Here is a 144,179-nt window from a genome sequence, read left to right as displayed (position 1 = left end):
GCTCGGACCCTGTCAATGTTCCATGAAGGCTGATCGATCGACAGACTCGAGAAGGAGCCACAATAATTCAATCGATTTGTGCGTACCAAGGCGTACTCAACCTGTGAGGAAACGCAAGGCGCTCGTCTCTCGCTGCCTACGGCCAGCAGTCTCGGTAAATGAGAATCTTGTCGCTTTTGCGTCGGCGACTTGCACAATGTTGCGCCCGTGACTTGCACTGTCATATCTCTCTGTGATATATCGCCCAACGCATGCACGCCATATGTTATCGCATGGCGCTCTGGCTAGAAGAGTGGAACGCCGCTGCTGTGGGGATCACTTTCATCTTGTTCGTTCTTGACGATGGACCATGTTGCAATAAAGCAGTAAGCCCTGCTGCCCCGGTGTCTGTCCCGACTTCCCCTCAACGTAACAGTGGCGACGAGGATGGGATTCAGAAAGCCTGGTTTCTGAATAACCATGAGCGTGGAAGAGGACGACAAGATTTCAGACAGGACTATGCAGAACAGTTCCGCCTTGGGGCACCTTCCGGAATTTTCCTCGGGGAAAAGTAACTTCGAAGTGTACGTGGAACGCTTTGAAGCTTTCGCAACTGCAAACAAGAATGACCTTGTTACCAAACAGCAAGTATTTCTCATGCTTATCGGGGAGGCGGCGTTCATCACGCTTCGGAATCTGCTCTTTCCGATAAAGCCTGTGGAAGCCACCCACGACGACATCGTCAAGATCCTCCTGAACCACTACGCTCCCAGGCGTCGGGCGGTGGTGGAACGATACAAATTCTACCGAAGGGATCAACGTCATGGTGAAAAAATCAGTGACTTTGTCGTGGAAATCAGGAAACTGGCAGCTACGTGCGATTTCGGCACGTTTCTAGAGGAGGTGCTTCGAGACCGTCCCATCATGGGACTACAGAATGACGGAATCCGCTGCAAGTTGCTGGCGACAAGCGATAACAATCTCACCCTTGGCCGGGCCTTCAACTCTGTTTTGGGAATGGAGGCCGTGCAAGGCCAAAGCAAGGAGGTTCGACGAACAGAAGAACCCTCAGCCAGCACCAATGTTCAAGAGGACGTCAACTGGCAGCGAAGGTCTACACAGCGACAAGGTAAAAAGAACTTTCCGGTTTCAAAGACAAATGTCGCTTGTACTAGGTGTAGTAACGCACACAATTCAAAGGTGTGTCTTTACTTAAAGAAAAAGTGTTTCAAATGCTCAAGACCTGGCCATATTGCGAAAATGTGTAGAACAAGTATCAAAGCAGTAACAGCAGTAGAGAAAGCCGTTAAGGAAACTGAATTGTTCGAAGTTAAAGCAAAACTGAAGGCAAACGCCTACTGTGGAAGCGTAATGATTGACGGCAAGCAGGTCGAAATGCAAGTAGATACGGGATCTGCTGTTTCCATAATGAGTAAAAGCGCATTTTGTAAAACGTTTGGGAACAAACGCTGTAAAGAAAGCAACGTAAGGCTAAAAGCTTACAATGGTCTCAGATAATCTCCGTGCAAACGGTCATGACGGAAGTGTCACTAAAACAGAAGTACAGTGACATGTTTGAAAGCGGATTCAGCGTAATCAAAGGCTTCAAAGGAAGCTTACTTCTTAAAGATAACGCCCGGCCTATCTTTTGCAAAGCAAGGCCGGTGCCTTATGCGCTCCGTGAAAGCGTAGAGAAAGAAACTAAAATCCTTCGAAGGAAAACGGTATAATCTACCGTGTCCAACACAGCGTTTGGGCAACACCCTTAGTCGTCGTCCCAAAGGAAGACAAGACAGTGAGACTCTGTAGGGATTATCGTGTTACAGTAAATCCACATTTGAAGGTAGATCACTACCTGCTTCCGTTGCCCGAAGACATTTTTGCGGAAGTAGCGGGAGGAGCAGTTTTCACTGCCCTCGACTTCTCAAGAGCTTACTTGCAACTAGAGCTGCAGCAGCACTCGCAAGAGCTTCTAACGGTGAATACCCACCTCGGGTTATACCGGTTCCGACGACTTCCCTACGGCGTGGCAAGTGCGCCTCCATTGTTTCAGTCATTGATGGATCACATCCTTAAAGAAATGCCAAGCACTGCTTGCTACCTCGATGATGTTCTAATTTCCGGTAGAACACACGAGGAATGCGCAGCAAACACCGAGCGTGTGTTGGAACGGCTGCGCAAGCACGGAATCCGTGTAAACCCGAGAAAGTGTAAATTGTTTCAGAAAAGTGTCCGGTATCTTGGACACGAGATAAGCAGAAATGGACTGCAGCCAACAAAAGAAAAGGTGGAAGCGATGTTGAAAGCGCCAGAGACACAAAACGAGAAAGAGTTGAGGGCTTTCTTAGGCTTACTGAACTTTTACGCAAATTTTTTGCCGTGCGTTGCCTCAACGCTAGAACCGATGCACAAACTGCTCAGAAAGGGAAACGCATGGAACTGTACGCAGGAGTGTAAAGAAAGTTTTGAGTGTTGCAAACAACTCCTGCGCAGCAAGGCTGTTCTTAAGCTCTATGACGCATCGAAAGCGCTCATATTGACGTCTGATGCGTCTTCTTACGGTGTGGGCGCAGTTATCTCTCATGTGATCAACGGAGAAGAAAGGCCGGTGGCTTATGCATCTAGAACGTTAAGGGCCGCTGAGCGGATCTACGCTCATATCGAAAGAGAGGCGTTGGCGATAGTGTATGGCATACAGAAATTTCACAAGTATCTGTGTGGCCGTCTGTTTACCATCGTAACAGACCACCAATCGCTCACGCACATTTTCGATCCAAAAAAGCATTCTAGCTCCATAGCCGCAGCAAGTATACACCGCTGGTCCAACTTACTTGCCAGTTACCAGTACACCTTCCAGTATCGGAAAGGTGGTTGCATTGGAAATGCAGACGGGCTGTCCAGGTTACCGTTACCTTGTCCGCGGACGCAGGAAGCTGTTCATTATTTCTCGCCCGTTCCTGACATGCCGCTAACAGCTGAAGATGTCGCAAAAGAAACTGAGAAAGACGATCAGCTAAAGCAAGTTCGCGAGATGAGTTGGCATGGTTGGCCCAAAGTTGTTGACAAAGAGCTGGAACCGTAATTTATCAGACGGTACGAACTATCATTTGACATAAATTGCCTCCTATGGAACAACCGCGTAGTTATTCCAAGTTCCTTGAGGAGAAGCGTCCTGGATCTTCTGCACGAAAAACATCCAGGAGTTAACAAGATGAAAATGCTTGCTCGGGGGATTGTATGGTGGCCCAACATTGACAAAGAGCTTGAGGAGTTTGTCAGAGAGTGTGTTATTTGTGACAGTGTCCGCGCTTCGGTACCGGCAGCACCGTTACAACCGTGGTTGTGGTGTTCCAATAATTGGGAACGCGTCCACTTGGACTTCGTCGAAAAAGATGGCAAGACTTTTCTGGTTATGGTTGACTCGCATTCCAAGTGGGTTGAAGTCAAACTCATGTCTAGCACAACCACTCAGAAGACGGTAGAGGTCGTACGGTCGGTGTTTGCGTCATATGGTCTACCGATCGAAGTTGTGACAGACAATTGTCCACAATTTGCTAGTCACGAGTTTCAAGAATTCCTTCGTAAGCACGGAGTTAAGCACATGCTAACGCCACCGTACCACCCGCAGTCAAAAGGGGCCGCTGAACGGGTAGTTCAGACTGTAAAGAAGGCTCTGTTAAAATCGTTGTTGGCAGACCAAAAGAATGGCTGCATAAGAAGCATGCAGCACAAGAATGACAATTTTCTTTTTTCATACAGAATGACGCCGCATTCTTTGACGGGCAAAACTCCCAGTGAACTTTTTCTCGGAAGAAAAATGCGAACGAGGTTATCTATTTTGAAACCAAACATGACGCGAGCAATGCAAACCAAAATGGAGAGCATCGCGAAGAGCTAGAATAAACGATGTGGTACTGTTCCCACCTTTTCTGTGGGGGATGCAGTAATGGTTAAATCCGTAAGGGGTGAGAATGTCAAATGGTTTAGGGCAAAAGTGATCAAGGGTTTGTCTAACGTTACATTTTTGGTAAGGGTACAGCAGCGCATCAGATTTGTGCATGCAGATCAATTGAGAGCCGCGAACTCTGCACATATCCCCGTGCCAGAACAGGTCGCTCAACCGTATTGGCCTGCTCTGCATGACAGCGCTGAGGATACACTTTTGGAAATGGCTGACGGCTCAGGCCGCGCAGAAACTGGTCTGGGTTGTCCCGTTCACCCGCACGTCTTTCCTAGGCGAAGCACTCGTGCCAGAAGACCACCATACAGGCTGGCGTGTCATTGAGTGTGAATATTGAATTGTATGAGTTGTGTTATTACATGTCTTCTTACAAAGTGTGCGTTAGTGTAATAGCGACTGTAAACTAAAAGGGGAAGGAATGTTGCGTCGGTGACTTGCACGATGTTGCGTCGGTGACTTGCACTGTCATGTCTCTGTGCGATATATCGCCCCACGCATGCGCGCCATATGTTATCGCTTGGCGCCCTGGCTATACTTCGTTTCAGCTTTGGTCCGAGCGCGGCCGATGTTGTGAGCCGAAGGGCCAATCGAAGAGCGCAAAAAACGCAGCGTCATGGCGTGCTCTCTGCGCTGGGTAAGACTAGCCGGCAGGGGAGCGCGCACAGAGAGACGGCGAATACCGGCTGGTCCTATCAACTGCAGAGAGCACGCAATAACGCTGTGCCTCTCTCGCCGTTCGATTCGCCCTTCGGCTCATAACAGGGGCCGCGCTCGGACCGAAGCTGAAACGAAGTATAGAAGAGCGGAACACCGCTGCTGTGGGGATCACTTTCATCTTGTTCGTTCTTGACGATGGACCGTGTTGCAATAAAGCAGTAAGCCCTGCTGCCCCGGCGTCTGTCCCGACTCCCCCTCAACGCAACAGTCGCGACCCCCCTTTTTTTAAACAGTGCATTCCGATGACATGAAGAGCTTGAAGCTTGAACTAGAAATTCCGGCTATAAAAGGAGTCTCATTTCTTTGTTGTGCCTTTTTCTTTTTCGGAGTGTTGTGTGATGGTGGACGCTCTCGACGCAGGAACACACTCGTCCATTCGATTTGCTGATTTCTTCGACGTACAACTCAAATAAACACTGACTGGATTCCCGTCTAGTCTTATATCATGTACACATTATTTTCCGTGTGTATTTTTTGTACAGAGGTGACCGATGTACAAATGTCAAAACAGATTCAGTTCGTACATGTCTCGATAGTTGCGCGTGTTACGCGATACCGGTCCAACGCCTGCTTTGCGGAACGTCACGTCAATATCGAGTCCTGAAAGTTACCGCTGAAGGCAGTGCCATGATCATGCCGCTCGTGCCTGATAATTTAACATTCAATTGGCTTTCATGGGCCACGGCAGCCTCAAAGCCACCCCAGCATATCGCGAAAATACCGGCGATCGAAATGCCAAGTTCAACGCCTGCTCGGCGTCTTCGAGATTGATTTTTGTTTGCTCTATCTGTTTTCGACGGGCTGGACAAAAAGAAAACTCGCACCGAGAACCATTCCGTCCCAGTGTCTACATGTTTGGTCTTTTGACAAGCCTTCAAAGTTACGGCCATGACGAACTTGGTCGTGGTCAGTACTACAACATGAGGCTGGGTCACTGGATGCTGTTCCGTAAGCTTCGTCTCCACGGCTGTCGTTCTGCTTGAGTTTAATTTTTGACGAGGAATACAATAAACGTATTAGGAGAAATGAAACCCGGTTCTCTCGTTAAAAAATACCGAACTAAATATAAATTGTGAACGATACATCTCAACCTACATGATACCAAAGAAGCGCGGGAGCGGTCACGTGTTCATTACCCATACGTCACAAAGAGGAGCCGCCAGGTGGCGCCACTCCATCGTCTCGGGGCTAATTGAGATCTGCGGAATAACCGCATACCTATGGCATCCAAACATGCTGCAATCACAGATTCTTAGGTGAGCTTTTATGGGCATACGTTCAAGGGCCGGTTAGCTTTAAGGTGTAAGTTTGGGCTAGTTGGTAAGTAGACATGATAAAACAAAACGAGTTAGCTTTAGTCTGTGGTTTTGCGGTGAACACTTTTTTGCTCAGCTTTACTTTGCCGTGTGTTTGAGGCGTTCCGGTTCTCGCCCTTATTTTTGTTCGCCGTCTTGGGCTTCACACACGCCTTGTTCTTTTAGTTCTAAAGGATCAGATGCACGGTCTGGGCTAGCCAGTTGTTTCCGCATTCAGGTGAGACACGAGGACAATATCGCCGTCTTGAGGAATATAGCTGAGAGCTTCTTGCACTTCGCCGGCCATCAACCCTAGTGCAAACTTGACGCGTCAATTTCGTAGGAGGCTGGATGGCGTCCGACGGACATATCTGAAGGAAAAAACAAAAATAAAAAGATAAAATCCTCACCCACATATTTTTTTTTTGCTTTTTTTTACAGTGGTAGCTGGTAGCTCTTTTTTTTCGATCAAAATCCCGTGCTGCTCGTACGCGGAAACCCACGTTATTGTGGCGAAAAAGCTATAGTGCCGCTGTTCGGTGAGTAAACGCTCTCTCTCCTCTCCCCCCCCCCCCTCCCCCCCCCCCCCCCCGCTCCTCCCGTCTCCCTGCCGCCAACGCCGCTTTAGGATTCTGGAAGACCCTCCAGCTTATGTCGCATAGGCATAGGCACTGGTCTTGCTCAGTAGGTGGAGAGCATCCTCGAAGAAGCTGGTAAGGCTCTCATTTTGGCCTTGGGTACTTGTTCGTAGGATGTCTTCGATCCTCTCGTATCGGCGTTGCCTGGTAAACGTCTTCTTCAGTTCTTACTTACACAACTCCGCAAAGTTACAGAAGTCTCGTGGTTCTCTACCCGGAGCTTCGGAGTTCCTTTCAGCGAGAAGGAGACGTTCTGCAAGCAGTGCCCAGCTGTCCACCCGTCATGACGGGCGACACGTTCATGGTGTGGCAGCCAATCCTCAAAGCCCTCGTGTACCTCCCCGTGGAAAGGCGCCGGAGTCAGGGTTGCCACGGGCAGGTACACGACGGCGGCGGCGGCCGGGGACTGCGACGTCTGGTTGTCCATTGTCGGGCTCGCTGACGCCTTGGTCTTGCGTGGCAAAGCCCAAACTCGGAGGGTAGGCCTTGGGTGCGGCTACTTGATTTGGTGTCGGTCTTCTCTTCGTTGTGTGTCGGTAAGCTTAGTATTGTACTTGCACTGCAAGCCCCATCTAGCGGAAAAAAAATGACATCGTACGACTTCGTGTCCCGTCACGTATGAACAAATTCACTTTCTCCTCTAGATTTAGCAGGGAAATTGAGCTCACGTGACCTCGTGATTCAATTCCCCGCTAAGGTCAGCCGGGGCGGTAACGCCGACGCCGACGGCGTCGGCGTCGGAAGCTTTTGGAAGCTAACTATGGCTTTCCACTCTCCTCCAAATTGGCTGCAGCAAAATGGCGCGAAAAAACGATTTTTGTTTTCAATAAACGGTCTCCCTGGGGTATTTGAAGGCATCACTACGTCATCCCACAACTACACATTAAAACGCAATACAAAAACGAACGCCATGAAGCACTGAACACCTGAATCACATTCCCATTGACTGCTTCAGAGCCTTATGTAACCTACATATTGATGGTTAGTAATCATTTGGCCGGCGACCACCTCAGCACTTATTAAGATTCCAAGTATTCTATCTTCTCCTCAGTAGTTTATCAAAGGGAAAACAGTGTTTCGAAGTTCGTGGGCAATATCTCTTAGAAAAAAACAAAACAAAAAAACATTAGTACAACTAATAATAACTCGACGCAGTCGCTAAAGCAACATCTCCAAAAACGGCTGCTAGAAGAAATATTATCGCTTCTCTTCATAGAACCACTCAGGACGAAGTGAGTGAAGGCAGTTTCTCCACTTTCAAATAGTTATTTTGATTTCTTTACTAGTTGACTATTTAATATGGTAACATTAAAGTCGTTATAGTTACTTACAAAGTGAGAACGGCAGGGCGTGTCTTCCAAACGCCTGGCTTCCAGCACTCGCCCCATGCCTTCCGTCGTGCTTTGACTGCGCGCGCGTGCTCGAGGTGCATGAACGCGGAAGCATTGTCAAGGGTAGTAGGCTTGCCTTGCAGGCGGGACAACTGAAAATGCTCCCTACCGCTCTCACCTTGTCGGAGACTATCGAGAAACTTAGTGACTTTACTTCTAGTAAAGGTGTATTTTGTTCAATAAAACTTGAACAGAAAGTCTGTAGCTTTTCTATTGACACTGGCTACAAAGAGTCAACTGAACATTTTCAACACGAAGTAAACAGAACGTCTGGAGGCACTCTGATGACAGTGTCAACAGAAAGTCAGTAGAAAGAAAAATCAACATAAAGTTAACAAAACGTCCACAACATTTGTTTCAACTCAGCCTGAAAAAAAATCATCAAAAAGTTTCAAAACAAAGGCAACACACTTTTTGTCGACCATGTCAACAGAAAGTCAGCAGAAGAAAACCAACATGAAGGTAATAGAAAGCCAACGGCTTTTCTTTTGACTCAGGCTGAACAAAATCATCAGAAAAGTTTCAACACATTGTCAACAAACTTTCTGTTGACCATGTCAACAGAAAGTCAAAAGAAAGTAATCATGGTCAACAAGAAGTCACTACGTTTTCAATAAAAAGTCAAAAATTGTTTTTGTAGGCGTGGCGAGCAACCCGGAGTACCTCAAGATCCGCTAAGAAAGATATTTGATCTGTGCAAGCAGGGATCTGATGCAAGCCGGGATATTCCTGCCACAGGAACTACCAAAGCGTTTCTTCAAACCCTTCCCTCACTTGGATGGAAGATTACTTTTCTTCATGGCAGAACCTCCCCATATTTTAAATAACTTTCGGGGCCAATTGATCAGCTCAAATGAGTTCTCACTCAGTGATGAGACCGTGGCAAAACAGCAGCTGCCAACCAGTGACGTGAAGCTTGATTATGTCGATGCCGTAATCGGGTACAACACCTCCCATGAACTTGAGGTTGCTTCCCGACCTTCGGAGGTTTACACAGGCATGGGACGCTTCACAAAAATTATGATGTGTGTAGCTGTGAAATTGTTTCGGGAGTCACTTTACACAATTCGCTACCTGAGAAATCGAGGAATGCTGTCAAGAGCAGCGGAATCGGCTGCTTGGTTCATGGAACATGTATCGGAGTGGTGCAAGCTCATATCGACCCGTCATCCAATGTTTGCACTGAGACACATGAGTGAGTCCAAGTACGAAATTGCTATCGAAACTCTGTTCCTTGCTGTTGAGAACATTCAGACGATAAAGATGGGAACGACCGCTCATGGAAGCCCTCATAGGTGGGTCTGCTCCTGGCAACTCACGTCATTTTGAAGCTGCAGGAGAGCCTCTTAGATGACCTAGGATACATATTTCTTCTCACGGGAAGACTCGCCAGGACTGCCTGAAGAAGTTGATCTCCGTCATCGGGCTCCAAACGCCAGTACCAAGCGCTTACGACATAAGGTGCGCCCTGAAGCTTGTGTGCGTGATCCAGTTTAGACACACACCAAGCTCGGAAAGCTTGAGCTAGACGACAGTGTCTACTTGGCGGAACTGTTCGCTCACGGCACCAAGCAGGCCGTTCACCATGCTGAACTCTTTCAAGACGTGGAGAACCTTTTCGTAGAGTCTCTCTCCAGTAAATTTGAGGATGTTTTGTGCTACGTAAAATGGTTATCGTGAATAGCCTGATGAAGGGCATCGATGATTGTCACATTTGCAAAAGCGCAGTGCTTGCTGGGAATGAAAGTCAGTTTGGCGCGCTAACATTGTGCATGGAGTTTGTGCAAGGTGCCAGCCACCTTCTCTACCTTACCAGCGGGGCGATAGAAGTGCTGCAGAAGTTCAATGAATATTTTAAGAGCATATCAGCCTCAAACAGCCTTCCAGTATTGAAGTTATCAGTAAAATCGATCGTCATATTCTTTCTTTCTAAGTGTGCTGGCAATCTCCCCAACTGTGTCCAGCGCAACAATAACGGAGGCATCACTCCGGGCTGAATCTTAAGATATATCTGCGCCACATGCACAAGCAGCACGTGCAGTGCAGGGATTACGAGCAAAACTTGTGCTGGCGTGGGATTAGCCTGAGGAAACTCGCCTATTTCAGCCATATCCAGAAACCGAAGCTAAGCCAATTTTCGCTGGGGTTCGTATATCAGGGCATGCATTGTTTCCAAAAGCTAACAAGCTAAGAGCAGTGGTCTTATGTGAGATAAACCGCTAACGGAGACTGTGGCTCAAAGTCAAATCTAATCGGATAAGCAAACAATCCCGATGATCTCTTTCCTTTTACATGAATTTAGATCGTTTAGAAAAACAATTTCTCAGAAGTTTATAGATTATGTAGTTAACAAAATTAGCATCCGTGCTATGCAACGCTTGCAATTTTGTGTCTCGAGTTATGGCCTTGGCGTCAGCTTCTAGTCTGCCGGCTCAGCATGTCGCCAAGAGCGATTGTCTTATTTTTTATTTTTTTATTTTCCCATTCTTTGTTAGAGGCTGCGTTTGACAACTGATTTGGCAGTATGATAAAACTTGGTCAGAATGCCTTAGAAGTCGCTATGTGGCATGGCTCTAGGTCTCAAGCTGCTGCACAAGCAGGTCAGTGTTTTTCATGTGTGATGGTTGTGCTGTGGAGGTCCGCTGCCATTGAACAATGGCAATAAATTGGCAGTGCTATGAAAATACTAATATTTTTTTTGTATTACGTGCTCCGGTAATTTGGATTGTTTAGGTATGTTGTCATTTTTCTTGTGGAATGCATGTGTTTGGTTGTGTGTGGCTGATTATTTTAAATTTGCGCGCGTGTTCTACTTCTGTGTTTTTTTATTCAGGCACCTATGAGTTCTGTTTTTTTACACCTGTGTTGTGCAGTCACAGAATAAGGTTTGCCCTACTGTATGTTTCAGAAAGTTGGTTTGTTTAGGTATGTTGCCATTTTTCTTCCGGATATGTGTTGTTGATGCTTTTTATTTGATGTGGATTCTGTTTCTTCGGTTTCCTATACAGGCATTTATGAGTCCTGTTCCTGTATGGCTTTGTTTTACACTCACAGATTTTCATTTTGTTTTAGAGCTGCATATTTCGGCACGTTGGTTCGGTTAGGCGTGTTTTCAGTTTCCATGTGGAATGTCTGTTTGGTGGTGTGCGATTAATTATTTTGGATTTTGTGTCCTTTATTTCTGGGTTTTCCTATACATGTATCTACGAGCTCTGTTTTTTTTTCTAGATATGAATCTTTCGTGTGAAATAGATCCCAGTGGTGTTTCAGACCTCAACGTTCTCCCTCCTTTTCATTTTTACTTTCTTTTCTCCGGTCTTCACCACCAAATCGTACCCATGTCAAACAATACTCTAAATTTTAAATATTGCCAATTTTTTTTCGAAATGTCAAGTAAACAATAGCGCTGCAATAAATCTCGTATGAGCGCACCCCACAATGTACTCCATATATACTTCAAATTTGCTTCGTAAGACATTTGCATGTATTACATTTTTCTTCAATATCACCCAGCTGCAGGCGCTTATGCTCTGTGTTGAGAATTACCTTCCATTAGAAAACATGGGAGTGTGTATGTTAAATGTAATGCATTTTCTTTATTTTAGTGCTGAGTACTACGAACTTACCTAATCTTATATGCTACTGACCCAAATATATGTCTATACTAAACGTGCGCCGATTGCCTTCTGTCTCTACATCAGTGCATTTTAAGGAAACAGCTGAACAAAAATATTGTAATCGTAAAAAATAATATATTCTTATTTCTGTCTGCGGCACGCCATAGAAAAAACAGACCAGAAAACTAAATTTATAGATATTTACTGGGGCCGTTTAAGGGAATATAAAAGCAAAACTTGAATTTGTCTGGATTTGTGCGCGCACTTCTTCGTGTGCGCTGGTGTCTTGTGGGAGGATAGGTGAGCAGAGAATTTTTGAAAAGATAAGTTGTGAGGTTTCCAATGTCGCTGCACCAACAAGTGAGCGACTTTTAAATTCTAAACAAGCCATGGAAAATGAAAATATTTGCTTGCCAAATTGCTTTCGGACCCTGTACGACGGCCGCCTGTTGAATGTTTTTTTCTTCCATCAAGTGACCTATTTCAGTTTCATAGCTTTTGGAAGCTCGGCACGTTCAAGCATACTGAGAATTCCAGCAATATTGACTTAGCTTTGGTTTGTTAGTTTAACTCCTCCCAATAAAAATTAAAAAAAAACTTCGACAGGTTTTTATGTTTTGTTTTTTATCGTGGAGTTCTTCTTTCAGAAGCAATGAATGCTGACTTATAATGTATGACGACCACAATATTGGCGAGTAAGAGGCGATAGAAAGCGAAACGTATATGCTAATAACTGCGCCTCGCTCCTTCATCGCATTCATTTTCTTCATTCAATGCAAGACCAAACACCGCTAGTTATTGCAGTAGATGATAAAGAACATAGTCGGTATCAAATGTACTTGCACGGGTTGACCATCTGTAAGAAGTGGACCAGAATGCGAGGGGCAGCCGACGAACTTTTCCGTGCACATTTGCGTTATGTGCGGACTAAAATCGTGATTTTCAATGGAAAATGAAACGCATAGTTAACTGAACGAGTGACGTTACGTGTGTTGAAGTGGTCATGCTCCATTTCACAGGTAAAAATGCACACGAACTGCGCAAGGAGCTCACAAGCGGCTGCACAAGCCCTGGTCAGCGTATACTCGATGGGCGAAACAGGCGGCAGTATGGCGGCTCCGCTAGCAGACGACTGAGTTGTCTACAGTCTGGGACTGCGCCAGCCAGCAGTATTGAGACACTCTAATGACGGGAGCCAGAATTGCACGTCTGTTTTCACGTGCCGCTGCACCGCTATTCGCCGTCATCGATAACGTGAGAAGCAAGAAAATCTGGTGCCCATGCAGGAAAGCCACCGATACGGCCGATTCGCAGGCGTTGCACGGACCCCGGCGTGTGTTCCCCTGCTTTTGCCTCCTTCTCCTCCTTTCCAGTTTTTCAGAAAAAGAGGAAAAGCGGTTAGTCAAGTGACAAGAAAAGAATCCCGGGCCGTGTGGGGAAGCCGGCGCTACGGGCATTACAGCGTGATTCGAGGCTCCCGTTGGGAGCCCACACAGGAACTCTGCGGCCATTACTGCCACTTAATGCTCTGGATGATTTTGAATTTTAGATGTCCAGCGCTTTACTGTCACTCACCTGCGAGCGGCAGCTGTCAGTAGGAGATTGAACGACCGCCATGTTTTCCCAGCTTTTTCAGAGGTGCGCCACCAATGCCGAATAGCTCACCAGCTTAGCGCAGGCATTGGGGCGCTTGCCGTTAGCAGTGTCGGCGAAAATACGCTGGCGAGTTTCTTGAGGCGAACCAAGCTCTCGTGCGGAAATCGTGAGGTGAGAATTGAATTATCAGCTTGCGTTTTCGGGGTTATTGGTAACGCGAACTGAAACGCGCGCTTGAAAGGACTTTTTGTGCGAAGTCCGCCATTCTGCGCCCACCACTCGGCTTGCCGGATTAGGTGGCGCCATCTCTCATTAAGATGAAAAATAGGGCCGTCTATTGATCTCTTTCCAACAGCTGTCACTCCATCATTGAACTTTCTTTTTAGGCGTACCGGGTGGGATGCTTTCTGTTTTTTATGCCTACCGGGTAAGATAATTGGTTGCCACAATTATCCGACGGTTTTCCTCTGCTGACGGTGGGAAAGGGTCAGTGAGGTCCATTTCAATCTGCTTACACGGGGCAGTCGGGGGCGCGATCGGCTGCAGGATGCCTGCCGGCTTCGTCGGCGGGCTCTTCCGTCACTGGCACTCGTGGCAGGATCGTGTGCAGTTGTGAACAGCCTTAGGGTGCTTGGGCAAATAGTACTTTTCTAGAATCTTCGCGAGAGTCCTGCTGTAGCCAAGGTGGACAGGCGTCGGGTCGTCGTGGCAGGCTTGGAAGATCTCTTCTCGAAAACTTGTAGGGATTACCAGGAGATACGTCAAGATGCTGTCCCGAGGTTATTTTTGGAAAGAATGCTTTAAAGGAAGGCGGACGTTGACAGGTGGGATGATGTGGACATTGTTAGAGGAAGAGGGAACGAAAGAGGAGATGACGTAAAGAATGGCACGAGGTTAGTGCAGAACAACGCACAGCCGGCAGCCAGGACTGGGCACTTGAGACACGCACCAAACCATACTGGGCTGCCAGGTTGTGGGCTACAAGGGTGTCGCCTTATCTGCATTACCAGAAAACGGCTTCCGTCGTTGGCGCACTACGCGATCTCAGTATTCAAGACCGAAGGGGATCCAAAACTGCACGCATCAAGATACACCTTCGGTTATTGCTTCTCTCGAAAGGGCACCCGAACCCTCAGACTGGCATCGACACCCAAGGGCTCGGAATCTTCGAACTAATTACGACTTTGTAAATATGCCAAGGTCTCATTTATTTCCTATTTTTGCATTTAGTTTTTTTTTTATATAATAAAATTGTTGATTTCCTAGGTATTGTCTTTGGCTTTTACTTACATGTTCCCTAGAGTTTCGAAGCTTTCACAATAAAGTGAAGAATGAATCAACCATCACAATGACTCCCCACTAATGACATTTTTTTTTGTCCTGTAAACAAAGACGAAGACAAAAGAAAATGAAAAAAATGTGCCAAAGTTTGAGAACTGAAAGTTATCTAATTCAAAATTTATCTTGTGTTTTCGTGGATTATTACTAAGAGAATAGGGCGCATTCGCGGTGGAGTTTGCTATTTATCTTCGTGTGTTCGCGTGAGCTGCTTACAAAGCCATTAGATAACGGCTATTTCTGAAATTTTTACATCTGGTCCTTAAACGCCAGCACTACTTTTGGGTGGAGACAGGATGTTCAACGATGCGTAATTTGGTTTTGCTGAGAAAAATGCAGATTTATTTTATCCCAAACTTTCGGTACATACAATGACCGCTGTCAATATGAGGGATTCGTAGCTCAGTGTAAGAGCAATCGAATACAGGTTTTTCTCGGAGCAGGAGGGAAAAAAGACGTCACCTCGACAAGCAACACCAAGACGCCTCTTAGTGCGTGTGTGCAGGGGACGGGTACGGGGCGTTGTAATCTTATGAAGGTGCATCACAGTACATCACAGAATTAAAAACACCGTCCATCCCATTGAGCCAGTTGAAGATTCTGAAGTCATAATGCCTTGTACATGACCAAACGCATATTATGAAATGTCTATAAAATCAATATGTTATTGAGTTTCCAAAATTGGCAAACACAAATGGGTTTCACATGTACACACACTGGGTCCGGTTTAATAATATTTCTCAAGGATTCTCGGCATAGTGCCTGGATGAGAAATTCAACGGGAGAAAAATCAAGGTAGCACCTGTCAACTTGTACGTCATTGATGTATGTGCTCTCAAGAAAAATTGAAATTTTCTTTCCGAAAAGTAAGTAGAGGCATGTTGCTGAAAAACAAAATGCACTCAACATTTCGCCAAGTTCAAACAAAAATTAATGCCTACTTTAATTATTTGGGGCGCAGCCCTTTCTTTCTGTTCAACAATAAAAATGCTGCTGCCTGGAGTCTCAAGTACAAACGAAGGTGCTTTAGTTCCGATCCTTTTATGCCTCCAAGACAGAGACGCGATGCCGAAGACTTGGGACCGACATATCTCGTGATTCGTGGAATGCTTTCTCAGAGGCCGGTGTCAAACGCAATACTACTTTGATAAAAGTCGAAGTGCTTATCAATATTTGTTTCTTCACATGGCAATTAGGAAGCGGTCATTCGTACGTTTTGGGGTGCTATTAAGCCCGAAGGTGCTGTCCTTGGTCGTGCATCAGGTGAATCCAGGAAACTCTCCCTTATGGAAAGACATTGCGGCTTCTGACGGTTTTCAGCAGTACATCGTCGCAGTAAGTGACCTGGCTCAACTAGACCTTGGTGTGCCGCCGGAGTTTGGCGTGGACGAGCGATTTGCCTTGGCCCAATTGCTGAGGAAGGCGCCGATATGTGTTCGAATTCTATGAGGAACATCAGGTATGTTTTACCAGCAACAGCGCAGCACCGTGAATGTGGACCACCCCACCCTTTTGCTCGTTAATGGGGAAATGAACAGCGTGGGATATTATATCCATCATTTTATCGAACCCGTACGTAATGCATTTCTACGTGATTTCTGACGACCCCAGGGAGTACGATGATACTTACACTAATTTAAGCAAAGCAAGGCGAAGGGACGCATCAATAATTAGTACTAGAGTTTCCATGGTTTTTATGGTGCACAAAAGGTTTATTTATACTTTTTTTTTAAATTTTACACTTCGATGTCTAAACTCTTAAAAATGTACCCATACTGTCAGATTTGTCAACTTTCTTAAAAATCATTTTATCCTCGGAATTGCCATCAAAATGTATTGTCAGCACTATTGTGATAAAGCGAAATGGGAAGCGTTGGACAGTATATTCAAGCAAAAGAACGCTTCGCTTCATGTCACATACATCACTACTTCAAATGATTATAACCAGCGTGCTTTTAAAAGTTATGTGGGCTTATCTTCTCTTCTTTTCTTTTCTCTTTTACACTATGCGGCTCATTTGTTTCCGTCATTCTCCATTACTTTCCTGTATGACAGCCTCGATGTGTTCTTTTACGCGAGAGATAGGGAGTGAGTGTTGAAAGAAACCCTTCTTTTTTGCCGCTGGATTCATTCGTTTGGCTGGCCATCTTGGTTTCGTTTTTCTTTTTATTTATTACTAGCTTCATAATCACCAGGCTTCTCAACATATCATGGCTTGATTGTTTGCAGTTTTTTTCGCTGCAAGAGGTGTGTCCCCCTTCTCGGGACAGCGAAAGGTACCTTTCGCTCCGATTCATTCTAGCAACGTGCGCAGGTTCTTCGACTGTACTTGCCACGGGATACAAAGGGGTCCTTGTTTCACTTTTTTGAAACGTCCCTCTTTCGGGTGAGTCAATCACACCAACAACACAAGGTAGTTGTTCCAGGTTGTGTGTTCTCAGTAAAGTTTTCACCCAGCAGGTTGAACGTGTTAAAAACCATCAGCTCCCAAAAATGTCTCAAACCATCTGGTGAAAATAAAATAAGAAATAACTGAAAGGATACGTTTCTAATTCTTGGATTTTGATTTGACTAATTCAATGACCAACTCATCGACAGAAACTATACAGTGTCTGATTTGTATGAGATGCTCACTTGACCTAAAATAAGGACAATATCTTCTTACGGAAATGCAATGAGTAACCTTTTCTTCCGAGCCTTTGAGGCGGGCCTATTCAAACGTTTTGTATTTCTCTCTAATCATAAACGGTTTGGCACATGTCAATTTAAGACACAAAAAAGTTTAAGACGCAAAAAAGTCAAGCGGATAATTACTTCTTCAGGAATAGTCTTGTTTTCTCCTTTCGGGGTGCTGTACGTTACAAGGTAAGTAACCTTTAAACAGTTCATTTTTCTCATAATTTCCAACTTCCTATCATTGAAAAGCGCACATTTTCCAGTAATAATACAGCAAATAAAAAATATACTTAAAAGACTGTTTGTTATTGACATGTTAATTATAATTGAATATTTTAACATGTTTTTAGAACGTTTTAACCTGGCAGACTCGGCGTCCCATCTCCTCGGTAAAAGGCTCATCGACACGTTTAGTACGTGGTGTCAGCGACGCTTTATCGACACGGCTGAGATGACCGCATCACCGGTCATATATGCCGGTGACGATAGCAATCTCTATTATGCGCCAAAACAAATCAAAATCAGTTGTGAGTGTTCTTTCGCAGCTTTTCATATTCGTTTAATAAATAGGTAAGCACAATACCGCACGTTTTGGCGGAATTTATATTTCCACTGCAACCGCAAAAGCCATTTGACTGAGAGTAATGTCCCATAAACAACAACACGTTCATTCCGATTCCGGCAAAAGTTTTGGCAACGAGGTGCCTGCATGAGGGAAACCCAAAAGTCTCCAAAAATGGGTCTTGTCATATGATGGGCTGCAGTTCGATAATAAGGTACAGGAAACTAGCCATATATAATGCATACCTTCCTCGAGGTATTAACAGCAGGATAATCGCATACACATGCGGGATCCAAACATACTGCAATCATAAATTCATACGCGTCATTTTCTCGGCCTCGGTTCATAGCACGGTGATCTTTACCTTGCATCCGACGTGTATGCGATGAGGTTTCATCTCATAAGCATTTCTTGCGAGTCTGTTTAAGACGTGTTGTGCGTAATTTTTTTATTTTTTTTTGTGTCGTTTCCGACTTTAAACATGAGTTGTTCTCTTAAACCTGTTAAAATGGAGGTTCAGGCGAGTTGGTTGTTCATGACTCACAAGGAAACAGCGCACCCTCAAAACAAGCACTCTAAGCTTTCATGCACACAAAAGAAAGAGAAACTTACACAGCGCTGTGTAAATGGCTCTTTCTTTTGTGTGCATGAAAGCTTAGAGCCTTGTTTTGAGGGTGCGCTGTTTCCTTGTGAGTCTTGTTCTCTTAATTGTGAAGGATAAGCTGTATGATCTATTCTAGACCGTTGTTTCTGCGTTTTTGGAGCGATACGAGGACAATATACAGCCGTCTTGAGGCATGTAGCTGAGAACTTCGCGTACACATCGTCGGCACTGTATCTCAGCTTAACCTTGACGCCGTTGATGTCATCAGAGGCGGGATAGCGTCTGACGGGCATATCTGCGAGGAGCTAAAAAGCAGAAGATAAAGGCCTTACTCGTATGTTTTTCTTACAGCGGTAGTATGGTAGTGCTCCTTTCGGGTCAAATGCCACTAAATATAGCGGAAAAAGTTCCCCGTTAAATGTAGCGGGTTTTTTTTTTCCCCCGCTAAATCTGGTGGGGAAATTTTTCCGCTGAATTTAGTAGAGAAATGTTTTGGTTAAGTTATTAAAAAAAATTATGCGCTAAATTCCTCACGACAGGTTCCCGCTAAATTTACCGGGAAATTTTTTCCACTAAATTAAGCGGGAAAACATTTTCGCTACATTTAGCGCGGAACTTTTTCCGCTATGTTTTGCGGAAAATTTTTGCTTGCTAAATATAGCAGAAAAATGTTTCTGCAAAATTTAGCAGAATTTTTTTTTCCGCTAAATGTAGCGGGTAAGTTCTTCCGCTAACTTTAGCGTAAAAATGTTTCCCCTAAATATCGCTGAAAAATTCACCGCTATATTTAGCGGGGAAATTCTTCCGTTAAAACTAGCAGGGAATCTTTTAGTTATATTTAGCGGTAAAAATACACCCCTCCTCCTTCCTCGTGGCGTCATTGGTGACGTCATTCGTGGATCTCTTGATGTCACATGTGACGTCATTATGGAAAACGTACGTCCCATAACGCAACGCGCGGTTACGCCGACGCTGACGGGAACGCCGCTCAGGCGGAAACGGGCGCCTCAGAGCCGAGCTCTAAAAGTCAATATACACTGTTTTTAGACGGGAAACATTTTGGGCCCCATCAAAATTAAAACAAGAATGCAAAACTATCAGTACTATCCACGCATCATTTTAGGTTAATAATTTTAGGAGTACGAATCTATAAATTTTAAAAGGACTGAAACAGGTGTTCGGGATAAACGAGTCTTGCGCATTCTAACCGGGACAGAACTGAACATAATGAATATACGACGAATGCACTTGGGCGGAGGAAGCGTGCTAACCATTCGAATTAATCGGAGTTTGACATCGGCGAGCTTTAAAACACGAATCCTCTGGAGATGTACTTTTTCTATTATTGCGGCATGTGTCCTAAATAGGAGCTGCCTTAACTACTATACTGACTGGCTGCGAGACAAAGATGCGGTACTGGCGTCTGGGTACATTTCACAGTTGTCTGCTTGATCAGGGTTAATTTTATCCTATTAAGTGACCCACTTGATCATATTTCTTGATCACCAAACTTATCAAAACCTAAACGTCACACGGAATATCAACGCATGATCTTTCAGGTGAACTGATTTTGCCGCATAGAAGTTATTAAAAAAAAACACAATTTTCACGGAATAGCTCGCTTCCACGTCTTTCACGCGCTTACAGCCGGCTTCTCAACTGCGGTGTCCGAGTGAGTAATTGTTTATTGTCAGAAAACTCGGGCTGTGTTCCCTGCCCTTAAAATTTCGCTATGTGTTCCCGCAGGCGCAATCCGCTGAGGAGAACCGCAGCACTCTGGTTTATAAGAATTCGGGTTCAGCTTAAAAGTCCAAAGCCGTGGGTTGTGCTCCCCGGCCAGCTTATTGCCTGCTTTCGAAAGTTACTGTTTAAACAGAGAGCACGTTTGATGCAATATTTTTTCTGTTCCAGTGAACTGCTCCAATCGCACTCCTGATGTTTCTGGCTTGCACACCCGGTAGTACGAAGAAATGGAAGACACATAGCTGGTTGGTCCACGCAGTATCTTTCACAGCGCTGTAAAGAATGATCTGGGGTCAGGTCCAAAAGCTTTTCTTGTGTTCGCGGGGTAGGCGTGTGTAGGCAGAAACATCGACAAGCAAGGGACGGTTTCGTGTGACAAAACAAAATGTAAGAAATGACTTTTTTTTCTGTCGGTTCGTGGACGGGTGAGGAGAGAATAAGTGCAGAGGGTGGGGGGGGGGGGGGGGGAGGGGTGGGGGGGGAGGGAAGCGAGGAGACATATGCACCACGGTCACTGTGTCGATAGCCCTACTGAACACGCTCCTCTCGGGGCGGTTTTATGGCCCATTAGTTTTCTGCTCTTTTAGAGCGCAGCTCTTAGGGGCCCGTTTCCGGCTTGAGCGGCGTCGCCGTCGCCGTCGCCGTCGCCGTCGCCGTCGGCGTCGCCGTCGGCGTAACCGCGCGGTGCATCATGGGAAATGTCCCATAATGCACCGCGCGAGCCCCCACCGGGGTCACGTGACCTCGTGGGGGGGTCACGTGACCCCCCGAGGTCACGTGACCCCCAAAGTCACGTGGCTCCCCTGAGGTCACGTGACCCCCTCCTCGAGGTCACGTGACCCCCGCCGATGTCGCGTGACCCCCGATGACGTCATCGTCACTGATGACGTCACCGGCATCCACATCGTCATCGTCATCATCACTGATGACGTCACCGGCATCCACATCGTCATCATCAGTGATGACGTCCCCGGCATCCACATCGTCATCGTCATCATCACTGATGACGTCACCGGCATCCGCATCGTCATCGTCATCATTACTGATGACGTCACCGGCATCCACATCGTCATCGTCATCATCACTGATGACGTCACCGGCATCCACATCGTCATCGTCATCATCACTGATGACGTCACCGGCATCCGCATCGTCATCGTCATCGTCACTGATGACGTCACCGGCATCCCATCGTCATCGTCATCATCACTGGTGACGTCACCGGCATCCACATCGTCATCGTCATCATCACTGATGACGTCACCGGCATCCGCATCGTCATCGTCATCGTCACTGATGACGTCACCGGCATCCCATCGTCATCGTCATCATCACTGGTGACGTCACCGGCATCCACATCGTCATCGTCATCATCACTGATGACGTCACCGGCATCCACATCGTCATCGTCATCATCACTGATGACGTCACCGGCATCCGCATCGTCATCGTCATCATCACTGATGACGTTACCGACATCCGCATTGTCATCGTCATCATCACTGATGACGTCATCAGTGACGTCACTGATGTCGTCACCGGCATCCGCATCGTCATCGTCATCATCACTGATGACGTCATCAGCGACGTCACTGATGACGTCACCGACATTCGCATCGTCATCGTCATCATCACTGGTGAAGTCATCAGTGGCGTCACTAATCACGTCATCGGTACCCGCATCGTCATCGTCACTGATGACGTCAGCAGTGACGTCAGTGATTACATCATCGGCATTGGGGGTCACGTGACCCCCAAGGTCACGTGACCCCCCCTGGTTAGTTTAACCCCCCCAGTGCCCTTCCCTCCTCCTCCTCAAGAGCTACGCTCTAATTCGGCGTTACAGGGAGTTGTAAGCTGCTTTCTTTTTTTACGCTCGAAGCAGTCAGTTCGTTTTCCCAGAGGTTTCCGTGAATTCCTTTCCCTCGCCAGCACTCTATTCAAGAACGAACCCACGTCTTCTGTTACCATGATAAAAGCGCGAAAGCCGTTACATAGCCCTTCTACCACTTATTTTTTTCCTTTGACGCAAAGAAAGAATTGTAACGAGTAATCTCAGTAATTTCTTACTGAAAAAGTAATTAGATTACATTATAAATTACAGTTTAAAATCGAACTGATTAATTACTGAATTGCAAGAAAAATACCTAAATACAAGTAATTCCGTTAGTTGTAACGGATTGCTTCCAAGTATGTTCACTCATAATTTACAACGGTCTATCATTGTAATGCGCACATACTAAGGCAGGCTTAAAGCCAATAATAAAATAAAGAGTCTGGAAGGCTGTTCTTTATTGGTACGTTAATTTTAATAAAATAATTTAGTACGCTTATAAAACCTTTCGGCCGGGCAGACTCGGCGTCCCATTTACTCGGTAAAAGGCTCACCGACATGCTTTGTACGTAATGTCCTGTAACGCTTTATCGACAGGGTGACATGATCCCATCAACGTCGACGTACGACGGTGACGACAGCAATGTCTATCATGCAGAAAACAAAACAAAATCACTCTGGAGAATTACTTCACAGCTTCTAGTAATCGTTTAATGAATAGGTAAGCACAATACCATAAGGTTTGGCGAAATTTAATTTCCCACGGTTAACACAAAAAACGATTTAACTAAAAGTGACATCCCAAAAACAATACCGCGTTCATTCCGATTCCAGAAAGAGTTGTGGCAACGAGGTGCCCCTTTGAGGGGAAAACTAAAAGTCGCCAAAAACCAGTCTTGCCAGCTGATGGGGCGCGTTTCGATAATAAGATCCATGAAACTAGCCATATATAATGCATGCCTTTATCGAGGTATTAACAGCAGAATAACCAGATAGACATAAGAGATCCAAACATGCTGCAATAATAAATTCATACCTGACATTTTCTCGGCATCCGATCAGAGCACGGTGAGCTTTATTTTGCATCCGACGTTTCTGCTGTGAGCCCGGGAGCTTCGAGTCAATGTTGAGCTGCTCTGGCGACGTACTGTCTTGCGGAGGTGGCGAGTATTCGCCAGTAATCGCGGCGATTTCGGCGGCGTTTGGGAGTTCCTCGACATAGCCCACGGCTGCGCCTTTCGTGAGGTGTCAAGTTTCATCTCGGAAGTTCATCACGAGGACCACAGTCCGCCCATCCTGAAGGTCAGCTACTCCTCGTGCGACGCCTATTCCTCTTCCTCGGAGCAAGTGAAGGCTTCCGTCGAAAGAACTTCGCCGCAGGAGGCTTCATCGATCCCGACGAGTACGAAAACATTCGACCGCGGTGATAAGTTTACGTGGCTTGCGAGGACTCGGATTGCGGATGACGTCGCTTTGGGTTCCTCCGGTGGTGGAGCGAGTCTCCGTAGCGTAAGCCGGTTTGTTCCGAGGTCGATGACGGCGCCGTACTCGCAGGGAAAGTCCATTCCGAAAATAGCGTCACCCGCACAGTCTTTCAGAAAGACGAACTTGACAGGGCACGTCTCATCATGCACAGGGCATGTCTCACCGGGGCGGGGCGTTGCGGCAAGTGGGCAGCGAAGCCAGGAAGTCTCTGTTAGTGGGAGGCTCGTGCTTGAAGGGCGCATTCGATTTTTGCTGCCTCAGTGATTAAGTCTTGGACGGTGGTAGGCGGGATCCGTACAACGCCTCCGAAGAACGTTTCTTTCACTCCCCGCATCAGGACCCGCAGCTTCTTCTATTCGGGAGCGTTTGCGTAGGCGAGGTTGATGAGGCGGAGAACGTCTTCGACGGAACTTGTGATGCTCTCGTTTGGCCCTTGGCTTCTTTCTTGAAGAAGTTCTTCGGCCCGCTGACGTCGCTGCTGGCTGGCAAAGGTGCGTCGAAGCTTGGCCTGGAAGCAGGGCCGTAACCAGGGGGGGGGGGAATAGGGGGTTCTGACCCCCCCCCCCCCCCCCCCCGAAATTTTTTTCAGGGTGCGGCCCTGGTCGGTGCACTGGCAGCCAGCCGATTTTAATCTCTACCTCTGCGCACGCGCAGTGGCGCCGGTCGGCTACCGGGTACCAAACCGGGACCGGTTCTCCGGTTTGCTGTAACTCGCCATTATATGCCACCGATGCACATGATTCATAGGCGAAAATAAGACAATAGACACTTTCAAAATGGCCGCCGTTGTCCCCGAAACCCCCCCCCCCCCCCCCGAAATTTTTTTCTGGGTACGGCCCTGCCTGGAAGTCTTCCCACGACGAAATCGACGCTTCGTGGTTCTCGAACCAGGTGCCTGCAGTGGCTTCCAGACCGAAGTAGGCATTTCGCAGGCTTTGCTCAGGACCCCATCCGTTGAACCGTGCGACACGTTCGTACTGGCTCAAGCAGTCGTCCACATCTTCATGAAGATGGCCACTGAAATTCGGTGGCGTACTTTGTGGGACCGGCACGTAAAACATGGACGTCGGTGGCGTTCCGTCTTGCTGCAACGTGGTGTTCATCGTCGGCTTCGGTAGCTTCGTTGTCCTGTCCGGCAGTGGTCCAAGTTCCCGGGGTAGGTCTAGGTTGCGGCGACTTGATCGGGTCTCGGTTCTCTCTTCGTTTGGTCCTCGGGGGCTTGGGTTCGGACTGACACTGCGGGACCTCGGAGGGGAGCGCTGCACGGACATGCGTTACCCGGCAGCTCCACCAGAATGTCACCGATGAAGAGTTAATCAAACAAAGAATAACTAAGGAAACGAAACGTTTAACGGGCGAACTTAGGCCCAAAACAAAAAGGAAAAAGATAACAACAGAGCGTCCCGTGCGTCGAAGGCGGCGAAACAGCAGGATCTAACGCTTAGGCGAAACTGCTTTGGCTCGCCACGCCAAGCCCCTTATGTACACGCGCGGGCTTCTGGAACGATCGGCATGGAAGGTTCGACGCATAAAACATTCGGACCTCGATTAAGCAACAGGATTATCCAATTTACCGGAACATTAAATGGCAAGGATAAACAAAAGAGGAGTCGCTCCCCGGAATCAAACCCCGGATTTTCGTGTGGGAGGCGGGGACAATAACCGTTAGGCCACGCACGCTCTCCCTAATTGCCGAGCTGCGCGCGCTGCAATATTCTGGACAGTTTTTTCCACGTTTTCGGTGAAACCGAGGAAAATATTGCTGCCTTGAGGCATGTAGCTGAGAACTTGTTGACGCCGTTGATGTCGTGAGAGGCAAAATAGCGTTTGACGGACATATCCGTAAGGAGCGAAAAAAACAAAATCCTTACCGTATATATTTCCTACAGCGGTAGCACGGTAGTGCTCCTGTCGGGTAAAATACGTCGCTGTTCGTGCACAAAAAGCGAGATGATTGAGGGAAAGGATTGATAACGAGGCTGCGCCGCGTCTTAGAGCTCACTCTCATTGTTTCTGGGCTCCCTCCTCCGCCGGCGCTTCGGCATTTGGGAGCCTCTCCGACTTACATCACGTGGCTTTTCCTCTGTTCCCTCCCCAGACATAGCCACTCCTCGCTGCCCTCCATACTCTTGGTGAATGACTACTGCCGTAAGTTTTGTTTCTGATAATTCTACCCCAGTTCCGGAATAACTAGTGACACAAAAGTTTGGCAAGTTGTTAGTTTCACAAAAATACGAGAATCTTAGAGCAAATCTTACCTTTGATTTTTCTCTCCACAAGTGAGTGCAGCAGGAACGTCGAAGTGAATAGAAATTAAACCATAGTAGCCTTTAGTATGACCGACATTTCCACATGACCAACATATCCGGCGCGTAACGTTACTTCACTAAATGTTGACATTTTTACATGACACTGTGCCCCGCGCTTTATGAAACAAATGACATTAACATCCCCATAAGGCCTGTGGGCATGTGCACAGGCCTTGTGTTGGCTAAAAACCGAGATGGGGGGGTGACAAACGGGTCAGAGTGCCTTGCCAATAGTGACATCGCTGAATATCACGTCCTGCGCCGCATCTTGGGTTCTCTATATGTAGAGTTCATTATACACGAACTTGAATACGGATATGTGTCAATGGGTAACAAAGAGAACCCACATAAAAGCCACAGCAATGATCGCACCTTCTTCAAGTAGGTTGCGTTCAGAAAAGCACTCAATGTTGGGGGACACTTTGTTGGCATTTCGAGAGGTCATCCAGCTTTTAGTTAGTTTCCTGTCCTGCTCTGTTCTCTGCTTACCAATATTCGCTTGCGGACAGTGTTCGCGAGAGCAATAAGTGACGGACTCACGACAAAAAGGAAAGAGACGAAAGAAAACCTCGACGTTTTGCTCAAACAGGGTCAAATATACAAAAAAGCAAAACAAAAATTATTTTCTGTGTGTGTCGAATTTTCATTTTCTTTTATTTGTTAGCTTCTTTACACTCAAGTCTGCATTGTTGTCATAGGTCGTTTCCCGGTCTGCGTTGCACCTCAGGGTGGCATCTTTACTTCTGTAAAACAACACATTTTGTTTGCGGATTTGTTTGGGGGGAAACTATGGAAGCAAAAGGCGCTTTTGGCAAGGCGAGAAGAAAACCTTCATTGTGCGAACTTTGGGCTGAAATATGAGTCAAAATCGGCAAAAAAGAGGTGTTTTCACGAGCTCAGTCAAAATCACCGTATCTAATCGGGGCTAGCAAGAGGATTTGATTGCTCAAAAGAATGTGCAGGTTTGCTCGTGCCACGTCCACGAATTCAGACCGAAAAATCCGAAAAATGGCGGAATTTCAAAAATGTATTTAAGATAATGAGTCCAAGATACTCGGAATTGTATTTAAAATAGAGTATCAAATACCCTCGAACAAAAGTATTTTCGAGATACCAAGATACTTCAAAAGTATTTGAAATACAGTATCTTGAGTTGATTATTTGAGATAGGCACAAGTCTGCTTAAAAGACGTCACTTTACCTCAAGCAATGACAGTGATTATAACTGTTTTTACATCGCCACTATTTCATTTGAAGTTTTCTCAGATGCATTTACAGTGGCTATTTCCTTCACGAACACGCTATGTTGTTTTGAAATTTCAATGTTTCGAAAATAAATGCATGTGATAATGGTAATAACTAAAAGAGGCACGTGATATTTTTTTTATTTTGAGTTGAAGCATTTTTGAGAGCTCTGCTGTCGTAGTTGCTAAGAAACCATAGTTTAGCCAAAAGTTCAGAAGTACACTAAATTGCATCATCTCACAGCGAGCGCGATAAGTAAAACCTATGTTGTCACTGGCAGGCTAAGAACTTCAGAGCATGGTCCCAATATCCACGCTCTGAAGCTGTCTATCCAGCTGTATTGTCTCACTCTGCACTAATAATAATAAAAGGTATGATCTACGATAGAACAGCAAAAAGAGAACTGTGTGCTAGGTTTTCTCTGCCCGTGTGGCCTGGCAACACCTCGTTTTAATTGCAGCAGCCCCCTTCCGTTAGGATTGAGCTTCACGTTGTTGGGCACTTAAAGTAGCATAAGCTGCGGTGGAGACATTTTAATCAACTAGATTGTGAGAAAAAAAGCACAAACCAAGACATCTTTTTTGTGTTTTTGTTACTTTTTTTCTAAAATACAAACCATATAAATAACGCAGAAAAGAGGGAAACATGTTTCGAAAAATGTCGCTCTTCTTGTAGCTTACATGCAGGCAACATTGACACGCTTTGTTTTGTTCAAGCGAGAAAGTTAGAAGACATGGAGAGGGCATGACGTCAGCCCCGTAGTTCCCGCAAGCCATAGCCTCTTGCCACTCGCTCCTGTCTCACACTTTCTTTGGGAACGCGACAGGACAGCACACGACAAAACAGCACACGACAGAAACGCACAAGACAAAACAGCACGCGACAAAACAGACGGTCAAAACAGAACGCGTCGAAATAGCACGCGAGAAAACAACACAGCGTCTTAACGGCACAGCGACAGAAGAGCATGTGCCAAAATAGCACGGTACAAAACAGCACAGCGATAAAAGAGCACGCATGTCAAAACTTCGAACGCGCTCTTCCGAATCTCTCTGTGCGAATAATTTCGAACATCCTTGAACCTTTCATTTATTGTCGCTAGGTTATAAAAGACTTTATTGCCTATTTCAATGGTTACCAAACTCCACAACCCAGAGACTTCCCAAAAATATAAAATATCGCGTCACGACTCCCACTTGCGCTTTTGACGAAGCTACAACAGTCAGTTTCAATGATGAGTACTAGTAGCAGTCCACATAATTAAATGTATGCTGAAGCTAGCTAAACTGAACTTCATAATAAAGAAATAAATAAAAAACTGATGGCAGCAACTACTGTTTATAGGCACGGAAGTTGGTAGTGAATCACAATTTCTAGCTCAACAGGAGCTGCCGATCGGCATCCAGCGTAAAGCATTCCCGTAAGGTGACAGGCAGAAAGCTTTAAACAATTAGACGAAATTGTTGAGATTTCTTTTCATAGCGAACCTGTTGTTGGTATGTTTGTCGGATTTTTTCATGTCATTCATAGTCAGCAGAAGAAATGTCAGTATTAACTGAAAAAGGTCAGTAATTTCGAGGGCGTTTGGAGCGAGGGGGGTGATGTGGCTCATTACTGATTGTATGACTATTTCCTTTCGCAGTTTTCAGCTTGTCTCCGAGATTGGTTCAACTTTCAGCAAAAGTTCCGGAGGCGCAGGGGTCTTCAGGACGAAATCTGGGTTTTTGAACGTGATAGGGATTTGTGTGCGAATTTCCGTTTAAAGAACACAGTTTAATCGTGAACTGAACAATGCATATTAAGGGCAACGGTAAATGCCGCACATTTGTTTAACATCCCTAGCTTCCGTCTTCTAGAGGAGGGCATAAACACGACTATTTTATTGTCGTTTCCGTGGTCGGGTGAATTTACCACCTCTCGCAGTCGTGAAAATGGGGATAAAACGCACTGCATAGAAATTTCTATATTTTGATATTTGCCTCTCCGACCGAAGTGGTAGTGAAGCTTATGTGCTCACACGAGCACACGACCATAGTGTCAAATCACGATAGGGCTCTAGTGTGTCTTGCAGAACAGGACGCGTCGGTTGCCACAGAGAGCAAAAAAGAAGAAAACCAGTACCTGGTTTACTCACTTTACATTTTAAAGAAACGCTTTCAAATATTGAATTTTCGTCAGTATACTGGTTTTCGTCAATAAAAACGAAAAGAACCAAGAAGTTTTTGAGTTTGAAAATATTCACCGCAATAAACCGAAAACTTCTGTGTGAAAAAAAAAAAGAGAATTATCGCGGTGCTGTTTTTACATCGTTTTCTTTTGTCGCTATGCCCGTTTGATGTGCTGTTTTGTTGCCAGCTGTTTTATCGCCGTGCTGCTTTGACGCCGTTCGGTTTTCACCTGTGCTGTTTTGACCGTGATGTTTTGTCGCGTGCTGTTTTTGTCATGTGCTGTTTTTTCATGGTGCCGCTTTCTCTCTCTCCCGCGCCGTACCGAAACCAACCTCCTCAACTGGAGACCCAATTCCCATGGTGCTCGAGGTTGTTAATAGTCGTACAGCCAATCCCGAAAGAGCGTGTCGCATGAAAACGCGGTGCATGACGTAACGACACAATAGAATTTGACGAGTGCGAGTAGGCGTGGCGTTCGGTTCTCGTCTTCGCTAGAAATTCGGTAATTATCGACGACCACCATTATGTTCCTACTGAACGGAACCAGGTATAAAGTTGATGTTATACGTTGTTGGACACTCACCCAAAGCACGATCCCTATAAATTTGCTCGTGTCGGTCGATGTTCGCGTTGGTGCACGTCGCAACTGAAGATGAACATTGAGCGCCGATTGCCTGTAGACCTCACGTATGTACGACTGAACTTAATGGATGTTCCTAGATCGGTGCTGAACAAGCGTGTGGCTGTATAAATATATCGCGAATGGCGGGAAATGCGGAACATCGGTTTCACTATCTGCGTATGTTGACGGTGTGGTCACGTACGCACGCACCGACCCAGCGGCTCCCGAGAGAACTTTTCTCCACTCGATCGAGCGGCCCCGGAGAGCGTCAGGTTACCTTACCCGGCTCAAGTGCTGCGTCGTCGACGGATGTTGCCGCACGCTTACATAAGTCCGCGCAACATCCATTGCACCACATTAGACAACATCTTGGCAATCACACCATAGCACTGCCAATACTGCTGTCTCATCTGGCTGACGTATTGCCTCGTGATTGCACCAGTTCACGCCATCGCGAGGTAACCCTCAGCACGAGGGTTTAAAAAGAAGTCGGACAGAGGAAAAGACGAGACGGAGTGAGCAGCGAGACGACATGGGACCAGCGGCCTGAACAGACGCCGACAACACTCTTTCATCATTATTATAAATTTGGCCAAGTAATAATCAGTTAACGAAATAAAATGTTAGTGTTCTCACCAACCGTTCCAGACCAAGTCTAGAACAACCCGAGATACTACAGTGGTGACCCGATTTTCCCCAGCGCAACCACCAACAACCCCAGCTCAGCCATGCCGGACGAGGAGCCCGTCTCCAGCACTGTTTCCGCAGTCGCCCTCAAGCTTCCCCCTTTCTGGCCTGCGGACCCGCAGCTGTGGTTCGTCCAAGTCGAGTCTCAATTCGCCACTCGACGGATCACGGCTGACATGACGAAGTTCCACCATGTCGTGTCCAGCCTCTCCCCAACCATCGCCACAGAGGTGAGGGATCTGCTACTCACACCGCCAGCCGTCGATGCCTACAGCACCCTAAAGGCACAGCTGATTCGCCGCACAAGCGCCTCAGAGGAGAAGCGTCTACAGCAACTCTTGACAGCAGAGGAACTTGGCGACCGCACTCCAACGCAGCTGTTGCGTCGGATGGAGCAGCTCCTCGGAGACAAGGCGACGACCATCGACGAGTCCCTCCTCCGCGAGCTCTTCCTGCAACGCCTGCCGAGCAACGTTCGGATGGTGCTGGCATCAGCGGGGGACATCGGCCTCGCTAAGATCGCCGAGCTTGCAGACAAGATAATGGAGGTCTCTACCCCATCCCCGAACATCTCAGCAGCCCACACCCGATCCAGTCCAGACGAGGTCCGTGAACTACGAGCCGAGGTCGCGCGTCTCGCTGATCTTGTGGCAAAATTGCAAGCTCCTCGTGGCCGTCGCGCATCACGCGGGCGTTCCCCCGCCGGACGCCGGTCTCGCTCTTCCTCCCGCACGGACTCAGGCGAGTGCTGGTATCATCAACGTTTTGGCGCCGAAGCTCTTAAATGCAAGCCCCCTTGCACCCAAGCGGAAAACGAGAAGGCCGAGCACTAAGGGTGGCAAGTGCTCCCGCCGATCTCCACAGCCGCCGATCCTTGTTTTTTGTGACGGACCGCATCTCTGGTGTTCGCTACCTCGTGGACACCGGGGCAGAGGTAAGTGTCGTCCCCGCAACCGTACAAGATCGTCGGCACCCCAGCACGTCGCAACTTCGTGCCGTGAACAACTCGGCCATTTCGACATACGGTGCGCGTTCCCTGACACTCGATCTCGGACTGCGGCGCACTTTTCGCTGGGTTTTTATCTGCGCGGCCATTCCGCACGCAATTCTCGGAGCAGACTTCTTAACGCGTTTTGGGCTGCTGGTGAACGTCAAGGGGCGACGTCTTCGAGACGAAGCGACACGACTCACCGTCCAAGGCATCGCCTCGTCTCTGCAGTCTATCAGCCCCACATTCGCATTTCCAGCTGAGGACTCCCCGTACACGCGGCTGCTCGGCGAGTTTCCACAGCTGACGTGCGTTGGACCGGACGAGTGCCCTATCCAACACACCGTGACACACCACATCGAGACGTCAGGAGCACCTGTCCACGCGCGTCCCCGCCGGCTACCCCCAGACAAACTACGGGTCGCCCGACAACAGTTCGAACACATGCTCGAGTTGGGCATTGTGCGCCAGTCGGAAAGCCCTTGGTCCTCGCCTCTCCACATGGTCCCCAAATCCACGCCAGGGGACTGGCGTCCGTGTGGCGACTACCGAGCCCTCAACCGCAACACAGCAGAAGATCGCTACCCAATCCCACACATTCACGACTTCACTGCATCGCTCGACGGCACTACCATCTTCTCCAAGATTGATCTGGTACGTGCTTACCATCAAATTCCGGTCGAGCCCTCGGATATTCCAAAAACCGCCGTCACCACACCCTTCGGTCTATTTGAATTTCTGCGCATGCCATTCGGACTCAAAAACGCTGCGCAGACCTTCCAACGTTTCATAGACCAGGTGCTGCGAGGGTTTCCCTTCTGCTATGCCTACATTGATGACATCCTCGTGGCCAGCAAAACTGCCGACGAACATCTCGGACATCTCCGAGCCCTGTTCACTCGCCTGGCCGAATTTGGACTTGTAATACAGATGGACAAGTGCGTTTTTGGCAAGCCCGACCTCGAATTTTTGGGCCATACTGTCAACGCTTCCGGCATCCGCCCACTCGATACCAAAGTGCAGGTGATCAGAGAGTTTCCTAAGCCATCAACCAAGAAGCAACTCCGGGAGTTTCTCGGCATGATAAACTTTTATCGACGTTTTCTCCCGGACTGCGCAGAAGCTCCACCCGCTGCACGGCATGCTCTCAGGCTCACGTAACCCCAAAGCCGAGCTCACTTGGGACGAGCGCTGCACATCAGCATTCCATCGTGCCAGAGAACTTCTGGTTACAACAACCATGCTTGTGCATCCCAAGGAAGCGGTCCCACTTTCGGTAGCCACCGACGCTTCGGACAACGCCGTCGGCGCTGTGCTTCAACAGGAAGTACACGGACAGTGGCAACCTCTTTCTTTCTTTTCCCGGAAACTAACTCCCACCGAGCAGCGTTATAGCACTTTCAGCCGCGAGTTACTGGCGATATACTTAGCCTTGCGGCATTTCAGGCATTATGTCGAAGGTCGGCAATTTTTTGTCTTGACCGACCACAAGCCCCTCGTGCACGCTTTTCGTTCACTGCGACCCGACGGTGGCAGCCATTCTCAGCGAGAGCTGCGGCAAATGTCATGTGTCTCGGAATTTACATCGGACATCCGTCACGTTCATGGCGCAGAGAACGTCGTGGCTGATGCTCTGTCACGAATAGGCACATGCACCAACGAAACTCTGGCTGTCGTCGATTTCGAAAAACTGGCAGCTGCACAACGCAACGACGCCCAACTTCGCGACCTCCGTGCCACACCCGGACGGCTGGTATTCAGTGAGCTCTCTCTTCCTATGTGTTCGACCGACCTTATATGCGACACATCAACGAGATCACCACGCCCCTACGTGCCACTACAGTTTCGCCGCCAGATCTTTGATGCCCTTCACGGACTTTCGCACCCCGGAATCAAGGCTACCCAACATCTTATAACATCTCGCTTCGTGTGGCCCGGCATCAACAAGGATGTTCGCCACTGGGCCCGCACTTGCATACAGTGTCAGCGCTGCAAAGTTCAGCGTCACACGGTCACACCCCTGGGAACCTTCAATCCACCCGACGCACGGTTCGACCACATCCACATAGACATTGTTGGACCGCTGCCGCCTTCCCAGGGAAATGCCTACCTTCTGACTTGCATCGACCGTTTTACTCGCTGGCCGGAAGTCGCCCCCTGCCCAACATAACTGCGGAAACGGTGGCACGCGCATTCCTTGCATACTGGATTTCGCGGTTCGGCACGCCTTCCACTATCACGACTGACCGGGGCCGACAGTTTGAATCCAGTCTCTTCTCCAGCCTCACTAAGCTGCTGGGATCTCGGCGCATTCGCACCACTGCTTACCACCCCGCCAGCAATGGCATGGTGGAGCGCTTTCATCGCCAGCTGAAAGCCGCCCTCAAGACCCATCAACGTCAAGATTGGATGGAAGTTTTGCCCCTCGTTCTCCTCGGCATTCGGACAGCCCTCAAATCTGACCTCGGTTGCAGCGTTGCAGAGTTGGTCTACGGTACGACCCTTCGCCTCCCCGGCGAATTCTTCACATCCACACAAGCCGACGCCTGTCTGGACTCCACCAACTACGTGACCCAACTGCGGGAGGCTATGACACACATCCGTGCCACCGCACCCCGTCAGAAACCCAGCCAAACCTCCTTCATCAGCCAGGACTTGGCAACGTGCACACATGTCTTTCTGCGAAATGACGCCGTGCGAAAGCCCCTGCAACCGCCCTACGACGGGCCACACAAGGTGTTAAGGCGAGGTTCAAAAAACATCACACTTGCAATTCGTGGTCGCACCGAGGTCGTCGCATTAGATCGCGTTAAAGCAGCTTATTTAGATGGCGCCCCAACAGACACTTCTGCAACGGCACCACCCCACCCGGAAGCGCCACCTAAACAAACAACGCTCGCGCCGACCTCGCCTCTTCCTTCTCCACCCGACCACAAACAGATCATCGCCCCGGACAAGCAGCGCCCGACGAAGATCCAGACACGCTCCGGTCGCCACGTGCATTGGCCACAGCGTCTGGGCATCGCAGCTCCTTCAACAGCTGCTGCACACCTCACTCGCGCGCCCGCGGCGAGTCGAAAGCCTAGGCTCGGATAACGGTGGTCTCTAAAACGTTCGCCTACTCTCGGGGGAGGGAGTACTGTGGTCACGTACGCACGCACCGACCCAGCGGCTCCCGAGAGAACTTTTCTCCACTCGATCGAGCGGCCCCGGAGAGCGTCGGGTTACCTTACCCGGCTCAAGTGCTGCGTCGTCGACGGATGTTGCCGCACGCTTACATAAGTCCGCGCAACATCCATTGCACCACATTAGACAACATCTTGGCAATCACACCATAGCACTGCCAATACTGCTGTCTCATCTGGCTGACGTATTGCCTCGTGATTGCACCAGTTCACGCCATCGCGAGGTAACCCTCAGCACGAGGGTTTAAAAAGAAGTCGGACAGAGGAAAAGACGAGACGGAGTGAGCAGCGAGACGACATGGGACCAGCGGCCTGAACAGACGCCGACAACACTCTTTCATCATTATTATAAATTTGGCCAAGTAATAATCAGTTAACGAAATAAAATGTTAGTGTTCTCACCAACCGTTCCAGACCAAGTCTAGAACAACCCGAAATACTACAACGGCTTAGCTCATTTTGAGACGGCTAGCCGGCCGACAGCTGCGCGTCAGCTTTCTTTCGGTTCTAATTTGGTTTTCCTCTTCTTCTTTTCATGTGTAGTTTAAAACTACACATGTGTCGTGCTGATTTGGTAGCGCGAGCATCCATGTTCGCGCGTGGTGTATTTTTGAAAGTAACTATTAAATCCGTCGCCGGCATCCGAATGTCCAAGATGTATTTTGCCTTCCCCAGCGGGTAGGGAGGAAGCATTCCGGAATAGAAGTCAAACGTCGGAAGTCTTACTGGAGGAGTACACTTTCCTCGACATGCTTTTGTCATATGCTTTGAAGAGCTCAGAATTCCAAAGTCCGTCCATTCAGATCCTCTTCGATGGGGTTGTCATTGGCGCGCCCAAGGAACGAAACTCATCGCTTCTCAGTTCCGTGAGTGTAGGAGTATCCCTAACTATTTTACGTTCTTGCAAAATTTTAAATGTAATGCACGCGGGCCTCACCGGTGAAACTAAATCTGCGAAGATTCCGTTTCACCGATAAGGCCCACGTGCCGCTCACACAGCAAGGCTTCATGTCGACAACGTGCGAATCCGCATACTGTTTAACCGGCCAATCGTCACGCACACAAAAAAATAAAACAACAACAATGTTTTGACATTTGATTTTTGCCAGGCCTTTCGATGTTCACAAAATCCTATTGAAATTTACATTCTTTTTGTTTACATTTTTTATGACTAGGCTTCAAACAAATGGCTTCATGCCCTCTCCATGACTTCTGATCTCTTTGCGTTCAACAGTAAAATACTGCCTGCTTTTTTAAATGGACTATACATACTGTCAAAAAATAAGACCCTGTGCTTGGGGTTAGCGGAATAAGTACTCGATTGGTTGCGTTAGGTTAATCTTTTAACTCTTTTACCTACAACACATTCTTGAGTGTGAGTTCAAGCGAACGAAATCGGTAGTCGGTAGGCATTTCATATAAGGTTAAAAGCCCATCTCAAAAAAAAAAAAAACGGGAAGACGAGAAGGATGATAGAAAAATATTGGCATATTCTATACTCAGAGTAAAGGTAGTGAAAACCTGTTCAGATAAAATAGATGAACAAAATTGCAGCAAACGAATATTTATTAGAATAAACTTTAAATGCTGTAGAGACTTTACAACTTCAATACACACACTACTCGCAGGGGTCAAAATCAAACGCGTGGCCCTTTTACGAAGCGATAACACATCGCACTTCAAGTGAGTTCAAAAACAAACTGCAACGTTGAGCTTGACAACAACACATCAAAATGTAAAGACTGGCTCTTCATGTGGTTTCACGAAAGTGCTTAATGTTTTCTTAAGCCGCAACGCAAATGGCCAAAAAGAAGACAACGCGCGTGATGCACCACATAACATAACGAGACGGCTGCCTGGAAAACAGTCTGATGTGTAGCCTAAACTTTGCTGAAGGAATGACGCCACCGTGGGACATATATGAAAAGAAATCATATCCCGAACCAGCATCGACTTCACAATTAGGCCATACGTCAAGACCACTAACAAGCAAGAGACAAGAAATTATTGCTATATCTCCCATGAAAATGGCAAGATGAATACTGTCACTAGGCACCCGACGAGGTATGAGCACTTAGAACGAAAATCAATCGACCCTAAGTCACGCACAACATCCATAATTGGTGGCATATCTGGTCGGATGACTAAACTGGTAATGATTTTCTCAAGACAACCGTAAACCATGCGGGGAACGCTCACTGAAGCATTTCGGTGCAATAACAGCTCAACTGTGACGTTTAACCAAGAATGCTCGCAGACGTAACCTTTTTCACGAATGAGGTGTAGGGTGCTGCCAGTCAGCGTCTGTTGCAGTTCGAAGCACAGATTTTTGGAACAATCTTGAACTACTACCCGCTTCTTTACAATCTTGGTAGTCATTGGCTCACTACCGTTGGCGAAACTTAAATCATATCTACCGCTTGCTCAACGGTACGGGGAAAGCTTTGGCAGTCTATGCAGAAATACTGGCGTTCTTGGCAACGACGAACAAAGTCAAATAGTGTGTGAAGGGCTAAACATGGAGTGAGAGATACCGTATCTGCCGCACATGAAATAAACGTAAGGAGAAATTATTGTCTAAATATGACGCATGGTTTCTAGAAACAAACAAAATGGTGCGTCTCTCCGTTGGTCCACCAGTCGACCGTTTGCATTCAGGTGTTCAGCAAAGCCTTGAACCGTGCAGCGTGTTCCTTGAGGCATTCTGGTGGCACGAAGACGTTTAGGAGGCTGTTCTCGAGTTCGAAGGACAAATAAAGTCGTTCGGTAGGTCTGGGAAAGTTTTGGGGGCGCTTGCTGTCCGTTGAGACTGTGAAAGGAAGTAACCGCGCCCCAGACACCGATGACAACATTTCCGGTGATCCGGGAGTGTTATGTGTAACGCAAGGTCACGATTATTGCTCCCCACTCTTAAGACAAGACACTCGCAGGACTATTTAACATAAACGCTTTAGTCAACATCAATAGTAAGAAAAGGGCCACTTGGCACATGATCTCTTTTGACAAATGCACCGCAAGAAAGGGACATAGTATGGGAGAGAAAGCGAAGCGCTACTTTGAACTAAATGTTTATTGGTAGTAGTATTAGTAACTCGTTGTGGCTTTACGTCGCCTAGGTTAGCCTAACCAATGACACTGGCACTGGCAGGCGACGACAAATGTTTATTTAAACAACACACACAATTTATACAACCAATCGGGCTTCTCAAGCAGGTCCTTGTCTGTTAAATGGATTGCATCTGTCGTCCCTCTACAGTCTAGCGTTAAATGACTCGTACTGCTCTCCAAAGATTTTGCTTCTTAGCTTTCCTAAAATATTTTTTTTCCAATACAGGGCACAAGGGCATCTATCGCAGTGAATAGCTTTATTGCCCGAGGGTTAATTTCTTACCGATAGCGCGTGCTCTCTTGCCCTTTCATTAACGCATCTGCCCGTTTGGCCCACATTCCCTTTTCCGCATGTAACTGGAATTTCGTACACGACCAAGGATGCGCATTCTACAAATTTTCTAAAGTGTTCCTTTCTGCAAACGTATTATTGTGTTTTACTTTTTTAGCAACGCCTGGACAGCTTTTTGGGGCCGAAAACAGAACCGGTAAATTAAAGTATGCCGTCACTTTTTTTAAGTTGTGTGAGATTTTGTGGATATGCGGTATAACAGCGGGTCTCACTCTCCTTTTGGGCTCCTGTGCTTCGTCTTTTTTTCTTTTTCATTTTGGAAACAAGTGTTTCAGCCACCTCTTCAAGCAAACGATCAGGGTAACCCGACGATTTTAGGCGTTCCACCTGGCTGCAAAAACTACTTTTCACGGTTGGCTGGCACGATCTGGTAAAATATGCCTTCAAAAGGCAGGAAGCGATGTCTCTTTTAACCAGCTTAGAGTGCGCTGAATCAATTAACAAGACCGTTCTTTTTTTTTTTTTTTTAGCGTGGCCTGTACTCCCAGCACACGAAGCCTCCTTGAATTCCAAGAGATCTTGCGGTGATTGATATATATATATATATATATATATATATATATATATATATATATATATATATATATATATATATATATATATATATATATATATATATATATATATATCTGAGATATATCAGTGCACTCTAAACAAAGTGTACGTCCGCGAGGGTAGTTGCTGGTGTAGGGAGTACAGGGGAAGCGAGAGAAAAACAACGATTTCGCTGCGTGTGAGATCTCTGCCTCTCTGCCGTTTTTCTCGACTTCAAGGCTTTCCATTTTTCTTCTCATTGCAGTTCCGGGTTTTAAACATCATGATTAACTATCACCAGCTCGCATGCACACTCACTGTCTCTTCATTCTTGTACGACGAAATTTCGGCATTACATCTGCTGTGACAGTCCTGGTGAGTGTCACACCGTAACTGGGGTTAAATGTGCTTTATGTGTCGTCTTCGTCCTACATATTTATTCGCCCTTCAAAAATGTAAATTTTCACTTCTGCTCCCCTTCAAATCTGCTTTTTTTTTTCTTTTTCTTAAAAAGTGTCCATATCCCCATGGTGTATCATGTACGATTAGAAAAAAAAATATCGCAATATTGATATCAAAACCGTGGGGTTAATAAGGGAATTTAGGTTTGTTGGAGACTTTTGGTCTTGTAAGAGTGTGATATAATACTTGTTTGAACGGAGAAACAAAAATACTGGAAGAATCAGGTTGTCGATTCATATGCCACAAAAGTCTTATGCGAACATGACAACCTCATTTATTACACGGAAGAAAAAAAACCTTAACATCTTCACGAAGTTTATCCTTGATGTCAATTTTGCTATGAATTTGGTGAAGAAAACCTGTAACTAAACACCTCTAGTTTATTATTTCTAGAATTTACGACGCATTTCACGAAATATTTGGCATAAAACTCATCAATATAAACCGGGTGTTCATCCGTATACTGAACAACGCTGGAAAAAAAATGTTCAGCCTTTCAACTCTGGTCCAAGCGAGGAGACGTTGGTTTGCGGTTCGGCTTTTAAATCACAGCTGACCACCACTTCACGAGCCGGTGGCTCGCGCCCACGGCGCCGAGACAGCCCGTCGTCTTTTTTTATTGCCAGGGGAGGAGCGTAGATTGTCCCGACCAAAGGGATCAGGCATTGAGAGAAATGGAGACCGGTGCTATGGTGTGAATGGGGAATGGTACAAGTTCATGCGGCTGACGTGAACAATGTCTGTTGTGGTTCGACGGCGATCGTAGAGGGGTTGCGGAAGTTCCACTCTGTAAGTCACGTCAGATATTTGGGTGATGATATTGTGAGGTCCGGCATTTCGATGAAGCAGCTTGGTTGCTTTGCATGGTTATCTAGTTGGCAGCCAAATCCAAACTAATTCGCCGACGGGACCGCAATGGCAACAACGCTAAGCCCGTCTATCTTCTTTGTTCAGGTCACGCTGTGTGTTCTGACTCACCACGTGCCGACCCCACCCAAGAATGAAGTCAGCATCTTGAACCCGCCGGCAGTGAGCATCAACTGCGCACACCCCGGAGCGCACCATGAAACGTCACCAACACATCACGGTTTGAAGACGGCGCCGCCAGTGGAGGCATATAAAGAGGATCGCGCCATGGAATTCCTCAGAGGGCACGGCGGACCGCAATGGCAACAACGCTAAGCCCGTCTATCTTCTTTGTTCAGGTCACGCTGTGTGTTCTGACTCACCACGTGCCGACCCCACCCAAGAATGAAGTCAGCATCTTGAACCCGCCGGCAGTGAGCATCAACTGCGCACACCCCGGAGCGCACCATGAAACGTCACCAACACATCACGGTTTGAAGACGGCGCCGCCAGTGGAGGCATATAAAGAGGATCGCGCCATGGAATTCCTCAGAGGGCACGGCGGGACCGCAATGGCAACAACGCTAAGCCCGTCTATCTTCTTTGTTCAGGTCACGCTGTGTGTTCTGACTCACCACGTGCCGACCCCACCCAAGAATGAAGTCAGCATCTTGAACCCGCCGGCAGTGAGCATCAACTGCGCACACCCCGGAGCGCACCATGAAACGTCACCGACACATCAAGGTTTGAAGACGGCGCCGCCAGTGGAGGCATATAAAGAGGATCGCGCCATGGAATTCCTCAGAGGGCACGGCGGGACCGCAATGGCAACAACGCTAAGCCCGTCTATCTTCTTTGTTCAGGTTTGTGACAAACATGCTTCTTGCTTTCGAAGCAATTATAGATGTATTGTTGTCCTGCCGTGCCCGGCCACAATTGAGTGTCTTATTGTGGATGCATGGAGTGTCATTTTGATCTTTCTATCTGGAGATGTCGAGCAAAACCCTGGGCCTCAAGGGATAGAGGAACTGAAGGTGATGATGAACGCCATGCTTACTTCGCAGAACGACCTTAAAACGCGAATTGTTAACCTGGCGGCTTCCCAGGAAAAGCTAGAATCAACAGTGAACGCTAGGATGAACGAAGTTATGACAGCTTTACAGGAGCACAAGGGAGAGATTCGTGTACTGCAGGGGGAAGTCACATCCTTTAGAAATGACCTCCAGCTCCAACAAAAGCGCCTCGACGACTTAGAAAATAGGAGTAGACGCCGCAACCTTGTCATTTTCGGGTTTCCTGAGCCCGACCGTGAAAACACCGAAGCATTAAGAAGCCAAATAATCCAGGACTTAATAGGACAGAAGCTTGGAGTAACTGTTAGCTCGGTGGAAAGAGTCCACAGGATAGGAAAAAAACAAACAGACAAACCGCGGCCTGTGATAATAAACTTCTTTGACTATAACGAAAAACTGAAAGTACTAAAAAATTGTAATAAATTAAAAGGAACTACAATCTCAATCAACCACGACTTTTGTAAGGGTACACTTGCCAAAAGAAGCAAACTTTGGTCCAAATCTGGGGACTTCAAAGCCAGAGGACGTAAGGTAGTGCTGGACTATGATAAACTACGGGTTGATGACGACCTATATGAATGGGACGAGCAGAATGACTGCCTGAAGTGCATCCGCTCTCAGGAGCGACGGAATGACGTCGACTGACTTGAATCGAAACAGTTACGTTTTGTACTACTAAATGCCAGAAGTATCGTCAATAAAGTCCACCAGCTCGAAGAAATTATACTGACATATAATGCGCAGATAATTGCAATCACGGAAACATGGTTATCAGCAGATATACTTGATGCCGAAGTTACTCCCCCCACTCACAAAATAATCAGACGTGATCGTGGCTCTCGAGGAGGGGGAGTTGCCTTGATAGTAAAAAAGGAAATCTCATGCGTCATCTTAAGCGAAACAACCGACAATGAAAGTGTATGGTGTCAAATCGACTATTATGGGTTTTCGACTCTCGTAGGTGTTGTCTATAGGCCCCCATCTTCTCCCGAGTCATTTCTAGAGAACATTCAACTTCATATGGAACAAATATACAAACCCATTCAAAAAATCATACTGGCGGGTGATTTTAATCTACCGTCAATTAACTGGTCGACTTTCCAGCCTGGCTCATCTGAAGAAAAAAGCTGCCACTTGCTACTCGAATTAATGCTCAATTTTAATCTAAGTCAGCTTGTTACTGAAGGTACTCGTATCTCCCAAAATAGCAATAACACACTGGACCTAATTTTTGTTGGAAACTTTCCAGAGGACACTGAGGTTAACGTTTACGATGGAATTTCTGACCACAAGCTTGTTTTCCTTACGACTAATTTTTGCCCAGTAAAAAAGAGTCACGATGGTAAACTTGTCTTTAACTTCGCGGCTGCAGATGACGAAGCTATTATTGATACTCTTGATTTGAACTTCAGCGACTTTGAGACGGAGGGTGACATTACAACATTATGGAATGCCTTTAAACATATTACTGGAAAGTGCCTTCATAAATACGTACCAAAAATAGTAAAAAAGAAACATCAGAACCCCTGGATAACAAGAGAGATAATACATCTTAAAAGGACATTATCTAGGAAACGGAGAGGAAATCATAAAAATGCTGATGTCATATCTTCCCTCACAGAGACGTTGAAACAAAAAATAAAGACGGCGCTTGATCATTTTTTTGGAACAAAGTTAGTAAACTTTATACAAGAAGCGCCTCAAAAGTTTTGGGGGTACCTGTCGGGCAACAAGAAATCTATTGAACAGCTTCATGTGGATGGAAATGCTGTTACTGACTCCTACCAAATTGCGAACGAGTTTAACAGCACCTTTCATGGTGTTTTTAGTTCAAGATGCACTTCTGAAGAAACTATTGACTCAGTACCTCTTTTCCCAATAATGCGAGATATAGACTTGAACATCCACGGTATACGTCATCTACTTTTAAACCTAGATGTAAAAAAATCATGTGGTCCTGATGGCATCCCAAATGCTTTTTTGAAACGTTACGCAGAGATGATTTCACAATATTTATATGTCATTTTCAAAACCTCTTTGGATCAGGGATGTCTTCCACCTGACTGGCTTTGTGGAAAAGTTGTACCCGTACATAAGGATGGGAGCAAACTGCTTGCTGAAAATTACAGACCGATATCATTAATTAGCACCTGCTGTAAATTGCTAGAACATGTCATCGCCAGTCACATAAGTTTTTTTCTAGAAAGCCATAACATATTAGCCAACTTTCAGCACGGGTTCAGAAAAAGATTGTCTACTACTACTCAACTGCTCTCAGTAGTACACGATTTCGGCCATGCGATTAATAACAGAGAACAAATTGATGCAATATTTTTAGACCTATCCAAGGCCTTTGACAGGGTACCGCATCACCTACTACTAATAAAATTGCAACAGGTTGGCATTGCTCCTCGCCTTGTGACATGGATCGCTGCTTACTTAAAAAATAGGGTACAATTTGTTGAAATCAACGGATGTCAATCAGTACATCTTGACGTGCTATCTGGCGTTCCACAGGGGTCGGTCTTAGGACCTCTCTTATTTTTAGTTTATGTCAACGACATAGCCGACAACATTGATACAAGTGTGACCGTGAAAATGTTTGCTGACGACTGCGTTGTTTATAGAACTGTCAGAAACACGTGCGATCAAGTATCGCTTAACGAAAACTTTTGCAAAATTGCCGAATGGTGTGAGAGGTGGCGAATGGTTATTAATTACTCTAAAACGTGCGCTCTCACAGTAACGCACAAGAAATACCCTCTTAGCTTTGCATACCACGTTAAAGACAAATGCATAAAAACTGTAAACGAGGTAAAGTATCTGGGCCTACATCTTAATTCAAAATTAAATTGGGAAACCCATATAGATAGTACAACCGCAAAGGCTTACAAAAAGTTGTGTTACTTAAGACGGAAGCTGGGACCATGTGACTCGTCGGTAAAACTTTCGGCATATAAAAGTTTGATTCGGCCAGTGCTAGAATACGCGTCCATTGTGTGGGACCCGTACTTAATAAAAGATATTGGAAAAGTCGAGAGAATCCAGCGCCTCAGTGCACGATTTATTTCTTCCGATTTTAGGCGCCTATCATCAGTGTCGGACATGATACGTAATTGCGGACTCGAATCGCTCGAGTCTAGCCGGAAGATTGCTAGGCTGGTTTTTTTTATAAAGTCTACAATAATGAGTCCGGCCTGGACAAAACCTTATACCTTTTGCCACCTCCCCAGCGCTCTGCAAGATTGAATCACGCAAAAAATGTGAGACCATATGCTCCTAAAAATAACACATTTAAATACTCCTTTTTTGTACGTACGATTAACGACTGGAATTCACTGCCCTCCGATTGTGTGCATGCCCCAAATATTGACTGTTTTGACTGTTGTGTTCGAAACCTTATGTAACCGATTGTGTGCATGACCCAAATGTTGACTGTTCTGACTGCTCTGTTTGAAACCGTATGTAACCCTTTCCTGCTTGGATGGTGAAAAACCATCTGCAGTATTTTCTAAATAAAAAAAAAAAAAACGTCACAGGCCGATGGGTGGCGTTGTACAGGAGGAGTTGTCTTTGCTTCGAGGTGCGGTTACGCTCACGTGTAAGTCGTCGTGCTTCTTCCGCTCGACATATCATTTCTGCAACGCTGGGGGAGAGTTGAGTGACATTATCGCGGAAAAGAAATAGTGTATCAAGCTGGGGTACCGGGAAACGGTTAAAAAAATTAAAGCCGTTTACAATTCCCTGTAACGCCGGTTAGAGCGCAGCTCTTGAGGAGGAAGATGGAAGCGTACTGAGGGATAGGTGACTCCTTGAGGTCACGTGACCTCAAGGGGGTCACGTGACTTCAGGGGGTCACGTGACTTTTGGGGGTCACGTGACCTCGGGGGGGGGGGGGAGTCACGTGACCTCGCGGTTACGCCGACGGCGACGCCGGCGCCGCTCAAGCCGGAAACTGGCCCCTAAGAGCTGCGATCTAAAAGAAGAAATATAGGAAAATAGCCGTGTGTGTCGTGAACTGCAGTGTTGTAAGCGTATGTTACAAATGGCAGTACTGCGTACCAGCGGCGTTGGTTGGCCTGGACATATGTGGACAGCATATCTGCCAGTGTGGGATTGAATCATTCGACCATGCCATTTGTTTGAGGGTGGTACGCAGTCGCAGGCGTGTGAACAGTGCCGCAAACATGTAAAAGATCTTAAAAAATGTGAGAAAGGAACGCGCGACAACTATCGCTGATCACCTTGCGAGGTGGGCCATACCGGGAACTGACCTGAGAAAGAAGAAATGTGGTAATTCTTGTGGTTGTACCTTGAGACAAAGGGCAAGTTTCAGCGTACCGCATGAAATGGTCGATTGCACCAATCCCCTAGCGGTTGCCTGAGAGTGATATAGGAAACGGACCGAGCAAGTCAATGCCAATTCGCTCAAATATATAGTAAGGTAGTGGTAGGGATCTAATTAGACCGGCTGGCGGCCGGGTGGGCTTTTTCCGCCGCTAACATTTTTCCGCCGCTAACGTTTTTGAGGACATCACTATACATGCCTTGCCAGTAAACGTTGGTGCGGGCACGCAGGTACGTTTTGGAAAAGCCCATGTGACCGGCAGTACGGTCGTCATGCAATGTCAACAGAATATCCGCATGAAGGTATCTGGGGGCGACAAACAAGAGAAAAGGACCGTGTGAATGATAGTTTCGGTGATATACCGGGTGATTCAAGGAGACGGCAGGCTCTTTAAATCGACCGGAAAATTCGGTTTCTTAACCTATCGCGCTACGACTTTGTGCAGCGTTGCCCACAGAAGGTGCATTTCTTTTTTTTTCGTAAAATTTGCAAAGAGCGAACTTACCTGAGGAAAAAGTAAATAAAGAAAAAGGCTTAGCTCCTATGGAAACGCAGCGACGCCACCGGTCTTCAAAGAACACGGCGCTGTTTCGCACGGGAGACAAGAGATGGTGCAAGCGGTCGCGACGCCAACTGCCGCCAAAGAACGAGCACACGACGCCGAGAGCCGGCGTATTTAGCAGACAAGGAACTGCAGTTCCTTGTTGTTACCGCGCCTGTTTTTGTTTCTGCGACTGTCGCCGCCCGCGAAACGCGCTCCGCTTTTGAGTCGAAAAAATTCTCTGCTAAAGATGCTGACTCTCGGCGCCATATGCTCGTTCGTTGGCGGCGTTCGTTGCGCCATCTCTTGCGTCCCGTGCGAAACGGCCCCGTGTTTAGGAGCTAAGCCTTTTTCTTTCTTTACGTTTTCCTCAGGTAAGTTCGCTGTTTGAAAAGTTTACAAAAAAAAAAAAATGCACCATCTGTGGGCAACGCTTCACAAAGTCGTAGCGCGATAGTTTAGGAACCCCAATTTTCCGGTCGATTTAAGGAGCCTGTCGAATTCTTGAATCACCCGGTAGTATGTTATTCTGGAATACATAAAGGCGGGTTTCTCATTTGCCTCTCTGAGTTAGGTGAGGGTTTTGAAGAGTAGCCATTATCTTCTATAGTTTGGGGTCCAATTATGCTACTCGGTTCCAAAATCTTAAGGACACTGCGGTGGCGATGTGCTCCATGGTTTTCGGGGCAAGTATCAAGTGGTCTCCGAGACATGTAGTCGGGTGCTTCATGCTTCTCTCCAGATTCGTACCAGATAGAGACGTCGTCCTGTCGCATCTTGAGCATCAGTCGGCCTAGGCGTCCACTGATACCCTTTAAATTAGCCAACCAACACAAGGCATGGTGGTCGGTGATTACCTTAAATGGAGGTCCAGATAAGTACCGTCGAAATTTCGTTATAGCCAAGATAAAAGCTAGGCATTCTTTTTCTGAGATAGCATAGTTCATCTCGGCTTTTGACAGTTATCGGCTGGCATATGCGATGGCATGGTCATGGCCTCGACGCTTTTGAATTGGAACGGCGCCTAGTCCAAAACCGCTCGCGTTTAAGTGTCGTTCGGCATCGGCTCGCAGATCAAAATGGGCTTACATGGGTTGTGTTATTTAAGCTGCTTTTAAGGATAGAAATACCTTCTCTTGTGTTTCACACCATATAAATGAGATATCTATTTTAAGAAGGAGATTGAGGGCGCAAAGATGTGAGCAAAACCACGTATGAAGCGACGAAAGTACGAGAACAGACCTAGAAACAACTATAATGCTTTCGGGTTTCTCGGTCGGGGAAAATTAGATACGGCGGCGAGCTTCTTGGGGTGTGGCGTTGTTTCCTGTGTATCGACGGCATCACCGAGTATTTTGAGCGTCTTGGAGCCGAACTTGCATTTCTTGAAACTCAACTGTAGGGAAGCATTGCGGAAACAAAAGAGAACTCCGCCCAGTCGAGATAGATGCTCATGAAAGTTGGAGGAGCACACTACCACGTCGTCTAATAGCATAAATATGTCGTCCATCTTAGGCCACGTAATAAATTATCCATCATTCTTTTGGATGTTGGAGGGGAATTGCAAAGTCCAAAAGGCATTACGCGGAACTGGTAGAGGCCATCAGGTATCACAAAGGCTGTTGTTGCTCTACTCTATCCGGTTCGTCGACACTAATCTGCCAATAATCAGTGCGCATGTCGATTGATGAAAACTACCAGGAGCCATATAGTGCATCAAGGGCTTCATTTGTACGTGGCAAAAGATACACGTATTTGTGTGATCGTGTTTAAACTCCTGTAATCGACACAAAATCTTTAACTGCCGTCTTTCTCCTCCCCCCGACAACTGGTAAAGATCTGGGGCTGGAGGATTTTTTTATTATTCGCTGTTGTAACATTTCATTGACCTGGTTTTGAATAACTTGGCGTTCAGTTTGGGAGACACAATAGGAACGGCTTTGTGTTGGACGGTGTTCTTTTGTGTGGAGAGTATGCTATACAGTGGACATTCTACCGAAAGGTTTCGCATCTATATAAAATATATCGGTAAAATCGTGCAGAAGCTTCGATAAGTTGTCACGCTGTGTAGGCGGTAAAGGAGGATCAATCAGTGTCGAGACTGCGTCGGATTTCTGTTCGCATGTCTTGGTAGATGGTGACTCTTGTTGGGATGGTGTGAGGCTAACACTATTGATGTGTTGGATTGTTTGAATGTCTGCCGTGCCAACGCACGTACGTGCGGACAAAACCTGAGCAAGATGCGTTGTATTAGTAACCCAAACTGAAGTTCTGTGGCCGCGGGAGGCCGCAAGTGCTGTAACATAACGCAATATCTTTTGAAAAAGAAGTTCTCTGTTAGGTTCAATTAAGGAAGCAGAGTCACTGACGTCTGCATCTAGCTGTATGAGCGCTGTGGTCAATGGTGCGATTCGATAGTCGGAGGAGGATTGAAAAGCAACGGTTTGGCAAGGAGCGGAGTCGGACGAGATTTCAATGTCACTAGAATGTACTTCATTCCTACCACAAACAATAAGGGCGTGACGTGTAGCTAAAAAGTCGCATCCGAGGACAACGTCATGGCTGCAGTGAGATAAAACAAAAAAACAATGGCGATGAGAGTCAGTGCCGATGTACAGTGGCTTAGAGGGGGTAGTCTAACGAACGAAGCCGGAGAAGCGGCACAGCGTTGGAAGACGGCCGCGGGTGGCGCTGGCGCTTGCAGCACCGTCGTTCCGATAATGGCTCCGGCTCGGCCGCTTGGTCAGCTTGGCTCCGGCCAGCTCTGGCCGATTCGGAGCAGACGACTACACAGTCGTCTGCTAGTTTCACATTTTTGTTCACCTTCAGACACAAATCATGTTGTTGGAAGTTCACCGGAAACAAATGATTGTTTTTTAGGTATTTATATTAGTTATAAGCGTGTTAGGGTGCCTCTATCTGCCGGCCGATGGAGACACTCTAACGGTGCCACGGGTCGAAGCGACACCTACACCGTCTTCCAAGGAGCGGCCGTTCCCGATGCATGGTGGAGGCTATGCGGTAACCACACTACCTCCTTTAAGCCACTGTAGCCAATGGTTATGGCGGCTGAAACTACGCTGAGCGGATGAGTCAGAGATGTGTTAGCAGTGCGGATACGAACCCCTTCCCAGGGTGTGCCAACAAGATTTAACTTTTTTGTAACGTTTCACTGATAATAGAAAAAAATGCACCAGTTTCGGTAAATGTCGTGAATCTTCCCTTCTTGATTATAATGCCTAGCAAGTTTGAACATGAAAATGATGGCGGGGGATGCTGATTTGATGTTGAAGCAATCTGTGCTCCCTTGAACTGATACTTTTAGTATTCCCCGTGAATGAATGACTTTGGAAAAGTCTGGTCGGACCGAAGGGGGAATGATGAGCGATAGACAGGTGACGGGACCCTGCTTCAGCGACCACGGTTGGTGGGTGATGCTGAACGTCGTGGCGAGCTGTGTCTGGTGGGGTACCTCGTGTCCCAATCGCCGCGAACTCGGTTGTCGTAACGGTTTTCGTTGAGGTCGTATGAAGCTGGCGGTCTGGCGCGTAGACTGAACGAAATGTGTCCCACTGGCGAGAATTACAGCAGCGTGCCACATGTCCCTCGATGCCACAATAGAAAAAATAGGGCGGCGAGTGGGTTGTAGATACTGCTAGTGCCAACCCCGATCCCCGTTGTTAATACGCTGAGAAGGATATGTTGGCGGCTCGACAGGGTGATTGAAATAATTCTGATAGTAACGTGCGGGTGAGGCAACCCACACAATTTCTGTGAAGATTGGAGTCGATGCCGATACTTCTTCGCGAATGAGCTGCCGGAGGCTGTCTTTGGTCGTGGTTTGCTGCTCAGATGCGAGAGAAGCTAAGGCGACGGCAACAGGAGTGCGAGTTCCTCTTTGATGATCTCTCTGATCAGAGTCTTCAGCTCGCTACTCGGAGCTAATGCCGAGGGGACTTAGTTTTGCGGCCTGGAAACGGTGGCTTGACCAGCGATGCGTCGGTTCCTATGCGCTTCCGATCGTCGACACTCCTCTTTTAATTGAATCACCATAGCTGGGTTCTGCGATACCAGCATTGTAAACGCGTCTACGGCGATGCCTTTCATTATATGTGCTACTTTCTAGGATTCGGGCATTGCAAGATCCGCGCGTCTACAGAGGGCTAGGACGGCCTCGATGTAAGTGATTCGTCCCTCGCCCACCGTCTGTGAACGAGCAGCAAGCGCGCGTTTCGCGTTGTCTTTGCGGCTAACAGGGCAAAGACGTCGCAGAGCTTTGTCTTGAATGCGTCCCACGAGCTGATCTGGTCCTCGTGGTTGTCGCACCAGACCCTGATGGTGTCGTAGAGGTAGAACTCGACGTTAGCGAGTATAAACGTGACGTCTTAGGCATTATGAAGGCTTGCCCTTTCGTATGTACGAAGCCAGTCCTGGACGTCCTTTGCCCCGAAGCCGGCAAAGCTGGGGGGTCCCTGTGAGGATATAGGATGGATCCTGTGCGAAGTGGAGCGGTTTGCTGCTCACCTTGGGCCATTCCGGCCGGTGATAGTTGGCGGTTGCTACGAAGTAACGAGATAACAGCAGAGGTGCGAGGAAGGACCGACCCCCCCCCCCCCCCCCCCCCCAAGTATGTTACGTTGTTCTGGGACCATGTAAGGAGACGTTCGTTTGCGGTTCGGCTTTGAACTCGAAACGGACCGCCACCGGCACGAGGACTCGAGCCGGTGACTCGCCTTGCTCCTGCTGCACAAGCTGTCAATTTATCGCACTACAGCGCTTCTCACGCGCATAAATTCTTTCTAAAAGTTACTGATTTATTGGTTTTTGATCACTCTTAGAAAGTTTCTAATTGGAACCATGTGTCTATTTTTACTAATTTAAACGTTGTTAAATGTTTTCCTTAATTATCCGTCTGATCGTTACCATTAGACCCATGTACGCTGCTCCCGTGGATGCAAAAACTCACTTGCACAAACCGGTCCAGTGTAGCTTTCACGGCTTGTTTTAAACAAATTTGTTAAGCTTAAATAACACCCTGTATAGAATATTAATGTCTTATGACGTAGGATAACTGGGCCCATTTAGTTTGATACCGCTTTCTTTATATTTCATTTTCGTGTCAACAGGTTGGAGTTCCGGTTCTTTTCGTGGTGCTGGTCATTGTATTTGCTGGAGGGTAGAGGGGCCATTATGGCGGCCACGGCGGTCATTACAGAGGCGGCCACATGAGCGCAGACTACGGTCATGGAGGCCATAGATACGGAAGGGCCGTCGACTACGGAGGACGCCCCAGCGGCTATGGCGGCTACGGCCATAGGAACGGGTACGGCAAAGCAGGCTACGGCCATGGAAGGGAGCACAGTTACGGAAAATCGGTTGGCCTCGGAGGTCAGCACGAAGGCTACGGCGATCACGGCGGGTACGGTGACAGAAGCGGCCATGGAAAGGGCTAAAGCCATGGAGGATACGGATACGGTAGACGAGTGGGTTACGGCGATCATAGACGCTACGACGGCGGAACTGGTCACCATGGCTGAAGCAGAACTATCAAAAAGTAACTGAACATCCCGGCGCACACACGAGGACGTTATTTGAATGTCAAAAAACATCTTCAATGTATTGTGGAAATTTTAGCTTTTGAATAAAACAATTATTACTGAAATGGTTATTCTACGTTGTATTTTATTTTTAATCCTTTTGCTGAAGCTCCTCCAATTTTTCAGTAGCAGCTGGCAAGAAGCAATTCAATCTAGATCAGGTCGTGCGGAGGCATTGTTTACATAATGTATCGCGTTTATGGACTGAACCTCGGTTAAAACGATCTTTCAGCTGCGTAGGAGTTCACTGCACGGGCACACGGATGGTCACGATAAAGCAGATGACTCCAAGAGTCATATGAATCGTACAGAAGTTGGACATCAAAGCTTCTGCTTAAGACACTATTCCGTCTTTCGCTATTTCTCGTTGATCAGATAAAAAGATCCCAAACTTTTTTCTCCCCTAACTGACAGTGCGGTGAAAGCTATGGGATTGCTGAACCACTCATATTGTTTCGCCTCGTGCTGAAGCTGCCACTCATTACCAGGCGCAGAGTGGAGAATAAGGTGGTGAAAGGGAGGCGGTCTATCAGCCCGACGAGTGCGTAGCTCTTACGGCACTATCAGCTTCGGTGTGAACGAAGTATCGCGTCCAATCATATTTGTGCACACTTGAATCACGCCAAGAGGAAACGCCTTGAGACAAGTGGAAGATACATATGTCATCGCCCAGAGACTAGAGGTTGTTCTACACAGCTGGAGGAAGAACTTCAGACAACATAGTAAAACCGGAGATACCGAAACGAAGAGGAGGTACTTAGAAAGCGGTGTTTTGTAAGCCCTTTTTTGCTTACATGACTCCAATTTTATTATCTTGCCTAATTTTCAACAGATCACCTGCTCCATTCATCTTCTTTCAAGGCGTTAGTACGACTCTGCGGCGGCACTGTAGCTCACCATGTTCTACTAGTACGTTTTTGATACTGGCACACGCACTCGGCGCTAGCGGGATTATTTTTGAAAGAGTAATATCGGTGCCACGTAAATTGTTACTTCAGTGATTTTGCAAATATGACAACGGCGCAACTTCCTCCAAATACTTTTCACGCCGCCAGCTCCTGATGATCCAAGGAAACAAACTGTAAGTACGTACGTCTGGTTCAGAAATAGAAACGTTCTCATGCGCAAAAAGGGCAGATATCAGGTGCATGTGATTAGGTCTCTGGATGACTTGCAGAAACTTGCGTGATGTGCTTTTGCTGTTATTTTTACTGTTCACTTTAAGGACTGTTCTTCACAATCTATGATACGGCACATTTGTCGTCCAAAAATTAAAAGAAAATGATGCACTGAATTCGACGTCAGACATCGCTTACTTTCTTCCATCGGATCTACTGTCTTTCATGGGGAACGACAACGGCGGTTCCCTCAAATGGTTTCACTTAAATACGCGGTCGGCACGAAATAAAGCAAACGAACTTGACTTTTTTTCCCATCAATTCAGCTTTGGCTTTGATATCATTATGCATTCCGAGACATGGTTTTCTGACGCTAACGACGTTCTGAAATTACCTATGTATAATACTTTCTTTCTAATCCGCACCGCATGTCCAGGAGGGGGCGTGGCACTCTTGCTAATGGAGAGCATGTCATGCGATATGCTTACTGATTATTTCTGTGTTCACAAAAATGACGAGATGTCTGTATTGATGGGCCATGCTGTTATCGCAGTTTGTTATCATTCGCCGGCTAATAATATTCCGGCTTTTTTTTTTTTTGCTTACCCAGGATATTTTTTTGAGTTTGCAAATGAAAGTAAATACGATATAATCCCGTTGGGCGACTTCAATATAAACATGCTACTTGAAACCTCGGATAAAAAAACAACAGATGTATATGGTTATTAAAGCAAGCAGACGTATGACCACGATATCTTGGGTTACTAGGATCACTACTGAATATTCCACAATACTTGATTTATTTGTTACGAGCTTTGCAGCATCACAAACCAGATCTGGCGCAGTAATATCTGACCTAAGCGACCACTTTGGTATATTTTTGCGTGTCAAGACTAACATATATAAAATACAAAATAATCCGACGGTGGTAAAGTTTCAGCATATAACGCCAGATAGCCCGGATGACTTTAGACGAAAACTTTCTTCTATGAACTGAAGCGAAGTCCTTCTTGAAACGTGTCCAAATAAAGCGTACACTATGCTCTAAAATCGATTTAAAAATCTATATGTAAGCTGTTTTCCATATAAATGAAAAGTCCCTCCAGGAAACTCCGTAAACCATAGATTACGAAGAAATTACTTGAAAAAAAAAATTCTTATCAAAATTCGCTATATCAAAAATTTGTGAAAACAAAGGAGATAGAAAAGCTTTCAATTTTCAAATCTTATCGCAACCACTTAAACAGAGAACTTCGAAATGCTCGAGAAACATACTTTATTGATTTCCTTTCGACATGCGATAATAGAACTGATATTATATGGAAAAAGTTGAACTCTGTTCTAAATTGTACTGGCACCCCGAAACAAGTAGAAAGCATAAATGTTTATGGCGAGGAAATGACAGGAAAAGCATTAGCGAATGCATTCAATGATTATTTTACAAGTTTAGCTAAAGACAGCCTAGACTCAGATGCTTGCAAGTTTATATATTTTCGAAATTCTGCATTTATGTTCCTAAGTCCCGCTACTTATATAGAGGTGATATCGGTCTTCAGTGCATTAAAAAACTGTAAAAGTTGTGACGCCGACAGTTTACAGATAAAGCCTATAAAGTATGCAATCGATATTATTTCCCCCTGCCTGACTCATATATTCTTTTCCTTGCAAAATGGCGTGTTCCCCAAGCAAATGCAACTGGCAAAAGTAACGGTTTTATATTTGAAAGGTAATAAAGATGAACTAGGTAATTATAGACCGGTTTCAATTTTGCCAGTGTTTTCAGAGGGCATAGAGAAAAATTATACTGCTTCAAATGACTTCATTTGCATATAATCATAATTTTGTAAGTTCATCTCAATTTGGCTTCCGCAGACAGCGGGCCACTGAACATGCTCTTCTTGCACAGAAAGAATATATTCTAAAGAAGTTTGAAAATAAAAATAAAAAACTAACTCTCGTTTTAATATCTTTAATCGTATTTTGACTACCTTGATCATATTTTGCTATTTAAAAAAAAAGAAATATATGGATTCTGTGGTGAGTTGGTACTACTTATAAATTCATATTTGTCTGCCCGTCAGCAATACGTACACATTAATGGTCATTCATCAGCAATAGAATCCTTTCGGTCAGGCTTTTCCCAGGGAAGCATCTTGGGCCCTTTCTTAATCAACCTTTACGTAAATGCCAATGTAAATGTCACCCGATTAAAGAAGCTCATTATTTATGCTGACGACTCCAGTTTACGTTTTACTGGTCATACCGCCTCAGATAGATACAGCGAATGATACGCTAGAAAAATAGCGAGATACAGTAAATGTATCGCTTTAAAAATAAACGTAAATAAGACTAAGGCAGTTCCGTTTCGCCCAAAGAATAAACAAGTTGATATAAACAAGATAATTTGTTTAATCTCTTCTAGAAATGAGTTAGCGCCTTCTTTTAAAACATTGGGTATTCTTTATCAGAGACAATGTCATGGGACGATCACGTTACTTACATTATATCCAAATTGTCCAGCATTGTTGACATGATATATCAAAATAAACACATATTTCCACTTAAGGTAGAGTTGGGAATCTATAATTCATTATTTTATTTTTATATAAACTACGGTCATCTAATATGGGGCCCGACTACTTTTACAAACTGTAAAAAAATATTAATTTTGCAAAAAAAATATATTAAGAAGTATTTGCAAAGTACAAATGGAATATCCAATGGATTCACTCGTTTGTCAACTAGGTGTAAGTAAAATTTTTGATTTGTATAAAAATCGCCTTTGCCCAAAATATAGGATTGAAAAAAACATCCATGTACATCACCTTGAACATTTAGCGAATTTGACTCAAAAATACTCTCGTACCAAACGCGCATTCTGCAACCTTGGCAAGGGTTTTTTCTAGACCAAATTAGGGCCATAATACTACAGCATACACGCTACCGACCATCCTTAACCATCTTCATATGCACAACATAAAACTTGACACGCTATCGGTGGGTGCCATGCAGAGCATGATACTCTGCGGGCAAATCGGCCACCATTGAAGTGTGCCTTCGTGCGTATTTTCTTGCGTATTTTTTTTTTTGTAAATGCGAATATGCTTGTGTTTTTATATTGTACAATTAATTAGCGTAGACTATTTTTTCTAATTTTTCCTTGAATGTTATGGGGCAGTGCTCTTTTTTGTCTTGTCTTAAATAATGTTTGTCTGTGATTTTTTATTATAGTGCCTCGAACAATGTATGCAAGTAATTTTTCCTATAGTGTCTGCTTATATTTTTAAGTTTTATATACCTTTTTGGCGGTTGTTCAACGTCTTTTTTGTTTAGTTTTCTCAGTGTATTTCCTTTTTTCAATGCACGCTGCTTGTGACTGCTGAATTATGGGAGCTCAGGACTAGTCAAGTTGTATTAACAGCGTCTTTTTTCAAAGCCCCCACCAACACTGTACCTTTTGTTGGAAAATAAACCTATTGCTATCATTATCCCGTACAAAATGTAATACTTGAAACCTGAGAATATTTCATAAACAAAAGACATTTCACTGCTGGCAGGTACTTCGGTGTAGACCCTTCCCAGAATCCGATTAGAGATGTGTTTTTTCTTCGGGGCCCATAACAATGGGAAGAAGATTTTGTTCCCGAGTGCACCGCCCACCACGGAGCCCAGCAAAGGGGTGGGTAGTGTGCCATAACAAGAAAGGCGTGGCTGACGCAATTGCTCTACCAGTGCTGCCCGGACTCTATACCCAAGTGTGGTTGCAGAAGCAGGACGTGTTTTTACCCAAAGTTGGCCCTTGCCGGCCAAGGTTGCCAGGTTGGGCTATAAATAGTCAAATTGGGCCAGTTTTATTTGAAGTTGGCGGGAAAAAGTGGTAGTTGGCTATTTGGCTAGCATTGGGCTATTTCTTACCCGTGCTGAATACACCAAAATGTCTCAAAGCACTTGGGTTTATAGGCTCAAATATGGAATTTTTAGAGTAAGTTACGTAAACATTTGGCCCTTCAGTCTGTTAACCCTGATAAGTATATGACAGCAACAAAATTCGTCTGCTCTTTACGCACCTTGTGCAATTGTATCCCCCGAACCTTGTCCGAATGCAAGCGAGTGCTGTTATTCGCCCATCTCAACCAATGACGCGTAATTTCTTGCGGCTCCAACAGCACCTGTTCTGCGCACACCTTTAGTTGTCTGTTGATTGGCGTCACCTATACTTTGTCACATATACTTTGTGTTTAATTCTACATAGTTTTCCCGGGACGTCATTCTGTTCACCATGCCCCGATACTAAGCGTCCCATTAATAAAGTGGAAGGTATGTTGTCGTGCGCTTGTACGAGTGTTTCAGGAAGTTCGCTAACAGCGCAAGGGACGCCTTTTCTGGGGCATTTCGGCACCGTTGCAGAGCACACAAGATGTTTCCATTTCTGTAAGCAACGGGCCATATCGCTGCTTACGTTATCACTGTCCAACGCTACAGTAGAAAGCGTGTTCAGCCAGGTCACCCTCACAAAGACGGACTTGCGAAACAGGGTGTCGATGGAAACGCTGCTGCAAAGACTAGTGGAATGAATATTTATGTTCGATGTATAAAAATGTTTTATGTGTCTTTTGTCTTTAAACTAAATCTTTAAAATGGTTAGTTTTTTGTGCTGTCTTCGGGCTATTTTTCTGGATCGACATTTAGCTATGTTTGACCAATATCTCGTAAAATTTGGCAGGTTAGAATACACACACGTGGCGACCTTGCATGCCGCCTCAGAAGGTGAAAAAGGAAACAATAGAGTGTAGAAGAAAGGACAAAGCTGTGGAAGTAAGAGTTAAAGAAGGAAGAACAAAGTAGAATAAGCGATTGACTGAAGGTAATTCCACTGATAGATCCGGAGCGCTTTCCAAAATCTCCGAGGGAGACAAAAATTCCGCCCCGTGGGACCCGCTCCGAATCGACGAGCGGAAGATCGATTCGCGTTTTTGGAGCGACCCTCCCAGGGCCACCCACCGACCCGGTCGACCGTTCAAAATGGCCGCTGCTCGAACTTGACAAGCCGACCAACGCCGCAGCCGACTGATCTTTCTGAAGACCAGTGACAATTGTCGCTCCTAATAGCTCCAGAAACAACACGTCACACAGGCCGGGCAAAAATATCTGTGCCACGGAGCCCATGTCACAAATAATGAGGAAGACGTCCGCGTTCGCCACCGTTACATACCTTTCGGCCGCCTCAAAGTGGAGGGGGCATGCACAGCGATTGTCATCAGAGGAGTTCAGATTGCTGGTACAACTTTAATAAAAACAAAGAAGTAGCAAACCATCAATTACACTGCCGTTTTCCCATCTGTTCTTGCTTCATTGCACAAAAAAAGCGCCGGCGGCATTCAGTGTAGAAAGTTAAAGATTAAGTGGCGGCAAAATGAACAGGCCCAACCTTGCGCCTGCCTTCTTCGGATTTTCTGTTGTTCCTTTTTCCGTTCCTCCTCTCACGATCACAGATCTCAGCGCTTAAAATTTGCCACGCTCCAGTCCCGTCTCTGCACCCCTGATCTACGCGAGGTAGAAGCGTTTGAGCCGTCACAATCCCGCGTACACAACCGACGTATACGAACAGATCCAACTCAACGGCAGACCGGCGACTTCGTCGCCCATGCGCGCCGCCGAGTTCAAGGAAATGACGTAGCGCGCTTCTGTCAACTTTTGGAAGCATCTGTAAACTCCCGCGGACCAAGTTTGGCGGGGCGAAAGCCGCTCCACGGCGCGGGGGCTACCGCAGATCTGCGGGTGGGAGATGACCAACTCGAGGCCAGATCTGCGACCGGAATATGCGTGCTTCAAATAGAGCGCTTATGGATCGCTCGAGATCTGCTAGCGGAATTTACCATGAGTCATCCTTGTCGGGCCAAGCCAGGACACCCGTCTACGAGAGGAAGGGGCCGAAGTTGTGAATTGCCTCGCCCGGGGGGGCCCGGAAGGGTCCAAACATACGCCGGGCGCATGTTGTTTTCTACGCAGGCGATAGACCCTAGAGCAACGACGCTCACACCGGATTGGCTGCTCACCAACGCGGAAGAACTAAATATTAAATTGTTTATTTCCATCGAACGTTGATGGTGGTGATCGAGGAACAAACTTTATTTTAAATTCAGACGGCAGGTGTATAAGTCAAAAGCGCGTTAACCCCCCCCCCCCCTCCCCCGCCACGCCCCCCCCCCCCCCCCCCCTTCCTCTCCGCGGACTGCATTTACGCCAATTCGAGGCGATAGTATGCGGCTGCTAATTACAAAATTATTGACCCACTTAGACCCCCCCCAGGGATTTCCCCAGGAATTGAAATTAAGGGGTGCCTCAACTTTTAGGGGCGGGGGGGGCATTCAGAATAGAGGAGTCGTTGCGAATTAAGGGGGTGCCTTCAGAAAAACAAGGGGGGTGTACATTTTATCACTGCCCCCCCCCCCCTATCCCTTACACGCCGCTTCGTGGCATCCAGCCGGCGACCCAAGCCCCGGATCCCCCCCAGCACCTCCGGAAATAGACTCACCCATAACAATTACTTCAGAAGTTTCGTCGACAGCATTAGTTTTTTTAGAGCGCAGCTATTAGGTGCCCGTTTCCGGCTTGAGCGGCGTCGGCGTCGACGTAACCGCGCGATGCATTATGGGACACTTGACGTCAGTGATGACGTCATCAGTGACGTCATCGGCATTGCCATCGTTATTGTTACTGATGGCGTCATCAGTGACGTCATCGGCATCGCCATCCCCATCGTCACTGATGACGTCATTTTGCCGGCAGTGATTGTTTAACTTTCTACACTGCATGCCACCGGCGTTTTTTCGTGCAATAAAGCAAGAACAGATAGGACAACGGCCGTGCAATTGATGGTCTGTTACCTTTTTGTTTTTATTAAAGTCGTACCAGCAATCTGAACTCCTCTGATGACAATCGCTGTGCGTGCCCCGCCACTTCGAGGCGGCCGAAAGGTATGTAATGGTGGCGAACGCGAACGGTCTTCCTCATTATTTGTGACATGGGCTCCGTGGCACAGATATTTTCACCCGGCCTGTGTCACGTGTTGTTTCTGGAGCTATTAGCAGCGACAGTTGTCATTGGTCTTCGGAAAGATCACTCGGCTGAGGCGTTGGTCGGCTTGTCAAGTTCGAGCAGCGGCCATTTTCAATGGTCGACCGGGTCGGTGGGTGGTCGTGGGTGGGTCGCTCCAAAAACGCGAGTCGATCCTCCGCTCGTTGATTCAGAGCGGGTCCCACGGAGCGGAATTTTGGTCTCCCTCGGAGATTTTGGAAAGCGCTTCGGATCTACCAGTGGAATCCACCTTCAGTCAATCGCTCCTTTTAGTTTCTTCTTCCTCCTTGAACCCTTACTTCCACAGCTTTCTCCTTTCTTCTACACTCTATTTCTTCCTTACTCACCTTCTGATGCGCCATGCAAGGTTGCCAGGTGTTCGTGCTCTGACCCGCTAAATTTCTACGAGATATTGCCCAAACATAGACAAATGTCGATCCAGAAAAATAGCCCAAAATAGGCCAAAAACTCACCATTTGAACAATGACGTCACTGATGACACCATCGGCATCGTCACTGATGACGTACCGATGACGTCATCAGTGACGTCATCGGCATCCGAATCGTCATCGTCATTCCACTGATGACGTCACCAGTGACGTCACCGATGACATCATTTGCATCGTCATCGTCACTGATGACGTCAACGCCATACACATCGTCATTGTCATCGCCACTGATGACGTTACTGATGGCGTCACTAGTGATGACGTCAACAATGACGTCACTGGTGACGTCATTCTGACCGTCACGTGACCTCATACGGGTCACGTGACCCTCGTGAGGTCACGTGACCCCGGTGACTGCACATGACCTCCTTGAGTGCACGTGACCCTCGTGAGGCGACGGCGACGCCGCTCGGAGGGAGGAGTAGCAGACAGGATGAGCACATGAGGAGGAGGGCGGAGGAGTATACCTTCCTCTCAGTATCCTTCGCTCCTCCTCCTCAAGAGCTGCGCTCTAATTCGGCGTTACAGTTGTAAACGGCTTTCAATTTTTTTTAGTGTGAATCGTAAAAAAGAAATGTCGTAAATATCGCCAAATGCCTCGACAAAAATAATAAAAAGCCCACACAGTGGACTGAACCCGGGCCTGCTGCGTATGAGGCAGATATCTTACCACTAAGCTACGCTACCGCTTCGGAAATCCGTTGTGACCGTTGCCTATGCTGACGGCGGCAGCGTTCATCTCTACGATCCAGCCAGTCTGGCGTGCGCGCCGTTGCTAGGGGTGTATCGCCTGCGCGTTAACAATATGCACCCCGGGCTCAGCTCAGCCACCAGGATCCCCCTTTTCCGCGGACATGGGTTAAGCCCTGCACAGGCAATCGTGGGTGGGTGAACCCTTATGGCTCGGGGCTCATGGCGACGCCACTCACCACACACCTCCCAAAGCAGGTGCACCCTGCGTGTGGGTATGGGGGCCCACGTGGCTGGGGTCCGGGGTGACGCTACTCACCAAGCACCTGACACCCAAGGTGTAGGCGCCCTCTGCGGGGTAACTTTAGTACATATTTCAGCATTGAAGTTTATGATATCATAACGAAATTCAATTATTTCGTATAGTGTGAGAATGTTATTATGCCAACACTAGAGAAACCCTAAAATGTGTGTTATATTACAAAACCTTCTCAGGTTGAGCGTCATAAATGTTTATGTGAGAATTAAAGTATCGATTCAAAAATCTAAATCTATAACTAGGTGCACAAATTCACTCGAAAGTTTTAGAAGACCTTTCTGATACCTCCGATATTTCCGATAACTATACGATGCGCGCGCAAAGGAGACCTATAGGACGGACTAGAGGGTATCATTATCGGTTTCATCGGAATGATGTGCTAAAACTCTATACTGTCTTAAACTTTCAACTATTTTCCTGATGGTCTAGAGCGGCGACGTCAAGTTTAATCCGGGGCAGTACCTGCGGGAGAAGTTGGCTAACATGGTACTCCAAAACACAGAAGTAAATATATTAGAGCGCACCCCTTAGGCGCCCGTCTCCGGCTTGAGCGACGTCGGCGTCGGCGTAACCGTGAGGTTACGTGACCCCGCCCCAGGTCACGTGACCCCCGTGAGGGCACGTGTGCTCCGTGGGGCTCACGGGCCATAGTGACCACACGGGGGCCACGGGGGGGGGGGGGGGGGGGGTAAGGAGGAGGAGGAGGAGGTTTGGCAGTCAGGATGTCGAGGAGAGGAGGAGGGAGGAGGGGTATACCCTCCCCTCAGTACCCTAACATCCTTCTCCTCAAGAGCTGCACTCTAATTCGTCGTTACAAGGAGTTATAAACGGTTTTCATTTTAGAGCGCAGCTCTTAGGGGCCCGTTTACGGCTTGAGCGGCGTCGGCGTCGCCGTTGGCGTAACCGCGAGGTCACGTGACCCCCCCCCCCGAGGTCACGTGACCCACCCAGGTCACGTGACACCCCTAGGTCTCGTGACCCCTTTAGGTCACGTGACCCCCTGAGGTCATGTGACCCCCAGAAGTCACGTGACCCCCTGAAGTCACGTGACGTGTGGGTCACGTGACCTAAGGGGGTCACGTGACCCACCCAGGTCACGTGACCCCCAGAGGTCACGTGACCCCCTAAGTCAGGTGACCCCCCTATGATCACGTGACCCCCAGAAGTCACGTGACCCCCCGAGGTCACGTGACCCCCTAAGGTCACGTGACCCCCTAAGGTCATGTGATTCCCAGGTCATGTGACCCCCAAAGGTCACGTGAGCCCCTGAGGTCACGTGACCCCCTGAAGTCACGTGACCCTCTTGAGGTCACGTGACCACAAGGAGTCAACTATCCCTCAGTACGCTTCCATCATCCTCCTCAAGAGCTGCGCTCTAACCGGCGTTATTGGGAATTGTAAACGGCTTTTATTTTTTTTACTTGAAATGAGATGTTTGTATTGACAGAATTTCGTTACAAACAAATCATATGAAAAGGTAGAAATAATGCATAACCGTTTACAACTCCCTGTGATGCCGAATTAGAGCGCAGCTTTTGAGGAGGTGGAGGGAAGGGTACTGAGGGAAGGTATAGCCCTCCTCCCTCCTCCTCACGTCCTCATCCTGTCTGCTACTCCTCCCTCCGAGCGGCGTCGCCGTCGCCTCAAGGGGGTCACGTAACCTCACGGAGGTCACGTGACCCGTATGAGGTCACGTGACAATGACGATGGTGTCGTCAGTGAACACAGTGACGTCACTGTTGACGTCATCATCACTAGTGACGTCATCAGTTACGATGACAATGCCGATGCGAATGCCGATGACGTCATCAGTGACGTCACTGATTACGTCATCAGTGTCGATGACAATGGCAATACAGATGCCGATGACGTCGCTCTAATTCGGTGTTACAGGGAGTTATAAACGGTTTTCATTTTTTTTACTTAAAATACGATGTTTGTATTGACGGAGTTTCGTTACAAACAAATCGTATGAAAATGTAGAAATAGTGCATAACCGGAGTGTTACATTCTAAAAAAAACGTTTGTGCGTCTACTTTCACGTACAACACTCGAGATGCCAATCACCGCAACTTTCGGAGGCAGCTCAGCGAATGGCACTGCCGAAACATATGTTTAGACCAAAAAATGCAGTCTGAGTTGTGACATTAAGCAATGCAAAACGTAACGCTTGCATTGTTAATGTCACAACTCAGACATCGTTTTTTGGACTAAACATACGTTTCAATATTGTCATTCGCTGAGCTGCCTCTGTAAGTTGCGGTGATTAACTCTCCGAGTGTTCTGCGGGAAAGCAGACGCACGGGCCTTTTTTTAGATTGTAGATTTTTTCTGAACAACTATCGGCGTGGCAGGCTTCTAAGAAATAAAAATCATGCTAAATTAAACACAACTATGGAGAGAACGAACTTTTCCAGGTAAAACATTTCTACACCCTTTTTACGAGCAAGCTCTAGAGACAAAAACAAAAAGAAACAAGAAATGATGCAGCACTATTTACTTACAGAAAACCCACGAACCATTCAAAGGTAAAACTGCATCATTCCATCAATTATAATTGAAGGAATAAGTGTAATATTTATCAATGGCATTAGTGAAGGTTTACAGCCTTATCTTAAATTATTTTGTGACGAGTGTGTACTACACAAAATAGTTGAACAAGAGGCGGATGCTTGAGTACTTCAGGACGATTCAGAAGTATGCAAGATTGGTGTGACCGCTGGAAAATGAGCTTAAATGTGAAAACAGTGCAAATATATGTTTTTTTCAAGTGGTAGAGCTTCCTCAACTGCGTATGAACTAAAATATATTACACTTGAAGTGTGGACAGCTATCGGTACCTGGGCGATTTATATTTCGTCCAATTCAAACTGGAATGATCACAGTGATTACACTCTTGCCAAGGATAGTAAAATGCTGCACTACATCGTAGAACTTTTTGAAATACATCATGAAGCATGAAACAGAGGTTATATTCTTCTTTTATCAGGTTGATTCTAGAACATGCGTGCTTCAGCTGGGACCCGCCGCAGCGTTACCTAGTACAAAAGTTAGACACATTTCATAATCAGGGATTAATGCTTGTGACAGGAGATTACAGCCGTTGCACAAGGTGTACATAAATGAAAAATGTATGATGCTGGAACACTCTTAGATGTCGAAAAAGGTGTGTAAGGTTGAGCTTTTTTCACACAGTTTATCATGGACGGAAATGTATTGAACGAAGTTTGAATATTGGAGCCGCCTCATGAATCTGCAAGATTGGATCACTCGAACAAAAGTAGAAGTTTCGTCATCTGACTACCTGACTACCAGTTTTTCTTAATAATTTTTGGTTATGATATTAGGGAGTGGAATTCACTTTCAGAAGAGCTAATCTCGGCTTCTGATGACGTTCTTTCTTATAGAAGACTGGAGAGTTGTAAAATACTAGAGAGTTGTAGAGAGTTGCAAGGAGCAGAAGAACTTGCGCGTGGCGCGCAAGTTCTTCTGCTCCTTGCGCACCACGTGCGTTTGATTACCACCTAAATGCGCCCACGTGTGTCTCTTTGTCCCAAACCTCAACCAACGACGGCGCGCGCTTGGCTGCCTCGACATCGCGCGGGCTCTATGTCGCCTTTTGATTGGCTTTCCCGTCTTTGCGTTTCAATGTGCCAAAGACGAATTTTAGAACACTCGCTCGCCATGTTGCTATTGCGCCTAAGAACGCGTTGCTGAATCGTGACTCTAAAGAAAGCAATATTGCTTATAAAGTAGGCCTTTGTTTTACAACAACAATTAGTGAAATTTTGTAGAGACTTTCATAATCAGGATCCTTCTTGGAATACTCCAACGGAAAAAGGATTTCACAAAAAATGGCAGTGGTGAAACACTCGAATAAAATATTTATTAAAACTTTGTTTTGATAAAAGAAGGTCGAATTTATTATTTAATTAACCAATATGTTCTGTATTGTCTTTACAACTTGGGTCCGGGTGTTACCAGAAGCGACATTCCCCATGTTTGCACGTCTGCACAAAGAACAGCAACATAGATAAGAATGTCATCTAAAATATGCAACAGACCTCTAGCATTCATTACTTTAATTATGACAGTTTTAGTTATCATAATGTTTTTGTAATTGCATTTCTTTCTGATTGAACCTTCTTGCAAATCGCTCCCGAATCATGCCCGTTGATTAGAAAAACAATTGAAACCCTAAAAATCGTACGGCGTCATGAATTTATATCTGACACATAATAAAATTTTGTTTACTAAACTTACAGCATATATGAAAATTGAAATGGTTAAACGAGGAAGAATAACAACAATGAATGAAAGTTACAACACGCAATAAGCTCATTACAAGTTGTTACACTGAACGTTAATAAATTCCTGCGAAATAAAGTTTTCAACTGTGTCTCTATTAGGGTTAGCCGCTAAAGCTAGTACGTGAATTTAAGTTGCGATTGTTCAAAATACGCTTTGAGAAATCTCGCATTTTAGCGACGAAGTCCGACACTACGTTTTTGGACTGCATATCTTATAGTACTGCTCTCAAACTCGTAAGAAATTCCAACTCTGTGAAATTTTCTCACATATTATAAAAATGTTACACATTTGGACTCTTGATTATGCCAATCTAATTACCTCCTGATATACTTGTCGTTCACACAACCTTGGTCATAAATGTGGTTAGTGTAACACTATATAAAGTAGATGAAATGCAATGCCGTCAAGACAGAGAGTGCCATCATATCTGACGCATTATGAATGTCAATTCAACATATCTCATAATAAAATGATAGCTGCATGCAGCTTTTACATTTCAGTGAAATTTAAAGGGACAATGAAGGCAATTTCGGACATCGTTTTGTCGACTGAACTCGGTTCCAGGCACGTCTCAGGCCACGTTGCCCAAATTTCAGTCGAAACCGGCGCTTGTGTGCCGCGCAAATCAATGAAACAGTCGCGGTAATAATCGTACCGGGATCGACTGGGGCGACGACCCGAGAGTTGCGGGAGAAGCCAGGAGAAGCGGAGCTCGCGTGACCGTTGCGGGGCCAAGAAGCGCGACGTCACAAGAGACGCGTCAGCGATTGGTCGAGACGAGAGACGTGCCCTCGGTCACGTTTTGGTTCTCGATTTTTAGGAATACTGTTCTAATTTCCGCTTGAATAACCATGAAACGTAAAAATCAGACCGGAAATGATTTCTAAACCGTAAACAAAGCAGCATAATTGCGGGCCGCTCGTTACTGGCTGGGCGGTCTCCGCCGGGTGAGGGCGGAGGCCGCCAAACACGTACTCCCGTTCCGTTTGTGTGGGTCACTGAACGAAAGCTCGAACTCGCTCGCGAGAGCGGCATTGCCGTCCATGTTGACAGGTACGACGAAACCACCGCGCCACAGCGCTGCTATAACCCACCGCGGTAACCAGAGTCTCGATCTCCTAAATACTAACGATACCTACTTTTCACACTTGACTTCACTCTCTACGTCACCTCCGTTTTCGGAGGCCCAGAAACGAGAATGGAGATAGTTCAGTTTCGGTTTCTTTACTTCTTTCGTAGGCACAGAAATACGCGTGACAAAAGTCTACCGAAAATTGGGCAGCATGCTATGTTCCCAAGAAGCATAGAAACACAATTTAAAAAAATTAAATAAAGTCGCCTTTATTGTCCCTTTAACTATTAATACTGGATCACATATTTAAAAAACAAAATTGAAGGTGGACGGAAATTAGAACATAAGATTTGTTTTAAGCTTTTAAAATCGGGTATTTGTTCGATAAAATTGGCAAAATAGTTTGGTTTCAAATATTATCAATATATTCTTGATATTAACCTCATTTCTTATATCTTCAGGAAGCTCTACTATCCTCTCTTGTATAGGGCTTGGTTTTAACCGACATGTTTCTGCCTTCATGCATGTAAAAATTCTTCTGTCGTCATTTTAACTAACAAAAGCTATTGTTGGATCACAATACGATATTATCAGAATATAAGTTGAATAAGTAATAGCATCGTAAACGTATAAAAAGTCAGATTTGATCAGTAAGATTATGTTAAAGCCACAAAAGCCTACGCACCGCATTTTGTCCGTAGCAAGGCAATCCATCGGGTGCAGAAAGATCGAAATACAAATAGCGTCTATGAGCATCAATTATCGCCATGCATTTAACTTTGCATTTCAGAAGGTCCAATCGCTTTTGCGGCTGCAGGGTTTATAAAAGCAAATCAGGTAAAGATATTTCCTTAATTTTCAGAATATTAGACATTTATTCTGCCCGTCTATACTGATGATAATTGTGTGCGCTTTTATATAGTGTTCTTATAGGTAGATTCTTTCAAGCAACAAAACTTATAGGGCATATTCGCTTCTAGATATCTTGAGTTGAAAGCAAACGATTGATCGCCATAGGCGTAGATATACATATTCTCTGTAGTTTTTCGACGAAACTAATTCCTCACACTTCTGGACGCTTGTCGTGCGACCTCACAATAATTAACTGGGTGCGTTTAAAGGTTTCTTAACTAAGGTTATAAAATGCAATATAAATGTATTGTAACTTCCTGTAATAAGCTCTAAGTCTAAAAATTATGCCTGGGCTATTTGTTCGGTTTTCGTTATTTTACGCGATAAAAGCCTTTGCACGAGTAGTTTGAAAGTCTGCGCGCTGCAGTTACATAAAGCCCAAGACGCTTTTCTATTACAAAACGCAAATGAAGGATTGAATGGATCAAGTGATCAATTAACCAATTCATATTTTAGTCAAATTTACAGATGTGAATTAATTTTATTTATTTTCATGCTCCGATCAATGTCGGCCATATCAGTTCATCTTTTTACCCGCCTCTACGTTCTTTATCACCATTAGCGAGGGTACAACTGGCTTTTTATGTTTTTCGAGAATCTGCCTTATACATCTTTATCTCGCATCCCGATACCATTCTGCATGTACGCTAAATGACATCTTCCTTATTAGCAAGATTCCGTGTTTTCGTTATTTATATTTAGGGGATTCGAAGGGTGTTTTTCGGAGTTTCTTTCTTGTCGAAATTCGGAGATTATCAGTTTATTTTTGTTTGATTCCCGATTCTTCCGAAACTGAGAATTCAATTTCGAAGTGTTTCCTATTAAAATTGAATAAATGAATAAATAATTAAATATTATGCGGGTGTAAACGTATGCTTGTGAAAAAAGCGAACGGGCTTTTATCAATTAATATGGTTTTTTAGCTAGATTTGGCGTTGGTGACATTGCCATTGACAATACTAATTTGACTAACGACAAACGTTGCACACGAGTGGTGCTTCGATAAACGTTGATATTTTAAAATAATTGAACTCTTGGAGATGGGTGGGTAGGTGGGAAGCCCGTATTTATCCTATCCTATTCAATCAACCGCGAGATGTGTAGTGGTAAAGTTTGTAATAGAGAAGTTAGAACTGCCCGTCTTGAGTAAGGTCAGCTGAACAATTGAAACGTAGAAAAACCGAGAGAGGAAACAGCGGTGTGGATGTCTTTTCCTCTCTCTGTTTTTCTACATTGCAACCGTTCAGTTGACCCTATTTAATAAATACCAACTAGCTCAAGTCAAGCCTGCCCCTCTTCCTAATTTTATGGACTCTATATGGTTCATAGCTTTCACTGTTACACATAACCTCCCCTTCCTCAAAAGCACAATAAGTAGGGCCCATACTGGAATTAAAACCAGTGGCTTTCTTCGTGACCCGAAAGTACAATGACCTGTTGTCCTGAATGAACCTTGATGAGATAAGCGGTAAGTCGCCTTTCGACAATGGTGCGAGATTAAAAAGATAACTGTGGTGCCACTTTTCCAGGAATACTGCGACTGTGCGCTAGTGAAACGTAATCGTAAAATAGCATCTGGGGGTGAGGGGTGCATCGAGATTCGGAGTTTATCGGGTCAATCCGAATTGACCAAATTCCTGCCGGCGAGTGATATTTGGGGTTTCTCGGATTTATCCATAAACACAAAACCCTACTCATAAGTATGGCGACACGGGTATACCCATCGTTAAATACTTGGGTTTATTGTTTTCAGATGTATTAATGACCTGTATACAGATTCATTTTTATGTATGTTTTTGTGCACCAGAAATTAGACCGCGGGGTTATTTGTTGGCCCAGAAGAGAACTGAGGCTTCAAGTTAAAATCTCATTTCTATAGTGCGGCCACAGCCACGGAGAGCCCAGGAAAGAGGAATCTTTCTTGGGTTCTCGATGACTTTGTTCTGTCTCAACTCGCGATCACTTTGTTCTGTTTCGGCGAGTATAACGGAAATCACCGCTCTACGTCTTGTGCGTACGTGAGCGTGTAGAACGCTTCCGACCAGCTTGACGCTTTCAAGACTTCAATTGACTTTGAACTTTGAGCCGACACCAGCAATGCGCGTTTTTTCGCTGCGTCTGTTACCGAATTTTCTTCGGAGAAAGCGTCAAGACAAGTCAGATAAGCTCTCCATATATCTTTGCTTTCATTGTTGGGGCACCATATAAGCCATGATTTGTCTCGCAGAACCCTTGTCGCCGTATCTCATAGGGTGTATACTTTAAAAAAAGTCTGTGCGTCTACTTTCAGGCGCAACATTCGGAGAGCCAATCAGCGCAACTTACGGAGACAGCTCAGCGAATGACGATGCCGAAAACATGCGTTTAGACCAAAAAACGCAGTCTGAGTTGTGACATTAAGCAATGCAAAACGTCACGCTTGCATTGCTTAATATCACAACTCGGTTTGCGTTTTTCGGCCTAAATAGATGTGTCGGCATCGTGATTCGCTGAGCTGCCTTCGTAAGTTGCGCTGATTGGTTCTCCGAGTGTTGTGCGTGAAAGTAGACGCATACCCTTTTTTAGAGTGTGTCACAGGACTTGCGACAAAGGCTGGGTTCGGCCTCGCCGCACTGTTATGAATCCGGAATGAACGAACCACGGACTGCTACTAGTGGCGCCTCTAGCGCAGAGCGTTTATTCCACCGTAGCCGTTTCCTTTCAACGGCGCGGCTGATCTTGATAGGTCGGCCGCAGGGAAGAAACAAAAGAGCTCTGTCATTTGCTCGCCAGCAGCCAGAAATTGTGAAACACATACTAATCAGCTGAAAAAGTGTGTTTCTTTTTTTTTTTTTTTATAAACCACTTTACTGGTAGAGCATTTTGAGTTTTCGTTGAAACAGCCGAACTACGTTTTAGGAATGTGTAATGTAATCAAGAATTTTGTGTATATGCCAAAATGCGCATCTACCACGACTAGTACTATACTTACCTGAGGATAGAAAATATTAGGATAGGAAGGGACCTGCGCTTTGCAAAAGCTGTTTCCGTTGAAGTTGTCTCCTGGTAATTTTCCCCCTGACCTTGTGAAGTAGTCATATTCATACTTAATGGCCAAGCATTCCTTACTGAGAGTTCTGGAAAGTAAATGTAGGAAAGCAAGGTAAAAACTGTTAGCTTGCTTTTATCGAGTTTTCTCTTCGAAGGTATCACGGGTTTCCTCCTCGACAATATTTTATAATATGGAAGGTTCGAGAGTAGTTTATGATCATATTTCCATTAATTATTCCTTTTATTCTACTTTTTATAACAAAATTAATAAATACTCTCCCGATAAAAAATTGGGCCTTTCGAATAGTGAAGTTGTTTCTTTTTAATATTTCTTCTTGATGATATATAAAGCGTTCTCTTTGAAACTGCTCTCTAAACAAATTGAAAAATACATAAAAATGCAAAAAAAAAACAAAAAAAAAATGTTAATAATTCTCTATGATGCCGAATTAGAGCGCAGCTCTTGAGGAGGAAGAGGGGAAAGTTATGTGCCACCTAAAGTGACATCAGATATAACTTCACGTGTGACGTAAGGATTGTAAACTTCTCTCGCTGAGTTCACCGGAAAATTTTCCCGCTAAATTTAACCGCGAAATTTTTCCCTCTAAGTTTACGCTAGTGGCGTCAAGTCTGACGTCAGACGTGACGTCACGTCTGACGTCACCAGGGTAAATTTATTTCGCTAAATTCAGCGGGAACATTTTCTGCTAAATTTAGAAGAAGAATATCCCGCCAAATATAGCGGGAAAAATATGCCCTCGTGTTTTCACATGTGACGTCACGTATGACGTCATTATGGGAAAAATCCATAACGCATCGCATAGTTAGGACGGCGGCGACGGCGGCGACGCTCAAGCGGTAAACGGGCACCTAAGAACTGTGCTTTAAAATGCTTTGTTCAACATTATATATACTTGAAAATATAAAACTGCTTGCACCCTTAAAGGGGCGATGCAACGATTTTCGGACTTTGGACAATAAACTGCGAACATTAATCTGTGTCACCTATGGAACGAAGAACATTAAACCGAATTTTCTTGCGGGCGCTAGTTTCTATATTAAAAAAGTATAAAACAAATCGAACGTCAAAGTTTCTCTCAAGCCTCAACGTCGTCTTTCGAGTGACATACTCTAAGGGATCACGTGTTTTCCCCTTGGGTTCTCTCTTCAAAAACGCCAGCCGCTTCCGCCGCGATTATCGACTTTTAAAAGATTTGCATCGTCGAAGGTCGCAGCTAGCGTTTGACACAAAAGTCAGTTCGCCACGGGGGTGACGAAAAGTGTAGCAGGAGAGGGGATCGTATTTTTGATGACTTGCGCGTATCCCCCAGTGACGCTGTCACCGTAGTTCCCGTAACCTTTAACACGCAACTGCAAATCAGCAAATGATTCCTTTTTTTTTTCTTTGCGACTACGCAGCAGAATATCAACTTTTCGTGGAGAGGTGACGCGTTTTTGGTCACCTTGTGCTTGGATAAACAATATAACAAATACAAACTGCCAACTCTTTCAACATTAAAATCCTGGCAATACCGCTTCAAGATTACCAGAGTGCGACCAACGCCTTTAATAGATATATTTTTATTTGTAGATTACATTAATAAAACTGCGCATATATACTTCCCCTTATTAAGATTTCATGTATATTTTCTGAAAAAAAGTCAGAACTAATTCTACAATGAGAAACTAGCTAGGAAGCGTTAGTTAGTTTTTTATACTGTTTGACTGACTGTTTGGCGATGACCTTGGTTATTTGTTGAGCCAGCCGCTTACGCAGTATACGGAAAATAGAAAATCCAAGATATTTATTTACTTGAAGAACACTTTCATCTGCTGTTTGCAGCAAGGAGAGAAGTGAAAGGCCTTCGTATCCTTCTCGATGTAACTCATCACATAGCCCTCTTCCCAAGCGCATGCTGGATAGTTTGATCCTTGATGATTTGGAATATGGGCTATAGGTCCTTCACCGTCATGTACACAGGAAAACCTAAAGTAGATACATATTGATATATATCCGATTTTATACATATACAGCATTAATCTGGTAAAATGAAATTGAAAACATTCAAAAGTAAAACAACGTACAACGTAGAAGTTTCATACAACGTATGAAACTAGTCAACGGCGTTCATTTTTTTTATCCTCCTTCAGATGTTTTTTCTTTTTTTTTCAGGTTGTCACCACACTATAGAAACTTACCCCATTCTCTGGTCGTTTAATATTATGGTAATCTTTCTTTAAAGACCCATAAAAACATTGACATTTGAGTGCCTTTCTGTGCGGACGGGCATCCTTGCGACAGCACAGTTCGACGTGCACAGTCACGCAGCGCAACGCGGCGCAGGACAAAGAGGTAGAACCCTGCTGAACCTTCCAAAGCGCCTTCATCAACGGGTTGTTGCGGGAGGCCAATCAGGAGCCGAGAAAAAAAGAAAACGTGAGCATCACGTGCTCAATTGCGCCTGTCAGCGACACACATCTGGTCTTCAGATCGAAGACAGAATATTGATTTTGCTTGTTGGGGAGCGGGGAGGGAGGGGAAAACATTTAAGAGAACGTTTTTTTTTTTTTTTTTTTTTTTTTTTTTTTTAAGGCTGCGATTCTCCAAGCTGGGTGTAAGTCGCGTAAGCCAACAGACTTTTTCTAAGATCGTCTAACTCAACGCTGTCGCCACGTAGCCCCATATGTTGACGTGGATTTCGCGTACTGTGTGTGTTCAATATAAGGACGTTGATGGGAGGGTCCTGCTTTTTTTACAGCGGAGCTTTTAGGGACTAGTTTCCCCAGGATCGTTTGTGTCCTCAAATTACCTGATGACACAGAAGTCTGGACAGCTACCGCCGTCGCTCATAGACGGCGGCAACCACTCGAGCCTTTCGACTCGAGCTTTCCGACTTTCGGCCGGCCATTACTTCATTCCTGCCTTAGTACAGCTTCGCTAGTCTTCCTCTTTTACCAGAAAGGAAAGGCTGCACGTTCTTTTTTAATTATTTTTATGAGTTAGCAAATTATGCCGACACAACGGAATGAACCTTACTTAAGCAATAGGCATTACTTTTGCTTTGTTATATAAAATCACGTGTGAGAGAAAGGTGGAACCACGATTTTCCCAGTTCCGCATGGACGCAAATATGTATATTATGTATACATATTGTTTACCCTTATGTATACGTACATACATCCAAAATGTTTTATGTATGTTATGTATAAAACGAGCCCACCGCTATACACGATGTAGCTGAATTTTTTTATTTTAGCCTAGTATAAAACCCTTAATGTTCGCGAGCCCTCAATTTTCGCGAATTTCACGAATTGAATTATTCGCGAAATTTAAGGGCGCTCGAAAATTTCGGTCCTTAAGATTTTTAATGCAGGCGTCTGGAATTCGCGAAATTTAGTGGTCGCGATTATGTCATCTGTGACCGATTCGCGAAAAACAGGGGCCGCGAAGATAAAGGGTTTTACAGTATTCGGAGTGCAAGTTCGGCTGCTTCTTTTGCAGGGCTTTTGGTGACGTCAGGAGACCAGCTCTGATTTCATTTCATTTATTTACTCTCAAGTCCGAAGCATTACAAAGAGGAGTGGTGAAGCAAAAAAAAAAAAAAAAAATACAACATGAAACACAGCAGGGGGATTACAAAAAAAAATGGTTGCAAACGGCACTTTTGAAACGGTCGGTGTCAGTGATTGAAGCGATTGATAGGTGACGTCACTTCAAGTATTATGACGTCAGTTTCCCCGCTAAATTTAGCGAGGAAACTGTACTGGTTTGAGGTCACGTGACGGCAATTTTTTCGCTAAATTTATCGCGGTTACGCCAACGCCGCGAAACGCGCAAACGGGCGCCTAACGCCTCGTTCACAGTTGCGAACCGGCGGCCGGAGAATTCTGACGCCCGGCTACGACAGCAGGCAGAATTTCCGGTGGAGAGCAAGATCGCTCTGGGGACCGAATTTCAAAGCCGAAGAAAAGTTTCCGCTCGCCCCAAGCCAATCAGAACGCACGGGGAAAGTGGCGCTTGCTAACGTCAAGTCCCCGCTCACGAGCTGGCCACGATGGCGACGAGACGCGTGCGGGCAAGGAGGAGGTTTTGGAGCTCTCCTCAGCTCGTGTCTTTTCGGGAAACTGCGAGACGCTGGCAGAAGGCAGCAAATGTGAACGGCCCTATCTTTTTTCGGTGAGCGAATCCAGTCGGCGGTGAGTGCGTATTTCGCAAGTGTGAACGAGCCATTAGAGCTACGCTCTAAAATCGCAGAAAATGCCTAAATAATAAAAAAAATTGTGGAAGAGGGCAAGCTTTTATTTTATATACCTAAATCCTTTTACGCGTAATTTAACTATTTCATGTAGTCCGGTTAGCGTGCTTTATTCAGAAACATTTTTACGCTGTGGAAAGTTTTTTTTGTTTTGTTTTTTCCTGTAGCCTTCGAATTCGAATTGACGCGCACTTGGGGAAAATGTTGTTGCAGACGCCATTTTAATTCACAAAAACAATGAAATTTCTTCTAACAGTAAGGTCCGTATCATTGTGTGGACATGTGCTGATACTTCACATAAATTTTAATTGAAAACAAAAAAAAAAGGCATGACACCCTTGTGACCGTCATTGTCTAAACATGCCCAAATTGCTACGCTGCAAGCAACGGAAGCGCGTTTTGATTCGCTCATTAGTGCGACCGACTGCATTTAAACAAAACTGCGTGCATAGGCCTCGCGCAAACGCTCTGCGCAACGTTCTGTAGTTGCCTACTAGCAGGGATGGGCAAAGTAGATCCAAATATGTATCGAAGTACAAATACAAAGATACATTGTCAAAAATGTATCTAATTACAAATCTAATTACATTTCCAAAAAAGTATTTAATTACAAGATACAAATACAACCAAATGTATTTGGTCTCCTCCAAATACTTTTTCAAATACATTCCTCAAAATTTGCGTCAGCGACTTCAAGGCATCTGCAACGGGTTTCTGGGTATCTCATGTTAATTTTGCATCGCACACTCGGGAGTTAGTGTGCGAGGCTCTAGTAACGTAATAGAACTATAATCACACAAAAAAAGTAATCAGCTTGGACGTAATAGGTGAAAAAAGTACAGAGGTTCAAGCAGCTTTTTTTTTGTCGATTACATTTTGGTATAGACCAACAAAGAACTGAGACGACCAAGACGCGCAGCACTAGCTAGAGAATGTTTTATTGTTGCAACTCGCACCAGTTACGAAGATCTGGACGACCCGCGCATTTAAAATATTCCAGGCAAAAATATGGATGGAAATCAGGCTGGAAAGCATCACAAGTTGTCACAGGCACTTGTTTAGCCAGTCTGCCTGTGAACGTCGATTTCGTCACTATTCTTGACCTGGACTAGCACCGTAATCTCAAAGTCACTAAACGCTTCTGCTTGATTGAGAGACACTGCATTTGGTACAGAACGTAGTTTTCTTCCTGCTCTGGACAGTGCCTTTAAAATAAGGCCGGAGGAGAAAACGAAAAAAGCCCCATGGCCGAATAAAGGATGGAGACCATATCTTACAACCACATGCATAAAAACAAGATGTATTTTCGCCCACAAAATTGTATTTAATTACAATTGTATTTGAAATACCCACGTTTTAGTATTTAAATACACACGCCAAATACATTGCCCAATTTGTAATTAAATACAATTGCAAAATACACAAAGTATTTGAAATACGTATTTCAAATACTTTTATTTGAAATACTGCCCATCCCTGCCTACTAGTATATGTTCCTTAACTCGGGTAAACTATCACATTTTATGTTGATGTCTTACTGGTGGGTTCTCGTTTTGGGGCAGTCATTAAAACTTCAGTCACGCTGGAAGCATTCAAGTCATCTAAATAAACATATCTCTGGCTTGGATATTCCTCTACCTAGCGCCACCAAGGCGTGCCTGCTGCCACCAGGTATGTCCAAAAAGAATATAGAAGAATATAGAATACACAAATTTGCGTGAGCTTTTTTTTACTTGGCTGGGTTTGGAGAATTTGATTAGTAATTTTTTGGCCTATTCGACCTGCGTAGTTTGTTTTACTCACGCATGTCCCAACTCGTGAGTAGTTACACGAACACCTTGGTACGTTCCAGGCTTGTCCATTCCCATCGCTACATTGTTGAATGCGCACATCACCCCGTAATAGGATATTCCTAAGAAAAGAAACCCAGTAAATGTAAGTCGGAGTTACCGGAATGCATTAAATCTTCCTCAGCCAAATGACCGAAAACAAAGTGCTCGTTGAAACATTAACGTTTGCCATTTTCTTGAATCACCTGAAACTGGGTGGAGATCTAGAAGATGCAGAAGGGGAAGGGACAGGAACAGAAAGACAGAAGGTGTCGTCTCAATCTCAGCCTCAGATGGTTCAAGAAAATGGTAAATCTACACGAGCTCGCCTGCGCCATCACAGTCTTATCATTAATGTTTGAGCACGGCCCGCATAGATACAACCGCATTCGACTGCTTAATACAATATGGTTGCCACTATAACCGAGGTGCCCGCAACACGCCGTTGTTGAATGTAAAGAATCTTGGCGATGTCCGCCACACTCCACAGGCTGTTTTCACGCACTTGAGCTTACTACGGTCGACTCCGTAAAAACCGGTTTTGAGCCTCTGATGACTGCTTACGGCTCGGTGCGCTTTGGCTGCGTAAGCAGTCCGAAGAGGCACAACACCTGTTTTAAACCTCTCCACCCGCAAGCAGTTTCAGGTGTGGAATCCAATCTTCACGGAAATGTCTGATCCAAACGTAAAACATCAAAAGTAGTTAACCATACTTCGTTTCAGTTTACGTTCAGACGCAGTTGACTCTACGAGGTAAAGGGATCAATCGAGCAGCGTCAAAAGTGCAAGTCACTAGGCTTTTTCCATTTATGATTGGTTCACCAATGATGCCACCTACAGAAACATGATGAACACCATGACGGAGCGCTTTTGATGCTGTCTGATTTGTACCATCAGCTCGTAGCGTCGGCTGTGTCTTGACTTAAGGTGAAACCAATTAGAGAAGTTCACACGATCTTTAGGTGTTTTTATAATGGGGCGTTCCTCATTAAAGAATGCCCCCACAGATCTAATACTAGAGCAAGGTATCTCACCTTCAAAGGCTTGTTAATGCCAAATTACTTTTAATACAAAACTTGAAAGTATAAAACAGAGAGGACGAGGACGAGAACAGGACATCTTTCATTTAGCAACAACATAGAATGGCACAACGATAAAAACCGCCCCCAAAGGTCTCAACTTGATTACTGATGCGCTTTTCAAACTTTTCTTTTAGTGTATTCCCTTTCCTTCATAACTAGTATCTCCTTTCCCTCTTTGAGAACGCTGAGACCCTTGGGGGCGGTTTTTTATCGTTGTGCCATTCTATGTTGTTGCTAAATGAAAGATGTCCTGTTCTCGTCCTCGTCCTCTCTGTTTTATACTTTCAAGTTTTGTATCTATTAACCAACACGCTCGTTTTCAATTGTACTTTTAATAAACACTAAATTCGTCTTTTACGAACTTTTGAAGCAAACGATCAACGTGTCCTTTTACGTCAAGGTTATAAAAGAATTTAATATCCTCGTACCAAACGTACTGAGGGAGACATGCCGACAAGAGCTTTACGCTTTTCTTCTGTAATCCTGCGGAAGCTATTGGGGTACACAACACATTTTCGACTTCGAATCCCGTTCATTGGTGCCGCATATTTTTTCTCCCCTTTCTCGGACCGTATTCGTTCCTGTGTGCTTTAGGCTCTTACCTTCGGTCTAGTCATTCATATATTTCCCTGTACATCATGTTATATGTATTGAAAAAATAGGTGCTACAAATGTTAAGGGGGCCATAATTTAGGTAATAGGGAGTTTTAGGGAACCGTTTTTGCGCACCCGATACAGTATACGATGGGCCCTCCGGTAAGAACTGTGCATATGCGAGTCTTCTGCTCTAGCGCATGCGCATTGAGTACCGTAGGGCCCATCGTACCATATTGGATCTGTCAAAACGCTTCCCTAAAACTCTCAAATGTAGTACCCAAAAATATTGGGGGCGTGAAACGTTTAGATAGAGCCATTAAATGTTGACTATTGGGCTCGTATCGGGCAAATAATACGCTACGTAGGCGAGACTTGCAGCGTTAAAACTAAAACGAAAGTCAGAAAAAAAGCATTAGCACAAAATAAAAAAAAAACAAAACGTTAATGTCCATTAATAGACTGGATGTTTCACGCCAAAATTAATTCGTCAATCATGTACGGGATGTTATAATATACAAAAGTAAAATGTTAAACAATGCGAACTGTAGCCATGCAAAAATACCGTAAATATGAAAGTGATGACCCCGCCCAGTGTTGTACATGTTCCTCGAAAACAGTAACCCATTATAAATTGCAATTAATCATGCTTTGAAAGCATTCAAAGAGTATCACTCGCGCTCAAAGTAAATAGCCGTTACTTGAAAAAGGAACCGTTAGTTCTTCGATTGCTTCTGATTTTCAAATGGCCGATTTTCCTGCCGGTGTAAAAACGGGTCTTTCGTAACCTCCTTATTGGTTTAGAATCACCGAATTATGAATTGCCTATCTTTTTAATTCACCAATTTTGCTATATTATCGTCCTATCTGAGATTTGGGTCGAGTACTTTCTGGTAGGAGACTTATATAAACGAGGGACGCGATTATAATAACAATAAGAAGATGAAGAACATTTTATTTTTCTTTACTGCCCACGACCGGCTATGGAGCCTTTTGGGTTGTGCTCTATAGTTTATGTTTAAAGCAACACAATTGAAAATGTACACAAACACAATTTCAAATGCACAGAAACGTGGGAATCGACACAAATACGGGTTTGTGAAGCAGGTACAACTTCTACACAAACCACAAACTCCGAGTCAGACAACCCACATTTTTGCAAGGCTGGCTTAAATTTACCGAAACAAAGAAAAATATATAATACACAATTTCCCGTTATTAAAATCAAACTGCAGTCAAGAAAATTGTGATAATTCAAACAGTTTCTTGGGGTATAAAGTTAAGTAATGACGACTTGCTTTAGTGGACCCTTGAAAGTCATTACTAACACGTAACCTTTCTGAAATTTATAGTGTCATGGGCTATCCTATTGAGAGAATTAATGTATATAATAGCCCTCCTCGTAAACCCTTTCAAATCTGAATAATGTTCACAAAGGATCGTAACCGAACACCTTTTCGACCCTCGCAACTATTTCAAATAAATTTCGTCACATTTTTAATCCTTGCTACTTTGGTTAAAGCTACTGTGTTCTAAATAATATATCCAAATGCAAGTCCTGAGCGCACGACCTTGCACAACAGACGCACGAAAGATAAGGGTGAAGTAAAAAACGTGATATACGATTGATCATTTCCAACTTTCTTATCGCAGTATCAACAACCTTAGAAACATGCTAAAGAGTGATATTAATGTAAACGCCGAGATATTTCACATGAGACACAGCATTTATTGCAATGCCTTCTAGCACATGATTCAACAAGAAAACGTCACGTTTTCTTGATAAATATCTCAATTTAGATTTTCCTGAATTTAGCTGCATAGCAGTTGTCACACACTCCCCGTAATTTGCGCCACTATCATTTTGAAATAAAGTACAGTCAGGTAGCTCCTTACATCCAAAAAAAGTTTGATGTTGTCCGCGAAATTTTTTTGAAAATATAATACGCTAAATGCAGACCAACTATTTTATTTCAAACTATTACGATTGATACACAGAAACAAGCTCCACACTACATGAACATACAATCTCAGCACGTACAATATTCGAAACCGAATAAGGAAGGTGCCGGCAATAATAACAAACTATGGTCGACAAAGGCTATAGTTCCAGATAAATAAAACTCTAAACAGAAACAATATGTCCGTAGATTTCTCTCAACTTTTCAATAGCTTGAAATGTGCTTGTAGGAGAATGCTGGGGACCAGTGAAATTGCTTTTTCATGTTTTTTATTGCCGTAAACTTTAGGAGTGTTTTAAATATGTCTGATTTGTGCATCTATTCATTCCTTGTTTTTGATGTTTAAGTGTGAGAGAAAATCATTTTATTTTTCTGTTACTAATACCACTGTGTTATGGCTGATTTTAATGTGATGTATTCTATACTTGTATCTCTTGTATTTCACAACGGAAGCATACGTTTGTTCCTGGTCGCTTTCGATGATCTATGTCTTTTTTTCACTTTTATGGTGTATAAAACTCTAACTTTTATTTTATTTTCTTAGAATGCTGCACATGTATTTCGGTCTGTTTTCCTCTAACAGATCGGTTTGGTAAATGGCGCATTTTGTTCGCTGATGTATTTGCCACTGTGTTTTTGTACTGCACTGCTGAACTGTAGGGGGGGGGGGGGGGGGGGCAGGGTACCTGCCAGGCACCAAGCCTTTATCTCTGCCCCTGACACGGAACTTTCCGCGAGACAAAATAAAGAAGAAGGTTCTTGTCGCATAAAACTATATTGTTTACCAAAAAAAATATTAGTCCCAGTTTTGGTCCCTGGGATTCATCGGAAGTTCATATAAAACTTTTTTTATGAGTTTCCAACACGAACCGTCTTTCTGCGTAAAAACAATCAGTTATTCAATCATTTGCAGAGCTTAGGGAACAGGCCATAAAGAGAAAGCTTGAAAAGGAGTAAAGAATCATCTACACGGGGAAATTATTTTGACATGTCAAAAATATACCGCATCATTGTGGCCTCTGTTTAAAACTAGCGATACACAGAAATCTAGAAAAGAGTAGAAATTTGTTTCTAAAGACTTTTCCTTGAGAAACCCATGGTTAAAAGTTATATCGTTTTATTAAGATACCTAAAAATGCGCTTATGCATACCCGTTTCGAAAACTTTCGTGAAATCGCGCAATCACGAAACAGGACTGTAATTATCAACTAGTGACGGATCACCAGCTTCAAAAATTGGTACTAGAGAAGGTTTCCACTAACCAGAGAAAATACCCTTCACTAGAGATATATTAAATATACGTTTCAAAAAAGGGTCAAATCTACCACAACAGGACCTTATGACCCGAGGGGTGTATCTTTCACCAGATTTTTTTTGTAAAGCTTTATATCACGCGAGAATTATTACCAAACAGTACTGATGACTATTCGAAAATTTAATGCTATTATTAGAATGCTCGCGGTTTGAGGGCGAGAGCAGGTTACTGTATGTCAACTGTCGTTCCCACTAATTTCTACATGTTCTGTTCAACTGCAACTTGGCTCATGAACGACATTTCCAGCACCAGTTACTTTCCAACATCATACAGTGTTTATCGAAGGTACAGACATTACGGTGCAACCAGGAAGAAATGTGTCGGGGGGGGGGGGGGGGGGGGGGGTGTTGGACATCCGTACGGGATAACATTAAATCATGCAGGAGGTCAGATTTGGAAACGTATGGAGGGTGTGTATGGGTTGAATTATTATCACGGGATAGGTTCAATTACCTCGTCGGAAACTATATTTTCTTCCCCTCTCGGATTCGAGTGTGTTTGTAAAACAATTAAAAACGCTTGAACATCAAATTGGTTTTTCGAAATTTAAAGCACATATGAACGGAGGTTTAAATCTACCAAGAGTGGATGGATCCACCGGTTTAAGCAGTAGTGGAAAAAATCAAACGGTTGTAAAAGCGTCATGTCTAGTAGATTTCATTATTTTAACAGTCTAACTCAGCATAATCATTTTAGGAACACGGCCAAGAATATTCTTCAACTTTTTCTTTCAAACTGCCCTGTAAAAAGCGTCATTTCAATTAGCGATACCCTTGTGCAACCTGACGTTTTCTCAACCGCCCTTCATCGTATATTTTTCTTTACCACTGAGGTCTCGTGACAGACAAAATTTAACCAGATATGACTATCATATGGGTGATTATTTAGGTGTATATACGTTCCTTCATGACAATAACTGGTCATCGGTTCTATATGATAACAGTAAAGATTCTGCATCTCAGCCCTTGACGAAGATAGTAAAAAATGCAATCGATGCGTGTGTTTAAGAGCGATTGTCTAAGCCTTCTAAATACCCGTTATGGTTATCGAAAGAGTAAAAACACTACATGCGTAAAAAATAACACTATCCTAAATTGTTTAAAAGAACCGGAATTCAGTCACGGTACATAAAGGTCAGTGTTTACAGGCGCTTGTAAAGGAACTGTTCAAACATTAAAAATACATATATAAAAAATATCGACAGTAAATAGCCTCTACCGTGAACCTGATGAATTCTGGTGATTTGTCAGGACGCACACGAAAGACTCAGCAAGAAAAATCTATCTACGTAATGATACGGAATACACTACATATCCTGAAAATGTAGCTAATATATTCCCAAATTACTTTCGTGAATGTTATTCCAAGAAGGAATACAAAAGCAAGTTCTCAATCTGTGCTACAGGTTGTAACAACATTTTCACATTAATCGAGATCGGGATAAATAACATTTTAGAGGCCATTCCAAAATTAAAAATAAGAAGTCATCCCGAGGTGATCCTATGCCTAGCCATATTGTTAAAGGATGCACTGATACGTTTTCCCCTTTACTTTGCACATATTTAACCTATCACTGAGAAATTGTGTTTTCCTATGTCTTTGGAAAAGGTCAGTGGTAGTGCCAATACACAAAGCCGTGACGCGTCTGGAGTAAATAAGTACCACCCTTTGCTTTTGTTGAGTTACTTTTCAGAGGTTCTTGAGATAGTTTTACATGCCTGTCTTTCTTTTTACTTGACGCAAAAACTAAGCACTGTTAGCATAGACTTGCAAAAGGGCGTTCAGTAGGAACAAACCTTGGCACTGCCCACCTTGCGGCGTAGGAGAGAAAATGCCAATATCCTATTTCTGTACAAACTTATTCATGGCATCACTGACTGCTCATCATTTATCTCAAATGTGCGTTTGAAAATTCCCGTAAAAACTACATGACAAAATGCACCCCTCTACAATGCTCGCATAACTAATCTTCACGACCCCATGTCATGAATCGGGCACACCTACAATTGCTCTTCTACAGACACTATTGATATATTTAACAATAACACACCGGAGTTCATCAGAGCGCTGAAGGTTCTCACCTAAATTTTGCTTACCAATTATTGCATTTTATAAGGTTGCTCAGAACCAAACTTTATACTCTCGTTTTCCTTTTCTTTCGCTTTCGTGGTGGTATACCGTAGAGAGTTTATGTGACATATGTGATCTGTTTTAAGTGTTTTTATTGTTTACTGTTTGTTTGTTGTGTGTGTAGTGTTATGTTTTTCATGTTTCCTGAATGCACCCATACCAAGACCGCAAGGTTGTTCCTGGGGACTTAAAAAAAACATTGATTGATTGATTTATTGAATATTAATATTATTATTATTTCTATCAAAGAGTAACAGTGTATAGGACGTGCTACATATTAACAGCTCATATCACCGTCAAGAAAAGGCAGATCTGGTTTTCCTTTTCGAAGTCCTTCATGGCATGGCCGCCTGTTCAGAACTGCTCTCACAGATATCTTTACGAGCTCCTCGGACAGCGATCCGTTTGACAACGTCGTTTTACTCTCTTCGGACATTAAGCATCCTGGACCCCATATTTCGCATGTGTCGGGCATATAATGGCATTGCAAGTTATCTTGATATTTTTTTGTGTGACTGAATTTGTCAGGTCTCTCAGAGTCTTGTATGAGTCTCGCTGAACCTGTCGTGATTCTGATGTTATTATATATAATTTTAATAAGGTATATTCGTTTTTGTGGTAGTCTTCTACTCTACGTTCGGACACTGTGTTCCGTTCTTTCCTTGTTGTGTATATCTTATCTTTTTGTCAGTATGCGTTATATGTATCAGATCTTTTACTCATTGTTTTGAGTTTATTAGGTTTTTGTTATTTTTCCTATTTTTTTTTGTAGTCTGTAAGTTTCGGTGTGGCAGTACCAAGACCGCATGGTCGTTCCTAGACACCTAATAAAAATTATTCTTGATTTTTGATTATTATTATTATTATTATTATTATCATTATTATTATTATAAAATTAAGTATACTTTAAATCCACGTGAAAATCTTAGGTTTAAGCTTTCGAATAGCGTCGATAACTTTTGTGTTATTGAGATTAAAAGCAGATGAGAAGTCTATAAAGAAAATTAGGGCGCAAACGAGCTGGTGGTACTTGAGTACAGCGCTAAGAACCTCGAAGTCGGAAAAACAGAACGGACGGACAAACACAAAGTGCTCAGTAGAGACTTCTGTGTTTGTTTTTTGACGATGCGGACGACCTTCGGAGGATTGAATAAAAGCGTTGTATGACATAAACCTTTTTAGCTTGATTTCAGACGCTTTTCTGTCACCTTTCTTCTCTTTCTTCTAATATGTTTTCAATTTTGCTTTTTATTCACAGAGTGCAAACATGATTAATACAAGCAAGCTTGTTTGCATGTTGACCATTTTGTGCCATATGCCAGTTAATAAACTTAAAAATTCACCTACTTCCCGTAACTTGTGTGCGTTGTCGCGCATATTGTTTTTAGCACAGCGTCAGAACATCCGAGGTTCTTTAGTTTCAAAGTTCAATTATTGCAATAGTTCATCTTTACTAGAACACTATAAGCACTACATTTAGCGTACACCACGTAGGGTGCAGTTTTCATATGCTCTTTCGCAAGAAAATGGTTAATGTCATTACTTACTACCGAAGTCCATTTAGTGGTGGCCGAATCCGTGTTTTCGTCCAATAATACGCCAAACAAGTTTAGATGAGCTAGGCTATTATGCAATCAATGTAATCACCATCGCAATAATAACAGAACGAAAATAACTGATGGCTAGGAAGGGGCCTACATTGCAGGGAAAACTAAACTAAAGAAGAAGGATGATATAATATATCAACACGCACCAATGGTACAATAGCCTGAAAAATAGACTGCATAGGACCATTTCATAAACATACATTAAGGACATTGCGTGCTGTATTTTGACAGGAGTTAAACTGAGTAAAGCCCTAGAAACTTTAAAATGTAAAGAGCCTTGTCGCTTTCTTAGAAGTAACACTATTTATATGCAACACCGTCGTGATCGATCAGTCGGTACAAGCCAGGTAAAAGTCCCAATATAATTGCACCCTGTATTCAGAAAAATGCAAAATGATAGGGAGTGATTCAAAATGGTCAATAAACGCAACATCATCAAAAAGCGGAGGGAAGTACGTTTTCAATGAAATAGTGGAGCCTAGCACTTGCAGGGAGTTCTACCCAAACGCAATCAGCGTATGTTTCAATATCCGCTCTTCGAAGCGCCTGGCCCGCTAAGTCAGCAGCCACCGAAACCCCACCTCCAAACTCTTGCCCAGTGTTCGCATTATCGCGATTTCTCCTGTGGACAACCTAGTTTGAAGAAAAGTATTCAGAGCTAGGTACAGTGTCCCATGGCAACAATTTTGCGAGACACACTATATCTATATCATTAGAAATAATATTTTTCAATTCAACTGCTTTTGATCTTAGGCCACGAGCACTTTCATATAGAACCTTAGGATAGACCAGCATCATCGCTTGTGGTTGCTTCATCAAGTACGTATATGCGCGTCCGGTCGAGTTCGCCAGAAAATTGATGGAAAATAATCCCCTCAGGCAACACTTCAGGTGCGTTCAAAATATCGAAGGAAGTGTGGTTACATTCGACATGAAGAAAAGGGGAGGGGAAAAAGAAACCGTTAGAAGTAATTTTAGTACTTCCGAAAGTAATCATACTACAGTTGTGATTATTTGTTTCAATAAATTTAATCAAATAATTACAAAATGAGCCCAAAACTCATCGATTACAATTACTTTGAATATTGTCATCAGTACCGGACAAGTCAGACCGCCGCAGTACTTACTCCGACGTGATTCTAAACATACTGGGAGACAACGGATCATTCGCACAAATAATGAAGCAAAACAATGTGCGATACAGCAATAAGAGAATGTAGAAACCGTTGTAGAAGATTGACTCACTTCAAATATCTCACTATAATTACGAAGAAAGTTAATGCAATGCACTTACCACTAATACCTGGGTTTAGGGTGTTACCATTGATTGAAGCGAGGTCTCTTCTAAATTCAGATGTGAGATCAAATTATTAGAGTACTTGTTAAATATACCCCTGTCGTATAGATAATTAAAGTGAAACTTCAAAACGTCGTAAGAAGCTTTACTTGATACTCACCCTAAGAACATATAAAACATGTCCGGACCTCCAAACACAGGACGTTGGTTAAGAAACATATATAATTTTCTTATTGATTGTACAGCCAATACATATCCGAATGAATAAGAAAAAATAAGGGATTCCTCCTTGAAATCAAAAACATGTAAAGCTATAAAAAGCGCATTTGTGAATTGATTAATCGACTCACCTCAGAAGTTAATCGGTAAATGCCGACAACACGTAGAGTAACTATTGGATCATTCATCAAGCTAAACCGAAGTTTCACCTGAAATTTAAAAAAAAAATTATTACTGATTTCTTTTTTTTTGCAGGTCCGTTTTTTGAGATTTAAATAGCAATTTATTGAATGCTTGTCCTAAATGCGCATATTTTTCAAATTGCAGCAAAAATTAAGTTTTAATAAGCTTCGACTTCGTTTAATTTACTTTACCTATGAATCATCTAAAAACGTCATTTTGGAGCTTATCCATGGCAATGTCTCCATAAATATTTGGGGCTAGTATAGCATGCCACTAAAATTAATTAGCCTGATACAGGGGGAGTCGTTTTGCTGTAGTCATTAGGGACGAATCGGAGCTACTGAAAACTTTAAAACGTAAGCTGGCTTAACAAAGTGTAGAAAACGTGTGGAATTTATATTACAATTTGCGGGCGAAGAAAACGCTTGAACAAAGCACTGAGGTAGCACGCTGAGAAAAAAAAAAGCTTGACTTGGCATATGCTTAACAATCTTATGGCCAAAACTTGGGCACTACACAGCTTTGATTCAAGTCCTCAGTTAGCAACAGATCACGTTTTTGTGGCATTTCTATTTATTTTCTCTGACACTACCGCATAATTGCCGAACTGCCATACTTGAGCGAAAGATGTCACAAATGAACCGAAGAAACAGCAGTGAAGCCTAGGTTTCGCCCTTGTATGGCAAATCAGCATCAAGATACAAAGACCTTGGCCGAAGAAGGTTGAGATTGCATGGGTCTAGCTTGGACTCATGGAATTTTTGTTGCTCTATTACTAAACAAAAAAAATATTTGACCCAGAGGACTGTGCTACTTAGGCAGTACACATTCATCTATCCCTTTTTGATGCTGATGGCAAATTCCGAAGAAGTTATATTCAATTACGTTGTCCGTGAAAAAAAACAAAACACTCCGTATTGCAATTAACGCACTCGTGCTGGTTTAGATGTTCACGCATGAGCACTACCGACTGCTATATTTCTCCTTGCGTTCCAACCTCGAAGCGTTCCGCGAAACTGGGTTGCCAACCATATTTTTCCGAAGCAATCATAAGCAGTCATCACAAAGTCGGTACCATTCAAGCGCATAGGTCTTAATCCGCCTTTGAAATCTACCAGGTGTTATATCTGCAGGTGTCAGGATTAAAACTTTGTATAGTAGATGATGTGCTAGAGAAAACGCGTGCTGTATCCCACAACGTCTAGAGCAGCAGGAAATCTCAAACAAACAAGCAACTTTTCTGCTTAGGTTGGATTTGATCAATATACGTTTTTACTTAACGCTTATCAATTAACCCTTGTCAAACCGGTGTTATTTATAACATAGCGCTTTCCTGCGGTGGCTCCTACGTAGGCCAAACAGGCCGTTGCGTGAATGGTCGCGCGAGAGAGCATGCTGACTCTTTAAAACAGTCACATTAAGGGCATTTATCTGTGCATTGCAGCCTATGTGTCTGTACACAAGTGTTAAATGCCATTGCTATCATGGGGCGTCACAACAAAAACACTACAAAGGAAATCCATGAAGCGTATGTTATAAAAACAAAGGGTGCAGATAAGTGTATCAGTAAACCTTCCTCGACCCTGACAGGAAAAGAGCGTTTATTCTTAGATAAAAAGTGGGCACGTGGAGTGTTTTAAAGTGTATTTGAAGCAATGTTTTTCTAAATAAAAATACAGTTGCCAGTGCAACCTGTGTTGTCGTCGTCCTTACTCTGTCCCCTTTTGTGGCACTTTTCCATTCTTTACATTGCGTTTTTTGTTTTCTGTTTTGAAGACAGGAAAATTAAACTATAAAAAATATGAACATGGTATTTTCATTGTCTCATCATGGTTTCTAAATAATACAAAGTCTAAGTGTGCAGATAACTCAACAGTACTAATCAAGTAAAAATAAGTGTTAGAAATAATCTGAAAGACCATATTTTGATGGAGGAAAATTAATACTTCGGGTTTCCTAAACACCAGAGAGATATACGAACCTCTGCACCATATCGTCTTTCTTTTCCAGGCTTCCACTATGTGTTATGAACGTATTGCTTATTATTGGTACTTTAAATTCCGCCGCATAACTTTGTACCACATTTTATTGATCAACTGTTTAAGAACGCTGAAGAAACCATGCACTGTTTGAGATTACATCGTCTAAGTGTAGAACTACTGTTTTCTGTTTTATTGTTATCTCTTGTTTCCACCTCTCCCTATAAAGGCGATGGCTCTGAAGGTATTTAAACTAATATATAAATTATTCAATCTAGCTGGCCTCCATCCTTGCTCTAGTTTCGCTACTGAAGTTGGTTTGTGAAGCTATATTCTCTCAGATCTAATTGGTGTTGGTGCTTGCGAATGTAAGAACAAAAATATATGAAGTCATAACTCACCGCAGTCATCAGAGCCAATAAATATTCAAAGAGACCGGAGAATCCTATTCCATAGACAGAATCTAACAATACAATTATCTCGCAGGCCACAGCGAGTAGTGGTGGATCTTGTCGATTTTCTATACATAAAATAAAAAATGTGGTATATTTCAGCCAGTAAACTTCCTCAAATATAATTAAACAATAGTCTCACACGATTAGAGGAACCTGCTTACCTAATAGGGGTAGTTGAGACACATTTTCAAGGGCCATGTCTGAAAAATGTTCGTTACACACTCAGAAGTACCTACATTGATGTAGCTTCTAGAAATCAAAGTGAAGAGCTTCACTTGTTTCTCCATACATCAGAGTGAAGCAATGGTCTAGTTGGTTAGACACGATTTCATAAACACTAGTCAAAAAGACAAGAACTAGCAGAAAGAGGAGACTGGGAAAGCGTTGTCTAAATATAAATTAAAAAAAATACTATTAAAAAAGTTTAAAGTTTAAACGAATTTAATTGTACGTACAATAGAAGAAGAGCATGTTCCGAGGATGACTTAGGGAAAAAGAATGAAATAAAGGAACGTATATGAAGTGCATAAGGAACCAAGGCTTAAAAGAGACAATTCCTTTGTGACTGTGCTGCGGATGGTGCAGCGCATATGAAGCTTCTTTGAATAAACTGCCTTTAGCTTCAAGTATTTCTCTTCAGTGCTGATGGTGGAACCACTTGTGCAGAGAAAAAGGTAAAATTATTTTTCCTGCCATGTTTTACAAAATAGTCCGCCAGTGACGAGTGAGGAACAAAGCGTGTTCTTGTTTATCACATTTACGCACCTGCCTGCCTATCCTTGAAAAACGTTCTTGCTTAGAAAGAAAACTATATTCTACTTCGCAGGGGACGCTTACATATTTGTGGGTATGTTTTGCAGCACAGTCGAATAGTGTTTACGCTGTGAATTGATATTGGGGCAAAGAAGTTTTAGCTTGTCAGTTGCAAACAGAACCGCTTGCACATCAAACCTGGAACCTACCTTCTTGAAGGGATGCTGAACCGATATTTGAAATCTCATAATTATTACCCGAGCGGGCTTCACGGGATGGTACTGTACCTAAAAACGATATTCAATCAGACGGATGGGGCCCGAATTATTGTATTTCTTTGAATTAAGAGCGAACCCTCGGCCGGAAGTCGCCGGCGCGAGCGAGTCCTTTTGAGAGCAGGCGTAGCGGAACTGACGTGCGCATTCTCGGCGCCCCCAGCGCCCCTGGTGCCTCCGCGCATTCTCCTCGTTCGTTGGTGCTCGCCTTGATTCTTCGCTCGGCGGCTGTTCTCAAAGCGGCTGGTACTAGTACCACGCGGGCAGAGCCCGCGTGGTACTAACAATAACAAACGCCACCCGGCTTAGCGCCTGGCTTGGCTTGGCTCCGTCTGTCTTTTGAGGCGAATGAGAATGCGCACGTCACGAAGCGAGCTTTCCGCGACGCTCACCAGGGGTTGCGTAAAATTGTATTTTTAGTGCTTATTCAATTTTATACGCCTTCTCGTTCAAAACAACGTCATTTAGAAGTAAAGGACATGCTATGTATGCCATTGCGACCAAGAATTTCCACCCAAAAGTTCGGTTCAGCATCCCTTTAATGCGAAGTGAAATTCGCCGAATGTACGGCACAACGGTGAGGCCATGTTTCTTTTGAATGTTTCCTTCCTGTTTTTATTTGGTTTTGACAGACTTCCGTTAGTTTCTTGTACCCAGAGGCGTTAAAGTTTTAAATTTCGCATAAAAGCTTTTTCTAGAGGTCAATGCAGGAATATTTGAGTGCAGAGATAAAACATATGGCAAAATCTTGGATAACTTTTCCTTCTTTTTCAATCATATTATTTTAAACATATAAAAAGTAGTTACTTATTTTCTTTATTTTTTTTCTTGTTATCCTTATTATCATCCCTTAACTTGTCTAAGAAAGGTCAGCTCTAACTCAGCGCTCGTCCTGTCTTTTAGTAGTACTTGTTTTTAATGTGAAAGCAGTAACTGTCCCATGAGCGAGCCGACGTTATCAGTTCGAAGCGCGCCAAACGGCACCTTAAATTCCTTCCCCAAGTGAAGCCAGCCCCCAACTATGAAACCACGCGAAAAGCCTAGACAACGGCACTTAGTTTCCCCGATCCCAAAGAGCGGTGTAAAGTTGATGGATTTCGGCTTCGGTCCCATTGGCCGCTGCACGTCAGTTTCAACGACCGCTCACCCCATCGCGCTGCGGCGAGGAGAGAGTGTTGGGAGAGAGCGCGCTCTTTTGTCGACGCGAATACACTGGAGAAGAAATAAGGAAGTGGAAGAATGACGTGCATGCCTTTGCATTCACAACTCATAAGAAGTGCTTAAGTGTACCTTGATCTCTTTTGCGTATTGTATGAATATTATTTCATTCGTGATGCACATGGGTTTACGTAAGACGACAAGTGACGAAACGTGTACTGTTTGTCCCTGTAGATGAATGCCGAAATTTCCAAATCGCTTTTCTTCTAGCCTATGGGCTTCGCGCTCGATCTGACGTATTAAACTTGATTTGCTGCCCTCATGCCCTCCCAGTAAGTGTTAATTTGATTCCCTCTGTTTACATTCATACTTTAAGGGGTTAACGATGTTAACGACATAATTTTGGTATATGACCTACAATAACAGCCTTATCGTTGGGAAACGGCGTCATACTAAAAGGATCTTCCCATCGGTCGGGCATAGAACTGTTGAACTGAGACGCTTTTCGTGTTTTTTTTTTATTTTGCCTAAAGAGAAAACAGTTTATGCGATGTTGAACATATTGTGAAAAAAGAAAAAAATTACTGATAGAGGGAAGAAAGAACGATTATAATATTATGAAGTTTGTGTATTCTGCCGAGAGATCGTTCATCGCTTTGGATACATGCATGCTATAATTACCTGTTGAAGAAGTAATATATGAGAACTTTTATATATTCAATGGTACATATATGTGCAAATTTTGTGATTAAGATTATACATTTCTTCAAATTAGTGAAACCCGGTGTGCATGCACTGCACACACTCGCCTTAAAACTATGAAATTTAAGTATATTTTTACATGCGATGTCTCTGATTGCACGTGCAATTTTATTCACATTTATTTGTCTTTGGAAATTACCAATTTCAGTAATTTAGAAATGGTGTAAAAAATGTTAAAGTGTAGATACAGGGCGTTTTTTTTATTTTTTACAGATTCGTTTAAAAAACAAAGAAAGCTACATATACGCAGATTGTGCGAGTGAGTTTTACGCCCAGGGGGCCACTACGTGGGGGGCTAATCTTTGTGATAAGTCAACTAATTAATTAATATTCATAAAATAAATCTTTAATTAGTGAAAATAGAACATAAGGTCCCAACCAGAAACTTGATCATCGTTATTAAAAACCACTAAATCAGTCATTTTCAGAACGACATTCAGCGCGTGAGGAGCGTAGTATAGCACTTAAGTTACCACTCGTGGAGCAGGTACAAAGATAGCGGTTGCGGTAATGCGCCCGCGCAATGTTTCCGCCTCTTATCCTGCCCCAGCCTTGTACCTGCTCCACGACTGGTTACTTTAGCGCTCTAGTGTGTTTCTCACGCGCTCAAAGTCTTTCTAAAAAATACTGATTTAGGGGTCTCGGACGACGCTCAGCATATTTCTGTTTGGAATCATGAGACTAATATGATTAATTAAAAAGTTAATTACCAAATTTTAACTAATTATTGGACTTATTGCAAAGATTAGCCACCTACATAACGTTCCCCTGGCCATATAACTCACTCACACAAACCGCATAATTGTAGCTTCCATGACTTTTTCCGAGCTATTGCAAAGATTAGCCATCCACATAACGTCCCCCTGGCCGTTTAACTCACTTGCACAAACCGCATAAGTGTAGCTTCCATGACTTTTTTTAAACAAATCTGTAAAGAATAAAAAAACACCCTGCATATTAAGGACTATGACCATAATGTATGTCGCATCCTGACAAATATTTTGGACAATCAAAAATAATAGGTTGTTTCTGAAACATTAGAGAACCTAGCTGCATGAGAATGAGAACTGCTTCTGGTGAGGAAGGAGCGCCAATGTTAATTCCGTTGAATGTACAGTGATTTTGTTTCAGCTTATTTGCATTCTGATATTCATGATTCCTCATTTGCCCCAATATAGGTTCAACACAACCACATCTCAACTGAAATCCCAACTAATAGGACAAATCTTTCCTGTGCATTTTATAAATTTTTAAGTTTGCATTTCGCCACCTTTTCAAGATTAAAATTTATACTGGCGACGCTGGATGAAAGTGGCAAAAAAAACGTAGGTACTGGTTTTGTCTCGAAGCAGTAAAACTTGGTTCCAACAGAATACAAGCAGTTTGTTGGAGCGAAACAAATGCTGGGGACAGCAAATGCTTCAGCACTTGCTGGTTATCTGTAAGAGATTCGTGACGTACTCCTAAATGACCTGGAACTTTTATAACATGTGACATTGCAGCAGCTGAAGTAGCAAGAACCTTTGAATGTTCGCTTTATCGTGACCTTCATTCGCTGCTTTTAAATATATAGACTTAATTACGAGAAACTAAATAGCATAAAAAGAGTGAAGTTTTGGTACTGAGACGATGAAGTAAGATTCGGTAACTTTAAAAGAAGTCGCCGGAGTATTTTTTTTTAGATTCTAGATTTAGCATGGCTATATTTTTGTCTCTCGTGTTTTCTATGCAGTTAAAGGTGTTTATGTTTTCATGGAATTGGGTATAGGGCGAAGGAAAATATGCGCCATGAATATTCATAACGTCCTTAGAATTTGTGAGAAGTTGAATTGTGCAGGTTGTCTACATATATTTTAGCTAGGTTAAAAATGTAAGGTGCATACCGCTCTTAGAAGAAATGTTCAAAGCAGGCAGTTCAATCTGTGAAATTCTGTGGGGTATTCCTTTCCCGGATATTCGTTGCATAACAAGCAAGGGTTCAATTTTCAGTTCCTCATTCAGAATTCCTTTCTAGAAGAAGTAACGTTTATCAAAAATTCATATAGGTTACGGGTGAACATAACACCTTTTCATTGCGAAAGCATTAACTGTCTCATGGAGCGAACAGCCGTTATTAGCTTTTCAAGCCGCGCCAAATGATACCTAAATCTTCATGCCGCATGGAACAAAGATAGCAGCCACCCCATTGGCTGTCGCGCGGCGTAGTTCCAAGGAACGCCACCCTACAGGGAAGCCCTTTCCATGGTGCCGCAGCGGCCCGGCCACCGGTAAAAGGGAGCGGACGGCCGCAGAGCCAGCCGAGTTCGCCCGGACAGACTCCGGAGAGGTCGCACGGCCGAGCTCAGAGCGGCGCGCAGCTTGTAGAAACACGCTACGTATACGAAAGCTTTCGCATTCTGACACGTTAGGAGTATTTTTATAACTGAATAATCTAGGCGTGAATATTCACGCGCTCAACACAGAAAAAAATAAAAGCATCATAATTGGAACCTTTAGCCAAAAGGAAACAAGTCCTATCTTAGGGTTTGTATTATGATGCTTCGTAACCAGCTGGCCTGTATACTTTCGTTTTTGTAAACAAAATTCATATTTCTGCCTGTCGAAAATATAATAAAGTATAATAAATAAATGTAACGTCTATGCGCCTTGCATTATATCACAGGTAGAACCGTCTTTTTGGCTGAAATTCGGTTCATTTGTTTTAAAATGTATGCCTTAAAAAGTCCGAAAAATTCAGGTTTGAGCAAAACTTGACCTTCTTCGCCCCGAGTCCGGACATTTTTGGCCCTAATTTAACAAAGTGCCGAAGCTAGGTTTCACTCCAAGCAGCTTCGTTGTCATCTGGCATCGGGTCTAAATCGCCAGTTAAGTGCCACAGTAAGGCCTCACTTCTTGTTGTCTGGTTTTCATGTGGCACTCTTGTGCTTAAACTACCAATCAAGTGCCAAATTTAGGATTTACTTCTAGTAGTGTTACTGTAATCTGGTACGTTTCGCTCAAACCTGGCACTGCAGAAATTGTATTGCAAACTAAAAAAAATCTTTAGAAAGTCAAAGGGAAAATTACTCTGGCGTTGACTAACCCCTTGGAGCAAAACCGCATTAGGTTCAAGTTAGTGCCCCTATGGTCGACAAACTGAATTGTGGCAAGTTAGGTGTTTCTCTGACATGCTAAATGGGTTCTATTTTGTTTTGTAAAAAATATGACTTCAAAACTTTCTGAGATGGTTTTGTTCTTAAACTGAGCTTATTAAAAAAAGTTTGTCCTGAACATCATTATTTTTTAAGTGACTGCACAATACGAGTTACTTTGTATTGCTCACTTTTGTTTACGCTGTTACACTGAATAATCTATTGTTTTATCGCTTCACTCTGTGCATACCTGTTTTTATAAAAAGAACCGAGCACTTAAAGGACACATGCAAAGGAAAAAAACTTTTTTTAAACGGCTTAGATGGAAAAAAGACGCCATAAAACGATTTTACAACGAAGAAAAAAAATTTTTAGAGCTATATTTATAGCGCAAAACGAATTTGTAGTTGGCGCCCGCGGGCACCGCGGAAAAGTGGTCCGTATTTATCACGTGACTGGTCCTTATTTATTACGTGGTGCGTGCGTTCTTTCGGAAGCTTCCTATGGCTTCTAAAAGTAACTTATTCATCTTTGTTTTAAGTATAACAAAAAACTAAGATGAATAAGTAACTTTTAGAGCCCAAAGGAAACTCCTGAAAAAGCTCAAGCAGACGTGATAGACCTGTGCGCCGGTCAGACGACGGCGGCGGCGCCCCGAAGCAGACGAACTTCTGCGGCGGCGGCGACGGCGGCGTGGAGAAACGCGTTGAAGCGGCGTTCGCACGACGCTCAGCGTGCGGCGGCGACGCAGCGCGGCGGCGCGCGGGCCTACCACGTGACCAGCGGCGGCTCCCGCGAGCGCCAACTACAAATTCGTATAGCGCCGTAAATATAGCTCTAAAAATTTTTTTTCTTGGTTGTAAAATCGTTTTATGACATCCTTTTTCCATCTAAGCTGTCTAAAAAATGGTTTTTCCTTTGCATGTGTCCTTTAAAGCTTTTTTGTTAGCAGTAATCTGTAGTGAAATTAAATCCCAACATTATTGCCGCAAAAAAATTACAGTGGGTTACTTATCAAGTTAGCATAGAGGAGAATCTTAAATATTGTTTTTCTTGTTTATCCATAAAATATACACAATTTTAACATTTTCACTTGTGCACAATGCGATACAGGGAGAACAGGACATGAGCAGCTTTTTACGGCAATGAATGAAATTTCTTAACCATTCGAGGTAAGATATCAATCTAATGTGCACGATTTAACGTATAGATTACCAATGTGATACCCTCTTCGCTCTTCGTCATTATAACTGTAGACAACTTCTTCTTGTCTTCATACAAATTTTTCTCCAACTCGGTTCCGTTTTCCTGAAAGGAAAGTCTAATGTTCATCATTTGACTTCCGAATAGTCCCTTCGCCAACTGATTACACATATGTCATCGGCATATTGCTTGTTACTACGTAGATTGTTCCTGCGCAGAAACAATCTAGTAGTTTTTGGAAATCTTGAAAATCGAAACGAAAGTGAGCTGAACTTAGGAGGAGTTATTGTCTCAGAGATTTTACAAAACAAATTAAGCATCGGAGATGTTGGTGTGAGGGGATTCATAGGATTGGGAGACCGATTACGGGGAAATCAAGGCCTGTCCTATTGCAACTGCTTCACGTTAATGTAAAAGAAAGCATCCGGAGAAATTTACGGACACAGAAGGGAACTTGAATTTCATTATCCGAAGACTTCTCGGTTCATATCAGACAGGAAAAAAAAGATTTTTTTTGGAATAGTGACAAATAAAACCGTAATAAAGTTGTAGTAAATGGCCAGCCCGAAGCGGACAAATAAGAAGAGCAGGTCTCGAGACTGAAGGTTCTTAGGAAACGACCTCCGGATCACGTCCGGGTAACCAATATGTTGCGTTGAGGCTACATAGATATTTAATAAATTATTTTAAAATACTCCAGTTAGAACCACCAGCACCGACGAGATCGGTTCCTAAAAACCTTCAGTCTCGAAGTCTGCTCTTCTTCGTCCGCTTCGGGCTGGCCATTCACTACAAAGGCAACAGGGTTATACTAAAATTTGTTAAGTGGGAGTGGGACCCAGGGGAAAACGCCCACATTCTGAATAACACGAGCCAGCGGGACAACAAAATTAGGCAATCTAGCACTGAATGACAACGGTGTTTGGTAACTCGTTCATTAACTCTTACCAATATAAACACCAGAAGCATAATGAACAAAACTGCTGAACTGAAGCACATATTATTGTCCGATGATCCTGATACAGTTGTTATAACAGAAACATGGTTGCACGCAAACATCAAAAAGCCGAATTCATTCCACCAACGCATCAAATTTTCTGCATAGACCGGGACACAAACAGGGGGAGGGGTGGCAATAGGTCTTAAGAAGAATATGGATGCAACGTTAATTCACGATGTTTTGAACATTCAATCGGTATGGGTCAAGGAGCGTACCCATACTAGTCCAATTTTCGTCGGAGGGATCTACAGGCCACCAAATGCTTTTGAAGCCGTACTAGAAAACCTATACAAATTCGTGAATGTGCAAAGACAACGTTTTTCAAATATTGTAATCAGAGGTGATTTTAACCTTTCATAAATCAACTGGTAAAATTTCAGGTTTTTGAGTTTTAGTTGCAGGCACTCAAAACTTTGATTAATATGACGTTTGATAACGACTTGTGGTAAATTGTTACATGTCCCGTGACAATTTCAACCAAACAACAGTATGCTTGACCAAAATATTATGGTGGGCTATTTGTTTGTACATAGAAAATTACAAATAGCGCTAAGACAAGGACAGACGAAGAAAAATAGGGCTTGTCCTGTCCCTTTCATCGCCTGTCCTTGTCTTAGCGTTATTTGAAATTAAGTATGCTTGATCTTGTACTTATATATGATGAATTAGTACAGCGTTTACTTGCGAGGTTGGGGAAACGATATCTCATCCTCCTTTGGTTTGGTGTGAATCTGTCCGAGTACTTAAAAAAAAGTGCCGGACTACAATAGAGCGCTAGAGGAAAGCGTTTTAGATCATCTCGAACTGTCATTTGATTGTTTCTGTTAACAAAGGAACCCTTGGGTTACTCTGGAGGCTTCGCGTCTCAAACGCAAAATAAATATAATTAGCATTATAAATCGAAGAGCGGGCAAGCCTAGTATATCACAAGTTCGAAGACAATAATGGTCAATGATTCAAGAGCCAAAGCGATACTTCCATAATGGGATATGAGAGGAATGTTTGCTGTCCGATCCAAAAGCTTTTGGCGATATATGATCCATACAGAGCAGACATTTAATGTAATAACACACAACGGAACAAATTGATGACTCATTCAAAATTGCCACCTCATTCAACGAATACTTATCAGTGCATACTAAGCGTAAAAATAAAATTCTTTCAATCATATTCTTACAAGAAAGCATTTCATATGTTACTTGACACTAAAAAATAAGTAGAAACAGACATGATTCTAAATTTATTTTTGAGGCAATATGCGGAATTATGCTGAAATTTCTTCGTTGTTATCTTAAATAAGTCAATTAAACTAGAGCAAATCCATGATGATTGGAAAACTGCTAAAAAAAGTTCCAATCTTAAAGCAGGAGATCGACATTTTGTTAGTAACTACAGCTCGGTGTCAATTTTGAGCAGTACTGCAAAATGGATTAACCATTTTTTTGTATATGCATATGGCATGGTTTCTCGAAGGGAATAACTTTTTTAATAATAGTCAACACGGTTTAAGACGCAACCTATCTTCGGTTACACAACTGGTTCTCGCTGCTAATGACCTTGCACAGTCAACTGATTACGGTTATCAGACGGCCGTAATTTGTTTAGATTTTGCGAAGGCTTTTAAAAGCGTACCTCAAGGAAAACTAATCCTTAATTTAGATCATTAGTACACAATAAACACATTTTAAAATGGTTACAAACATATTTTTTTATAACAGAAAGCACTTTGTTCAAATAAAACATTACCGCTCCTCTACATCAAGTGTAGGATCCGGAGTTCCCCAAGGACCTGTTGTTGTGCCCCCAATTTGTTTTTTTGGAAACGATCTTGGTCTTGGACAGATCGTGTCAAGTTCGTTTATTCGCAGACAACTGTATAATTTATAAGCAAGTGAAATACACTGAAGACCAAGTTTCGCTAAACAAGTTTTTAAATGATTTCTGAATGGTGTGATGATTGCCAAATATCTCTTCAATGACGAATAACGTTTACATATGAAGATAACCATAAAAAAAAGCCCAGAGCATTTTAATTACACTCTTCGGGAAGCAATTTTGTCCACGGTATACGAATATAAATACCTAGGAATAAACATAACTTCAGATCCACGTTAGAACCGGTATATTAGCTTTTTACACGAAAAAATTTTAATAAATTATAGGCATTAAAAACAGGACTCAAAGACTGCTCGAGCAAAAAACAACTGACTGCGAATAAAACATTAGTTTAATAGTTCCTTAAACATGCCGACGCTGTGTGGGACATGCGCACTAAATCTAGAAATAGCAAAAGAAAAAGAATGCAGAAGGCGTTAAGGTTACTATTTTATGAATATGGCACGAACACCTCCATTTTGGAACTCTATGCCCATGGCGACAGCCCTCTTTAAGAAAGGTGAAAAAAAATTAATAGACAGGAGTTTATTTTTAATATAATAAATAGAAACAACAACTTAGACTGTCAAGATTAACTTCACTTTAAACGTCTAGTGTTACCACGAATGAACGCTGTAAATCAATCTCTTAAATAATGTGCAGGACTGACTGTTTGAAATAATCTTGTATTCCTCGTACTATCCATGATTGGAATTCATTACCCGAAGAAATTGGCTCTTCGAATGGTACGTGGCATCGTGCTTTGCCCCGATAAATGAATCGTATGAGTTTTGATGTTTTAGGCCTTTACCACCTTTAACAGAATAGTTTTTCGCTCGATATGGTGTTCATAATATATATATTATAAGGTGTTTTTACCTATTTTACAGATCTGTTTAAAAAAGCCGTGAACCCTACACTTATGCGGTTTCAGCAGGTTAGTTATTCTGCCAAGATGACATAGTATAAGGAGAGAGTCGCAACTATTAGTCGGCTAATTAAGTAATGTCTATTTATTTATTTATTTATTTATTTATTTATTTATTACTTTTGCGGTGCCCCTCAACAGCCCAAGGGCCTACAAGAGGGTGCACCGAAGTGCGTACAAGCAAGAACATAATACATAAGAATACAAAATACAAGAACATGCCTAGAAAAAAAAGTTTACATGTTTGTTATTTAACTTTTTTATTAGTGCAAATAGACATATAGTTCCAACTAGAAACTTGCTGAGCATCACCAAAAATCACTCTATGTACTCTTTTTAGAAGGATATAATACCGGGGCAGCATTTTACGGCGTTCTGTAAAAACGGTTCATTTGGACACGTTTCTAGAGTTCGGGAGTCAAAGAAAGAATAAAAACACTTAAGGACAAGGACAGACAGCACAGTTCTTTCAACTAGCAACACACATTTACTGGTGTCTCCTTCAATAGTGCTATCTCCTTCCTAACGTTTGAGACTAAAGAGGAAGATGCGGAAATTAATATATTTATATACACGTTTGCAAGAAAGGCTCCTGTGCGCTGCCATTTTAAGCGATGCTGGCGCCCCGTACCGTTTCCGCCATGCTGGGGTGCGCCAGGGGCACGTCAGTGGGGTGCGCGATGACAAGATGGTGCCGTTTGCTGCATCGCCGATGGCTAACGTTAGCGGCACACTTACTGTGTCGGAACGCGGGAGGAGGTATCCACACAGAATCGTAGCATCACATATTGTAGGACGGGGCATCTCTAAGGGTTGGAGCTGACTCTATAACGATCGCAGCCTCTGTTCCTGCATGTTGTGGAAGCCAGAGCTGCCTCGAGCGCAGCCATCGTTGATGCAAAGGCCATGCGACTTGTGGCGGATTCTGAAGAGCGCCTTAAGACTTTAGATCTTTTTGCAATTTTTCGATTTGTTACCGGTTTAGTCATTTTATTTAATTATCCGTGCTCTTTCGCGGTCGAAGACGACACGTGTACGTTTTATAGTTATTTTTTAAATTTCTTTCTGCGCTCAGTGGTGTGCGCTTCGGCGAGAGACGCTTGGCAACATTGTACGAAAACCAGCGAACGTCCTGGCTGGAGAGTAGGTCCGCCTCACCTTGGCGCGCGGTTCGAGGTTAAGCCGGGATCCCACTTGCAAAGGTGTATACACCCGGAAAAAAAAAACACAAATTCACACCCTATACACTGGAAGATAAAGAATTCAGGAAGAAAGAAAAAAGAAAAAGAAAAACACTATTGACAAATTGAGATAGAGCGCCCTTCGGCTAATCCAGCACTGGTTTCATGTAGTTGATCTCATTTCTGGACAAGGCGAGAGAAGGGGCAGCGATGTTGTGATCGTCATGGGCTATCTTGTATTCCTCAATGATCTCTCTCCCTAGCTTGTTCTTATGTCTCCCAATCGTGCAGGTGTCCTGGAACCGGGCTTCACAGTCCGTACAGAGGCGTTGATGAACCACTATTGGGTGGAAAGTGTCGTCCGAAGCACGAGAGACCTCGAGGACGTGCTCTCGTAGGCGCGTGTTGAGGCAACGACCTGTCTGTCCAATGTATCGGTCGCCACATGAGAGAGGGATGGAGTATACCACCCCCTCTTCACACGGAACGGTCTGATGAGCGTGTTTGATGGAACATCTTTTTAAGGATTCGTTATTGTTCACGTGCCTGCACAGTTGTTTCAGGCGCAACTTGCACGAGAAGACAACCGAAACGTTGAAGCGCGCTGCAATTGCCTTCAGTCTGTGCGCCGAGTTGTGCACATAGGGAATGCAGATAACGCGTGAAGGCTTACTACGTGGAGCACGGGGCCTTTGGGTGGTTAGAATTAACTGAAAAAGAATGGTGCTCAGTAGACCTTGCGGATAACCGAACAGGATAACCTTGCGGATAACACGCTCTTTCATTTTGTTTCTAGAGTTCGGTTTCTTATAGGAGCGCATCTACGCGCCCGCCGTCTTGCTCCGCAGTAGCTCCGACGCGCAACACACATCCGCCCTGCTTACCACAATTCTACGAGAAAGGCGAGGGGGTGGCTTCGCGCCGTGGCCACCTGGGAGCAGGACCGCGGGCGCAAAGATGAGCTCCGATAAGAAACCGAGATCTTGAAACGTGTCCTAATTGAGCATTTTTTTAGAAAACACCGTAAAATGCTGCCCCGGCGTTAAAACCGTCTAAAAATAGTTGATATAGTGGTTTTCAATGATGCTCAGCAAGTTTCTAATTGGAGCTATATGTCTACTTGCATAATTAAAAAAGTTTATTAACAAATTTTACTTAATTAGCCGAATAATAGTTCCGACTATCACCCTATTCTATGTGCTCTTGTCCGTATAACTCACCTCCACAAACCGCATAAGCGTAGCTTTCACGGCTTTTTTAAAACAAATATGAAAGAATAAGTAAAACATCCGGTATATAGGGCGTTTTTATTATATAGTTCTTAACAGAGTGTTTTTTTAAGAGGCTGAGGAAGCTACAAAGATACGGTTCATGCAGATGAGTTGCACGGCCAGGGGGGCACAATGTTCTACAAAGAATGCAGGTAAGAAGTAATTAATTAACAAAAAAACTAATTGACTTTTTAATTATTGGATTTAGGGCACACGTTTGTATTATTAAATTAGGATTCCTTAAATTCTAAAGCCAATTCAATTTTAAAAAATTCTGGGACAAGCGCGTGGTTTGAGATATTCCTCCCCAAAGTTTGGTGTGAAAACCAGCTTGAAGCCAGCCGATACCGAAACCAAACACGCGAAGAAGAAGGACAACCCACTTTACTCCGGAGAGGCACATGTCAATGGCAATATTGCCGCGCGCAGGGCCGATAAAGCAACGCTCGGTCACGGACTTCTAGAAGGTTCTCGTTTATTCTTGAACCGGAAATAAATTCTATCATCTATTCCTGCTTTTGTTGTTCTAGAAAGCGCGTGTTCTTTCTCACCCCGAGCGCGTGACGCTCTAGCCTTCTTTGCTGAATCTTCTAGATAGTGACGCACTCTAGATAAGAGGCCGCCCGCAACCTTGTCGTGTCAGTCTCGCTCCAGCGTTCGACTCCACTCTTACGCCGAATTTGACGCCTGCGACGCGCTGCTGTTATCTTCTGTTTCCTTTTTTTTTTTATGTTTCAGCACAAGTTTAGCACTATTACACGTTCAGTTTACTCAGTTATTCGCCGCCTCATCACTTGTCCTTTGTGACAATATTTGCGTCACTGTTTTATGGGACAGCATGCCGGAGATGATTACAGTCGGCGTTCCGCGGCTAGGCGGCAAAAGGGATAAGCCATTTAAGGGGCCATGACAAGTTAATTTGTTTTGCGCCGCGGTATCGATGGCGAATGATTTCTTGAATTACTTGACATTCCTTGTCGAATATTATGTCCCCCTGGGAGTGCACCATCGCTGCCGGGAACATCAATAAATAAATATTTTTTTCTCCATCGAAGTATTCCAATTTTGGGTCCCGAATGAAGAAAGAGTACGAAGTGGAATAACGTCAGTCAATATTTTTATTGGGACTTAAAGGCAGCTTGCAATTAGAAGGCAGTGGCTGTAGCCCCCAATACAGCCACCGGGAGGGCCACAAGACTTACACCAAGATGCACTATATATTTTGAATGTATATGACTGACATCGTACAGACAATTTATTTGTTCTAATTTTAAGTGGGCCTTCAATCTTGAATTTAAAGACTGCGAATGCTGAAATACCATATTACTCCGTGAACAGAAACTATGTATATGTTTAATCTACTCATAAACTGTAGTGCTCATTTCTAATTTACCATTATTTTCCTATAGAGCAGTTTACACACAATATGCTTCAAATAAATATATTTCAGAATTGCAACTTACCAATCTCGGTTCCATATTTTCCCCAAAGAAGCCTCTAATCAAAACGCTTTCTGATAATATTGACGCCTTTTGCAGTTCTAGGCGTAAATCCTTCTTAACCAAAACTATCTGCTTTCCCCCTTTTGTCCTTTCTTCAAGCAGTCTTGGGAATACAATAGCGTCCTCTAGAGATACACCTAAGTAGAAGCAAAAAATCATTATGTCTGTAAGCTGAAATGATTACGTCAACATTCAGCTTATATTTAGAAACTCAAAAAACACAATATCCTTAAAAGATGTCCTTAAAGTTATTTTTTATTTTTTTTATTTATCCATACTTTTAGCCCTTTGGGGCTGTTACAGGAGTGCAACACTACACAAAATAAAACGCTAGGTAATAGTTTTATTCATATTGCGTGTAAGACAACTTGTAATCAAGGAAATAATAAATTAAACATGCAATTTACGTTGAGTGTAATGTGGATTTATTTTGATATATGTAAACTGCTAACGTCTTTCGAGCAACACATTATAGTTTGTAACTTTATACCTGGTTAGGTTTAATACCTACTTGAATACACGATCGAATGCTAAGCGCTCTACAAAAAAAAAGTGGCAACAAAAACCGAAACACCAAGAGCGGAGCCCCTAATAGTTGGAACAATATAAGATAACAAGAACACGGCAACCTATCTGTAAAGCATGATGAAAGAACACAGCGCAAAAAGGTACAAAAGGAAGCCACACACCGGACAAGACAAAGCACTGACTCGCAATTATGTATTTTTACTTATATACAATAACAAAACAAAAATACAGTTTCACGTGTTCTCGCGAACATCTTCTGCCAATGATATCTACTTATTACGGCAGGCGCTGAACCTTCATCTTCAGTTTCTGGAATCATGAAAAAAAAAGAAGTAGGTGAACAAACTGGTGGAGACAATTGTGGTGTGTGTGTGTGTGTGTGTGTGTGTGTGTGTGTGTGTGTGTGTGTGTGTGTGTGTGTGTGTGTGTGTGTGTGTGTGTAGACACTGTAGAGGAAAGGGGGGGATTAAGTTTAAATTTTAGATTCCATAAGAAAGTGTGCTCCACTACCTCGACATCTCCATCAACAGGACACTCCCATGTCTGCTGGAGGTACAGTTCAAGATATAATAAAGATATTCTTGATATCAGTAAGATATTCTTATTATTGTAATGAGGGGTATTGCATTAACATATCTAAGCTTGGCAGTGAAGAAATACTGCTTCCACGCTGTAGGAAGCAGCTTCAAGTTGAAAATTGGCAGACTTAAAAAAGTGGGCTGTCATGTAAGACGTGGCAGGCACACTACTGAAGAGGAGAAAGCTTAACAAGTATTAAAACGTGGTGTGGAAAGAAAACGACCAGTGGAAATCGCGTATTTAAAGAGTTCCACACACACAAAAAAAAAGAAACCTGAACTAATATAGAAGACAAGAGCGCAACAAACACGGACAATTAGAAGAACACTACAGGACGGGACAAAGAGCTACTATCAACTGGCGTTTTGAATGTGAAAGAGGAAAACGAACCTGGAGATTTTTAGTGATAGAAAAGGAAGAGGAAGGTTGGTGTCAAAACAAACTAAGGAAAGGATTTTTTATGAAAAACTATAAAGAAAAACAGGGCTCTGGAAACGAGAGTAGACAAGAAAAATAAGAAAAAACAATTAGGAACAAAAAAATAGAAAAAAAGTAAAGAAGAAGTTTAAAGAGCACACTAAGAGAGAAAGAAAAATTTGAAATATTGTAGCGTTTAAAGAAAAACAATTCTGGTATTGTAGTTTTCTGTCAGATAAGGCTACTGACGGTGCGCTACTGCGAGCGTCCCCTCTGGCTTTGACGATTTGAGCCTAATAGACCTTCCTGGCTCTCGAGTTGAGGTGTTGCTACAGAATTCTCGTTTTAGCAAACCCAAGGGTGCATTCGCAGTCTCGGATATGTAGGGCGAGGTGTACTGCCGGAGGTATTTTAGTGAAAGGGCATGTTCACGTAGTCTGATGTTGACATACTGGCAAGACTGGCCCACATACACTTTCCCACAGGAGAGCGGAATCTCATAGACGACCACTATATGGCACGTGACATACTTGTGTGTATTTGCGCTGAAAGCTGCATTGGTCTTGTAGATGCTTCTCAGAATCGACCTTGGGACAAAGCCTCTTGAGTTTGTCCGGAGCAGATATAGCTACATTGACTCCGAACCGGCAGGCTACCCTCTTCAAGTTCATAAAAAAATAATATATATATATATTTTCCTTTCCTTGGGTTTCTTTGCTTTGACAGCAATCTTCTTCTTCCTTTTGTATCACTAAGAAATCTCCAGGTTCGTCCTCCTCTTTCACATTAAAACGCCAGTTAATAGTAGCGCTTTGTCCTGTCCTCTCCTGTTCTTCTACTTGTCCGTGTCTTTTGCGCGCTTGACCTCTATAATGCATTACCAACTAGAACAGCAGTTAATTATAATATAATATGGAGAACTGCTACGGAATTTCAGTGTTTTTTCAGCCCCACAAAAAACGAGTGAGATTTGTTCCAGAGATTATGCAAAGGCAGAAGGAATCCATAAGAAGACGTGATGTAAAAAAACATGCCATGTGCCACTGGTGTTGGGTACAACCATGGGCGTCGCCCCCACTCTAAGAATTGAGGGGGGCAAGGCATGTGTGTCCCCCCCCCCCCCCCTGACACAGCCACCACCGGCAAACACTGGCCGGCGGCGCCAGAGGGAGACCAGGGGCACAGCCTTCTGGCCCGGGGGGGGGGGGGGGAGGGGGGGGGAGGAGGGGGGCCATGGCCCTGGGTGGTGGGGGGGGGGGCGGCCCTCTGGTTTGTCTCTCCACTCAAAAAAAGTTGGTACACCACTGCGTACAACATTTCCCTCTCGTGCGGCCGCACTTACGTTGGGCAAATGGGACGCTGCCTGAACGATAGGCTCCGTGCGCACAAGTACACTCTCCAAGCCATAGTGGGAGGACGCCTTTCAGTTCACTGTAAATAGTGCCTATGGGAAGCGTCGTTTAATACCTCTACGATTTCGGGACGGCAAAAAGAAAAAGCTCGAGGTATATCTAAGCATTTCTTAGGAGTTGTGAATGCGAAAGCATGCATGTCGCTCGTCCGCTCTCTTGGTCGTCTGGTCGTCCGCTCCCCTTGTCGTCTGCTGCGTACTAGCGCGCGCGCGCTTCGAGATCTTGGAGGCCCTGGCGCAGTGGCCAATGGGAGCCCCGTCGACGCGCACCAGTTAATGGAACTGAAGGCGATACGGAAACTAGGAGCCGCTTTCGCACTTCAAACTGATGACGTCAGCCCGCTTTACGAGACAGTTAATGCTTTCACATTCAAAGTGACACGTCAGGTGCCTGAGGCACTCTACAGGGAGTATACGAGAAAACCGAAACGTGTCTTTCACACCGAAAAAAAAAATTAACTAGACATCTGGGAGAGCTTAAACTCTGTCAGGACGTTGCCCCAGTCGTTCGAGAAAGATGCCAAAGTTTCAACACTTACTATTACCGCAATAGAAACTAACAAGTGAAAAATGGTTTTCGCCCATAAGAGGACGCCGTCCGTGAGAAGCGGCAGACGAAATGCCGCTGTTTGCAACCGCATCTCACAGATGGCGCCTCTATCGGCCAAAGTTTTTTTTTATTAGTTTCGGTTTCAGGCTGGCTGTTTGCCGCACACTACGGTCGTATCGTTTCTCATGTGGTCCGCTCGGTTTGGGTGCAATTCCAGACTGTTGTTGAACTTTTTTTAACCCAGGTCAGGCTCGCTAAATTGTGTATTTGTATAATGCCTTAGTTTATCCTCAACAAATATGTTTTGTTGCTTCACCAGCTGGCTCGGCATTCTTGGTGTTGTGACGCGAGCCTTGCACTGCTTTACAGGTCGTACATATTGTGCGACACCGGATTGTATGGTATGAAGATAAGACAAGGACCGATATCTGAGGAGAAACGAGGGCGCCAACAAAGAATATAATTTGCATATGGATTCATAGACACGGGAAAGCGGCCGCGACAAGAGTGGCCAGGCTCCGTGACGGCAGCATTTGGCAACTCTGAAAAGGGCCTTTGTCAGGGTATTCAAATAAATAAACCGTGCAGTTCACGGGAAGGTGTAAGTTTGTTCCGTAGATCGTTGCCATATCAGTTTTATGCAGGGCCCTACGGCTCTACTGCAGTCCGAATCAGGGCTTCGGCGTGGTCTTCTTGGCGCCAAGTGCAAAGGCCAAGCCTGGTCTCGTACTCTCCGAATGCCGCAGTTCGCATCTCGTCCGTGATGAGAGCGAACGCTGCCGCGATGCGCTGCTTTGAGGTGCCGAGTGTGGGGATGCGGCCCTTGTAAAGCTGGGACTTTACAAACCCCTAAACGATCAAGTCTCATATTGTGAGGTCTGGCAATCGTCGCGGCCACCGCATGTTCGACAATCTCCGGCCCATCCAGCGTCCTGGAAAGATGGTGTCCAGCCAGTCCCTGACACTTGTCACCCATTCGGGTGGCGCCTTATCTTGCGCGAAAATGCCTACGTCCCGCTGCGTGTGTAGTGCTTCCAACTTGGGAAGAATCTCATCCTGCATCATCTTAAGGTATGTGTCTTCAGACACGTTGCCGTCGAATAAAAACTGGCCAACGACGTCCTGTTTCAGATTCCGCTCCAGACTATGACCAAACGGCATTTCCTGTTACTTTCGGCGTCTGCAAAGCCATCTCGAGCGTCAAGTGCGGATTCGTCGAAGTCCAATAGCGGCAGTTCTGGCTGTTGACCTGCACGTCCCGGTGAAATGTCGCGTCATTACTAAACGGCAAAAACTGCAGATGTCATGGATCTTGTGCAATCCCTGAGGGCCTCGCCCCGTCGAAAGTCGAGTTGCTTCTCGTACTCATCGGGCAAAAAGCTCACGAATCGGGCCAAGCTTGTGCGGGCGACTCTCGCGGATAGCCTTGCGCACAGTGCGCTTGGATACACCGAACAAACGTGTGGCTCTCCGCAAAGACAAATGGAGATCTACCTGGAATGCGCCGAGGATGGCGAAGCGGAGCTCTTCTTTTTGGTGAAGACGTGCGTTTTGTTCTTGACGCCACTTTCTTTTGCAAAGCGCCGGGCTAACGTCCAGATAACCGACTTGAAAGGTGGTCAAAAGCAGAACTCCAAAAACAACTTGCGCTTGACCTTTTTAAAGCTCCCCAGTTCGGCCTAAAGCAGTACGACCTAACTCCGTTGTTTACGCGTTAACTGCCGCATAAGCAACACCAGATGGTAATAAAATAAAACTGAAGAAAAAGAATCAATTCAGGTGCGCGCTGATGACTGTCGGCGTTCGTGAAGAAAGAAGACGACGTCTGCTTCAGTATTTATCAGGTTGCCCTTTCAAGAAAAAAATATGAAAAAAACCGAGTGACTACAAGTTCACAACTTTTATTTAGTTTTTTTTTTTTCGTCTATTAATAACCGACAAATTTGGGGACAAGGATGCCAAATATTTTTTCAGGTATCAAAGCTTTTCTGCCCGTCGTTCGGGTTCGACATAAAAAGGAGCGTGGGAAGCCTCGAGGGCAAATGGTGCCATCTGCGAAATGCGGTCGCACACAGCGACATCCCGTCTGCTGCTTCTCACGGACGGCGTACTCTCATCGAGGAAAACAGTATTTCACTTCTAACGTTTTATTGCGGTGTTGAAACTTTGGCATCTTGCTCGAACGGCTGGGGCTACGTTCTGACGGTGTTCAAGCTCTCTGCGATGTCCGACTTATTTTTGCGGCGCGAAAAACAGGGCTCCCTTTTCTCGCAAAATTCCTGTACATCCACAATGGTGGAAGAATCCACAATGGTGGAATTGCAGATTCTTACTTGTCAACGCCACTGACGCTGCGCTAACGGAGCGTTAGCGCAGCGTCAGTGGCGTTGACAAGTAAGAATCTGCAATTCATAAAACTGAAAATGAATTTCCAGCGCGTGCAGTAATGAGTAGATCTCATGGACAGAAGATGTGCGTGTGAACGCGTGGAGCACTATACGTTTTCTTTCTTCTTGTCTATCAGTAACAACGCATAGTTGCGAGACAGCACCCTGTCCTGTTCTGTTTGTCGCTTCATTTTGTACCTGTTTTCAGTATTTTATTTCATTATGTTTCACCACTAACAACAAGCCAAGCTCTCAACCTTATGAAACGCATGTGTAGCCCAGATAATAAAGCGCCAAAACGGATATTACTCTAGTCTTATATGTGGCAGTCATGGCCATTCAAAGAAGACGTATAACGTGATAAATTGTGTTATTTGCCCACATTCGAGTTACCAAACAACTCCAGATGCCCTCACGGATGACACTTTCGCTGGCATTGATAACAAACTTGCCAGAATTAATACTTGTAGTGGTTTACACTCCGTTCAACTGCCCTACTTTCCCAAAAACGTTTTTTAAGGAAATAATACAGAAGTTATAAACGCAGTTACTGCGATGTCTATCTTCTTATCTTTATGTATTTTTCTTATCTTTATTAATAATATATCAAAGGACATACAAGTATCATTCAATAATTTTGCAGATGACTGTGTTATTTATTTGGAAATACTATTCCCCCAGGATCAACTGAATCTCCGTAATGCGCTACTGCAGATTGAAGAATGGCCAAGCGATGGCAAATGCGAATACATTATGACAAAACAACAGCAGTAACTATAGCTTAGAATAAAATTCCCCTGCGTCTTACTTACACTGTGAACCGAACAGCTGTGGATTACTATAAATACTACGGCATTACGTTTAAGGGCAAATTCACTTGAAATCAACACGTTTATCAAATTGTGAACAAGGCTGGGTGTAAACTTTTTACGCTTAGGCGTACCTTTCCGTTTTGCAGATACAGCATTATACCAATGCTGAAGTAGGCTAATCCTTTTTATTCTTTCCGCACGTCAAACAAGTTGATCAGATTTATTACGATTGCCCACTAGGCGAGTTGGTGGTTTAAGGTATTTAACGTTACAGCGCACCAGAAGAAGACTCACAGTCACACACGATTAAAATATAACACAATTTCTCAGCGCTGACTCACAACTCTTGGCTTGCTTTGGTTATATTATTTTTCTACTCAGAATGAACAATTCGTTTTCTGTGCACTAAAAACGACATGCCAATCAAGAAATTGAAAAAAAAAATTAAAAATTGAAAAGTGTCTTAACTAATTAATAAAAATCAAAAGAAATTAAAGTTAAAAATTAAAATTGAAAAACAAAAAATTAAAAAAATACTGAAGAATTCTCACTGTTGCTGCCTGGCAGGCCATTCGGTCAAACGTCAATACCAGATGATGGTGGGAATAATTTGTCAAGAGACATTTACACAAAACGATGTGATGATAGCACGGGAAGGCGAGACATCAGGAACAGTAAAAAATTGTGTTTTCTTATAGCCACTACCACGTAATATGAGTTTGCGGGAGCATGCACTCCATATATTTTGTTTTAATTGACGCAAGTTCAAGAAACGTAGTTCTCCAGACTTTTAGGCAGGATGAGACAATGTGCACGTTGATACTACCAGGGTAAATGCATGCTGCCAACATCGTTTTAATTTATGAAAACAGGACAGACTTCGAAGGATTAGGGATCGAGGTGCTTAACGAGACGCAGGGCAATTCATAGGGCATGCATCAATGCAAAGTTCTCATAGTCAATAACTTTAAATATTAAGATGGTTCAACGAAGGCATAGAATACTGCCAAGAGACCGCGAAGTACCTGGAGACTTATGGAAACAGAATAATAAAAACTCAATCATCGAAGCTTCAACGGCTATTCAGTTTTTTTCGTCACTCTCGCTTCACATGCCGGAGCTCATTTGATGCATATTTCAGCGCCGGATGTTGAGGCGTTCCGCAACAAAAGCGAAAATCAAGCCCGGCTGCAACCACCAAGCCATGCATGTTGAGGGGCAGTTTTTGCGCGTTTGATAAGATCGCGGGATATATATGGCAATAAGAGGTTTATATTTTATTTTACCAAGCGGTACTAATATCAGCGTAAATTTGGCAATCGTTTGCCGACTAATTGTGGAGTAGATAGAAATAGCCACTGAAATAGCGCTCGTTCGCATGATAGCCATGCTGGTAAGTCAGCTTCTGTTATGCAACACTAAAAGTTATTGGACCCAAAACCTGTATGGTTAAGGCAAGGCTAGCGAACAAATATCGTAATTGTTGAAACCCATATGAGGGTAAAACGAGAATATGGGTTGGACGTCGTTAGAAAAAAGACGTTATTTGCGAGGCTACGCAACGCAGCTGACGAACGGAATAGAATGTAGAAATCAAGCGCAACGCTCCGATTTTCTCTCTCTTTTTTTTCTAGAGTTCAACCTTAAATAAATCTTTGCTGTTTGGTTGTTATTATATTTAAATACAAAACAAATGCCCATCGAAAGCACACAATTTTAATATATTATTATTTTTAATGGATTCCAGTTCACAATTTCTTGAATATTTATCAACAAATATATTTTCGGGATTTACTTTGGCGGAATATTTTTCATTTTAGATCATCACACTAAAACTAGTATGAATAAAAAACGATTTAAACCATGAATTTCATCACATTGATTTTTATTTGCTACCCTGGTGGGGTAGCAAATAATAGGTTGCTGCGTGTTAGTGCTATTGCACCTTCGCTCCATTTGACAGATTGGCCAAGTCAGTCGATGTTTTCACTTCGCTAATTGTACTTTGGAGTGTGAGATTTTTGGGGCTTGGAACTTTATTGATTAATATATCAATTAATCGATCAATACTTTAATCACGGTTAACTTTTCTAACCGGTTAATATGTTAAAATGTGACAAAAAACACAAAAAGTATTAATTCAACCCATTAACAACGCAGACGTGGACGAGTACATATGTATGGAGGCAGGCGTTACGCTACATTTAAAGCTGGAGTAAACTGTAGGAGACAGATTTGTAACTCCAAACAAGTGGAGTAGTAGTTATACGTCTATCAGCCACTTTAACACCGTGTGAGTGTACGTTTAGAACAGCAGAGCTTGTCGTGAACAGTCAGGGGAGTCCGCTATAGCCGGAGAATATCAACAAAACTGTTTGCCTCTGCGGCTGAAGGAACTTTAGGATATGGACGTTTTTTTATCGTTCTCAAGAACACTCAAGGTAGATTTAAAATCAAAAACTTGGATTCCTCTGTTTCACAGATATTTAGTATAGGCAATAATTATTATCCCCCTTTTTAATAGTGGTATGCTTGGGAATTACCAAAACTTATTATTGGTTAATTAATCGATGAGTCGGTGGATATCAATCTGGTCAAATCTTTAATAGACGCCAAGCACTGGAGATTTTGTGGCCACCGCGGCCGACTACATTATTTCCAAAAAAACTTTAATGTACTTATAGTGTTCCTGTTATGAGAGTTATTTACATAATGCAATACACATAACAGCCTATGTGTACCGAGTGCAGATGCACAATATGAGCGTGTGAACTAGATCTCGGCTTTTTATAGCACTACTGTCTCCACAATACCTACTGTCGCTCAATTTCTTTTTCGTCAATTTTGGAGGAAATGTAATTTATACTTTGAATTCCGGCCTTAATTTGACCAGAGCACGTTTAAAGACTCGCCGTTGCGCAATAGAGCACGGCGTGATGTTTACAATTATAGCTCGATGTCATTATTATGAGCAGCGTATATTTGCTTTTAAAAACATTTTCCGACCACAACACATGCTCGATAATTTTGCGCTGCGTATTGAACTTTTTTGGGATGATCGAACTACATCTAAAGGTTAAAAACGTAGTGAGAAAGAAGTGAGTCGTTTTACTGTAGACGGTTGTTGAAAAATGATATAAACGACTTCACAGCGCTACGGTTCAGCAGCAGCCAAGATGCAGCATCAGTACACGTGGCGCACTGCAGATCCGGGATCAGCAATATATAACAGCGGGAAGTGCCTGTTTGACATAAGGTCAGCTTTACAAGTGGCCGGGACTTTCCGGGGCTGAGTGCACACGCTGAACTCTTGGTATTTTCACTGTTGCTCATCGCATTGTTCTTCTGGAATTAAAGGCGCCGTGCAACAACATTCGGTGGGAATGTTTCCCCTCCTTACATACGCTCACTGGCCCTAGGAAATCTCAAAAATATTCGCTCGAAAACTTACTGACCGAGAAGCTGCTTTGGCGCCGAATAATTTCAAGTATGAAAATGAACGTTTCCTTTCAATCTCTCGTTCGCAAAGGACTTGACGGCGAAGTTGTGGGGTTACACTGTTGGTGTTGCCGACAATGCAATCTCAAGAATTTTTATCATTAAACTTTGCGATCCTCGAGGTGACGATATTTAAATGCGGCGTATACATTTGGCCCGAGTACTGAGTGAGCATTGCATTTTAACTTGCGGCAATCAATACGTGGACGTGCATTCGGGTAGTGGCTCGTGCCAGATCGCTGCGATGATGGGATTAGCCGACCTTTTATATTGCGTGGAACTCAGCGTGTACCCTCTGCTTTCCGATTCTGACACGTGGCTGAAAAACGTTGTCGGCATAAAATGGGATCCTCATCCCGTGGCAGCTTGTTCTGGCTGCGCGATGGGGAAATTGACGCTACTCTTTTTTCAATATTTTCTGGAACAGATATTGCGCTTAGAAAGAAACTAAAGCCTGGTCATAGGTTATGATAGTAAAAAAAAGGCAATTCTAAGCTGTATTTCCTGGAAGTATAAAAAATTGTTAGATTTTTTTAAATATCATATTCGTGATTTTTTTTTGTTTGTTTAGAGCATGCAGAAAGGCACTTGTTCCACACGGGCACCCAAATTGCTTCTTCACATCTGTAAAAATGAAATTGGTTTTAGGTTTTTCTTATACGTCCTTTTTGGTCAAGGTGAAATCGAAAGCATTGTCTGCAGCTAATTATACCTGGAGTCACAAATTTTGTGCTAACATATTCCCGAAGGATCTACCAATGAATATTCCTATAACTTTTTCTTGTGTATAATTATTATTTTTTTTTTTTTGGTTTTGGGGGAGGAAAATTAGGTATCATTGTGACCAAACCGGACCCTTGGCAAATTTTATCAACTCGAGCGGTTTCTTTTTTCCTTTTTTTTTTAGCATGTTGCGCTGACATTAATAGTGCTTACCACTGCTTGCTGGATTAGCGTAAAAAAGAAATTGCGTTTTGCTCCTGTATTCTTTGTGGGGCATCCACTTGTTTCTACACTTCGTTTTAGCTTATTAAGTCTAGACCAAGGTGTAAGATAGAGAGGTGGGGAAACGAGAGCCAAATGAGCAACCGGATTGTGTCCCCCTCGGTTTTCTTTTTTTCTGTGGCGCCATCTCTGTGGAGCACCGCGAACTCTCACTCCGGGTGGGCGACCGGTGGCGACCGGCTAAACTGACGAAGATGTTTTTTTGTGGATTTTTAATGGAGGACTGTCGTGCTCTCGGTTTATTTTGCGCGCTCTCCCATAGAGTTCCACGCAAATCCGATTCCGATTTTTTTCCTCTCGCCGCAGCGCCATCTGTCGGAAATCGGGGGTACCCGCAAGCAGACAAGTACACAATCCGGTCACGGCGCTGCGGTAGGCTTCTATTGGCCGTTTCCCCACCTGTCTATCTTACACCCTGGTCCATACGCAGCCGACCCTACGGCTGCGTCTGGTGGGACCAATCAGACAGTATCAAAAGCGCACCATCATGCTGTTCGTCATGTTGGTCTACGAGTTCTATCGTCCAAATCAATCATAAAAAAAGGGCCCAGTGATTGGCGCTTTGGACGCCGCTTGATTGGTCCCATTACCTCCTAGTGTCGGCTGCGTCTGGACTTAAAGCGCTTGACCGGTCGAAACCGGAAGTATTTGCGTTTTTGCGCTCGTTACGTCGAAGGACCGTTCATATAGACAAAAGTCATGTTTGTTTTGATATATGATCTCCCTTTAATATCTAACCTTTCACGAGCGTATCTATGAAACTGCACCCCGAAATTTCGCAGGTGTCATTGGCTGACATCCGTAGCTGTTGCGTGACGTCACATAACCCAAAGGTTTGTCGGATCGTCGGGATAACAAGCGTTGGTCGATGGATGTCTTGTATTTTCTTTCAAATTATATAGTCTCCTAGGTTGTACCCTACTGAAATACGGTTCTTTTAGTGCAGTTCCCGAGCGTGTGCCAAAAAAAAAGGTCACGCCTTTTAACAGGACATTACTCGAAAACAGCCATAAGCTGCGAGCAAACGTATGCTATTTCGCGCAACCACAACTGCGACTGCCACCGATCGAACTAATACCGCTTGCAAACCAAAGGATGGAGATTTGCTTTCGAAGCGACATCTGGGTGCACATATCGGCGGATCCACAGGATCGGTAAAAGGCTGCGGGTCGCTCCCTCGGAGGCGCTTCTCACGGGAGCTTATATGCGGGAACTCGGAACGGGAGCTTTCGATATCACCCTCTTATGCTTCCTCTACTTGCCCCCATGAGCAGTATTTGCCCCAAAATGACGTCACAAGACAAGTTCAATGGTGTGTATAAAACCAACCGTGGAATCTTGAAGTTAACATATCCTAAAACCAAAACCGTCAAGATCGACAGTACGGCATTAAAATTATTTCCGTCAATGAAACCAGAATGAACCATATTTGAGTAAGATGCGAATTATGTTGTAGTGTAAATAAAATATGACGTATAGAGCTTTCGTGCTTAATGCTGTAAGGGGTTTGCATTATTCCTTTACCTTCATACATGCAATCATTTTTTGTATATTGTATACTTTATATTGTTTGTTTTCTTGCGATTTATAAAAGTTCGAGCTGTCGGGAAGATGTCGATCACATTGTTTAAGTTGGTAACTTTCGGCTGAATGCATTTATTTTGTCTTTTTATGTACCTATGTGAACAGTGTCTCGTCAGGCTTCTGAGTCCTTTGCGCAAACCCCTCTTTCAGACCCTACCCCAAGAAAGAAAACCTTTAGTGATGATGTCCTCGTGAGATTTTGGCCAGTAGTGGGCAGCCGACTACAGCGACCAAAAGTCAGAACATCCTACGTAGAAATAATTAATGTTGGGTTATTTTCGGCCCGGCCATGAAGGCTGGGTCACCACGAGGGACCTGCTGCACAAGGTCGCCTTGACCGCCTCTCTACGCCGTCTCGGTTTCTATAAAACAATGGAGTATTCTGTCTCAAATATTATTCCAGTTTTTTTTTAGGAACACACTTTTGCAATTTCCATTGTTTCATATCTTTACGGTGGTTAAGATATCCTTTAAAGAATACTCGACTAGGGTACATAACGTAGGTAAGACAGCGCAGAAAGAAATAGACCAGAAGGAAGAAACAAACAGGACCGGACAGGTGGGACAACCCAGGTTTCAACTTTGGTGCAGTTTATCGACTAGGGTAATTGCTGCTAAAATCTGCGAGAAAAAGTGAGTGATCTTGACAAAGGTAGCTATTCACAAACTTTAGATTCTCAAGTACTCACCCGATAGTGTATGAAGAATACTAAATATCGTGACGAATTTCATAACTGCTTAACAAAAACAAGCCACGTCGCCTTTCTCCAGAGTCACTTGCTTCAATTCCTTACGAAATGTGTTGTTTGCTGATGTTGCTTTTAGAAGACAGCTTTTGAGATGTTAAACTGACAGCGGAATATATACAATACACACTGACATTTGAGAGGCGTAACATTCTACTTTTCTCGATGTATGATTCCCACTGCTGCACAAGGTCGCCTTGACCGCCTCTCTACGCCGTCTTGGTTTCTATAGAACAATGGAGTATTCTGTCTCAAATAGTATTCCATTTTTTTTTTTGGAACACACTTTTTCAATTTCCATTGTTTCATATATGTACGGTGGTTAATATATTCTTTAATGAATACTCGACTAGGGTACATAACGTAGGAAAGACAGCGCAGAAAGAAATAGACCAGAAGGAAGAAACAAACAAGACCGGACAGGCGGGACAGCCCAGCTTCCAACTTTAGTACAGTTTATCGACTAGGGTAATTGCTGCTAAAATCTGCGAGAAAAAGTGAGCGATCTTTACAAAGGTAGCTATTCACAAACTTTAGAAACTAAAGTACTCACCCGATAGTGTATGAAGAATACTAAATATTGTGACGAATTTCATAACTGCTTAATAAAAACAAGCCACGTCGCCTTTCTCCAGAGTCACTTGCTTCAATTCCTTACGAAATGTGTTGTTTGCTGATGTTGCTTTTAGAAGACAGCTTTTGAGATGTCAAACTGATAGCGGAATATATACAATACACACTGACATGTGAGTGGCGTAACATTCTATTTTTCTCGATGTATGCTTTCCAAATAAAAAAATGTAAAATCTTCGCGACTCCAGCGACCTATAAAGGGCGCCACCACCAAACAAACATGGCGGCTGAGTCCAGGTCGCGTCGGCTCGGCCGGGTCGCGTATAAGCAAACCATATCCCGTACAGCACCTGGCCACGTCCCATTGTCACGTGACATGACGTCACTTCCGCCAAGGTAATTTGTCATGTCACGTGACCTGACGTCACTTCCGCTCCAAAACGAAACCAGTTGTTTTATTGCCAACGTTGTTTATTGGTTTGCGAATTGTCACGTGACATGACGTCACTCGCGCCGCTGTGGTAAGGTAAACATGGCACCCGCCGCCGCCTGAAACACGAAGCCTACGCCGTCGATAATCGATGCAGTCGCCGCCTGAAACACGAAGCCTACGCCGTCGATCATCGATGCAGTCGCGGCTGAAGCCAGAAACGCTTGGGAAGCCTACGCGATCGACGCAGTCGCGGCTGAGGCGCTGTGAACGCGTTGGCGCGTGGGACTCAGCACTTGGTGACGCAACTACGCGACGCCCGCAGTAGGCGACGTCTCGCATCGTGCTTCTCGTCGCTTGATACGAGCGAAGCAAGAATACTAACAACGCCTACCGCTCGTTTCCGAAGTCCAGCCTTCTCTCGATGTCGCCGCTGGTGTAGCCTTTATTCTTGCTGAGCAGGTTCGTCGCCGACGCGGCGGATGTGAACCATGTCATGCATAAACTCTTGCCTTCTTCGATACGAAAATATGCTCTGTCGTCACGAACGCTTACGCTGACCCACAAGCTGAATTTGAAGTATTTCCAGCATTTTTATTTCGCCTGTACGTTGTCATCGCATCACAGTTACTCGCGGCGACGCAGATCTTCGTGCTTGCCTTCTAGCGGTGCCGCGGCTCTCCCGACCCAAAATAAAAAGCCGCTCGGCGCTGGAACCACGAATTGGGGAAGTGGTATGGCTATGTGTAGGTTTTAAACGCATCATTAACCCCGTTTTGAAGCAGAAGTCATACCCACTGCCAACAGCACAGCAAATGTTGACTTAACTTGTAGCACAGTCCTTTAATACGCTCTTGGTCACAAAACACCGTAGCGCTATAAACGGGCTTGGTATGCGACCACGTGTGGCACTGGGGTTGACAAGGAGCCAGAAAGCTGTCAATCTAGCCACACCACTGGGAATTGGGCATCCAAGACGTGCTATTGTAGTTTCAAACCCACTCGGAATGAGCCACCTTTAGATCACGGTGACGCATCAACACACTGATAGCATTTCTCACAAGTCTAAGTGTCTTTGGCTCTCTATGCTGAGTCAACTGATCAAACTTTAAAACCTTCATTTCAGGTGCCAATTGTAAACAAGGTGAATGTTATATTCGGCGGCAACACTTAGAAGAACACCGTGCAGAGTCCAAGTGGCGTCGCTCCCACGGCACCCCTCGCTCGGATCAAGTATTGTCAGCGCCAGGAAGCCACGAACACAGATCAGACTTTCTCAACGAACGTCGCAGCATCCTGTTCACTGCACCGTTCTTTTAACCGAAATTCATTAATGAAATGCATTTAACCTCAGTATGCGTTCAATTAACTACGAGGAAGTTTCTGGACCCCTGAAGATGGACGACTCCGCTCATCACGAATGAATTGTAAAGCTTTTTCCTGGTGGAAACTGAAGTTAGTAGTTGGAATGCCTCGAATCCTACTTTGAGGCTAAAAACACTACAAGCTCCGCGAAGTAGCAAGCCGTCTTCCTGGCATTCTGCATGAATAAGCCTACGACACCGTACGAGCCCTGCTCGCACCCAGAAAGTTTTCGCAGGTTGAGTTTGAGGACATCATCAAGCGCCTCAATGAACACCACGACCCCAAGCCAGCAAGAGTGCTCAGTCGGTTCAAATTTCATCAACGGAACTAACCAAACTACGACGGGCTCCGTCTCCGAATACGTGGCCACACTTCCTCCACAATTATTAACTTTCCAAGGATTAGCATCATCGAAGGTTGCGACGAGCTATCGACACAAAAGACAGTTCGCCACGGTGGTGACGGCGAGTGTAGCAGTGGAGGGGGACAGGTTTTGTTCACTTCTACATATTCCACAGAGTACGTCGTCACACATCAGATCAGCAAATATTTCATTTTCTTTGCGATTACGCGCAGGAGCAGCAGTTTTTCGGGGCAAGGTGACACGTTTTTGGTCACTTGTGCTTCAATAAACAATATAAAAACTACAAACTGCCAATTCTTTCAACACTACAATCGCTGCACCAACCCTTGACGTGCATCACGCAATAGTGATACAGGACTGCATGCCAGTACGATGTTTATCCAGATTGAAGCCAGGAGGGATGGCGATTGAACCTCGAATGCCTGGATTCTGCAGTCCAAGCTTCCTGCTTCATGTGCTCCAAGCTGTGGTGCACTAACACGCTCGGCCGCCAATCCCCCTCAGCAGCCCCTTCCATGGGTTGTGGGCCTCGGTCCAGTCCCGCGAGCTGACCGCTCTACCAATGTTGATGCTGTAACCCTGCAGGCAAACAGCGTGCTCGTGATTGCAGCCTGCCACTGATCTGTGAGCTCGATTGATGTTAACACAGCGATGTTTCCAGGCCTGGGTCTGCAACTGAGTGAAACCCACCTGACATGGGTCCCCAGAGGGCTGCCAGCTGTTGAGGCCTTTAGTGCAGTCTCACACTAGGCACACTGTCCTCCACGTTCCTCTGCAGGGAAGGGAGTCTCTTTCTTGGCCTCTTGACAGGCTGGTCACTCGGTGGGCATCCGGCTAGCACCCTTATTGAGCCCCTCATCAACCCTGGCCTATATCGAGCAAGGCTCGTAGGCTGCACCCGGATCTGGTGTCCTCGGGTCCTTCGTGCTGCCGCGGTTTCCTCGAGGCTCAACATGAGGCCAGTAGTGTCACGGTAATATACTAATCAGTTTTGATCATCTAAGGAATGCGGCAATGACTACAGGACTGTTCCACTGAGAGTAATTTTCACCTAACTCGCATGCCTCGACCATGCGACTTATGTGTCCGGGAAATCGAGCTTTTGTGCCTATCCGCGTTTAAGAAACAGCTCCAGTCGTCTGCTCGGTCAACAACACAGGCTTTTATAGAACATCAGCATTTGATAGCCGTAGTTAATTGCACATCTATAACCTTTTCATCGGTCTGCATGACGAGTGGAATAGACATGGATGAAACTCTGCGGAAAGGCTAATTTGACCAAAAAGGGTATTTTTTTGTTTGTCGAAATTTAGAACAATTACTAAGCTTGTAGTTGATGGATGAACCTGCAACTTCGCTTCTCACGGGAGCTGATATACGAGAACTTGAACCGGAATGTTTCGATGTCGCCCTCTTACGGTTCCTCTACTTGCCGCCATTACCAGTATTTGCCTCAAAATGATGTCACAAGACAACTTCAATGGTGTGTTTAAACTCTTGAAGTTAACATATCCTAAAACAAAAACCGTCAAGATCCACAGTACGGCAATAAAATTATTTCCGTCAATAAAAGCAGAATGAATCAGATTTGAGTAGGATGCGAATTATGTTGTAGTGTAAATAAAATATGACGTATGCAGCTTTCGTACTTAATGCTGTTAGCGGTTTTGCAATATTCCTTTACCTTCATAAATGCAATAATTTTTTGTATATTGTATGTTTTATATTGTTTGATTTCTTGTCATTAATATAATTTCGTGCTATCGGGAAGATGTCAATCACTTTGTTGAAGTTGGTAACTTTCGGCTGAATGCATTTCTTTTGCCTTTTTATGTACCTATGTGAACAGTGTGTCGTCAGGCTTCTGAGTCCTTTGCGCAAACCCCTCTTTCAGACCCTACCCCAAGAAAAAAAGCTTTAGCAATGATGTCATTGTGAGATTTTGGCCAGTAGTGGGCAGCCGACCACAGGGACCAAACGTCAGAGCATCCTACGAAGAAAATATTAATGTTGGGTAATTTTCGGTTCGGCCATGAAGGCCGGGTCACCACGAGGGACCTGCTGCACGAGGTCGCCTTGACCGCCTCTCTACGCCGTCTTGGTTTCTATAAAACAATGGAGTACTCTGTCTCAAATATTAGTCCAGTTTCTTTAAGAACACTCTTTTGCAATTTTCATTGTTTCATATCCTTACGGTGGTTAAGATATCCTTTAAAGAATAGTCGACTAGGGTACATCACGTAGGTAAAACCGCGCAGAAAGAAATAGGCCAGAAGAAAAAAAAACCATCAGGACCGGACAGGCGGGACAGCCCAGCTTCCAACTTTGGTACAGTTTGTCGACTAGGGTAATTGCTGCTAAAATCTGCGAGAAAAAGTGAGTGATCTTTACAAAGATCATTCACTTTTTTTACTTTAGAAACTAAAGTACTCACCCGATAGTGTATGAAGAATACTAAATATCGTGACGATTTTCATAACTGCTTTATAAAAACAACAAGCCACGTCGCCTTTCTCCGGAGTCACTTGCTCCCTTCCTTACGAAACGTGTTCCTTGCGGATGTTGCTTTTATAAGACTGCTCGTTAGATGTCACACTGACAGCGGAATATATACAATACGCACTGACTTTTGAAAGGCGTAACATTATATTTTGCTGGATGTATGATTTCCAAATAAAAAGAATGTCAAATATAAATGCTACAGTTCTTTTGCGATACACCTCAGTTCGAGAAATAAAAAAAAAGCGCCTGAAACGTTTGTTTGCATTGCACAGTGTGGTCCAAGGACCTTTTGATTCGAATGAATGGTAGGAAGTGGATTAAACGAAAAATAAAATTTTAGATAAACTCCAAGAAGCGAATTTCGAGGAGTGTGACCAATAGGAAGTGATCTTTAAACTTATCCAGCGGTCAATTAGGAACAACGAATTAAGGTTCACAAAGCTCTGACATACATATAAACTAATATTGAGACCGTGCGACAAATCAGTGGCGCCCATGGTACATTACCTAGTAAAAGCAATTTTCAGAGGCATTGTGTGCAAAGGTCAACATTAGGTTCAAGTAAAGGTCTGTTTATCTTACCACAGTGCTATACGAAGCACTGTGAGCCACAGTTATCACTTTTTACATAAGGTATAAAAACCAAAACACTCAAGCGCTGGTCAGCAAATACCAATCTGATGATTGACCCCATAAGTGTGACGTCACTTCTCCAAACAAACCGTCGCTAAGGGCGTTAGCCGCCTCGGTGGCTCCGAGGCGAGAGCGCCGGCCTACGGATCCCCAGGTGGCGGGTTCGAATCCCGACCGAGGTGCCCGCAATATGACGGAGGCTTATTGCGGAGGAGGCGCCGTGTAACCGAGCTTTCGGTTGCACGTCAAAAGATCCCCAGGTGGTCGAAATTAATGCTCAGTCCTCCGCTGGGGCGTGCCAGATGCCCGTCGTAGGTTTGGCACGTAAAACCCCCAAATTTGACTTTGGCTAAGGGCGTTGGTAAGAACGAATACAGAAGAGAGGATTGCGCTCCGAAAAAAACCATACTTCAAAATCAGACACAGAATTTAAACGTCTAAAAATTATAGATATACGAAGCTTAGATTTCAGACCCTGACAGACGTTTACCCAGATTCGGTTGTTTCTAAAATGTTTCCGACGTCAACATCCGGTCCTCGAGACGTCTCGACACGCCTGCCGAGGGCGACGGAGAGATGACGAACGCAGACGGAATGAGTAAACTATAAACACCCTGCAGATCTAACTCAGTGCAGACAGGCGCGCCTCTGGCGGCGGCGTCGTGCATACTCATCGGGAAGGGACTTCGGCAGTCGCAGCTAGACTGCAGTTGTGCATTTATTCGTACGACGAAATGTTCCAGTAACAAGCTTCCCATATCGTAACCGATCTTCATCTCCGAGACCATCGGCCTACAGGCGTCCCCGATCGCCCTCGCCTTACCCACGTTCGTGTGCGTCATTCCGACCATCCCATGAGCCATCCACTTCCTATCAGAACGAGGGAAACTAGACGCGGCGGCAGTAGGAGGTAACGCCGCTTCGTTCAATTCTTGCCAGCCTCTGCCTCCCCAAAGAAATTTTGTTTCGATAACCGTCAAAGGACAAACGTTTTCAGCATTAATAGATGCGGGTGCATCAGTTTCAGTCATGAACGAGTCCACGCGACGGAAGCTTCGTTTGGTTGGCACCCCTCGGGATGGCAGGTTATTGCAAGGTGCGAATCGTTCTCTTTTCTCGTCATTTCGCTTGTGCACCTCTCGCATCACTCTAGACGAAGTTACCGTGGTGTCTTTCACTGTTGTTCCTCACTGCAGCAATGATTTTATTTTGGGATGGGACTTCTTGTCACAAGGCAACGCGCTCATAGACTGCGGCACTGGGTTGCTAAATATCGTAGAAAATATTATGATGACTATGACCTAGAAAGTGTTCAAGTAAGGAAGCTATGTTCGAGTCATGATCATTCCGTATTTGAGTTCCATTTTTGTCACGGCGGTGAAAAAGTTTTTTTTTCGGCGACTATAACGGTAATGTCCTCGTGGAACCTTTTCCGCGACATGTTGCTACGCAGAAACCAACTCTTCCATTTTCATTATCCACATTGATCAATGGCACGGCCACAGTCCCTATCACCAACATGTCACACAAGCCTCAGCGTTTATCAACTGGAACTTGCGTAGCCTTTGTTTATACCCTGCCCATTTGCCCAGTTTTTACTCTTCAGCCCTGCGCTGAAACATTATTAGACTCGTCTACTTCATCGCGTCACTCGGCCTCTTCTTTATCATCTATGGTCGATGAAAAAAATTACCGGGGGATTATCAAGGGTTACTGCTGGATTTATTGAAAGGATGCTCCTCGTGCTTTGACATCGACGGTGGGCCGTAGGGTTTAACAACATCCGTAAAGCACCGAATTGACACCGGCAATGCTTCACCAGTTCAACACAGACCTTACCGCGTCTCTCCTTCAGAGCGAGTCTTAATTGATCAGCATGTTAAAGACCTGCTCCAAAAAAAAAAACCATAGTTTTACCATCATCAAGTCCCTGGTCCTCACCTTTATTTCTGATCAAGAAAAAAGATGGGTCGTGGAGGTTTTGCGTAGATTACAGACGCCTAAATATTGTCACCAAAAAAGACGTGTATCCTCTACCACGAATCGACGACGCTTTAGACAGCTTACAAGGATCCGAATATTTTTCCTCTTTAGACCTTCGATCCGGATATTGGCAGGTACCAATGCATGACCAAGATCAAGAGAAAACAGCCTTCATAACTTTCGACGGGCTCTATGAATAAAAAAGTCCTTCCCTTTGGTTTATGCAACGCTCCTGTCACGTTCGAGAGAATGATGGATGTTTTATTGAAGAGTTTAAGATGACAAACATGCTTGTGCTATTTAGATGATGTTGTCATCTTCTCTGCGACATTTAAAGAGCACCTCTTACGATTGCAATCCGTCCTGAAATGCATTAAGACACCGGATCTCCACCTTAATACTAAGAAATGCCATCTTGCCTGCCGCCAAAATCAGATTTTGGGTCACACCATCAGCGCTGACGGCATTCGTCCTGACCCCGACAAAATAAGAGCTGTCTCGGAATTTCCCCGGCCACTCAACGTTAAACAATTGAAAAGCTTTTTGGGGCTCTGCTGCTTATACTTCCGTGGCTTTATCCAAGATTTCGCAGACCGTGCAAAACCTCTAAATTGACTTCTCTCAAAGGATACAGCATTCAAATGGGCGGAAGACCAAGAGAACTCTTTCAAATCCTTAAAGCTGTCTCTGACTAATGATTCAATACTATGCCATTTTGATATCCGCTCTCCCACAGAAATACATTCAGACGAAAGCGGATATGAAATTGATGCGATCCTTATCCAGAAGAAACATGGCAAGGAACAGGTCATCGCGTATGCTAGCCGCACGCTCACTAGAGCGGAGGTAAACTATCCTACAACAAAGAAAGAGTGTTTGGTTATAATATGGGCCATAACCTAGTTTCGGCCGTACCTATTTGGGCGACGCTTTCGAATAGTGCCTGACCACCACGCTCTCTGCTCGTTAACAAACATGGAAGAGCCATCAGGACGTCTCGCTAGATTGTCACTTCGTCTGCAGGACTATAATGTCGAGAGAGTTTATAAGGCAGGCTACGCTCCCCAAGATGCCGACGCTTTGTCCCGCTGCCCCCTACATTCCACCACCACCGATGACGCGGATTCCACCGAGATATCTGTTCTGGCCTTAGCTTTCTAAATGGACATCGCAACGGAACAACGTAACGGTCCGAAACTGCGGAGTATCATCCGACTCTTACAGCATCCTTTGCCACGGAGCAGAGCAGCAAAAATGTTACGTATGTATGTAATTGTCGGGAGAGTTCTATATCGTCGCAAGTATGAACCCACAGGTCAATCCCTGCTTCTCGTGATCCCGCGACATTTACGCTCTGATGTATTTCGTTCCCTTCATGATGATCCGACAGCCGGACATTCGGGTGTGTTTCGAACATACAACCGTGCCCTCTCTCGTATTTTCTGGTTTGCCTTATACAAGAGTGTCCACAGATACGTCCCATCATGTGAAGCTTGCCAGCGCCAAAATACACCTACCCTCGCTCCAGCGGGCTATCTGCAGCCCGTTTAGCCCCCTAGCCACCCATTTGAGAGTGTTGGAATTGATCTCCTTGGCCCTTTTCCTGAGTCGAAACACCAAAGCCGATGGATAATCGTCGCCGTCGACCATTTGTCGCGATACGTAGAAATTGTTCTCCACAATATCGTTCTGCAACACGGATCCCCAGAAAACTCGTGAGCGACAGAGGGTGCGTCTTTTTATCTACTGTCATTCAGCACCTCCTTCGGTATTGTTGCACAATCCAACGCACCACAACCGCCTACCACCCTCAAGCAAATGGGATGACTGAACGCTTTATTCGAACCCTCGCCTCGATGCTAGCAATATACATTTCCAATAATCAAGACAACTGGGATCAAGTTTTGCCGTTTGTTACTTATGCTTACAACACGGCCATCAATGAAACTACGCACTATTCTCCATTTTACTTAGTCTACGGTCGGAATGTAGTAACGTCCCTAGACACGATCCTTCCAAGTGTTTCCGAACCATCACCTGACTACGTACAAGACGTTCTTCACCGGGCGGAAGAGTCCCGCCAACTCGCTCAACATTGCACACTTGCTCCTCAGCAGACACAGGTCATCCGTTATAACGACAAGCACAGACGAGTTAACTACTGTGTCGGCGATCTTGTTTAGTCTGGTCACCCGTTCGTGTTGTTGGACGTTCAGAAAAACTTCTCTTCCTCTATATTAAACCATACCGGATCACACGGCAGACATTTGACGTCAACTACGAAATAGAACGTGTGACGCCCATCTCAGACGGTCGCTCACGGAACAAGGATATCGTCCATGTGTCTCGAATGAAGCCATACGCCATGCGCTCCGATCACGACAACTATCTTCAACAAGTAACTTTGCTTTCTCAAGAGGATAGGGTTTCGGTTAGACCGCAATCACATAATCTGGTTATACAAAGAACGACGAAGTAGCCGAGGGTATAAGAAAGAGGAAGTTGTTGTTTAACAAAAGACCGAACTGGCAAGACCTGGTGGCCGTGTCTTTCAAGTTCTTTTACACCCTATTAATCTATATATATCGCGCAACGGGGCAGATGCTGGTAGCACTATTTCTACACGAGGCGCAGTGCCGTCGGGGCCGAGAAGCGCTCCGATAGCAAACCGAAACTTTAAAACACGTCGAATTTTCGCGGTTTTTCAGAAAGTCGTAATTAAATGCTGCGCGTGCCTTCTATCATTCTGAAATTTGTTGATTTAGTGTTTTTCAATGATGCTGAGCAATTTTCTAATTAATACCATGCGCTTAAACACGCTATTAAAATGTTAATGACGCAAAAATAATTAACAACTTCAAATCCCAAACTCTGATAATGTTTCTAAATGGGCCCCTGGCCCAAAACCAAAACTACAATATCTTCTTTTTTTTTTTTTGCGATGCGTAGTTTTCGCGATATAGAATTTGTCCACTTTTTGTGAAACACCCTGTGTAAATGTATATATTATCCATAAATATATACCGCTTGTGAGAAAAAAAATGTAACAAACGCTTCCGTAATATAAGAGCAAAAAGAGGGGTTGCACAGACAAAGCAGCTTATTGATGCAGAAAAAGAAGGTTAAACTAGTGCTTGATAAGGACGCTGAGAATTAGTTTACAAACTTAGGTAAACAGGCTAAAATAAAAGAGAAGGGGAATACAAATGCTTGATATAAAAGGATGCATATAATGGGAATAAGCCAAGATTGACAAGTACAGCCGCAGTAATAGTGTGAACGAAGAGGGGAGAAAGAAATTATTGAGTTTATTGTATGAAAGTTAGGGAAAGGAAAAAGGAGCTGGCAACTATATATATTGTTAGGAAGGTGAATGCGACGACGGGGCAGTGGCGCGCACGACCATCTCGCGCCAGGCCCCACGTGCCGGCTCGGCCTCCATAAATCCTTTGTCTCTTCAATCATCGTGTGCTGTCCTGTGTTTTCGGCTGCCGACAGCATCATCCTAACAATATATATATATATATATATATATATATATATATATATATATATATATATATATATATATATATATATATATATATATATATATATATATATATATATATATGCAGTGTGATTCAAGGAGACGCCAGGCTCTTTAAATCGAGCGCCAAATTCGGTTTCTTAACCTATCGCGCTGCGACTTTGTGCAGCGTTGCCCACAGATGGTGCATTTTTTTCTTGTGAGATTTCCGAAGAGTGAGCTTACCTGAGGAAAAAGTAAACAAAAAAAAAAGGCTTAGCTCCTATGGAAACGCAGCGACGCCACCGGTCCTCAAACAACACGGCACCGTTTCGCACGGGAGACAAGAGATGGCGCAAGCGGTCGCGACGCCAACTGCCGCCAACGAACGAGCAGACGACGCCGCTTGTTGTTTCCGCGCCTGTATTTGTTTCTGCGACTGTCGCCGTCTTCGCAACGCGCGCCGTCTTTGAGTAGAAAAGATTGTCTGCTAAAGATGCCGGGTCTCGGCGCCGTATGCTCGTTCGTCGCGGCGTTCGTCGCGGCGTTCGTTGCGCCATCTCTTGTCTCCCGTGCGAAACGGCGCCGTGTTGTTTGAAGACCGGTGGCGTCGCTTCGTTTCCATAGGAGCTAAGCTTTTTTTACTTTTTCCTCAGGTAAGTTCGCTCTTTGCAAATTTTACAAAAAAAAAGCACCATCTGTGGGCAACGCTGCATAAAGTCGTAGCGCGGTAGGTTAAGAAACCGAATTTTGGGGTCGATTTAAAGAGCCTGGCCTCTCCTTAAATCACCCTGTGTATATATATATATATATATAGAGAGAGAGAGAGAGAGAAAGACAGAGAGAGAGAGATAGAGAGAGAGAGAGAAAAACGAAGTGCAGGATGACGGAAAGTATATACGGAAGAAAACGCACCTGAGACGGTTGTTGGAGTTTTTAAAACATTATTGGTAAAGTTGGCCGACGTTTCGGCCTGAGCCAGACCTTTTTCGAGACTGGGTCTGGCTCAGGCCGAAACGTCGACCAACTTTACCATTAATATGTTTTAAAAACTCCGACAACCGTCTCAGGTGCGTTTTTTTCCGTATATATATATATATATATATATATATATATTGCTACGTGGAAGAACACGACGGGCTGGCTGTCTCGGCGCCACGAGCACGAGTCACCGGCTCTTGCCGGTGGTGGTCACTTTCGAATTAAACGCCGAACCGCAAACGGACGTCTCGTTGCTTGGTCCCAGAACAACGCAACATGCTTGGTGGAAGTGGGTCCTTCCTTGCACCTCTGCTGTTATCTCGTTACTTCGTAGCAACCACCAACGACCACCGGCCAGAACGGCCCAAGGTGAGCTGCAAACCGCTCCACTTCACGCAGGATCCATCCTATATCGTCACAGGGACCCCCCAGCTTTGCCGGCTTCGGGACAGATAACGTCGAGGACTGGCTTCGTACATACGAAAGGGCAAGCCTTCATAATGCCTGGGACGTCACGTTTAACCTCGCTAACGTTGTGTTCTACCTGTGTGACGTCACCAAGGTCTGGTTCGACAACCACGAGGACCAGATCAGCTCGTGGGTTGCATTCAAGACAAAGCTCTCCGACGTGTTCGGTTGCCCGGTTAGCCGCAAAGAAAACGTAAAACGCGCGCTTGCTATTCGTGCACAGACGGTGGGCGAGGCATGAATCACTTACATCGAGGCCGTCTTAGCCCTGTGTAGACGCGTGGATCTTGCAATGCCCGAGTCCTAGAAAGTAGCACATATAATGAAAGGCATCGCCGTAGACGCGTTTACCATGCTGGTATCGCGGAACCCAACCACCGTGATTCAATTAAAGGAGGAGTGTCGACGATGGGAACCGACGCATCGCTGGTCAAGCCACCGTTTCCAGGCTGCAGAACTGCGTCCCAACGGCCTCAGCTCCGAGTAGTGAGCTGAAGACTCTCATTAGAGACATCATCAAAGAGGAACTCGCACTCCTGTTGCCGTCGCCCCAGCTTCCTCTCGCATCTGAGAAGCAAACCACGACCAAAAAAAGCGTCCTGCAGCTCATTCGCGAAGAAGTATCGGCATCGACTCCAATCTTCACAGACATTGTGTGCGCTACCTCACCCGCACGTTACTATCAGAATTATTTCAATCCCCGTGTCGAGCCGCCAACATATCCTTCTCAGCGTATTCAGAACGGGGAGCGCGGTTGGCACTAGCAGTATCTACAACCCACTCGGCGCCTTATTTTTTCTATTGTGGCATCGAGGGACATGATGCACACTGCAATAATTGTCGCCAGTGGGACATATTTTGTCCTGTCTACGCGCCAGACCGCCAGCTTCATATGACCTCAACGAAAACCGTTGTGACAACCGAGATCGCCGCGATCGGGACATGAGGTAACCCATTAGACTGAGCTCGCCATGACGTTCAGCATCCCCCGCCAAACGTTGTCGCTGCAGCAAGACCCCGTCACCTGTCTATCTCTTATCATCCCCCTCAGGTTCGACCAGACTCTTCCGAAGTCATTCATTCACGGGGAAAACTAAAGCATCAGATCACGGGGACACAGCTACTTCTACATGAAATCAACACCCCCCCCCCCCCCCCCCATCATTTTCATGTTCACACTTTCTAGAAATTATCATCAAAAAGGTGAGATTCGCAGCATTAACCGGCACTGGTGCATTTTTTTCTATTATCAGTGAATCCTCAGAAAAAAAGTTAAAGCTTGTTGGCACACCCTGGGAAGGGGTTTCCATCCGCACTGCTAACACATCTCTGACTCATCCGCTCGGCGTAGTTTCCGCCGCCATAACCATTCGCGCTGACTCTCATCGCCATTGATTTTAAGTTTTATCTCACTGGAGCCATGAGGTTATCCTCGGAAGGGACGTTTTAGTTACACCGCACGCTCTTAAATATTGTGGTAGGATTGAAGTGTTTTTAAGTGACATTAAAATCTCGCCCGACTCAGCTTCTTGCCAAACCGTTGCTTTTCGTTCCGCCTCTGACTACTGAATCCCACCACTGACCACACCGCTCATACAGATAGATGCAGACTTCAGTCACTCTGCTTACTTAATTGAAACTAGCAGAGAACTTCTTTTTCAAAAGGTATTGCCTTGCCTACAGCACTTGCGGCCTCCCGCTGCCACAGAACTCCTGTTTGGGTTACTATTACAACGCATCTTGCTCAGGTTTTGTCCGCACGTACGTGCGTTGGCACGGCAGACATTCAAACAATCCAACACATCAATAGTGTTAGCCTCACACCATCCCGACAAGAGTCACCACCTATCAAACCCTGCAAACACGAATCTTACGCAGTCTCGACACTGATTGATCCTCTTTTACCGCCTAAAAAGTGTGAAAAGTTGTTTTTTATTTATCAATACTATTATTCCAATACATGAAATATAATAGCAGTGGCACAAGAATGAAGCACTATGTATACAAGATGCTTCAAAGCTTCTGCTCGATTTTACCGATATATTTGATATCGATTCTTAACTTTTCGCTAGAACGTCTACTGTACAGTATACTATCGGCACAAGAGAACACCGCCCAATACAAATCCGTCCCTATCGCGTCTCCCAAACTGAACGTCAGGTTATTCGAAAGCAGGTCAATGGCATGTTACAACAATGAATAATCGAAGAATCTTCCTGCCCCAGGTCTTCACCAGTTGTCCTCGTGAAAAAGAAAGTCGATAGTTGGAGATTTTGTGTCGATTACAGGCGTTTAAACAAGATCACACAAATATGTCTATTCTTTGCGATAAATAGATGTCGCCCTTGATACACTATATAGCTCCCGCTAGTTTTCATCAATCGATATGCGCTCTTGATATTGGTATATTAGTATCAACGAAACGGATAGAGTAGAGAAAAAACAGCCTTTGTGACACCTGATGTCCTCTACCAGTTCCGCGTAACGCCTTTTGGGCTTTGCCATTCCCCTGCAACATTCAAAAGAATGATGGATACTTCATTACGTGGCCTAAGATGGACGACATGTTTATGTTATTTAGACGACCTGGTAGTGCGCCCCTCCACCTTTCATGAGCATCTATCTCGACTGCGCGCAGTTCTTTTGTGTTTCCGCAATGCTTCCCTAAAGTTGAATTTCAAGATATGCAAGTTAGACTCTAAGACGCTCAAGACACTCGGTCATGTCGTCGGTACACAGGACACAAAGCCAGACCCCAAGAAGCTTGCCGCCGTATCTAATTTTCCTCATCCGACAAACTCGAAAATATTACGGTCGTGCTTCATCCGTGGTTTTGCTCACATCTCTGAGCTCTTAACCACCTTCGTCAAAAAGATATACCATTTCTATGGTGTTAAGCTTAAGACAAGGTATTTCTATCCTTAACAGCAGCTTTAATAACACAACCCGTGTAAGCCCATTTCGACCCGCGAGCCGATACCGAAAGACACTTAGACGCGAGCGGTTTTGGACTAGGCACCGTTCGAATTCAAAAGCTTCAAAGCCACGACCCTGTCATCGCATATGCCAGCCGATCATTGTCAAAAGTCGTGATGAATTACGTCATCTCAGAAAAAAATGCGTAGTTTTTATCTGGGCAATAACGACGTTTCGACGGTACATATCTGGACGCCCAGTTAAGGTAATCACCGACCACCATGCCTCGTGTTGATTGGCCAATTTAAAGGGTATCAATGCACGCGTAGACCGATTGGTGCTCAAGATGCGACAGGGTGACATCTCTATCTGCTACGAATCTGGAGAGAAGCATGAAGCACCCGGCTACATGTCTCGAAGACCACTTGATACTTGCCCTGAAAACCATAAAGCACTCGCCACCGCAGTGTATCTAACATCCTCCGTTGATTTCGACACCAAACAGCAGAATTGGACCCCAAACTACAGAAGATAATGCTACTCTTCAAAACTCTCACCTAACGCAGAGGAAAAAATGAGGAACCCGCCTTTATGTATTCCAGGATAACATACTATATCGCCGAAACTATCATCCACACGGTTCTTCTCTCTTTGTCGTCGTCCCCAGACACCTTCATGCGGATATTCTGTTGACATTGCATGACGACCCTACTGCCGGTCATATTGGCTTTTCCAAAACGTACCTGCGTGCCCGTACCAGCTTTTATAGGCAAGGCATGTATACTCATGTCCTCAAAAACGTCACATCCTGCATCAAATGTTAACGGCGGAAAAAGCCTACCCGGCCGCCAGCCGGTGTACCTCGACCCCTGCCACCACCTTAGTCTATGTTTGAGCGATTTGGCATTGACTTGCTCGGTCCGTTTCCTAGATCGTTCGCAGGCAACCGCTAGGTGATTGTTGCAATCGACCATTTCACGCTGTGCGCTGAAACTTGCGCTTTGTCTCAAGGTACAACCACAAGAATTACCATATTTCTTCTTTCTCAGGTCTGTTCACGGTATGGCACACCTCGCCAGGTGATCAGCAATCGTGGTCTCGTTTTCCTTTTTCACAAATTTTAAGATCTTTTGCATGTTTGCGGCACTGTTCACACACCTATGACTGCGTACCACCCTCAAACAAATGGCATGCTCGAATGATTCAATCACACACTTGCAGTTAGGCTGTCCATATATGTCCTGGCCGACGAACGCCGCTGGGACGCAGTAGTGTCATTTCTAACATACGCTTACAACACTGCAGTTCACGACCCACACGGCTATTCTCCTATTTTTCTTCGTTATGACCGTTTCCCAGCACCCCAGCTAGACACACTTTTTTTACGCGATAATGTCAACCAGCTCTCCCCCAGCGTTGCAGAAATGATATGTCGAGCGGACGAAGCACGCCAACTTACTCGTGAGCGTACCCGCGCCTCGCAGCAAAGACAATCCCTCCGGTACAACGCCACCGATCGGCCTGCGAGGTATTTTGCCGGTGACTTAGTTTGGATTTGGCTGCTAACTAGACAAAGGCAAAGCAACCAAGCTGCTTCAGCGATATGCCGCACCTCACAAAATCATCCCCCAAATATCCGACCTGACCTACAGAGTGGAACTTCCGCAACCCCTCCGCGATCGCCGTCGAACATCGACAGACATTGTTCACGTCAGCCGCATGAACTTGTACCTTCCCCCATTCACGCCATAGCACCAGTCTCCATTTCTCTCAATGGCTGATCCCTTTGGTCGGGACAATCTACGCTCCTCCCCTCGCAATAAAAAAAGACGACGGGCTGTCTCGGCGCCACGGGCAGGAGCCACCGGCTCGTGCCGGTGTTAGTTAGTTTCGAATTAAAAGCTGAACCGCTAACGAACGTCTCCTCGCTTGGTCCCAGAACAATGTAAAAAATTATATTATTCGCTAGAATGGGACTCACCTTTGAACTAGCCCAGTAGCATCACAGTCGCGGACAGTAAAGCGATTATTCAGCTGGTAAAAATATCCATTTTAAATTGTAAACAATGAGAGCTAGCTAAATCAACTGTATAAAAACCTCATGCGAGTGAGTAAACAAATGAATCGGAACAATAACTACAATGCCCAGCAAAAAACCACGACAATTATTGGCATCGGAATACGGTACACAATCATTTTTTATTTCATATTTATAATTATAAAGTTTACACATTTTCAGTAACCGGTTCCAGCAGAAAAACGATGCATTAAACTTCGAGGCATTGCAGAAATAATCCTCAATGTCAAACTTGCAAAACCCGCGAGCTGCGTGAGCAAATACTGCAAACAGTTAGAGTGATGGTGTTTAAAATGTCTCTGAATTCAGCGACTACATTGTCAATACCCGCGTTGCGCAAATTGCTCCAAAACATTTTCACAGAGATGATAGATATGTGCAAAGAGTAAAACTAATGATGCAGAAAACCTCAGCATATAATTGACAGCTAGCGACAAGCAGGAAACTTTTTTTCAGACATTTTGATTCTAGACCTTTTTTACACAGCTCTAAAAGATGAATCCAAAAACCGAGCTGGATTCTGGGTAAACAGTGTTATGCAGAAATACATCTAGTAAAATACACTTTTATTATCACCCATATTTTGAATACACTCCTGCCAAGTTGAAAAGGGCATCACAGTTCATTCAATTGCGACAAATTTGGAGAAACTCTCAGTCCACAAGAACTTGAACACCCATATTAAGGTAAGAAAAGGAGGGAAAATATTTTCAAACTAGATTATGTTTCATACTTCCGTAGAGAAGAGGTTTCATAATGAATCAGGTCCGAATAAAATTCACACCTTTTTGGAATTTCACCCTTGTGTGCATAGAGGGTCAAAGAACCGTTTTAAACTTTGCCCAATAGACCCTACAAAGAAACCTTTGTCTCCTGTGTTTGTAAGATATCCGTTTCGCAGCTGGTGCCTCAGTAACCAGTATGCTCGAAGTGAACACACGCTTTCAACAAAAAAAAAAAGTAAATTTGACATCATAGTCTAATTGAGCACCCGCTTTGAATGGAAAAAAGGGAAGTTTGGCAGCATGCTCCATTTTATCATAAACATCGAAAGGAAAAGGGAAGCTTGAAAGTATACTCCAATTGAAAATCAACGTTGGAATTTAAAAGTAAGGTTAACAGAATCCTCTAATTGAAAAAGGTTACGATTAAAGTAAGTAACCCTGACTGTATGCTCTTATTGGGCACCCACTTTCTCAAAAAAAAAAAAAAAACGGAAGGTTAACAGTATGCTGCAACTGAACTTCAGCTTCCAAGGAAAAAAGTTAGGTGGTCACTTCAATCTTACTAAACATCACCTCTGAATAACGAAAGTGGGCTTGGCTGTGTGCCCTATTTGAACATCATGATTTAATAAAACAAGTCAGCTTTACAGTATACCATATCTCACAATACGGTTTGAATAAAAAAGAAACGCAGCGGATACATAATAATAGTAGAGATAGCCTTCGCACTATAGTTGTACCTGTCGAGTCATCTTTCAGGGTTCAAATACGTCGAGAATTTATGTCCTTATATAGTTTGAATGCATTAGAATCATAAAATAATTACGAAATAATTTCGGAAAGCCGATACACTTGCAAGTCAACAATATATAACCAACTACAAGTATAAATGAAAAAATTAATTTTAGATTTCTGCAATATTTTTGCCCAACAAATAAAAAAATCTAAACTCATTCCAATATGTTTCTAAAGTTGAACTCCATAATCAAACCCAAAATGTAAATGCCATCGTGTTTAACCATGCTATAACGTTTCCTCTAGTTCCCTGCGAGAACGCCATGATCATTTCATTTCGAAAGGCTCGCCTTTTGTATCTTGCGTGGTGGAGATTGCTTGCGTGTCACATTCGCGAGATCTGAATGATTTTGACATGCCACATGAGATAAAATTGCCTCACCAATAAAAACAAGAACTGAGAAAGACATACCCATGACCCAAGCCAGAAAAAACGGTCTCAGATCGGCCAAGTTCAGAACCAGCTCCTGGGCGGGCTCCAATCTACTTTCGTGAAAATATCTGCTCTCGTACTCGGCACTGGCGGCATCTCTTTCGTATAGCCCCGCCTCAATCGCCCGACTCAATGTAGCAACGAAGTCCTGACGGTAGACCGAAGATGCCCTCATTTCTGGTCCTACAGGGTAGGAAAACAGGGTGCCTTCGGTCTCGACGTACCCTCTTCCGAGAAGCTCTCGTCTCAAAGCCTCGCTTTGACCTGTTCGCGAATTATAGGTAAAGAAGGTGTCCCTTCCGTCAGCGGAGATTTGAATCGAGCGAGGGCGATGTAGATTCGTTTTTGAAGTTTCGGAGCAATAGTGTGCGCTCCGTACTGGGGCATCTGTCTTAAAGAGGTCACCGAGGTTGCCGGGATTTTCTAAGAAGCAGAGCCTATGTCCTGATTCAAAAAGATGCTCAAACGAGACAAACTGAGTGGCTTCTCCCTCGAGTGGTAGGTTATTCAAAAGCCAAGTGAGACAACCTTTAAATGCTGTCGACATCACCACAAACATTAAGCTCATTATGCCGAACAATATCCGGTACGCAGACATGTTCAGCACGCTTCTCTGGAGTTGTGCGCTCTGCTGCAAGAATGCCGCCACCATGGCAAATACAAAGAGGAATACATTCGCATTCGCCTTTAGCATAACCTTTGCAATTAGCCAATACGTCAAGACGAGTAACAAACAAGACACGAGAAGTCCTACCCATACTTCACATGAATATGGCAAGATAAATATTGACTCCTTGGGAACTTGACGAGGCTTGCGTACATAAAATGAAAAACCGGCCGATCCGAAATGATGAAGAGCGTCCAGAAAACCACCATAGTATGTATCTGCACGATTGTTTAAACTATTTATAACCTTACTGGTATACATCTGATGCGGATCTTCCATAAGGCCGATGCTAACGAAAGCGTTGCGGTGCGCCAACAGCTTGAATGTAACGTTGAAGCTTGGATGCTGGCAGGCGTAAGTGCTTTTACATTTGAAATGTATGAAGCTGCCATTCAGCGTCCGCTGCTGTTCTAGCAACCGTCCCGTCATATCAGCTTGGTATTCGATTAGTTTTCTTTGAAACTCGCTGGTCAAGAAGAGACTGCCGTTTTCGAAACTCAATACGTATCTGCCGCTGGCTCTAGGATACGGTGGAAGAAACGGCATTCTGTTTGACTTTGCAAAAAGTCGGGAGGGATGATTTACGTTTTCGGCTACCACGAACGCACTCATGAAGTAGTCTGTTTCGCGGCTGCGCCATACCTGTTTTAAGTCGTCTTTGCCGCATATGAAGTAGACTATCTTGAAAAACGACCTCCTAAATTTGTAGCACGTTTTGCTCTTGCAAATATTTGAGTGCAGCTTGCCGTCAGTCCACAATGTTACCGGTTTTGCTCGGGAGTCCAGGTAAGCCTTGAACAGCGCAATGTTGTCCTTGAGACACTGTGTGTGTACGAAGACGTCCAAAAATTCGTTCCCCGACTCAGAGGAGAGGATCAAGTCTCTCGGTATGTCTGCGATGGTCTTGAAGACGCTCCCAGTGTCTTTAGATTTCAAACTGTTCAAAGACGTCGGTTCCTCCAAAAGCAGAAGCAGGAATATGATCCCTTGTAGTAGTGCCATTTTTGGCGCCCGGTTGGAGTTATATTATCTAACCCAGAGTCGATTTATCGTTCGTCACTTTGAAGAAACTCACTGATTCGAATCGATACTATTGAGACTGCTGCAATTGTTCCTAGTGAACGTCTTTGCGTCTAAACAGTGCACAGGTACAGCGGACGGCAAGTCTTGGTGTATATTCTTCTCTATCTGAATGACGGAGTTAAAACAACTGGGCAGCTTTGTGAAGCCCCGTCAGACAGACCATCGCCGTGTTTATGTGTGCTGTGTTTCTACACCTAGGGTGTGAATATAATTGTAGCAGTTTACCGCAAGTCTGTACTACTCAACGCTGAGAAGTTGTCATGCCATCAAACGATCGATGGATCCAAAATGATATGAATTGTGGCGGATGACATTTTAAATTGGATGCAAAACAGACGCGCTGCGCCGTGTGCTGGTCGAAACGAGATAGCATTTCTACGGCATAAAGGTTGCAGAGACGTCGCATATAAATATACCCGAGAAGTGGAATCGATATTTACACCAAATTTATTGGAAAGTCACGTTGTAATTTGTTTATCATAAAATATTTTTCATATATATGAACATTTTGTTCTACTCAGGCCGAGCTCTTCTGTGCCTTCCATGAGCTTGCAAGGGGAATAAAACGGGGAGGGCAGGGCCGCCTGACCAAAGATCGGTTCCGACAGAAAACCGAAACCTATAATTGCATCCAATTTGAGCGCCATTTGAGACGTCGTAGAATGCTGCAAGTGCCCTAATCTTTCTGAAGTCAGCTTATTTAGTTGTATTATAACGGACAGCAAGTGTCGAATTAGAAATATATAGTTCTTTTTATAATTCAAAGTTAATTGGTGAACTCTATGTTTTTTCGGCTAATTATTCGTGACGTTATCCATGCCTGGATAACGTCATGGCTTCCCAATATCGCGTTTGTCAGTAAACACACATGACACAAAACTCTGGACACCGAGTGCCATCTATGAGCGACGGCGGCCACCAGACAACTGGCTTCCCGGTTGTCCGGTTGCCGCCGTCGCTCATAGATGGCGCAACTTTTGCAACCTTTCCCCTCAGGCTTGCCGACCTGCGGCCTGCCATTTCTTCATTCCCACCATCGTACAGCTCTGCTGGTTTTCCTTCTTCACCATAGTTCAAAGGATGAACGGTTTTTCCCAGCCACCGTTGTTCAGTACACGGGTGAACACCCGAGTTATATTGTCAAGTTTAATGCCAAATACTTTGTGAAATGTGCCAGATATTACAGAACCACTAAACTAGAGGTGTTTTGTGACAGGTTTTCTTGACCGAATTCAAAGCAAAGTTGACCTCAAAGATAAACTTCGTGAAGATGTTAAGGCTATATTTTGTACCACCTAGTAAATGAGGTCTGTTATGTTCGCATATCAATGTTGTGGCTAAAGCACATGAATTGACAACCCCATTCTTTCAGTATTTTTATTTTTCCCTCGAAATATGATCTCGCCCTTTAATAGGACCAAAAGTCTCCAGCAAACTTAAATTTACAAATTAACCCCTCGGTTGTGACATCTATATTGCGATATATATTTTTTTTCTAATCGTACATGATACAGCATGGGGATATGCACACTTTCTACGAAAAAAAAAACAAATTTGAAAGGGAACAGATTTAAAAAATGACATTATTAAAGAACGAATAAACATGTAGGACGAAGACGACACATAGAACTTTCACATCAGGTACGGTGTGACACTCACTAGGACCGTCACAGCAGATGTAATGCCGAAACTTTGTCGTTAACGATTGAAGAGAAAGTGAGTGTGCAGGGGAGATGGTGATAGTGAATCATGATGTTTAAAACCCGGAAATGCAATGAGGAGAAAAATAGAAAACTTTGAAGTCGAGAAAAACGGCACAGATAGACACCGACAACTTCCATCCCGGCCGTACACTTCGTTCACAGTGTACCGATCTGACTGTCAGATATGTATGTATCAGCCACCGACTGATCTCTTAGAAATCATGAAGACCACATGTGCTGGGAGTACCTACCACGCTCAAAGAAAATGGACTTGCCCTTTAAATCAGCACACTCTAAGCGGATTAAAAGGAGGATCGCTTCCTCTCTTTTAAAGGCATCTTTTACCAAATCGTGCCAGCACACCGTGAAAAATAGTGTAGTTTTTGCAACCAGGTTGAACGCTGAAATTGTCGGGTTGCCCTGATCCTTTGCTTCAGGAAGTGGATGCCCTGGAACTGGAAACAAAAATTCTAGGAAGGATAAGATGTAAAAGGCTTCGGACAGCTGACGAGTCATTTAACATTAGATTGCAGGGGGGTGACAGATACAGTCCATCTAACAGACAAGGAATTTGAATTCCTGCTTGAGAAGCCCGATTGGTTGTATAAATTGTGTGTATTGTTTCAGTAAACATTTGTCGTCGCCTGCCAGTTCTAGTGTGAAACGCTAGGCCAACCTAGGCGACGTAAAGACACAGCGAGCTACTACTAGTACTACCTATAGTCATTTAGTTGAAAGTAGCGCTTCGTGTTGTCTTCCTTACTCTGTCCCTGTCTTGCGGCGCATTTTATCAAAAGAGATTATCTACCAACTGGCCCATCTCTCACCTTCGATGTTGGCTGAAGCGTTTATGCTAAACAGTCCTGCGAATGTCTTAAGAGTGGGAAAAATAATCGTGACCTTGGGTCACACATAACACTCCCGGATCGCCGGAAATGTTGTCGTCAGTGCATGGAGTCCCCAATCTGGTGCATGGAGTGCATGGAGTCCCCAATCTCCCCAATCTTGCGACTTTACAGTCGCAAGTTTCAATGTACAGGAAGCGTCCCCAGGACTTCCTCCGACTTACCGAACGATTTTATCGTGTCCTTCGAGCTCGGGAACAGCTTCCTCGACGTCTTTGTGCCGCCAGCATGCCTCAAGGAGCACGCTTTGCGGTTCAAGGCTTTGGACCGCAAAGCGTGCTCGCTTTGCGGTCCAAAGCGAGCACGCTTTGCGGTTCAAGGAGCACGCTTTGCGGTTCAAGACCACACTCTTTGAAAAAAGGGTACGGATAGTCCTCCCTTACGGGAGGAACGGTCTTGTAACCTATGTTCCTTTAGAAAGGGAGAAACCTTCGTCCCTGAAGCAGGGGAGCAAAGTTCCACCGTCGCTTGCATCTCAATATGGCGGCCCCGAATCGAGCAAATCGAGCCCAATAAGGCTTAACGAGGACGCTACGTCTCTTGTACGGAACGAGAGCAGCAGCAAATGAAAGCGTAACACGAGCTCTCCGCAAACTGTTTATTTCCGAAGCCAGACTCCCCCCACAGGTACAGAAACCTGCGTTTCGAAAGCAGTTACTCAGTCTTCTCGTCGACAGCACTGCGATGTTAAACGGAGACAACCGATACCTAGTTACTTCGCGCACTTTGCGTCTTACCTTTGGTGTTTCTCGAGTCACAATTCCTTCGTCAACCGCACATCACGGAGAAAGGCAAACTCACTCCGCGAAACCAAAAGCCGCTCTCGAAAGAACGAACTCGAAGCCGCTGTTTATCGCGTAGCGTGATAGAAGGTTAAATCGCTAGCCCCCAGATGGCGGGGTCAAGCAGAGTAATTGCAAGTAGCTAGGCTAGGTGCCGCTAGGTACCGCCCAATTCATGTTCTACAAAAAATAATTTGGTTCTCTCAGGCCACTACTGTGCTTGAAGACCCTCTACTATACACACATGACACCCATACACTTATTACAAGCATCAGGTGAACATACATTAAGCACATGCACTGCACACACAAATATCAATACTACGGAACACCACACTAACCCGAACACTACACCCGTGCTCTGCGTTTCCGTCTTTTATACTAGTCGTTTTGAACGTGCGGAACTTTTCGATGACTCCCTAAGCAATAAAAAATATTCCCTGCATGTTGATTTTTCCCTGCAATGTCATACCTCTCAGAGTATTTTGAATGGCTCAGGGGTTGAATCTCTTATTAAAAAGTAAACGCTCAATCATGCCGTAATATATTTTAAAGCCAATAAATCAAGCCGCTCCAATGCGGTTCGAAGCCATGAGTTTGTTTCCACACACGGCAAGTCGTAGCTTGTATTTCTATTTGTTTTTCTATTTGTGCTTTTCGCGCGAAGCTGCTATTGCCGTTTGAATTAATCTCTGTAGAGCGGATATTCAGTCAGCTGGAAGTGATGCTTCACGGGCTGAGAAATCGCTTTTCGATCAACTTGAATGCAGTCAAAGCCGCGACTTGCGGCAGGTGTTAAGTTTACGGAACTACGCCGTGGCGAGCCCGAAAACTTCTAGCGCTGATCCCAGCGCGCCACTTGGAGGGCAGTTTCTCTAGCAACCCTAGTATAATTAAAGAGCAAAATAAAGGGTAGCTTTTTTTCTTCGATTTTGCCTACTATTGTTTTTAATGCCGAAATTCCATACTGTAAATATACGCACTTTACGTCACGATTTCGTACTGTTCAGTCCTTGCCCCTGAGCGCAATCGCTGTCGGGGACGAGACAATTCCGACAGTCACATTGGCCACTGTACGATAGGAGCTTCTACTGTTCAGACCAGCGTTCCAACATGACTATCCGCACGTTGATCGATTGCACGTAATCCGTCAAGTGGTATTAAACTTTTTAATGAAAAGCGGAATGTCAACCTGCGACACCCCGCCCCCTCCGATCATGCACAACCCGACCAGCGGCATCAATGCCCAACAGTTTACGATCTCATCTTCTTGTTACACCAGTGATGTCGAGCACATGGTCACACCGGCGATAATTCCAGTCTTCTGTTCACAACAACACTGTCA

At 44.2% G+C, this 144,179-nt stretch overlaps 3 protein-coding genes and 1 pseudogene across 3 annotated transcripts; 3 read left to right on the top strand and 1 right to left on the bottom strand.

Annotated features, from left to right (window-relative positions):
- The first annotated feature begins 459 nt into the window (after positions 1-459).
- On the top strand, positions 460-1,497 carry LOC121047557. Its single transcript, XM_040502878.1, has one exon. The coding sequence runs from the start codon at positions 460-462 to the stop codon at positions 1,495-1,497; it is 1,038 nt and encodes a 345-aa protein (XP_040358812.1).
- A 9,051-nt stretch (positions 1,498-10,548) lies between these two features.
- LOC121047556 lies at positions 10,549-17,568 on the top strand (annotated as a pseudogene).
- Positions 17,569-40,262: 22,694 nt separating this feature from the next.
- On the top strand, positions 40,263-41,734 carry LOC115314240. Its single transcript, XM_040215745.1, has one exon. The coding sequence runs from the start codon at positions 40,263-40,265 to the stop codon at positions 41,658-41,660; it is 1,398 nt and encodes a 465-aa protein (XP_040071679.1). The 3' UTR covers positions 41,661-41,734.
- A 23,397-nt stretch (positions 41,735-65,131) lies between these two features.
- On the bottom strand, positions 65,132-123,151 carry LOC115321042 (venom metalloproteinase 3-like). Its single transcript, XM_029981283.2, has 14 exons — positions 123,109-123,151; positions 104,387-104,562; positions 96,681-96,773; positions 94,218-94,344; positions 89,548-89,607; positions 89,333-89,451; positions 86,901-86,978; positions 86,711-86,838; positions 86,548-86,597; positions 76,539-76,647; positions 72,293-72,466; positions 70,421-70,565; positions 67,223-67,348; positions 65,132-65,164 (listed from the first exon to the last, which is right to left on the bottom strand). Exons 1-14 carry the CDS (start codon positions 123,149-123,151, stop codon positions 65,132-65,134), a joined length of 1,461 nt encoding a protein of 486 aa, XP_029837143.2.
- Between the last annotated feature and the right edge of the window lie 21,028 nt (positions 123,152-144,179).

This window comes from Ixodes scapularis, unplaced genomic scaffold, assembly GCF_016920785.2.
Source record: "Ixodes scapularis isolate PalLabHiFi unplaced genomic scaffold, ASM1692078v2 PGA_scaffold11__112_contigs__length_91849675, whole genome shotgun sequence".
NCBI classification, from domain to species: Eukaryota; Metazoa; Arthropoda; class Arachnida; order Ixodida; family Ixodidae; genus Ixodes; species Ixodes scapularis.
Note: the sequence above shows the minus strand (reverse complement) of the source record. Positions and strands in the feature narration are given on the sequence as shown.

Bases quoted from the DNA above. Each gene is read 5' to 3' on its own strand.
- LOC115321042 (XM_029981283.2), bottom strand. From the start codon at position 123,151: ATGAAAATCGTCACGATATTTAGTATTCTTCATACACTATCGG. The intron at 89,452-89,547 runs GTAAGCAGGTTC...TTTTATGTATAG, and splicing joins GTCTCAACTACCCCTATTAG to AAAATCGACAAGATCCACCA. The intron at 76,648-86,547 runs GTAAGTGCATTG...TTCTTTTCTTAG, and splicing joins CCTAAACCCAGGTATTAGTG to GAATATCCTATTACGGGGTG.
- LOC115314240 (XM_040215745.1), top strand. From the start codon at position 40,263: ATGGCAACAACGCTAAGCCCGTCTATCTTCTTTGTTCAGGTCACGCTG.
- LOC121047557 (XM_040502878.1), top strand. From the start codon at position 460: ATGAGCGTGGAAGAGGACGACAAGATTTCAGACAGGACTATGCAGAAC.